Raw genomic sequence first — 105,459 nt, 5'->3', positions numbered from 1 at the left:
ACCAGAAACAAAATCATGAAATGAAATCCCACAGCTAGCTTAGCACTATATAAATGAACACAGCTTGAGCTACATCTCAGGGTGAGAGAGAGAGAGAGAGAGAGAGAGAGAGAGAGAGAGAGAGAGAGAGAGAGAGAGAGAGAGAGAGAGAGAGAGAGAGAGAGAGAGAGAGAGAGTACCCAGAATGCCATGCCACAGGTGACTTTTGAGAGAGAACACAGGCCAGAAATCAGTTTATCCTCGTTCTAAAAATGAACACATGTATTCGATCATTATTTAGACATTAAACTTCAGGTGCTTTAAAGTAACAACATGAAAACATCATTTAATTACATTTTGTTTAGTCCATCAGAAAACAGGAGGCTGTCGATGTATAATGAATGCTTGTGTTTCTTTATTAGGGTTAAACATTGAGCAGCGGCTGTTCTGCCCAAAATACAACAGAAACAGAAAACATTACAGATACAGGTAAAGACTAGAAACACAGATATGATATAATATTTGTTATACAACTGAATTATATAGCACAGTTTTTTAAACCATCTCCGAAAAAAAAAAAAAAAAGTTTTTAGAACTAGTGCAAAAAAGTTCTAAACATTAAAGCACAGTGTATAAAATGACATAAGAAGTAACCCCCTTAAAGAAAACAGTCTTTTTCTCAGCGGGGGTATCCACAACGGTTTCCCCTTAAGCTTGGTTTGCCTCTTATTAAGATGGTCCCATCATGCCTGTGGTCGGGAGTGGCGCCCGTATCACACGCGTGAGAAGGGTTTGAACACACGTGGCCTCAGCAAGGTGTTTGTGTACTCGTGCGTTTGAAAAATTCTTTTAAAAACTTTTCAAACCTGTAAAATCATCACTGTGGTGAAAGAATATAGACGGAGACTCTGGCTTTTTGTTAATACGTTACTGTTATTATTATGGTAACACTTTACTTTAAGTACCCTCTCACTGTGTAATATGTGGTTACATTATTATTATTATTATTATTATTATTATTATTATTATTATTATTATTATATGACTATTGTTGAGCCAAAAAAGAGGACTACATTGGCTGACCAGTAGGTTCTGTTTTGCAGACGAGTTCTGCTAAAATAATAATAAGAAGAAGAAGAAGAAGAAGAAGAAGAAGAAGAAGAAGAAGAAGAAGAAGAAGAAGAAGAAGAAGAATGTGGCACCCACATGTTAATTGTCTCTCCCAATACCAAAGTACCTTCTACTGTATAAATGGCAGATGTTGTTTTAATGAGCACTTGAACTAAACTCACAACCAGGCTTTTCTCTAATTTTCCTGATTATGAAATTAGTTAAGAAAGATTGAGAACTAAGAGCAAAACCCTTTGTACTTGAAAGCTGGCTGAGCAGCTTGGCCCAGGCACGGGTTACAGTCGCCTGGCTCCTTGCTGTTAGTTTGAGGAACGCGCCATGTGATCCGAGGAGTCCTTGTCCAGCACACAAGACACTGTGCAGTGCCAGGACTCAACAGCATTCCACACACAGAGAAGCAGCAAGTGACTTCACACACAGCGACTGTGCTATTTAAGCATTTTGAACTGACATCACATGTGCTTAACAGATCCCAAGATATTTCTAAGTGGAAACTTCATTGTTTACAGTGTGTATTGCTATTACAAGCTGTGTGTATAAAGCCAATAACGTAATAACACAAATCAACCTTTGCTGTGCTGTGTACCCGGTTTACCCTGGCAAACTAACGCCGAAGCGTTCAAGCTGGCGTTGGCTGTATCGGTGTTATCACAAAGTCAGATTGACTCTTCATGCTAATAACCTTCACAGCCCCACAGATCATGCTTGTTCCAAGTACCTTTAATGCACCTTTTTATTGTTTGTGGCTGAGATCCGGTTCCTGACCTTATAGGTAATCAAAGACATATCACATGACTGTCATATAAAAGACAAGGTCTGTCACAGCGTCCTGAACCCAAAGATGAAATAACCTTGGACTGTGAAAAGCCACTCAGTGAGTGGGGGAGTCACAATAATACAATACTGCAAAGAGGATTGCTATCTGAGTTAGCTAGGTCTGTATTTTTCATCTGTGTAATCTTTTGTGGGAGATGAGGATGAGAGAGAGAGAGAGATGGGGTCTCTCTAACCCTATCCACAATGTAAATGTGTCATTAATCCTAGCCCTAACCCTTACTCTATCCCCAACCCTAACCCTATCCACAATGTAAATGTGTCATTAATCCTAGCCCTAACCCTTACTCTAACCCCAACCCTAACCCTAACCCTATCCACAATTTAAATGGGTTCCAAGCAGTAGATTTCAAGTGGGGTTTACCTACATATTAAAAATGCAAAAAGAGTAAGTAACCAGACCTCAGGGTCTATAGACTGGCAGGTACAAGAATCCTGAACACATGGAGCAACTGACAAGGGGGGAAACTAGACAGAGGGATCATTTTTCTTTAGTCTTTTTTTAAACAAATCGCTCCAAAGATTATGATAACAGACAGATGACAATCACCCAGTTTCTGCAATAGTACTAAGCAATGTAAACCGGAAGCAAACATTGCCCTCTTTTTTGATGAGTTTGTTTATTTTCTTATATGAAACTGAACAGTTTTAGTACAAGAGAAATGTGTGATTGTTGCTGTACTGAAACAACTCAGTAGCTCTGATTCAAACAAGTTTTGTTCCCTTAAAACGGAGATATCTTGAGAAGTGTTTCTCTTTTCCTGCACTAGGAATTAGTATTAGTTATATCTGTGGATTTCATTTCGTTAGTGAGTTAGAGAAATCTTTCTCAAGCCATAGCGTGCACATAACTATGTACATTCATGTATGCATACTAAATATAAATATGGAATACATATAATATTCATTTTTAAATCTGCTGACAACAAAACTATATTTAACAGCCTTTTCATTAAATAAAATACAAACATAATATTTATAATGTATCATTATAAAGGCAGCGGCTTGCTCAACCATCTCTCTTCATATCTCACTTTTCATATATAATTCTATAGATGTTATATACAGCTATGTAACAGAACAGTATTTTTTATATAAATTATGTGGTTTTAATATATATTTCTTAAACTTAAAATTAACCTGGCACATAATTTGCTCAAAGTTTTAAGCAATCATATACTTTTTTTAAATTTATAAAATAAAATATATACAGGCTAACTTCACTATAACGAACCCTTATTATAACGAACACCCGTTTTTAACGATCCCAACAGCAAGAACCGATTTTTTTCAATGCAAATTAGCCCTATTAGAACGATCACGTACAGGATCGACCGGGATACAACGATCTCAGTACTGACTAACACTGAACTTTCTCGTGTCAAGTGTGTTATTGTCTCAGTGAAAACAAAGACCATGGTTGACTAATTCAAAGATAACGCTAATTCAAAGATGATCTATTGTAGTATGAATCATGCATGACGAATGCAATCGTTGCCTGGCCGTCATCTTCACACAAACTGCAACCAGGCAACGGGCGTGAGGAGCAATATACGCTGGACAGGTTATTCAAGAGAAAGGACATAATTACTGTATTCACCATTTATATGTGGAAACAGGTTTGTTTTGTGTGCTTTTTGGAGTTGTTCTGTTTGATCAAATGATTGTTTACAGACGGGCGCTCGATTGCTGCCTGCCTGTCTTTTTTATGTCCTCTGTGCGTTACCATCGTTGGTAGCGTCACATGACCCGTTTGTTTACTTTCTGTTTTAATAAATCCTGCGCGCACATGTGACATGAGTACCTTGTCACAATACCGTTTACATTTTGGTCAGTGTAAAAGAATCTTCATAAAAGTACTATATATTGATGTTCAATTCAAAGTTGCCGTTTTTGTCATTATTCTGATACAGAAAAATGCCAAACCCAATTATAGTGAACACCCTAATGTAACGAACATTTCTCCATGTCCCAGGGGGGTTCGTTTTAGTGAAGTTAGCCTGTATTTTTCTTTTTGATTGAAAAGCAAGCAATATTTTCAATTAAAAAAATATACACAAATAAATCAACAAAACTCTAAATATGATTATTATTATTATTTGTTTATTTAGCAGACGCCTTTATCCAAGGCGACTTACAGAGACTAGGGTGTGTGAACTATGCATCAGCTGCAGAGTCACTTACAACTACATCTCACCCGAAAGACGGAGCACAAGGAGGTTAAGTGACTTGCTCAGGGTCACACAATGAGTCAGTGGCTGAGGTGGGATTTGAACCGGGGACCTCCTGGTTACAAGCCATTTTCTTGTTTGTTTGTTTGTTTGTTTTTGTTTTAATTTAAACCCTCCAAATCAAAACACAAATTTCGGTTAAAGACAAATAAAACAGTAAAAGTAAAAAGTCGAGCCTTGTGGGAGAGGTTTATCTTAAAATATTTTAGCTTGCAGTATCTTTAACAATAGTGGCACCATGCCTTAATAACACATGGCCAAAAAAAAAAAAAAAAAAAAACGAACAAGAAGAAATCTAGGATTTTGTTTTGCAATATGCTTTTGTGCTATGCAAGCTGTACAACAATCTTTGCCAAGGCACCAATCCAGCTTAGTTCCTCACAGTGAATGTAGCATATAGACTTACATCAGGGCCCTGGGGGCTAATTTAATATACAACAAAAAAGCTTTGCTTCCTGTGATGGAAGAAAAAAACTTGGAACCTGTATATAGCAGGTCACTTCCAACCCCGCTTCATCACGGCTGCATGGATAATTCTACAAGAATGACCTAGATAAAGACTTGAATCACAGAATATTTGCCAGAGCACAGGACAGCTTTATCAATGTGTTAACTGGTTTCCTTCTGTTATTGCCTGAAGCTTGAAGCTTGTTATTATTTTTTTGGTCACACTGTAAATTAAGTGTCTCTAATTACTGTGTATTTACATAGCAGTTACTTCGTATATACCTGTGTACTTACACATAATTACAATGCTATTATGCATAGTTACAATGCACTTAATGTGTACATCTTTTTGCACAATATAACCCTAATCCTAACCATTTTCTGATACAATTGTGTACTTGCATATACCGTGTAAAAAGATTTACATGTTGGGCTCCCGAGTGGCGCATCTGGTAAAATCGTTCCACGTGGAGTGCAGGACACACCCTATAGCCTGGAGGGCACCGGTTCGAGTCCAGGCTATTCCACTGCCGACAGTGGACGAGAGTTCCCAAGGGGCAGTGCACCATTGGCCGAGCGTCGCCCGGGTGGGGAGGGCTCACCACGTATCAGCGACCCCTGTAGGCTGGCCGGGCGCCTGCGGGCTTGCCTGTAAGCTGCCCAGAGCTGCGTTGTCCTCCGACGCTGTAGCTCTGAGGTGGCTGCATGGTGGGTCTGCAGTGTGAAAAGAAGCAGTCGGCTGACGGCACACGCTTCGGAGGACAGCGTGTGTTCATCTTCACCGCTCCCGAATCAGCACGGGGGTGGTAGCGGTGAGCTGAGCCTAAAATAATAATCATTTTCTATTTCAAGTTGGGAGAAAAATGGGGTCAATATCAATTGCATGTTAAGTACATTGGAATTCTGTGTAAGTACACATGTATTTACTATGCAACTACCTTGGTCTGCCTGGTCTCTCACTATTAGGTAGGTGCTTAGCTGATACTGGATGATGACAATTATTACATTGACAATCTTTGAAAATACAGTTACATATACTACACTGGATTTCTAATGTTGTTTTAACTGTAACTGCCTCACAGCATTGTATTGTTAGCAAGGGCCTGGAAGCTGCTTTGCTAACCTTATCTCTCTCCACAGTTTCGTGAGGAATAAACCTACAGCCGGTTGCTTTTTGCATGCTGATCAAGCACCCCAGTTAGTCCCCACTTATGGAAGTGATTAAATCCACAACATGACCCTTCCGCTGTAGTCGTAATCACAGTATAGCTGTGCAGAGCACCGCTTCAACAAAGAAGTACATATTGAAAGTGTAATCACTTCCACAACGTAGTTGTCACCCAAGTACTTGAAAACGAGACCACAATTTATGACCGGTTTGTAGGTGGCCTGTCAAAGCGACTACCTTGTTTTTGTGTTTAAGACAGTCTTTTGCTCACCAGGGATGATTGCAGCTGTTTTATCATTCACTGTCTCAGATTTTTCATTTGGAAGGGAAAGGGATGTGATTCTTGAGTGTACAAAAGCCCATATTTCATTGTGTTGCTAACATTTTCTGTATTGGATTGCTACTCTGACTGATTTCTTATGACCGGTCATTACACTTTAAATCCACTTAGGGGTTCAGTTTGATTGCCAGAATATCTAGGTGTAATTATTATCATAAAATGATATCATATATATAAAATGATACATAAAATGATCCCCCTATCTCTGCTCCAACCTGTTATCTCCACACAGCATGATGAAGTTGATAAAAGGCCACGTGCATCAAACCCATCTCCTGACATTGCTTATTACCTTGTTGGAAAAGAATAGTCATCAAGGTGCAGAGAAGAAACAGGCATTTACCTATTTCTGTTCTTCTTGTTTCCATGTGACCGTGTTCTCTCTTTTTTTGTCATGCCTTTGTTTAAATTAAGGAACACCGCGTGCCTCCTTTTGAAAATAAACACTTCCTGTTTTCCATTTCGTTTGAATTTTGTTTTTGTCTGGGGTGGGGGGGGAGGGTGTTGAATTTCACTCCTCTCTTGTCGAGCTGTCCTCCATTGTGGTAAGAGCCTCCAAGTTGACTCCGCCATTGTTCTGTATTGTAGAAAAAGTGACGACGGTGTGCAGGAGGATCAAGACCAGCACACACAGTTTAAGTCTGCTGTTGCACAGCCGCGAGGCTGCCGATACAGGTAGAGAAGTCCGATGGTGATGCATGCTGGAGTCCATGAATTTGGTAGATGCGTTGTAGACACCGTCTAATGGTGGACCACAGGAGCTCCATCTGACATCACAACATTCTGGTTCTTCATTAGTTAAATGGTCTTCTAGTAGCCCTATTGCACAGATAAGAGAAACCAATGGTTACTGTGATGTACAGCAGTAGTAAGGAATGGGTGTTAAACAAGACAGATTTGTGAAACATGACGTTATTGGGCTTGTCACTGCTGTTGCATGCTGTATAGGGTCTAAAAAAGCAACTTCAATTCATCTTTTGTCCCGTGCGTGTGTCTTGCCAATTTCTCACAGTTAATATCTCCCATAAACAACTGACCTCTTTTTATGGCCTATAATGTAATGATTGTTCTTAACAGCAACAAAAACAACCAGAAGGATGCATTGAAATGAATCACTTCACTTTGTTCTCCTTCATAGCCCCATGGAGGTGAATCTCTTTCAATCAACACAACATACAAAGCAACACATTTCTCTGGTGTTTGTGTCGATCACTAATCTAATGGCTATCTGAAAATTTAAACAAATATCGGTCACGGTTTTAAGACTTTAGAAGCTCACTTCATAATAGCCTTCTCTTCTGCTCCATTTATGTATTTATTTTCAATTATTTTTCAGCTAGAATAATCTAAAAAAACAAACAAATCTGATTTACGGTTGTATGAATTTAGATGTTCCTTTTATAGTAGCCTTATATTTTTTAAGATAAGTAAGCTGGATGGAATGCTAGATAAACTGAGATGTAACATTTCATATCCTGGGATTTGCCAGACAGATTGCTGCTTCAGCTCCTGATCTGAAGGACAGCTCTCGTCATGCAGAAGGCTGCCAGTACTTATCTGGAACCGGATGAGCTTTGAGCCACTAATGGCATTTCCTGCAGCACTTGACTTTCCTTGCATCTCAAGTATTGACCTGGCTCATTCTTGTTATGAAGACAAGAAAGCAATTCTTTTTAAATGATAATTCACAAATTTGATGTATTCTGCTTTGTTCTGTTTTAAATCCCTTCACCAATTCACAGGAGTGTAAGTCAGTGAAAAAATAAATGAGGGAGCTCTGTTTTATAATAAATATTTTACACATGCATAAGACAGAGTCACTCTGCATTAATAGAGTCAAATAAGGTTGCCACTGTTTGAACTAACAGTGATGGTAAAAGCTACTGCTGAGAAATAGGTGCTTTCATTTGGGAATTAAGGTCTCGTCTCCATTCGGCAGCCTTTGAAGCTGGATAGCACGGGGAATTGAGAGAGACATGTAAAGAGAGCTATTCAAGGTCTCATGGCGCATGGACAATCACACTACAGGGTTTCTCATTGCTCTTCCATTGTGTCTCCTGCCCCCAGCCTCCTGGAAATACTTACTGATGAATCAGTCTGCACTGTCGCTCCTTATTGACTTCACTTAGAACTCCTCGATCACACAATTTAATAGTTATTAATTTGTACTCTGGAGGTGATTTTTCAAGGAATCAGACCACCCCCAGACCCACTTATCCCTTGGCGCAGGACTAATCCCCTTGAAAGTGTATCACAGAAAGTTGTTGAATTTTCTCTGATGTAAAAGTAGGCTTCTTCTCAATCGGCCCCCTGGCTACCAGTTATTCTGTCGGCAAAGATGTGCTATTGAGTGAACCCTGTAATGAGGTTAACCCCTTTCATCTGCCATAGCCCCCCACCCCCTCTCCCCCGCTGTGGCCTCTTCACTCACCTGTACAGATGAAACTTGATAATCCACCATAGATAAGGTCATCATTGTCTGGTAACACAAATGGACAACTGGTCTGGACTTCCAGACAGTATTGCTTGCAGGGAATTCTGTTCTGGCACTGGCTCTGGGTGGCATTGAAATACTCCGCACACAACCAGGCTTTGTAGACTGCCTGGAGGAAAAAAGGAAGAAGCCAATTAACATGATCGAACCTTCACTGGCCCCATTAATCAGAGGCCAGGTTGTGATACCCAGAAGAACTTGTACTGCCAATACTGAGTTTCATCATAACGGAATGAGTTGTTCTGAACACGACACACCCACATATACTTCAGTTTGTTAGTCGTGCCCCTAGAGAGGGCAGAACTTTGGGTCAGTCCATTCAGACTTAATAGAAATGTACACTATCTCGCTTGCTTGACTGTGTAATGTTGTTTTCTTGTTCTCCCTCCGGCATATTATATGTGAAATTTAAACATTTTGATTGGCTGTTCAGGGGATCTGTGCTTAATAAGTCTGCCCAGACCCTAATGGACTATTGTCGCAGGATGATGTTACCATTTTTTACAAAGCTTGTTTTAAAAAGCTGCTTCAGATGTAGGGGTTATTACCTTGATGAATGTGACCGTGTCAGGTTGCTGGCAGGGAATGTCTGTTTAGCTCTGCTAGTGGACTTTTGATACTATCTGACACTGGCTGTGCCACTATACTGCACTTCTCCTTACATTGTTGCAGAATTAGTTATTAGTAGACGATGGATTTTCTTCTTACATTCTCAAAGAATTTCTGCCAACATTCCTCTACTTCATTAAGATATGAAGTTTCCTTTGAAGTCATGCTAATTTCCCCTTGGCTACTCTGTGTTACAATACTTTCTCAAGCTGGCAGGATACTAGAGTTTCCATAAGATGAAGGTTGACATTTGATTTCTTCATTAACATGTAAAAAAACATGTAGGTGTGTCGCTGTTTTATTCATTCTGAGAACTAATCTAGTACTGTGGATCTCAGAAGATCAATAAGGTCAAATTGCTCAGCTCTGTCCATTTTAAAACACCAGTGCATCAATTTGAAAAGTTTGCGCACAATGTTTTGTACATTAATTTAGAGTAGCAGGTTCTGTCTGACGCTGATGGTATTATTACACTGTTTTTGTGTGTGTCAGTTTATGGGCATAATCACCACTAAACACAAAAAACGGACCTCATTGAAAATGTGCCTCGCTACGCACTGGTCCTGTCCGTCTGTCTGCCTGTCTGTCACATTACATGATGGACACGATAACTGCCTTGAAAAGTATCCAAACATTTATCATAGATTTCTAGAATCATACAGACTTTTCAGACTGTAATCATGAAAAAAAAAATTGAAAAAAAAATTTGCAACTGTTTACACTACACAAGTGTATGGGATCTGTTTTTAACAAATAACAGCCTTTGAAAAACAGCCCTGTAAAAAGGATCTTTGATATTTAGGCACGGTTTCAATCATGCAGCAGGATGACAACTATATCACTTCAGATGGCTGCTGTCATGGCAACGGTGTCAGTTAGGCTTATCATTTCATCATTACATTCATCATATCTGCTGTAGTGCTTCATTGCCCAGTGCAACTCAATTCACTGATACTAAGTTTTAAGGCAGCATCATGAATGCACTTTCAAGGAGAGATGGCTTTCCCCCTGATTGCCTTGTACTCAATCTGAGAAGAAATAATGGCTTGATTTCCACTACTGATACGAGCTAGTCATTTTTCACATTTTCACTGCTGGTCTTAAGAAAAAGCCTCAATTACAATGTTATTGTGCATAGTTAAAATGCGCTTAATCACAATTGTAGCAGCAAAGGGTTAGGGTTAGGGTTTTATCTTACAAAATGATTTACACATTAAGTACATTGTAACTATGCATAATAACATTGTAATTATGTGTAAGTACACATGTATTTACTAAGTTACTATGCAAATACACAGTAATTAGAGACACAATGTAAAGTAAAATAAGAACATGGCTTTTACTGCACTGGAATGGCTGCACCTGTAAAACAGCTCATCCGAGCGTCTTGACCACTGCACTCTTTCCCCTTTAACCTTGGTGCATAAGAGGTTATAGAGCTTTTCACCTCATTTCTCACAAGCAGGGGTCCGAATCTGTAACAGCAGTGCATTCCATATCACTGCCCAGTATACTCCGTCGTTGGTATATTGAGCCAGCTGCAGTGCATTCTATCCCTAAGTTAAAGTGTCAGCATGGGGGAAATCATTGATCAAGCCACATACAGCAAACAGTACCTCCGGGGGTTCATCCAGACAACATGCAGATGCAGCTTAGTTAATATAAATCAGAGAGGACACCCAGCAGCTTCATGTGCACTTGCACTGCTGGGTGCTCATGACAAATGACACTGTCATCTCTGTGTCGCTTCTTTTAAATTGATCCCTGTTTTAAAGGAACTGGAATAGAAGCTGCCTCCTGTAATCAGTGTGTTATTTTGACCATGTGGACCCAAGGGTCTTGTTACACTATACCCACTCCTAATTGCACAGCGCTGTGACAGACCACAGAGCAGCCTACTGACAATGTTTATCACCCCTCTGTCAACCATTACAAACCACGCGTGTGATTCACTTAACCACAAGTGTGCCTCAAAAAACCAGTACACTAGTAAGGGTACTACCTCAGAAAACAGCACTATTTGCATTAAAAAATAAAACATTTTGATTTTAGGTTCAGTTCATTTTATTTAACTTGGGATTGCAGAACTTATTTTTATAAGGTGTCCTGACGAAATAGCTGCATATTTTAAAAGAGGACACCAGGAACACTGTTTCATTTGTTTTGCAACCTGTACAACGACTTCAGTTTAGATGTTCAAAGAGTAATCAGTATATTCAAGGATGTGGACCTAAGTGAGGCTGAGAGTCATGATGCATCAGAATGCTTTGTTTAGAATAGTTCTATGGAGCTCCTTGCAGTATGATGCTCAGAATGCTTTGTTTAGAATAGTTCTATGGAGCTCCTTACAGTATGATGCTCAGAATGCTTTGTTTAGAATAGTTCTACGGGGCTGCTTGCAGTATCATGCTCAGAATGCTTTGTTTAGTCAGTATCCTCTGGTGTGTACAGCACTAGTAGTCACAAATCAGGACCTCCTGCTTGTTCCTCCTTGGTTAATGCTCATTAAGAAGAGGGGGGGGGGGGGGGGGGGTCACAAAGGCTAAACCTTTAAGCTGGAGATCAGGCTTTTTCAGACAAACACTCAATTCCAGAGTGTAGTTTTTTTTTTTTTTTTTTAATAACAGGTCAAAATCAAGCAGGGGATTCCCAAGAAAAGTGTGTATTAAATGATTATGATAGGCTAGCAAAGTGGCGCAGAAACAGTTTCATGCATTCTAATTGTATGCTTGTATCAAACAAAAATGTTTGGTTTTGGTCACATACTGTACTGGCAGGTCCGCAACAGACAGAGAGCTACTGTAGTGTCTTATTCATTATGACAGTATTAGGCGTTTGGAAGGGAGTTCTGACGTCACATTTCACTTTCATAACAATGAAAAAAAGAAACACTCCTCCTACAGAAAGACAGCAAAGATCTCTCTAAAATGCTTTATATCTCCGCTAACATGGAGAAAATACTAGTGCTGCAAACCCCAGCTGCTACACTATTGATCCTCTTCACATACCCTACCCTGTAATTGTCTTTGTAATTGATCTTGGCTTCCTCCAACGCCCCGCTGAAGCTTTGAAAGCCACAGTCCAAATAAGAGCAGTACTCTAGAACAAGTAAACTATAAAGACTCTCCAACACGTGTTTCTCTTTTGAAGTTAAAAATGAGAGTGCATATTCTACATCAGTCACTACAAGGCTATCACTGGCTTGTCAGAGACCCCTGTACTGTTTTAAAATGCTACAGCTACTTTGATCTGGATTAGTACTGCTAGAAAACATTGTCCTTTGAAGTATGATGCAGGGGTGGAGGGTTTTTGAAGATCTCAATCAATGTGAAACTGTATAATGCCATATGTATTGCTTTGTGTATATCTCTAGAGTAATTTAGTCCACATATCTCTTTGTTTAATTTGCACTACACAATCCAATGTTAATTCACTTGTCAATGTATTATAACGTGCACTGAGAGACTAGAACTCTTTCTGCTTGAACTGAACACTCTTGGAGCTAAAGAGCCAAGAAACAGCATGGGGTTATTTTCATTCCCATGCATAGTAGTAAGACCTAGAACTTATCAGCGCGTTTCCATATTACTCAGACATTTTGAACCGAGGAGACACATCAAGACAACAGAGCTTTCAGACATCTTCGCGCCACAAATGGGAAATGGAAGAAAAGCAAAATCCATTCCCTCCCACAGGCTAACTTGTGCCTTTTGTCTGTCGAGCTTGCGTGTCAGTGACAGCGCTGAAAATAATAGACCCTCGTAAATAACAAAGCAGCCTGTGCTTTATAAAAGGCTTTCAAAGCCAAAACATTCAACTTTGATCACAGACAGAGCCATTTTTGTAATTTATGTTTCTTGTTGATTACGTTTAATCTGAATAGCATTACTCGTTTGTAATTAAGAAATAACCTCATAAATTTGCTATTTAGCCATTTGGAAAATGTGTACCACATGTTTTTTTAGTGGGTCGTCCACACTTCCTCAGTACTATTCAGCTGGTCCAAAGTACATTTTATGAAGAACACTTTATTCTAAATAACCAAGTACAAATACAGAAACATACAAAATAGCTTTTATTTAATTTTTTCAAGCAAATGGTGTCATCAAGAAAAATGAACAAATGACAAATATTATTGTATTGTGATTGCAATGAATTCCAATTGCACTTGAAACCAGGTCTGGTCTGTACCAGTGGTGATATGCAGCTCTGTAAATGACCCCTGGAGGAAAACCCCAGCTGGATTCAAGAACAGCGGTATCCATATACCTGCCATGGTTTTGAGTGGTTGAAATAGACTGTTGTACACTCTGCACGCCACCTGACTGGGAAATCATGCTCTTGCGATCAAATTCTTAGCAAGCGGTGAGGTTTTTTTATTGATGTCTTTATCGCTATTTGCAAAATGAGCAAGCTGATTCACCAGAACAGCAACCAGTCATCTTAGAACTGCAGGCTCCTAATGGTTTACACCAGTCGATAGTTTTTAATTAGTAATTCACTTGCCTGCAGATACTGTATGAAAAAAAAAAAAAAAAACTAGTAGGCACTGACAATCTTCCCTGACCCGGCATGGCAATATCACACATGATTAAAATGATGACAACATGATTGCGACTCAATTTGGCTCCAGGGTATTGGAGTTTAGTTCCTGCAAAAGCAGAATACCAAACATGCAATCTGAGTTGAACTGAAGAGCCGCTTGGCTCTGCAGTGCAGAAGAGCACTGCAAACATTTCCACCAAGGGGACAGTGGAAATGAATTAACGAAAGGCCTGTGTGTTTTAATGACCGCTCCAATACAGCTGTCTTTATCACTTTACAGATCCAATAAAGCCACTGGTATCCACATGTTTACTAATACTAGCTGTATAATTAAAAGCAATGCATATTAGCTGTTGACAAACACAGCTATGCATAGTGCTATCATTGCTCCAGCACCAAGCACTCTGTTTAGCTTTACGGTACGTAGTGATCCATCAATCACACTGTGATTGCGTTCTCTCTGTTGCAAATCAGCAATCAGCATTGCACTTTCACAAGCCCTGCTGGTCCAGGGAGAGCTCTCTCTCAAAGTTGCATTATGTTGACATCCACAGATTTGAACTCCTCCACCGGTATTTAATTCCACTGACTGATGGGCTGCTAAAGATACACTCTCATTTCCCAGTGCATCAGTACCCTGGAAGGGATCCCCTGCCAATCAACCCTGACTCTAAAGATTGTAAAACTGTTTTAAAGGAGGGATAACCAATGCATTAAAATCCGTTTTCTTACCCATTAAGCAAAGTGGTGGTTCAGGCAGCGAACTCACTTTAACCGTAGATCAAATCACGTAAACAACAAGCATATTTTAGGCGCTTCCAATACCAGAACAACTCGCCAGTCGCATAGCTAGAATCTTTTGTGCCTTTCGATAAACAATCCATCCAGTGATCTGCAAGGAGTTTTTTGGCTTCATCTAAGGAGGAGGGCAGGTGTCCTGCCCCCCTGGCCATCGTTTCCTGATGGCCAGCCTCTCCACGTATCTGAAAAGGGTACCTCAAAGAATGTAGTGTAAAAAATATGTAGTTGTGTTGTCTAGTCAAAGCTTCAATAAATTAGTTTCCTGACTAAACTTGTATTGTGCTGCTCAGAATTTCTTCTCTCTTGACTTACTTTTTAAAAGTGAATTCAGAATAGGAAAATATTTTAAATACTGCTTTACCCTGAGTTTGAACTGCCCCTACCCCTAGTAAGAACTCAGCCCGTGCCCCTACACATTGCTAGAGCATGTTGTGCTTCTGGACTTTAAACCAACCTTCTGTCTATACTGTGGGAATGAACTAATGATCCTGTGACACTGTTCAAAGGAGAACAGTGGTATTAACTGTACTGGATAAATTCCAACATGATTTAAAAAATAAAATCTGGTCTAGCTAAACCACTCTTTGTGGTTAATCAAAAGTCATTACATCACTTAACCATAAACAAGTGGACATTATTGGAAAGAAGACATTGAAAGGAATGCAGTGCTGTTTAACCGTGTAATACACTGCAGGTCTCTGGAGCAGTGAATCACCACCTGTAGGTCAGGTGCAAGTCAGTCCTGACTTTGGTGCACTGAATCAAAAACAATAACCCTCACATTGACTTTAAACTTAAATGCCTTCTCAAGAAGCCTGGGAATACCTGAGGGCACTTTTTTATGTGATTGGGGTCATTGTTGCATGTGCTGTCAAAAGGTTTTGCTTGCTTGGTCTGAAAACAGAAAAAGAACTTTCATAAATCTTAATTAATTTAAAAAAATTTAAAAAAAAACTACCAGGTGACTACCATAACTTCTGGATGAGAATCCAAGAGAGCATTCTTCATCAGTGCAAATACTGAGATCCTTAAAGAAAGCTCCATCAAGCTCCATCAAGAACATGGTGCCCTTACATATTAGCAGAATCAATCTGAAAATCACTTCCCAAACCCTGGCAAAGGAAAAGCATAATTGGCATTGTGATCTACTGCTCTGTAACGATAAGGCGTGACTTATTTAATTGTGTACACCTGTTTTAAATGATCCTTTTCCTCAAGTTATACTTACTTTCATATGACGTGTCTCGCAAACCTGGATGTTTAACTTATGGGAAGGTGCATTCTCAACACAGCATGGAAATTGCAGCCGTCTGGCTCAGCTTCCCATGAGAACATCTCCGGCTGGACTTGCATTCAATCGAACTCTCTTTCCACCACTTTGGTGTTTCCTCTGTAATCAGCGTGATTAAAGAGACAGGAATCCACCAGTGTAATCCAAATAATAAACATCCAATGATTTATTTATGCATACCATAAAAATGCAAACACTTTTCATATTATATGCATTATATTGTTGGTGTGCCAATTTAGTCCGTGTAACACTAACACTTGTAAATCAATAGCATACTGACACATGTCCAAACCGATCTGGTATCTGCAGTTTCTGTACTTCCTGCCTCATCAGAACTAATGCAAAGCAAATGGTGCAACATGATTGGCATTGATGTGTGCCAGGCACTGTTGTGATCAACACATACCCTTTATAATATGCATCACCAAAGATGCTAGTTCCTCAAATGGAATGCTTCGGATATGAAATCTGGGTTAATGCATGCTTTTGCAAGAGCTCATTGCTCACTGTTTTATCATCTGAAACCAACAGAGGTCAGAATTCCCACATAGAAAAAATTCAGCAGTGCTACAGCAATCCCTCTTGCGGTGAGGCATTTATTACTGTCTGTCAACCCCTTAGATTTGTAATTCATAGGCACTGCAGGCAGCTGGATGAAGAAGCCTAATTTTTATGGGCTAGGGACGATTATACAGCTATTTGACCTTCGGATACGACGTAAAACCGAGGTCCTATTGTAAGCAGTTGTGATGCATAGTTCACCCCCTTGTTTCTGTAAGTCGTTTGAATAAAAGTGTCTGCTAAATGACTAATTATTATTATTATTATTATTATTATTATTATTATTATTATTATTATTATTATTATTATTATTGCCTTGTACACATTACATTATAGCTGTTTATGTCCAATAACTGGACTACTACCGTATTAGTAATAAGATTTACTTTATTTCGGTAACACTTCACATTAAGTATCTCTAATTACTGTGTATTTACATAGTAGTTACCTAGTAAATACAAGGGTGCTTACACATAATTACAGTGTTATTATGCATAGTCCCATCTTGTAGAAACGTGCAGCCCTGGTTAGCTGGCAGGACTTACAGTATATCTCATATCGTGCTCTTTAAGACAGTAACGTTGAAATTCTCAAGGGTTTTCTGGCTTTGACCCAGCAGATTTCACAATAGTTTCACATTTCTCAAATCACACCTAATTCTTTATCTGACGGATGTTGTCTCTGGTAAGACAAGAGTGTACATAAATCCTGTCTGTTTTATCATTGTTGCAGTCATTTAGAAACGCTAGCTCGTAAAAAAAGAGACATTTCACTTGTTCCAGATTTGCCCATATCGATTTTTGTTTTGAATGATTTGCACATATTCTTCAGGTCTTTATTCTGGTGGATCAGCAAACAATGTAGATTGATCTAGTGCAGTATATTAAAACAATCTATTCTATGATCATACACTGTGCTTTCAAAACTGTGCTTTCAAGAAAAGGTGATACATTCTCAAAGCTGTTTACTCCAAATCATCATTAGCCAAAACAAATGTTAGAAAGGAGAAACAAACCCAATGAAGTTACCAAACCAGATAAACAACTGAGATGTTTAACTGAGGACCCTGTAAGTGGTCTTAAGTCTGTTCCTATTCGTTTCAGAATTGTAATGGTGTTTTTTTTCCTATCAGATAAAACTGGTGCTGATTTGGAGTGAATACGTTTGAGAATTGAACCCCTAGTCTTCCTCTACACTGAAAGAAATCTCCAAGCCTGACTGCAAAGGGTTACCCGAACTTTCACAGGTACCCGTGTGCTCTGAAGAGACATTGGTTTGTTGTTTGCAAACTAGCAGCTGCTTAGCTTCCAAACAGATGACCTGGTGAAGGAGTTTAATAAAAGACAAGGAGAGGGTGCTGTGGTTACCATCTGCCTGCTATTACAAAACAGCACCTTGTATTTACAGGGAACATATGTGCAGGAAAACATTTTTAAATACAGTACACTGACCAGAGAACAAACAACAAGCGTGCTCACAAACTGAACAACGGGTCCTATCATTTAATAGAGATCAGCTGCTAATAGTGAACTCCCAGTATCTGGAGTATGGGCCGGATTCTCAAAGCTAATTCCTCCTCGAAATCGTCATTATCTCAAAAGATACATTTTTAAAATGAATACGAAAACAACCTGAAACTGTTTCCTAGGCACCTGTAATAAAAGTTGTTTATTGGGTGCATGTTTCCTAACCCCATACGTTGATTAGTCCAACCATAAATTAAAAACCGCTCTAGCCTTTGGTCACAGCATCTCTCACAAATGGCTTGACCCCCCCCCCAATCCCGCTCCATCCCCTCTTTGATATCCCATTCACACCACTTATTCATGCCTATTAAACTGTCACCTCGGCTTGTGAAAATGGTTGCACTGAGAGTTAGTCTTTCGACAGATGACCTCGGGCCAGACGCTCTGCTTCCAATATGAGAGCTATCAGGAAGCTGGGCTGCCGGCCTGTGACATAAGTGATGAATGCTCCTAATGCGTGGCACCCTTACAGCTACTCACGAGAGCAAACACTAAGCAGCAGTTTATACATACAGGATACTTCGTGTCCCCTCTGCTCTACAGTAAGGAAGCTGTATGTACTATGCAGTTTTAATGTGGCAGCTTTAACATTTCCTTTTGAATTTTAGTGAAAAGAGACGAGAACACATGGTCGTTCATATTCTAAATAAACTCTCCCTTCCCTAATCATCTTCAATGGCAATGCATTTACTCAGCATGGCAAGAGGTCAGCTTCAATGGTTGAATGAAAGCAGCATAATAAGTTACCTTTACCATTAGGATTTGATTAGAAGTGGAACTGCTTGGGGTCTTTTGTGGGGTTACTTTTGCTAGTAAACCGGTAATAAACTAATGCATTGCACAGTAACTTTGAAAAGCAGCTGTCTTTATGCATGCTGTATATAAACTTTGTAAGTCCTCTTGAGTCTTCCCCTATTTGAGCATTGCAGGTTTTGAAAGCATGTATTTTATGACACTATTAATACTAGTGCACCACACCACAGCTAGACGCTGTGCGGATTTGAAAATGACTTGCTATTATTCAAACTGGGACCTGCTTTCTACAAGACAAATTCTCGTCTGCCACCTAATCCCTTTAGATCTCCTCAGACAAGCCAGGTGAAATAAATGTGCTCTATTAGCACGCGATTCTGTAATATTGCATCTGCTTCGGTGCTGGCTGTTTAAAACATGTGAGCTCGGTGATAAAGCCACCAGGTCTGAGCAAATTACATTCTGCTTTGCAAGGCAGTTGGCATTGCTATTCTTCAGAGTAAATTCTGAGGCACTGCTGGCAAGCTTGGTGATTGCTCTGTGTCTAACGCAGGTGTAAAACTGGGCCATTTAGGCTGCTGCTGTAATGTAGGTCAGTTCGTACTTTTAAAGAAATTACTTTTTAAAAAAGTTTTTGAAATGTTTTTTTTGTGTCCTCCAGCATTTCAAAATTAAAACATTGGAATTGATTTTTGTGTAGGCTTTTTTATTTATAATTTTTTTTTTTTACAGCCATAAGCAGCAACATACTGAACTTAAATCAGTGTCCTGAGGCTACAAGGCTTGAGCATCAGCCCAGGATTTCAGCAACTTTATTTGATGATGGCAATTCTTTCATAACTATAATACCCCTCTGTGATTGATTTTAAGGACAAACTAAGTTAGTGCCTTAATCTGTGTATTACTATACAGTATACTTGTCTGCTGGACTGGTATTTGATACATTTTACCATTTAATGGTGGCAGCGTAGCCTAATGTACTTTTTCAAACAAACTGCTGTGCATTTAGGGATAGGATTTACAGGGGAGTCTCTAGAATTCTTGTATTGGGTGTGGATCATTAACCCCTTGATTTTTGGATGAGCTCACCAGGAAATGCCATAAACAGACAATTGCCCACATATACAGAGAGATACTCTAAAGGGACACCCCTAAATTCTTGCTAATGGCACCCCTAATCACACGTGTCTACAGGAGGAAATAAGCTAAGGTAGATGCAAAATGCAATGCAATGTTACAGTATTACCCTTTGTACTCTTTCATTTCACAGAATACCCCAGCCAAGGGCAAGCAGACATCAATTTGTTTACAGCTATTTTCCATGGATAACAGATTCAGCAGCATGACTATATTAAGCACATCTCCCACTAAGAGCTGGGAAGAGGTGAAATTAGGATTCCTGTGGTTATTTTGCCTTGCAAGGGGGAAATGTAATCCCTTGGAATTTCACACCTTGCAGGACCTATATTTCGCTGCCTTTAACAAGGCAAAAGATTACCCTCTCTGGCAAGTCCCTGTGATTCATTATTTCAACAGGACATGCTTTAGTTATAGTCTAGAAAAAAAAAAGTCAAATAACGATGTCTGATACATTGTCAGAAAGTTGAGTTTTGTTCAGTCATTGTCTTTATGTCTATTATAATCATACCATTTCACATCACCACATGCGTTTACTGTGTAGCACCCAGTAAAACCCAATCAATGTGCAGACATTCCAAGATCTAGAAGCGGTGGACTGTCAGAGTTAGGATGTGCATTCTGAAGCGTTCCGTGGATTCTGACATTCTGAACCATCCTGTGGATTCTGACATTCTGAATGGAAGAGGAAGACTGGACATGCTCTTAAGGATTGCCCAGATTCTTACACATAATAATTTGTTAGGTTCAGGAGTTTTAGAGGGGTAGGTTAAGATACAAATTTAGTGAAAGATAAGCCTTTAATGCCTTTGTATGAATTTTTCACAGATAGATTTGTACCCCCCTTTTTTTTTTTAACAGAACAAGGGCTCTGATCCCTACTTTAATCTATTTAACAAAATGCCTTTCTAGGCCTTTGAAGCTTTGATGAAGAAACTTGCTTACAAAGATACCTGTTTATTATAAGTAACACTTATCAAGTGCCCTTAACACTTATTAACTGCACATTGGTGCTTGCAGTTACAATGCAACAAAATCCTAAATACAATGTATGCACAGTAGCAGTTGCCTTGATCTTGATACTCTCCACAACAGAAACCACAGACACAGTTTGTTGCCTAGAACAGGCAGCTAAACGCATCCTAAAGCACATGTAAATTCACCAGCTGTGGGGACCGCTCAAAAGCACTGTGAATAGGTGAACACACATAACAACCAACTAGCGACCACCAGCATGGACATCCAACATAAATCCATTGAATACATTTGATGAAGCACAATAAATCATTTTATTATTTTCTTATTTAGCTTTATAACTGTTTATCCTTGGAGGGAAAAAAAGGGTTCAAACGGTGGACTGCTGTAAATGAACAAATACGTTCAGGCAGAACATCTATACCTACACATAAGCCTTCCTGCAAGATGAAAGCTAGTGTGGAGAGTGCAGAAGGCTGTGTAATACAGTGCTACCGTTCAGTAGCCTCCAGTAGGGGTTGAATTTGTAGTTCCATTCACTGTGTAATAAATAGTACTACTAAGCCCACTTTATAGCTGCTTCTGGCACAGTAAATGCCAGACACATAAGGAACTGGTTCATAGGCGCTGGCACCCGATAAACGATGGGTTGTGCTTTCTTAGCAACCAAAACCCTGTCACAGTTTTACCAGCACAAGTAAATACAAATGACACTTCTTTTTCTACGCAGGTCTTTGGTCCACCAACCAATAGCGATGAAAACGACACTATGGATAATACTGTAATAGTGTAATATGTATGTGTTTCTGTGTTCAGTTTAGCAGGGAAATACACATTCATGGTGAAAGAAAATCTTGTGGGGCATTACTAACCAATGCTAACCGTTATTTTCCCCTGACTAGTTTCACATCCTGTAGTATAATTTGTGATGTTTTCATAGCCAACGTCTCTAAATGCCTGGCGCTCTCAAACAGGGGAAAAGCAGCTGTGAATTGTCTTTATTGCCCTGAGTTTTAGACTGACGAGAGGGCTGTTTGAAAATCGTTAAATGAATCTCTTAATTTGTATTTTTTAAATCGGTATGATAGATCACGATGCTTGACTGCTAGCCATACTGTAAACATACAATAGACATACCTGTGCAGATACAGGACATACACATTATAACAGGGCATACACAATATATACAGTACACACAATATATACAGTACAAATAGGAAGCTGAAGATGACCTGAATTAGTGCTTTTAATTTGAGTACTGACAAATTATCGTGGGAGTTAAGAGTTCCCCTGGATATATCATTAGGGTGAGCGAACATTCAGAATGCAGAACAATACATAACATGCTCGTTTGTAACCAGGCAACAGTGACTGTAGGCTTTAAAGTAGAGAAAACCAGGTTAATTGCACTTGTGTTTTAATAAAAAGTCAGTGCACTTGGGTTGGACATGTTTTTTTATAGAAACTTTTGCTTTGGGGGCTGAGGAGGGCACTAACTATCTTCAAGTCCCCACAGTACAAGCAGCAGTTAGGAAGAATGTGACTGTCTGGCTGCTCTCTATATGTACTTTCATTCTGTTTCATTTTACTGTGATTTCTTTATCGGTCCAAAGTAAAGGCAATGGCTCGTGAAATCCCTGTGGGTGTGTGAGAAGTCAGGAGTGTCGTCGAGGCATATTAATAACACGCACTCCTCCCCGCCAGCCCTTGACAAATCTAAACAAATGACCCGCAAGAAACTGGGGTGCGTGGAGGCTTTACAAGAAAATACTGACCCAGTGCGAAACCAAAAAAAAAAATCAGATTTGTAACGCCAAGCGTTGCTCAAGTAAACAATATTAAACACACATTAATTAATAAACAGATCTTTCTGTCGGGCAAATAAAGCTACTTTACATGGGCAGGATGACTTTTCCATTTGAACATTGCTTTATCTCTTGAAGGTTACATTGGAAAGCATGTCCATTACAAAAGCCAATCGCTATTCCGCTGTGTCCCTCCAGTCAATGACAGTAATGAGGCCTGCTCATATCTCACTTAGATGCAGAGTTTTCACCAGTTAAGGTTTTTTTTAATATAATGTGGAACCTTGGGGGCATCCCCCAGGATCTGATTATGTGCTATACGTCTGTGTAAGCTTTACTGAATAAAAACTTTCTGTAACCCCCCCACCACCACCACCTTTCAAACATAGTTTAATCAGTGAGGCTATCATGATATGGCATTTCACTTTTATGCCTTGTTCTGAAGTCCTCGGGGCCCCCGCTCACTAGTAAAACAGTGCTGGGTTGACACTGCCTTGGTCTGTATAGAAGACTTGCATCACAGCTTGCTAAAGGTATTAGAGTGCAAGTTTATTAGTGGCTCGTACTTATGCACCATTTATTAATGCATGAATGAATCCACCCATAGTAATCCCATAGGAAAACATAGCAAGGTAATGAAGCACAGTGATACCATGGTAAAGCATAGGTAAGAATTGTAAAAGCACAGAGAGATATGGTAAAGCACATTACAAATCATGGCAAACTAGGGTAAACTGGTAAATGCATAATATGATCATGGGGAAAGCAAGAGAAAAGTAAAAGAATAGCGTGCAAATATGCTGTGGTAAACTTTTGTAAGTGTGTGCGTGTTTCATTGTCTTGATTAAAACATGTACAGATGTTAAAGGTCAACGAAGGTATTTAACCAAACAGCTAAAGCAGCTCAGACCTGGCCAAATGATGGCAAATTCCATATTTGCTCATCTGCTAAAAGTTGTAGATATTTGGCCAGGTTTTGCAGAATGATTGTAACTTATGTTATACATTTTATTTATATATATTTTGTGTAGTTAAATTATTATTATTTATTTCTTAGCTGACACCCTTATCCAGGGCGACTTACAATTGTTACAAGATAACTCATTATTTTTACATACAATTACCCATTTATACAGTTTTTTTTTTTTTTTTTTTTTTTTTTTTTACTGGAGCAATCTAGGTAAAGTACCTTGCTCAAGGGTACAGCAGCAGTGTCCCCGACCGGGGATTGAACCCACAACCCTCCGGTCAAGAGTCCAGAGCCCTAACCACTACTCCACACTGCAGCTACAATATGCTTTTTAGTAATTCTTTTTATTTGTCTTCGTTCTCCTTGTACTGTGTATTCTGGCCTGATGGTAGATGAGATGCACCAGTCTTGCTTTTGTTTTCAGTAGAGAATCAGATGAAAAGGACACAGTATAAACAATGTACTGATTACACGGGGAAGCAGCAGAAGCTGGTATTTCTCTTAATTGTTAACCAGGAAGCTGTTAATTACATGTGAGTAGGTGGAGATACTGCATAGAATTGCCATTAGAACACTCTTCATCAGCTGAATTTGTTATTGTAGCACTGCCAAAAAGACACTGTTAGGGATACCATGATTACCCCATTACCAGGAGCTGTGCTCTCCAATGAATCAAGCTCTTCCTTTTATCAACACCACCTGCTTGTTCTTGGCTTTTAGTACTTCAAGGCAGACTCCGCAACCAGCTCCCTTCGGCTTCCAGGTGCTAAAAGCTTGGAGATGACTGAATTACAAGAAGGCTGCAGTTCATTTATATTTTATAATAATAATTATACATTGGATGAGCAACCCACTGGGAGGAGGAGGGTGGTGGGGCACAAAGACCTTGCACTAATCCTGTCATGCCTCATAGGACAATGTGTTGAGTGCCATACAGGTTGATAAAGTGACTTCACAAAACAAGTCTTTAGACCATGACTATAGTAAACCAGCATTCTAGATGAGACCTAGCCACCTGCTGGGTAATACACACATTTCAGCTACAATAAGTGAATTAAGCAACGTCACTGCTTCCAAGAATACCAAGGCTTACACAGCATTGGCGATGCACCCACCCCCAGTGCAGTCTCTCTCCAGGGCAGTGTGGGGAGAGCCTGGGGTGCACCACATCTTGTCAGTAACACAGTTGGTCAGACTGCAGCAAAGTTAGTCCCACTTTTACGAGAACAGATCTGAACACCATAGAATCCCAACATGATTAAGATGGCTAGAGGAGAGTTTCGATCCATTTTAATGAAGGCTTCAGCTGTGTAATCCTCAGATTATAACAACTGTTTTAAGTGGTCCCGGAGGAGTTGGGTCAAAGAGATTTCTGTTTTGAAAGGAATGAGAAACTACTGTAGTTAATAGGGCTACCTATTCCAGTTCATCTCTCAATCACGACAGCTCCAGGGTGTGAAAGGCTCTGAATCTTTTAATTTATTGTAAGATGTGGGCTCATAATGCTGCATTAATGCTGAAACATCTACAGCACCTTACAGCTGAAGAGCCCCACCCTACATTAAATTGTATCACCCTACATTAAATTGAATCAGCCTACATTAGAAAGGGCAACTACCCATTTCTATATCGTCCAAGATGTGTGTTTTGTAGCTCTGTCTCCCTCACAGACCCCCATCCATCTTTGAGTAGAGACACAGCCACAGAGAAGGCAAAGCAAAAGCCACTCAGAGATATAACAAGACCTGCAGAGATCCTGTCTTCATCTGCATCCCCGGAGGAAGCCAACTAACCTAATTACCAAAGAGACTAGAGACTAGGAGCCTCCCAGCCTGCTGCCATTAAGCACTGAAGTGCCTTCTCTTGTATACTGAGCGTCCAGGTTTCACATTCAAGACTACAGCTCTCTGCAGCACAATGGTGGCTTTCTTTGTATAGGAAGAGATACAAATGTAATGTGTTAAGGTATCCAGCAGGTGGTGTTTGTGTATATGATATGCTGCTCGGAGTCAGAAGAATATTGAAAATATTACTCCAATACCCAGAGATATTTTAGAGAATCACTAAATAGGGACACAACAACTGGGACAATAATGCTACAAAATAATACAAAAATAAAAAAACATTGGCACCCATTTCACCTTAATTAAATTCAACAGCCCTCATTGCTTAGGCTAATCATTTGATAGGGGAGGTCAGCCCATTGGTAATGAAACACTTCATTCTAATTAAAAGCTGGGTTCTGGTAATTATCACCATAGCAACTGGGGCCCAAGCCTGGTTATTGAGGAAATGGGATCAACAGAAAAAAAGAGTGGAAGATGAAACAAATGAGGAAGTACAAGACTGCTCAGGGAAAAGAAAAGGAAGCGATTGCTTAAGATGTTTGTCAGTCCCATCTCAGAGAAGAAGCTTAAGCAGTATATTGTACAGCTGCATGGCTGGACACCAGTTACTTCATTAGGGGACTAAATGACTCAAAAATGGGGTGTTAGAGAAAAGAAGAAAAAAGTTTATGATGCATATAAGCAAGATACCGTGCAACCTTTTTTTTTTTTTTTTTACCAGTTTTATATCTGCATTGAATAGAGCACCATTAATGAAAGTGACAGCAACTGGGTTGGACATTACAGAGATCAATACCTCAAGGACAGCTCTTTCACTCAGCCCGACACCCATCTGCCATCATAGCTTATCCAAGCCTCAGTGTTGTTCTGTGTATAGATGTCACCAGATATTGATTAACCTCCCTTCTCACTGACCCTGAATCACAGCTGATTACCTGCAGAACCTGACACCAGTACAGGTAAATAACTCAGATGGCTATTTAATAGGTTGTTGATGACTGTACAAGACTTGCACATGATGCACCCTTGTGAAACTTAACAACTGTGCAAATGCAGGATCCAAATAGTTATCTGAAAGATATATAGCATTCCCTCTATAGTCCATGGTATCTGACCTCTCATGGGGTAGATATCAGCTTGCACCCAACACAATATTCTATATACAGGAACACTACTTGATTTAATACTATCTTAATACTAGGTGTGCAGAATAGATCTTGAATTTCCTCAATGTGTTTTGAGGCTTGAGTTTACAATGCTGGTAATCTGGAAGGAACTGCAGGTCTGTCTTTTTTCTAATTTACAGTCGACCACTACTGACTGATTTGTGTCTGAGGACCATTTAGTTGCAAATGGGTTTTTTGATCAATTCATCACCTGTTTGTTGCTACTACAGGGACTATGAGGCTTTAAACACGAGTTCCAGGTTTAATTAACTTTTTAGATAAGCACAAATAACAAGGTTATTTCCATTCACCAATCAATCTACTGGCGTACTTCAGCCCCCAGTTCAGACTGGTGGCGTTATGAGCTAATGGGTGACATTTAGAAGGTCAGTCAATACAAGCTGGCAAAAGGTTACAGTAAGTTGATACAAGCAACACCAGAGTGTTAGTCATACCATGCATTTACCCAGCATTACCACATGGTATTTACAATGATTTAACATACTTCTCTGTTCCTTTGCTCTGCTTTCACTACGGTTTACTATGGGGGCTGGGGGTCAGAACATTACCTATGGGTTGTTACAGCAGTTTGGTCATGGGTACAGATTTAGTTTCTTTCTGTCTTTCTTTATTTGTTTCAGTCATGATGCTCGCACGGGTATAGAGCTGGATTACACATTATACAATACAGTATCTTCTGCTGTAGACTACTAGACCCTATATAGACAAGCAGGCCTGTGTAAGTGTGTTAAAAGGAATCTTCATTAGGATTTGAGACACGTTACACAAATGAGTCATCTGTTTTCTAGGTGTCGCTCCCATCTATTGCTTTTCATGCCCTATATTGTTCACAGCCAATCAGAATCCCCCAAACTGTCAAAGGTAAGAGTCATTAAAGAGCTGTTCAGAGGACTGCCTGCCTCTGATGCAAGCTGTGTCCCAGATTCCAACACATTCATGAAGTGATCTTCATTTCCAAACCCAATCACCTGACAATTAAGCCTAATGAGAGAGTGATTTGAATAGGCACACAACAAACCTCTGCAGGGTATGAATAAATATTTTCTAAAATGCCCGACGTGATGCCACTTGAAAATCTAGTGCAAAAGAAAGCATTTAAAACACACTGATGATTAAAGTTATATATTTTTTTAACTGATAGCATGGTGCATGTCCCACTTTACATTACATATTGATATTGCTGCACAAAGACAGCTGTTAAAAAGCCCATTGAATACGGGTCATAATGTTGGAAACAGTTAACTAATAGTAATGATAGCAAAATAAATCTGTGAAAAAAACTAATGAAATCAATGTGACTTAGCCTGCATAGTTTCAGTGATCAAAAGGAGCAACTCGAATGAATTAATTTGTTTGAAGCTAGCGAGGCGTGCAGAACTGGACGGTGAATGGAACAACAAAGTATTATAACCTCCCAGCAGCTGTGCTCATTGACAATGATGTGTAGATACAGTAATTATCCACATATTACTGGCTGAAAAACTGTCCGTTCTCATAGTGAACATTGCAGCCCGACTGAGGAAAAAGAGAGCAGCGGAGAAGTCCTTCATGTTAATTACCAGCGAGCAGGGGCACAGCACGGCTTGAGGAAGCTGTGAAGAGGAGAAGCACAGGCCAGAACTGCATCGACCAGCAGGGAGAAGTCATGAAAGTAATGAAAGAGAAGATGTGAGAGACTGAAAGGGGCCAGTGGATCAGGGTCACGTAAAACAAGCAGGGGCATCAGTGCCTGGTGTAGGCTTCATTCAATTAAACACAGACAAGAGGCTTGAATTCAGACCTTCCCTAGCAGGCAGGCTCATGAGTCATACTACTTTCTGAGTAACTGCAGCGAGTGGGTTCATTTGGGAAAAGGGCTATTTGCCTCTATCCCAATTTAAAGCATATTTTGTAACAAAGCGATTCATTTATTTATTCTAACTATAGTTTAGCATGATCTCTTATTATGTGTATTCAGGTCTTTCAGAGGTTGTGCTTGTAATCTTGATATTGCCCATGCTGTCCTAATTACAAGGGGATTGGATAGGGAAATAAATATCACTTTGTGAGATGGTGGGAATCTGGAACACAGCTTGCAGGCTGGTGCTCCTCTGAGTAGCTTGTACTAAAAAAAAAAAAAAAAAAAATACTACTGCCAAAATTCTCTTGCTGGGTTCTGAGAACTCTACATTAGATGCAGGAGTTTGGCTTTCTAGGTAAAAGCGCCTGTTAGTCAGGGTAGAAACAAAAGGTATACTGTATAGCCAGCAGCTCCTGGGTGTCCCCTCTGGGTAAGACGAGAGCGTTGTTGTTTTCATGAGTAGAATGAAAGGTGCAGGGTTGCACTTTGATAAATATATGACTGTACGTGCATCACTGTTCAGCTCTTTGCCACACTGTAGACCTTGACAGGATTGTTATTTTTCTCAAAGCCCATCCCTGCCAGGTAAGACTGTAAACATGGCTGAGTCAGATGGGATTTTTAGATGAATAGCTTTTGTCAGCTGCTGTCTTGGTAAACTTGAATGCTTCTGTTCCATCGTCAGGCTAGCTGAGCTGCTGGAGCAAATTGAGACTCTACAGGTAGGCATGTTGTATTGCATGCTATTTTATTCCTGTACTCTTCTAAAAGCATTTTCTAGCCTGAGCTTTAAAGGATAACAGCGATATTGAAATCTCAGTAGAAAGCGATCAAGATTGTCTCTTTACAAAATGTGGCAGGTGTTTCCCCAGAATATTCATTTTACACTTTTATCAAACCTGATTTCATCTAACCAAACCCTAACTACATCATATTAGCGATGGAAATGAAACTCCCATTCAGCAATCCAAAGCATTCTGAGCTTTGCTGTGCTCTTAATTAGACTCATCTGAGCTGGTGACAGTGATGGCTGGTGTAATAAGACTCAGGTGCAGCTTAATAAGCTCATAGTAAAACCTGGCATTGCTATAGGAAAATCCTTGAGCAAAAACAAACAAACAAACGGGGAAAAGCACAGCAGACAAGCAAATCAGACTGTGAAAGGGTTTAATAAGCCGGAAGTCATGATTATATTACTTTAGGGATCACTGACACACAATAGAAAATGACATTTGCTTTTTAAACTGACACTGAAATCCTCTTTCAATGATTTTTGCCCAGGGCTGCTGCCATATGCAAACATCACTGAAACAGAATAATACATCAGGGACAAAGTCTTCATAAACAACAGAAAATACCACAGCAACCAAGACAACGAAAGCTTCAGATCTGCTTAGAAACCACAACACGCAAATAATGATAATGAGTATTTTGTATTGATGCATCTCTATGCTTTTCTGTCACACATTAACACACACACACACAATCTCCAAGCATGATCATCTTTTCTGATTGGGCTGCCTTTCTCTCCAAACTGATCGCTGCACACAGATCTGTTGTAATGATGTGAATGGCATCCAATGTTAATTTCAGATTCATTCTGCTTTATCGAGAGCATCTTTCAGAGCAGAATGATAGCCAGTTTGGGTCACCATAAAAACAGTCAGGAATTACATCAAGTTGAGAGCATCGGAAAGCTAGTGCCAAGTTATCCACCCTGGCCAGCATTAGAGAAGAGGAGACAATGTGTTATTAAGTGGTCATGAGGCACAGTAGGACTTGGAGGGCATGCATCTCTTCCCATTAACGACATTAGAAGATGTCCTGGCAGATGCAACAAGGCTTAGAGCACTTGGCTAAGCTGTCCAGCCTGAGATTCATGATTCAAGCTCAATAGACTTACATGGCACTTAACAAATCTAACCTTTCTTTGATCCAGCTACAGCTTTTTAGTGTGCGGCCCGTCAACAGGCTTGAGTCTTGACCTCAAAAGCTGGATATCGTTCGCAGACAGGCTCCTTTTGAGTTTATGGGAATTTGAGCATGAGTTAAAAAAACAGACAAACACACCTTAGATGCAAGTTCCATACGAGCCATTTTTACAAACAGTGCCAAAATATGTGAGTATTTTACATAAATGCATACTGTAGGAGGGGTTTTTCACTCTGAAAATTACGCATTGCTTTCTGTATGCGATATGGACTCGCATTAAACTAATTCAATTAGTATGATCGATTCCGTCTGTATGGCTGGGTAGATAAAAGTGATCCACCAAATTGTTCATATTTACATTTCCAAAATACTTTGATATGCAAATAAAATGGTTTACAGCGGACTGAATTCCGAGGAAATCATTTCAATACTGTGTTTCTAATAGCTCTTTCTGAAGAAATCATTTCAATGCTGCGTTTCTATTGACTCTTTCCAAGACTTGCCCCAGGCAGAAAGTCCTGGGAGCATTTGCAGAGTCTGTGACTGCTAGGTTTGCCACTTTTCATCTGAAATCTGCATTGTAATGAAACCCATTTCTGAAATCGGGTTTGTGACGACTGCACGCTGCAGTCAGGTTAGCTGCAGCTGTATGAACACAAACTGGAGGGCGTTTCAATTGATTTGCATGCCAGGCACAGACACTCCCACAACTATAGGCAAGCACTATAATTCAGAATCTTGTAACAGTATCCAAAGCAATTTTTTTTTGTAACAGGAACTTGACCTGTACTCAATGGAATAGATATGGCCTCCCTTTAAAAAACTAACCATGGTAAAATTATAACAGCCGTATGATTTACCAACTAAGTCTCTTCAGCGTTGAATTAGTAACTGTGGATTTGTTGCTTGGTTTATTTTATTAAGAAAGTTTATTGTGTTTTTTTAATCAATAATAATAAAAAAAAACCTTTATTAATATGACTAAAGCTGAGAATCAGCGCTACTGCTTAAGGTTCTCCAAGGTCGTCTGTGTAAATAACGTTCCGAAATGCAATCTGCTAGACAGCACAGCCTAGCATTCAGAAAGGTACCTATGTTAAATACCAGTGAAATCATTTCAAATGCAGTTTGTAATAGAATGCTTTGTGTTCTATTCTAGTGAACATCTCTCCATGCTGATCGGCAATCTTATTCAGCTTAGCTGCATGAAACAAAGTGTTGGAAATCTGAACCCCCGTTAATTATAAATCAGACTGATCAAACTCTGCCCTTGAAAAACAGCCAGCTGGCCTACTTCATAGCTGTAGCTGTGGCTTTTTATTTATTTATTTATTTATTCATTTATTTTGACCATGCATTTTCTTTTCAAATGTATGTATGAAATAAATGAGAGAAAAAAAGATGCTTATCTCTTTCCCTTGAATAATGTTATTTTCAAATTGAATCCCAAACCATATTAAAAAGAGGAACTGGTAGTCAACTAAAATGCAAAAGCGTTTCACAGTTAGAAAATGCGCGGAGTGGTCATACTTCTTGGTATTAAAATATTCAGGCGCAGCAGACACAGCTTATCTCTGTGTAATTGTATACAACCTATATTTCACTGAAGCCCCAAATGGCTTCCTGTTGTGTGCATATAAATGAGTGGCTCTCAATATGGTCTTGGGGTAGGAGCTGGAAACTGGGAGTGCTAAGATGGAAATGTTTATGACATAGAGCGACATTTTAAACCACATAAGTACATCGCGGTGTACTACCACTTTATAAAATATGTGCTGGTAAAATAAATAAATGTACTTTAAGCACTATACAGATCGTTCCCAATATAGTTACCAAAATAAGTAACCCAGACATTTCATTTCTGGACTTCTCCAGTGAGTGATGTGTTGAATCTCACCCCATGCCCACTGCTGCACACATTTTATAATTCTCTCTCTGTTACCAATACAACATCCATTTTGTGAGTTATACATTACAACTTCAAGCCACCTGCAAGGTGCATGGAATCAGTATTTATGAATATGAATGAAGCACAGAGGATGTGAGGTGCTGAAAATGCAGTTTTCAGGCACAGCATTCCTCTCTCTGCTGAAGGTAATCAGCAGGGGCAATAAATACAGTGCCTAAAAAAAATGAGTCTGAAAAATAAGTGCAATAAGTCAAAGCACTCTGCTTCAGTCTGTAGTCGGTTACCCTTTTTCGTTTGGTACAAGGATTATTGTCTACTTACATAATTATTGGTGTAAGTAAATCTTTGGTTACGTCTGCCTGTTTATTCATTTGCATATGTGACAGAGCAAATCTTTAATGGGATGCGTTAAGTGTTTGGGAAAGGTTGGAAAGAAGTTGCAGACATTTTTTTTTGTTTTGAAACTTCCCTGCATCCCTTCTGTCCCATTCTGGCTTGTGTTGCTCTCTGTTTTTTTATGTTTTACATAGAGTCTTTGCATGACTAATGGCTTGACATAAATGGAAACTGGATATCCGTGTAACAGGAGACAGGTCCTATATGTTTCTGAATGAGCTCTGTGTTATTTTTGCAAAGGTTGCTAAGCGCAGAAGCCAATAACCATGACAACGACAGTTGCCCTGAACTGAGTGACTGAGATTCCGTGTGGATCTGGCTGCATAGTCACAACCCACTCCACACTGCAGATTAGTCAGCTACAAGGGATGGTGACTTGATATAAGAATGCCTGGGGATATCCACCTAGTGCACATAGCAAGCTGCATAGACTTCACTCCCAGCTAAACTGTACCATATGCGTACATGAAAGGGTTGTAAAATACACACTAGTGCACATGCTGAGAAGCAATTCCTTTTTTATGTTGCAAGCAAAGCAGACATGGATGCAGACAGTCCCTTGAAAACAACAACACCAAAACATCAAACAACAAACAAACAAACCCAAGCAACATAAACTTTTGATCCTTGGGGAAGCTCTGGTAGATTCGCCAGAGCAGAAACATCAGTACGGAATAGTAAAATGGGGAATATGCACCTTTCTTGGCAAGGTTTATCCTTCATATATCTTGTTTAAAATAACTTGAATCTAGAGATACTCCTTTGGGACAGCTCACAGTGATGGAACGAGACAGCTGTCCTTTCTAACCAGCATGCTGTCCAGTTGTCTGACACCTAGCACACAAACCACATGTGATGTTACTTAATTGTCACCTGCCTCAGCACTCTGCAATGCAAGGTCACTGCTGACACAGAGGTGGGCTGTTGAGAGCCGTACTATGGTGTGGCATTCTGTGAGCAATAACACGACTACTCCCATAATCCAGAAAATGTACACTGTGCTGTAACAGAAAGGCTGGACTGTGAGTTTGACTTCATTATTAATTGTGGGATGATTGACTGGGGTTCATACGACATGCATCCCACCCAATTAACAGTGCAATCCCACTCTGATACTCTAACAAGCCAGTTATTTCCACCACTTAGTGATTGTGTTTTAAAAGCGATCTGCTGCTGGCATTAAACAGCAAGGGAGAAGATGTAAGGTAAAGTGGTGGAGCTGTCACTCACTGATTTCAATCCAAGGATACAGAATGCCTGGCCAACGACATAAGCCAAAAACTTGCAGCAATAGGAGGGTACTCCATAGAATGTGGAGATGATAGCGCAGGTTATAATCCGGTATTGCTTTTGTTTTTATCCAAGCCCTTTCATGCCAGTTTTTGCAATATGAATTGGCATCCTCTGCTGTAGTTCTTTATCATATCATATTATAACAGCTTTCGAGAGTGGAGCCCGGGATACACTGAGCCCCTTTGTGTTTGTCACTTTCCTCCACAATTCAGTTAAAATGCTGATTAGAATGGGAGAGGGTTTTTAATGGATCATGTTTTGTCTTATTTGCATTTCAATTCCTTTTCAATAAATGGTGCCTGGGCAAAGTGGCTGTGTCTATTAAACTTCATTACAGCTAAACACACATCTGCCCCACTGCACAGAGCGAGGGAGGGAAGTGGCCAATGAAAACTGCACAAGACAATATAGTTCTGATTCATTTAATTACTTCTGTTCTTGCTGATGCACTTGCTGAGGGTTTTGCTGAACGCTTATATGGTGCTGTATGGATATGGATGGAAAATAAATAAAATAGGATGATAGAACAAACAAATTTGCTCAAATTTCCTGTGGACGCTGTCAATCGCATCAGCAGAAAACTGAATATTTCGTCTGTGAAGGGCTGGAAACATAAATTGTTAATTTTGCTCGATCCTGACAGATATAATTAATGAGTTCCTCTGAGCTGCTTAACAGAGGCCAGGGGTGGCACACTTAGTAAGAATCTAAGCTTGAATTAAAAGCTAGAGTCTCCCAGCCCTCAGTCCTAATCACCAGGGTGCTCCATTTGAGAAAACAATGGCAATTATTTCATTATGCAGCATATTTGCATACTTACTTCACTCTGTTTCTCACACTGTATTTGACCTCAGTATCCTAACTGCTGCATGCAGATTTAAACAAAAACAGAAACAAAAAAATCATTCAGTACCTCCACTGTTTGCTTTCAAGCCCATGCTCCTCTGAGTCTGGGTCTTGAAAACAGCTACAATGATGTCGAGTGGCTGGCTTTTCTGAGCTATCAATGCACTATATGTGAACGCATGGTAAAGCATAGGTAAGCATTGTAAAGCACTGAGAGGTATGGTAAAGCATATTAAAAAACATGGCAAACCATGGTGAATGCATGTAGGTAAAAGCATATTATAACCTTGGGAAAAGCATAGCTATTTGATTGAGCACTTAATATAATTTGCCAAAGGTTAAAAATTCATTAAAAACATGAGTATCAACAATACAAAAACAAAAACATGATTCTGGGACCTTAAAAGGCTTAAAACCTTTGCATTGATGTTATTTTGAGCTGAGCTGACTGCTGGCTGTTCAGTTCATGCCAGCTTCAGTCTGCTTTCTGCTTTTCTCTCTCTCTCTCTCCTCACACTCTGGCTTGCTGCAGTCCAGGAAAGCCCTCCCACGCTGGGTGTGAGCATACAAAGAAAAGACATTCCTCTCCTACATACTGCTGTTTCCCTTCTGCTTTAGAAATAAAGGCTACACCCAGCAACACTGGCACAGAGTGCCTGGAAGAGCTCTTAATAAAGAACTACACCCAACAAGAGCTCTTAATAAAGAACTACGCCCAGCAACACTGGCACAGAGTGCCTGGAAGAGCTCTTAATAAAGAACTACACCCAGCAAGAGCTCTTAATAAAGAACTACGCCCAGCAAGAGCTCTTAATAAAGAACTACGCCCAGCAACACTGGCACAGAGTGCCTGGAAGAGCTCTTAATAAAGAGCTACACCCAGCAACACTGGCACAGAGTGCCTGGAAGAGCTCTTAATAAAGAGCTACACCCAGCAACACTGGCACAGAGTGCCTGGAAGAGCTCTTAATAAGGAACTACACCCAGCAAGAGCTCTTAATAAAGAACTACGCCCAGCAACACTGGCACAGAGTGCCTGGAAGAGCTCTTAAAGAGCTACACCCAACAACACTGGCACGTGCCTGGAAGAGCTCTTAATAATCATCTGTGTTTGACTGCAGCAGACAGGGAGATAGTTAATAACATATAATAGAGCATATTCTACTGCTCCCTAATCTGTTAATGGTCTACCTCCCTCTCTGTTTCTATTTTAGTTATCATATAGCTTCACGATATGTCTGCTCAAGGTTAACCAGGTTAATTAGCAAGGTTGTTATTTATATTACTATAGTTCTGACTCATAGTAGACACCTCCCACCCCCATGTTATTTCCTGAAATATAGAGAGGCTGGCTGCATGGTTTCAGGTGTACTGTATATTGGTTACATTAAAGCTGCTCCCAATGGCCTCACCATTCTGAGACTCAACAAGCATGACTGAATGAACTATCTGAGAGTTCCAAGACCACACCCATTGGAGTGGAAGCACAGAAAACAGCAACCGAAACTCCTGAAGCGCTGGCTGATTTAAAAAAAAAAGCAGACCATCCTAACAACAGTCATGCAATGAATACATCATAAACGCAAACAGGAACCTGTCATGCAGCAATGCAGCACACAATCAATGTGTAACACGTTTAACTCTGTGGTCCCCCCTGCACAGGTGTTACTCTCTGAAAAATGGTTCAAAGTTAAATGAGACTTCCAATCTGTTTTCTGGCTTAGAAATGTCATGCTGTTACTTCTGTAATGGCATTACGGCCAGTCCTTTCACTTAGGCACATTTGTGTTTGCAGGTCAATGTTCTACTTTTATGATAAAATAATCCAATTTTGTAATATCTCTTCAACATCATATTGAGTAGTCAGTAGCATCCTTTAAACAGGGCACTGGATTAAAATAAGTCTTTAAATAATAAAATAAGGAGAAGTTTTGCATCTGGATTTTCCACCTTCACAAATTGCTTTCCTCTTTTGCTGTCTTCGTTAATGAGATTGCTGAGTAGGAACTGCAGACACAAGCGAGAATCAGCTGTGACATGCATGGTGAATGAAGAAAGCCATTTAAAGCAAATGTAAGTCCCTCTGTAGATATATCATTTCAGAAATAGCTTTTTTCAGTGACAAACGTTTGCTTTCCATCTCCGTGATGCCTGGATGAGATAAAGAAAAAGGATACTGATAAAACCACATTAATGCCTGTCAGCTGAAACAATTGTTGGGGCTGCCCCTGACTTATTTACTGTCATTCAAGCTTTCTCCAAGCAGCACACTCTGGCACTGAACAAACAGCACAGACAGCAGTCAACAAAAGGAAACCAGAACTACAAAGTGGACATATCACATGACGTTTCGCTCCTCAGCTCTGTAAATTAGTACAGTGTTTAGGCGATCCGCAAAGACAACACCCAAGGAACAATCGCTCTTTCACTGACATAAACAGCAAACACTTAAAGAGCAAAGAGTATGACAAATGCATTTGAACATTTCTTGTTTTCTAACAGTATCTGTTGTATTGTATAGTTAATAAGGTAGGAACCTTTGGTATTGGGGTTTCCGTTCCACCTGGCAGTTTTAGTTGGGGAACATTAATATATGCAATGGCGGGAGGTATGGGAAAACAGTATTGCCCTTATGGAAGATCCTATGAAGGAACAACCTGGTTTCTCCTCACCCGGACGACAGTGGAATGCTCTCAACTGCATCCCAACAATGCATGAGAGGCGAGGCTATCTCTTCCACAAATGGAAGATCAAGGACTCAGCAAACTGTGAATGCGTTGAGGTGCAAACCATCAGGCACATCACTGATGCACGCGGATTCTGGAGGAACAAGTGGACTCCACGCAGCCACCCAGGATGCCGTGGAATGGCTTACAAAACTAAAATTACAACTGTAGCCCATTGCTTTTCAAACGCGATACCAAAGAAGAAGGAAGAATATACATATAGTAAGACCCTGCCAAGAGTCTGAGTTTAGAGAGTGTGTCTGGAATCAGCAAATAAAGAAGCCGTCTGCAGTGTTTGATTCTGCCCTTAATAAAGTGCAGTGAGTAGTTTGTTTTACCGAACCCACAATGTATAACAGTGTCCCTCGCTGTTTGTGAGGTTTAAAAATCAGTCTTGACAGGCACTTGAAACCTTTTTATAAATGTCTCTGATGGCACGAGTACTTTACACAGTCACCCCAGGGCTGAGTACATCACGAAAATAGACAGCTATTGCATTTTCTGTGTGTTGCTTTTCAAACCCTTAATGACAAGGTTCCCAATAACCTACTGTATGTGATCTAGTAGGTATTGGAAGCTCTGTATATACACTCTCCATTCTCAATACTTGAGAACTTCAATGTGTCAGCTTGCCTTTGTGTATCAAGCACTTTACTGTTGGAACGCTCAACTGTTACAGATGCCTCATCATTCTCTGAGTTTAAGCAATCAGTCTTGAAATTGACACTTGGCACTTTTTAGACTGTAATTTTCGTAATGCTGTAACTTGCACCCTCTCTGTCTGTGTCTGTGTTATAGACAGGATAGGGTAGTGTTCAGGTGCATGTTATACAGAAGACACACATTTTGCAAGGGCTGAAACTCCATGTTTCTCAACCATGGACTTTATATACAGGCTCAGATAATGACAGTCGCTTTGATTTATTTAGGGTTATCCTAAATAAATTAAAAAAAACTTTAATTTTAACGTTTCACTTTTTGGTTTTGAATTACAATAACAAATTTGGCACAGTTTACAAACTTGAGTTAAATACCATTCACTAATTTAATAGTTTCAATATTTTGTATGTTTTTGACATAATAAGAGGGACTTTAAAAAGGAAAATAGAAAAAATCTGGATGTTTTGTTCATAAATGTTCTTCCTCATGTAAATTGCTATATACCTGTGCTTCTTTCGAGTGGTTTCATTTAACTGTCCCATGGGCTTGGCAACTGTCACACACAATACAGAAGCTCCTTCATACAGACTGCCACCACTAGCAACAAATGGACACTGTGCCAGATGAGAAGAGCCACAAACCCTTCAAGGCAGACCAGTTAATTTCGAGCTTGCTCTGAAAACACCCAGGGAGCCAAATATTGAAAGGCACAGCCCTGCAACACTACGCTTTAGGCAATCCTAAGCAATATGGAGAAGGCAGGTGCATTATATTTCAAAACCTCAAGCAACGTCTGTCATTCTGTCTGCGGTTACTCGAGGACAAGAAATTCAAACTTGACAAATAAGCGGAAAGGACAGAATCTGGGAAGGAATGGTTAAGAATGTCCTACAGCATGAATGTAAATCATTAATGCTGTAGTCATTTGGAAGGTGCCAGCATTGCATTGAAAATAAGTCATTAAAGAGATATATTAAAATCAAACTTCTACAAGTAAACTGGATCGTGTTAGCGAAACAGGTACTTTGTAAAGTGGTACACAGGAACATTATAGAATACAGGAACTGACATTTTTATATATAATATTGTTATGGTGGGGAAACACTTGTTTGTAATTCATGTGAACAGAAAGATTACAATATCTGCAGTCGTCCATTACATTATTTGTGAAAAGAACAGATCAAAGAGCATTGTAGAATCCCACTGGGACTGGCTGTTTAACGTCATGCATACATCTCGTTAGGACTATGCTGTGTACAGCTCTGTGTCCAGCCTGCTATGTTTACAAAGGGCTTTCCCCCTGGATTCTGCCTAACTGTGAAATGGAAACTGGGGAAGCCTGCCAATCTCTGCTCACTCCCACCTCCTCCGATCACTCTGAATATAGAGCCGGCCTGTGGAGGGATGAGGGCAGAGCAGCCCTGGCTCTCTGAATGCTGCAGCACTTCACAGCTATGCCTTCAAACACAAATATGCCTAAGTGAAAGGACTTTCTCCCTTCAAGTAGCCAGTTCCAGCCTGGATTGGAAGTGATGGGAATGTGATCATTCCTTTGTAACTCATCCAGTCCTCTCACTTGAGCCCTGGGGAGCAGACCGCTCACCCTGGTGACTCCAGGGCTGGGGATCAGGTGGGCTAGGGATGGAGTATATGAGCTTGTCTGCCTCTCCATCACTGTTGCTCATCAGCTTCAATCTAATTGATACCACAGCCCTGTTCCCTGTCTTGCTGGTTCACACTTCCTCTTCTGAGCAGGGGCTTGAGCTCTTGCAGCATCACTGCTGGGTGTACCTCTAATGTTGTCACCGACAGCAGCATCTGCAGATATCTCGTTGGATGCATTTCTGCTAGTTTCTTCCTCCTATGCGAGACACCATGAGGACTTGATTCACCTAATAACCCTTACTGACTGGTACAGCCCTTACATGACCAGAAAGACACAGCAGAACCATTGAAATAAGCTTTTCAATACCACTGCCCTAAAACGAATCAAACGCTAAAGTAACTATTAGTATTGCATACCTTTTCTGGTAAAAATTGGATGCTTTACAATCATTACTGATTAGCCCCTTTGGATATTAGCAATGTTCTTGGTTTCAAAGCCTGATTACAAGTACCCTGCCTGATTATCTGGCACGCTGACTACATTGATATGCTGAATGACAGACAAAACGCTACAGTTTATTCTTTAAATGTGCAAACAGTAAATACACAGGATAACAAAGAGAGAATTGTTTTGATGAAGTATAGTGAATACAGTACAAGAACTGCACTCAAAGCTTGTAGTGCATTTTTATGCGACTGCTTCCTCAGCTGTTGTAACATAAGACACATCATTCTGACAAACAAAAGCCATACTGAATAAATAAAACACTGGTCCTGCAATTCCAAATGCACCAAGGCAGAGTATTGCAGATAATAAAATCTGCACGCTTTTACACCACACTGGTATCAACCTCATATATCAAGCACATTGTACAGAACAGTGTCAGAGAATTGCTCTTTAAAGTGCTGGTGTGCCTTAGCTGAAGTTTCCACAATACCATATCACCGTGTTCTCAGATCCATAATTTGAAGGCCAAGTGCATTTAGCTATTGCATTGTAAAGCCAATGCAGAAATGGGTCTGGTATTCTGGCTCATTTTGTAACTAGGCAGGAGTCTGAGGACACGTTTCTCTGTCTCCGAACTAGTAAATTAAAGGCCAACAAAATGCTCAGGTATATAGTGAAAAGTGTTGAATTTAAATCAAGGGAAGTAATGTTAAAACTTTACAATGCATTAGTAAGACCTCATCTAGAATATTGTATTCAGTTCTGGTCACCTTGCTACAAAAAGGATACTGCTGCTCTAGAAAGAGTGCAAAGAAGAGCGACCAGAATTATTCCTGGTTTAAAAGGCATGTCATATGCAGACACGGTAAAATAATTGAATCTATTCAATCTTGAGCAAAAAAGACTACGCGGCGATCTGATTCAAGCATTCAAAATTCTAAAAGGTATAGACAATGTCGACCCAGGGGACTTTTTCGACCTGAAAAAAGAAACAAGGACCAGGGGTCACAAAGATAAAGGGGCATTCAGAAAATAGGAGGCACTTTTTTCCACAGAGAATTGTGAGGGTCTGGAACCAACTGCCCAGTAATGTTGTTGAAGCTGACACCCTGGGATCCTTCAAGAAGCTGCTTGATGAGATTCTGGGATTAATAAGCTACTAACAACCAAATGAGCAAGATGGGCCGAATGGCCTCCTCTCATTTGTAACCTTTCTTCTGTTCTTAATTGTTTTTAGTAGCTTTAGAAAGAAAGAAGGAATGCATTACCTGATGGCGACAAAAAATACCAATATAAATGCACCAGTGCCAACTAACTGTGCAACACAATGTCCCTAAAATGACTACTATGCAGCAGTGTTTTCATGCTCAGGAATCAAATGCTTTTTATGTCCAAATAAGTAACATGTTTTATAGCATGTACAAAGAGTCCCGCCGGTCATGTTAAAATGTATTAAAAATGTCTTATATTGTGAAATCATTCAATAACGCAAGTGGTTTGAAGCAGAAGCTGGTGTTAAAACAAGATACTAAGATTTAAGCTTTTTACCGGATGATAATAATAATCCACTTACTGGCAGCACTAAAACCTTGCTGGTTTGACAGATGCATGCCACATGCTGAGACTGACTACATCTACTTGAAGAAGAGCGCCTCAAAGTACAAATTATAAAAGTAAAAAACCTCCATGAAAGCGTCTACTGTAGACATAAGTCATGCTCAAGCTGCCTGTTTGAATCTTAGGCAGGTTGCAGACTGTCCGCGGGTACTAATCCACTCATTGCTTTGTTTCTTGTTTTTTTATGGTATTGTTTTTTACAGACTGGGAAAAGGTTTACGAGTTGTCTGCATACCTGCTTCAGTGTGGCACCTTGCCTCTGCTCTGAGAAGAGAGGACCAGATGCCCAGACAAATCAGAAACATTTCAAGTGAACAGGATTTTCATTAACTACACTATAGCCAATAGAGGTTTTGATAATCAGCCTGAGATATGTATTAAAACGTAGGCCTGGAATTCAAACATGCGCATATGCATTAGGAGTCTTAACTTCTATTTCAGATCATGCGCATAACTCTATTTAACTGAACTCCAATAATGTTTCCTAAAAACAAATCCTCCAAATGAGTGAGACTTGACATTACTGCCCAAAAACCTGCGGAGAGAGAAAAGCGTGACCCTTATTTTACAGAAACAGACTCTCAGAGAAGAGCTCCCAACCCTTTGCCACTTTTAACACAATGAGAACATGCTTGATAATAAGAGAACCCCATGATCTCAGCTGAAATGCATCACAGCATCGCCTGTCAACAGAAACACTTTTGCGTCACAAGAAGCACCACACTCCTAATAGCAAGGATCTGGGATGCATTTCTATTTCCTGTAAGAATCTTTTGGCTCATATTTTGTTGTTGTTGTTGATTCTATTGCCTATATTTGGATGCCCCATTGTCTTGTGTTTGAGCAAGGCAATTATTATACAGATTCTGGAAGAATACACAAAAGGAGAGTGTGGCCCAGAGGTCAGCACCTTAGCCTTGTTTGCTATTGTCAAGCACAGCAGCATAATTTTCTCTTGATAGGATTTTAAACAGATAATCAAAATGCGGCTCTGCAACTCCTCTCCCATTGTATTACTGAAAGGCTGGCAGCAATCAGAGACCTGACACCGTTTCCTAGGCAACGCACAGGAAGTAAGAGGCCTGGGCCTATCTCTACTTAACTTCAGCTGCAAATGCATGAGCTGTAAATGCCTTACTTTTGGTACAGTGCATAAGGCACTGTTAAACCTCTAATCCTGTTATTTTATAAAGAAACAGAGGTCTAAATTAGCCAGACTCAAACTCAATTTATGTGTGCATCTTATTTGTCATGCAAATTACCCCATAGACCGCAGGCTGGTACACAGATACAGCACTGCACTCATAGAGCAGCTGGAGCACTAGACCACCTTATGAAACAGTAATTATAAAACTGTGAAAGCAGTTCTCCTATACCTGCCAAACCAACACAGATACTGTACGTGCATTATGAGAGCAGAAATATAAAACGGTTTCACTTACAATCACAGGTTTGTCACTGTGTTTAACTCACAATGTCTTTCGATATCACTTAATGATTTAAGGATTGCGCTTGAAGGAGAGGTGGCATCAACAGCAGTAAAAAAGACGGTCAAACCCATTATTTTAAATAGCAAGCTCGGAAATTATCTGACGCTGTCTACTTGTAATCGCTTTAAAAAGTGGATCTAAATTAGTGTTCAGCCCAAGCCATTGGGATTAACCATACAATATTACACAATGGATAGGAGTAAATATAAAAAGATTAGGTTTAGGATTAGGATTAGTGAAAAGTGGCTAAACGATGAGGTTTACATCAATACATCAAGTTAATAGCTTGGGTGCATGCCTTACTAATACACATCATCATTTCAGTATCTTATCCAGGCCTTAAATGATATAAAAGCACATTACAATGAAATGACTGGATGTAAATACCATGTGAGATAATGGCTATAAGAAATGTGGCAGTTTCTACTTAGTGAAAGGAAGGCACGAATCCAAACAAGCAAAAGTTAAAGAAATGAATAGCATAGCTACAGCTGGCTATGCAGAGCACCTGAGTCATTTGGATGACCCAATTAAGATTGTTCTTTTACCATGGCAGAGTGCGAAGCGAGCACGTCTTTAATACAGCTTTAAAGCCCCCATGTATTTCACTTAACAGCTAATACATTTGCACAGCACAGTCCATACTGTGGATTAATGTTGTTGCTAGTAGGAAGAAAAAAAAAATCTTGGGCTGTGCTTATACACTAGCACACAATTAGAAGATAAGTAGTGCTTATCCCAGGGGGAACCCACCTGGAATAACTGGTGCAAATCAGTTACTGTCACCAATCTGTGTGATGGGAGATATGCAATACACAAGCTCCCATAGTTTATCCCCTTTGGAAACCATGCAGTGTTTTGTGGATTATGAGATTTCATGCCTTATTTAATTTAGCACAGCGCTTCTTTGTTATTTTGCTACCTGACATGAAATACTGAGGGCGGTGAATTGTGGTACTGTGAAGTGTAACACAGTATTGCACGTGTACTGTATTTATGGTACAACATTTATATTTTAATGTACAGTATATTGTAGTCTTACTCTGTGGGTGATGCTGTGCTGTTCTCCCGTTTACAATAATATTATGAAACAGCATTGTGAAAGCAGTTCTCCTTTTTCTCCTATAGAAATCACACCAACATAGATATATCAGCACACATGTAAAACAGTCCCTTGCAGTCTGGATTACCTATTTGCAGTCAATGCAGCTGTTTCTGAAAGTGACTGAAATACATTGAATCTCAGGATCTCCCAGAAATGTGAGGGGATTAGAGGACTGCGAGGAAACCCCAGAACGAGAATGCTGTACAATAGATAGAAACTGTGTTTCCTGCTTAACCTCAGACAATGAGAAGATGAGGCATCATTTCATAAAGCCATTAATAAACCCATTTGTCCTTAGGATGCATTAGCTGCGTTAAAGGATGCTTATGTGATTAAGAAATGGCACGCTGATGAACAGAAAGCCTTTTCAGTGAAGAAGATGGTAATTTCAGGAAAGTGTTGGTAATTTCATTTTCCAAAGATTATTCCCTGTGAATTTAACCACAGAAACATGACTCAAGGCTCAAAGATCTACTAGGACGGTACAAAACTATTTGTGATTTGAACCATAGGGAATCACAATACATTTATGTATGAAAAAAAAGGGTTGCTTGCTCCTTTCATCCAAACAAGACAGAAACCGTCTGTTATTATGATCTATTTCTTAAGGCTGCTTGCAGATTGATTTCACAGATATCACAGAAATCTAAAAAGCATGTGTCACGGGGTGATTCATGGGCTCAGCTCTCCATCCAAGACTTCCTAAATGATCAAAGGCCTGGCCTGAGATCCCTGCAATCCCTGGCACGGTTCACAGCAGCTAGAACTCAGTTAACTATTTCAGGGCTGCAGTTGGTCTTCCGATCATTTTTAACTTGATACCAAAATAACATTTGCAGTGTCTTTGAATAGAAATACTAAAAAAAACACTTAATTTAGGGGACAAACATTTCTACTACAAGAGAGTGACATGGACTTCTAGTCGGAAAAGTGTGTGTGCGTGTTTAAAACCAGCACTCTTCAGAAGGTGGTTTACATTCCAGTTAGTTTACAGGTAGTATTAGCTGCAGGGACACAAGCTTCGTCGCCCATTTACAAATCAAGCAGTCACTGCACTTCGGTTGCTAGTGCAACAGTAGGTTTTGGGCCCATATTGTGTCAATAAAGCATTTGTTTTAGGTTTCCAGATACACAGAATGGTACATTCTACACAGCCTGTTCACAGGGAATGCTGTATCTCTGTTCCCCAGCGATTCCTCCCAGGCACGGACCTCTCTACATGAGCTCTGTGATTAAGGGCTATCAGTCTGATCAATGTGTGGCGGTGGAATGAACTCTCGGCTGTCATCCTTCCCTCTTGCACTGTAATCAGGATATACATATGTATACAGGGTTATATATATTTGTATTTCGATCAGAGTTGCAACCTAATGCTAATCCCGACAAGCCTGTGTGCAGTCACTGGTCAGGTGTCACCTCGCTCAGACCCTGAGCTGAGAGCCACACTGAGCTCTGTCTATCGTATAATTATTCACAATGCATCTCCAGACTTCACATGACGCCTGCAACACTGCACCTGATCGATCGTCTGTTTGAAGTAATTGTGTTACGCTTACAGTAATGCTGCCTCACACTGAAAATCCATTCCGGGCCAGTTTAAATATTGGATTGGGGAGTGGGGAGGGTCAGTAGACATGAGATCCACATTTATTGTATCATTTTTTTCCGTCTCTATCCCTTATGGCCCTACACAACCGAATGCATGTCAAAAATCGCAACCAAATGCCAAGCAGATGCAAAACAGATGCTGGGGAATTATTAATGAAAGGCAGTGCCATAAATTGTGAAAATGGTTTATATTTGCTGACATAAACTCAGCGGCCCAGGTGTGCGGGCTGATTTGTGGATATGATTCAGGTGGCAGATCGAGAGGAGGGATTAGGCATGAAAGAGACTGCGAGCGTGAATTCAAATCACAGGATTCCTAAGAAAGATATCACAGCAGCAGGTTTGCTCCATCCTCTTTTCCCATCCACTGTCCTTGTGTCCCGACATTTTATCCCAAACCTTAAAAAAAGTCCAGTTTTGCAATGGCTCCAAATAACGTTTATTACATAAACAATCAGCAATCATATTCATGGTTACAGAATACTATTCTTCATGTAGATTACTACACTAAATTAAATGCATGCACAATGATAGAAATGAAGGGTAAAATAGCAGTACATACTATATGGTTAGAACGTGGAGTTAAACTTAGGCACAAACTGTAAAACTGTAAAGTGTCTTATACATGTGATCAACATCATTTGTTACTAAAAAAAATAATAAAAAAATTGGAGTTCTCATCCTGACAGCCACTGGAAACAACACCTCAGGTGTTGACAATGGAAAATGCCGGTTCTGTGTACTGCAGGCTTGCTGGCCATGCTGTTAGAGGTTTTCCCACAGCTCTCAAGCAGTGCTCCTTCTGTTGTTGTGGACCACACAGTGACATTTTTACAGCAAGGCATAATGCTCTCCTGAGAAATCAAAGTAACAGGCAAGGAAGCATTTCACAGCATAGGTGAAAGACTCGGGCATTTTAAATGTTTCAGCACTCGCCTCTCGGGGCTTATAGTCAAGACTGCAATATTGTCAAAATGAAGAATGAAAAAAAAAACATTTTTTTCCTGTGTGTTGTTTTGTTTCCTGCATGTTGTAGACTAGCAGCAGTCACAAACACAAATACAAGTGGAAGGGTCAGCTTTGGCAAATCTTTCTACTGCCAGGAATGAGTAAAATATAATCAAACAAACAAAAAAGCTGCTCACAGGTACATGTGTGTGAGTGAAATGAATCACAGGTTTGATTTAGAGCAGCCTTTGAGAGGCTGAACCAGGCTTGGAGCCGTTTCCTCTCCCAGGTTATCATTGAAGTGAGTGAGGCAGAGCCATGCGGTGATCTTTCCATACCGAATAGCTCATCTCTTTTATTGACAGTCTAGCCGGCACAGTGCAAACCCGCCCGTGCTGCTGCACCTGTGCTGTCTCTGTCACTCTGCCCTGGATGCCTTGGCTACAAGTCTGATACTGAAAACAAACACCCGTGTCCAGCTGGTTTGTAACCTAATGCCTGGCATTACAACTCAGATAATGAAAGTGTATGCAGCTCACCTGTTTGGAATGTCGATAAACCTCAATGGAAATAATACGTGGTAATCATTAGCATAAGAAATGTTATTTTATCAAGAGCGTTGTTTTACTGATGCAAATCAGGGCACATATAACAACAACAACAGCAACATACCAAAAAAATCAATGAAAGTATGTTTATGCATCATTTTTCAGGCACTGGAGGGACAGTATGTTGACAGAAAGAGCTTGTCTTTGGGATTGTATGTAGGCAGAGGGTGTTCATTTAAAAGCAGTGGTAGGACTGTATTTGTCAATTTGGCACAGGTGTAGATTCTGTAGGGAGCAGGAGTAATGCTAGTAAAAGAGCTAGAGCCGCACACACACACACACACACACACACACAGGGTGCCTCGTGACTTCAGATCCCTAGAAAGGATGGTATAATAGTGAATCTGAACATGGAGGTCAACAAGGGAGGACAGCTGGCAAAAAAAGGAGATAAGATGTTAGCTTGTATGTTTTTTGAAGAAAAACGAATAGAACCCCAAAGTTAATCATGATCTTGTAAGTCAGAAGTTCTTTACCACGTTTGCCAATACCATTGCTTTCAATGTGTTTCACAACATTTACTGTAGTATAGCACAGCTCCATTTTAAAAGACCTATGTGTGGCTGGTGCACAATTAAAGCTAAAATGTTGACCTATTTCCTCTCTTTCCTTTTGACTTACACTAAATAGATAACCTAGTGTATCTGTGCAGGACTACATGAACAGAAGCTGAAGGCAGTTGTTATGTTGACTTTCTTTTTTCAGATTAGATATCTTTCCCATGTCAATATCACTCCACTCATAGATTTCCCTCAAGCATGTGCAATGCCCAGCCAGGGCAGGGTATTATAGAGTTGCTGACACTAAAGGAGGCTGGAGCAACTGAATCATTTCCAATCCAATTAATGAAACTGGTTCATGCAACAAGTTGCTGCTAGAAATAAAACTGACTGGCCTAATTATCTTTTTGGAGAACAAAATAAAATACAATGATAATTCGTATCTGGATTTGATTCCACTAGAGTTGAACTTACCTTACTGTACCTAAAATCAACATCTTGTTTGGATTTTATCCATTTTAGTGGCCTCAGTCATATTTACATGTATGGGTGTTCAATGTTAAAATAAAATAAACAGACCCACAATTCAAACTCAGCAGGTTACATTGTAATTACATTGCAAATATAGTCCAGTTACATAAAACATTAGCAACGCCCTTTTGTAATTAAGAACGCTGTCCTGTTGTAACTACACAATGGCTGAGTGTAATTTAGAACACTGTCCCATTGTAACTACACAACGGCAGTGTGTAATTAAGAACACTGATCCGTTGTAACTACACAACGGCAGTGTGTAATTAAGAACACTGTCCCGTTGTAACTACAAACCCGGCGGTGTGTAATTAAGAACACTGTCCTGTTGAAACTACACAACGTCTGCATGTAATTACCATGCTATTACAGTGTAGTTAGAGATATTTCATGTAAACTGTTACCAGAAAAGAAAAAAATATTAAAAATAGAAACTAGCGTGCTGGTACAATAAAAATGGCAGCCATGGAAATAATATTAATGACAGTTAGAAAGGCAAGGAAGACGGATTTCTAAAACATTAGAGAGTTCAGTTTAAATGCCAGCTCAGTGTGACAGTCAATAAGGAGTCTTGCACCTCCACATGTCTGTGCTCTCTCATTGCCTGAAGGTGCATCACTCTCAGTCCTCTGCTGTTTAATGTTATTAAAGTGGTACACCCACACTCTCACTGTGGGTGTACCACCCACATGGTATCTGGCTATGGAATATATACCAGCACTCTCAGAGTGCTGATATATATTCCATAGCCAGATACCATACCGGTCTATACGACCTTGCACTATTGTCCAATCTGACCTCAGAAAATGTACATTTAAATGTACCTGATCTGTTCGATACTTCATGCAGAGGGTGAATGGCAGCTTGTGGGGATTTATTGGAAACAAATTCCATTTTTAAGTACTTTGGTACAAAAAAAAATGCACTGATCAATAATTGTTATAGAACACACAATTGAAATGAGAATAATCATTGATTGCAAGTGCGGCATAACCTTAAACATCTATCCTCCCTTAAAATGATGGTGATGTAACCACCTGTTTGGCACTGTCAAGTGATAGCAGTGGGGTAGCAGGTTCACTCCCCAGTCTTTCTGCCCTAGCTGGTACTATGACATGACCATTGTTGGTAAGATTCCTACCATGTCTTTCTGTTTTTCATTGCTTCACCATCATGCTCTCGATATTCTTTACTGCACAGGTCTTGTTAAAGGGGTTAGTCATACTCCTTCTCTGGTGCCAATGAAACAGTAAGGTCAGATTCCCAAACAAGCTGACAAGCCTCTCAGTTAAATATCCAGTGGGTTTATTTATTTATTTGGTATTATTAGTGTTTTTCCTTTATGAATGCAAAAAAAATGGAGTAAAGGTGTTTTGAGAATCCAGCCCCACCTGCATCCAAATTAATGATTATAATACAAAAGCACGAATAGTAATGGGGTCTCGTGCTCTGAAGCATAGCATGCATGACACTTTGCTGATACTTCTCCTTACCTCTGTAAATGTGTTTCATTAAAGTGATATCTAAGTGAATGCGGCGCTGAAAATGAATGCAGATAGGGCATTTCCTTTCATATGATAACCAGCCGATGTTGCTCATAACTACACAATAATCAACCCTGGCTTCATCAGCCTCCCTGGGGATGGGTGTGCATCGCGAGAGGACAGTGCACATGCATTGTATATTACAGCAGTTGAAGCAACACGGAACCGAAGGGAGGGGGCCAAAGTTCAGGTTTTTCTAGTTCTCTTTTCTTGACAACCATCACCAGTGTAATTCTATCTATAGTAGAAGGTCAGAGCTGAAGAAATTAATGAACAGGATTAGCCTTTTAACTCTGCCTGTATCTCTTCATTGATAAGAGCAACTCATTGTGAGACGCTAGCGTGCAGGTAATGTACAAGATCACTATTAGTCATTTGTTATGATAGCGTGACAAGAGGTTAATGGTGTGTTTGCTAGCTTTCAAACAAATAACAAATGGATCCGAACACAGATGGTTAAAATAATCTTAAAGAACAGGTTAGTCGCCATGGTGACTTGCCAGGGTCTATGTCTATTTCTAATAAGGCGAGCACTACCGGAGCTGTAATAAACAGCTGTTTTTATGTGTTTCCTCGTTCCTCCTGAATATCCTCTAAGCTTTATAAGCCTGTATAGAGAGTTGTGCTAATAGACTTCTGGGACGCATTAATCTTTGAGTGATGAGATAGCGCTTATTGTTCAGCTTTTAATTACATCCCCGCTCAAAAAATGCTATTTGATGCCTTGGTCGCTGAGCAACAAGTGATGTCATCGTGGTGTTGTCACCCGATACCCTAAGAAAAATCGCTTCGTTGAAAATGTTTTTTTTTTTTGTGAATATCGAAGTGCTTTGGCTTGGTATTTTATCCCTGATCGTGAGCAGGAGGTTATGAAGAACAGGCATTGATGAAAGGAACCCCTCTTTCACAGGAGCGTCAGTCATAGGGCAGCCTGTAGCCTTTCTAACATTAAAGCAACATGTCAGGTTCGTTTGATCAGTCCTATTATAAATTGCTCAGAAAAGTAGATACAATTAAAAAGGGGTAACACTTTACAATCCTGTAGGTGTCTCTAATTACTGTGTATTTACATAGTAGATACTTAGTAAATACATGTGTACTTACACACCATTTCAATGCTATTATGCATTGTTACAATGCAATCTGTATTTTTTTTGTATGATATAACCCTAATCCTAACCCTATCGCTAACCCTAACTCTAAACCTAGCCACTAACCCTAACTCTTTTCTGATACAATTGTGTACTTACATATATTGTGCAAAAAGATGTCCGTGTTAAATAAATTGTAACTATTCATAATAGTATTGTAATTATGTGCAAGTACACACATATTTACTATGTAACTACGATGTAAATAAACAGTAATATGAGACACTTCAAGTAAAGTGTTACCAAAAAAGGATAGACTTCCCACTGAAGTTTAAGGATTAATTTATAAAACATCTATAAAGGGGTACAAACGACAGTTATTAGCTAGGAATGTATTTCAATAACATTTGAATTAGTTTAAAGCTGTAAATGAATCATAAGGTTTCTTATAAATCCCTTAATTACGTGTTCTGAGGGCACTTCATTTATTGCTTGTTATAACTGTCTAATATTGTTTACACATTTTTTAATAACCCAATCTAACGGATCATTAAGCTCAAGTCTTACAGTTATACCTGTCTAAATGTAACACCCAGGTATTTATTTTCCTGACCACTGCTGTGCTTGCTGCTGGGCATGTTACTAAGCAAGCTTCCTCCACATGCATGCTGTTAAATTCTAATATGGGTTTGTGTTTGCAGTACTTCAAAGAGTGGCTCTGTACTGCTCAATCACTGTTACGTTATTAACAGCACACTGACTGCACCTCCCAGTAAAAGTATGGTTACTGTTGGAAAATATTAGCTTTGATGTAAAAGACACAAACTGGACATGTTGCCACATTCTAAACAAAAAGTCTTTTTGGAAAACTGTCAACATCTCTCGAGATAGCTGATGGCATCCATATGATTCTGGAAAAGTCTGAGGCGTCCCGAGACTTTTCTTACAAATCTTCTGTTTACAGTAGGCTTCCTGGACGTGAGGAAAATTATGTGCTGTGTTTATGCTGCCAAGGCAATAAGCAGATGATGAAATGTGCCGCTGTATAACGTTTATTGAAAGAGAACACAAAACCCAAGAGCACCAATACCTAGGCAAGAGGGGGTTTGGCAGTTCTGAGGATGAAAATATCTTCTGTGAATTTCTTATTGCTGCACACAGAGACGCCTACCTGGGGTACAGACACATCCTGAAGGTGACTGCAGCAGATTTTGCTTGAGAGTTTCAGAGGTCTGTGGGACAGCTGAACATTCAACAGTTTGTGTTTCCTTCTTACTTTCCATTTAAGTCAGATTAACTGTAATTTTAATTAAAAACATGTAAACAATGGGAAATTATTACACATTTTCAAGGGTAACAAAACGTAATATAAATGGACGTGCTACGCAATTACATTTTCAATCGACATTTGGTTAACATTTAGCAAGAAACCAGCTATTGCATATTTATTAAAAAGTAATTTAACATTAATTTAATATTGCAAATCTATTTAATATTAATTTATGCCATGCAATATAAAGCGTTACCGACTGATTATATTACTTACTGTAAACCAACAGGGCTTAAAGGGGCTTGCTCTGAGTGAATTGGTGTGCAAATAGGTAATACCTGAAACACAGTTCATCAGATGCTATCCATACCAGTTATATATCACCTTTCCGTATGAAAACCAAGGCACGGTTGTAGGACTTTTAAAATGTGCAAGGAAATGTGACAATTAGCCCAAAAGACCTCCCCGCAAGTATGGATGGTAAGTAATGAACCCATTTTTGTGAAGTTTTAACAAATATAGAACAACATATTTTGCAATTATATTTAACACACAGTTTTTATATTTCTTCTATGAAATAAACATGTATTATTAGTTGAGCCTTGTATCCAGTTCGATAAGGGTAGTTATTAAGACAACACTTTTTTTTTTCTTTCAAAGGTAGAAGTGACAAGTCATGTCCACGACATTAACCTTCATAATACAATAATACAAAGCTTTCCATTTGCTGCTCCCCTGAACGAGGGAGCAATCAATATGTGCTATGCAGAACTTGTTGAGGAGCACAGCCATGTTTAATATGTATTTGCTGCTTTCATGCCTAATAAAATAAATTATACAGAATAACCCTTTTTAATATAAAGAAATAAAGAGCACTGCCATTTGAGGACATTTTTTTTTTTCCCTGAGTCACTGTCCTTCAAATGACAGCTAAGCTCACACTACCTCGCACCAGACATGAACAGCAGTCTAATGCCTCCCAGATGATAGCACAGCCAGGAAATGAAGAACTGGGCCCAGCTTCTCCCGCTTTGATTGGGCAGGTGACGCAGGCTCCTAGCCAATGGGCTGTGCCTGGAGGCAGGGCAGATTTGTGACGGTTTTAGAGCAGTCTTGGATGTCGCTGGAATTTTAACAAGTCTCATTGATATTCTAGAACACGACTGGCCAGTTGTACTTCTCGTGTGATTGACACTTCATGCTTGTATCCTCACCCCTCACCTACTTCCTGCCAGGCACAGGCCCTCCATCACAGAACACAGCATGCCACTTCCATGACATTCTGTACAATTTCCCTACACTGCATTGTTTATGTGAAATGCCCTCCAAATGACATATGTTTGCAAAAAAACATGTTGAATTGCAAGACATGCTTCTTGATTGGGGTACAATACCCTTAAACTAAACTACATTTGTACAAGCACATGATATTAGTCTGGGTTTTTTTGGTGTCTGATACATAGCCTCATCCCCAGTATCCAAGCTAATTTCAGAACTGACTCACGGTGGTATATTGTTGAGCACAGAAGTTTGACAGTTTGAATCACACAAGAAGACTCAAAGCCTGGTAACTAACAAGAAAACATGCCTTTACAACTAAACTGATATCACAGCTCTACAAGGGTCTTTCTTCATATGTAATCCACTGTTAATTAAATTGCATAAATGCTGTGTACCCAATATACTATGAGGGACCTAAATGTACTTTATGTACTGTAGCACTATTCATTATATACCATACAGTACAGTAGAGAGCATGTATGGAAACATATATATATATATATATATATATATATATATATATATATATATATATATATATATATATACTGAAAGGCCATATACAGTGCACATGCAGCACACACAGTACAGAACTGATTAACAATGTGAATTTCATTGGCCTGGGTTCACCTTCATTTTGCTTAGTGCGAGCACAACCATACATTGCACAGCAGATTGTACAGCTGACTCCTCCATCTATTTCAGTCACAAAAGCGCAGTCACTTAAGATTAGTGATGATTAATTGGCCTTTAGCCCAAAGACATCCCAGCCCCAGCTCCAGAGATTGTGCGGCTATCCCGGAATGGAAGGGCTAATAAATGACTGACCACAGGGTCAATGGAATGTTTTAAATCAGGAAAGCAAATCCTGAACACCACTTACAGACACAGCCTGTGCTGCGGCCTGTACATTTCAGTGCCTAGTGGCTTATCCTGGGTTTATCAAAGTTCAGTGAAAACAAGCTCCTTACAGTTGTTGAGGCTAACAAAATAATGACACTTCCGTTAGCTACATAGAACTGAAAAGCAAAAAAAAAGCACACATTATTGTAAACTGTGTTTTCAAATTAAAACATGCGTTATTGAAGAGCAAAGAGCTTTGATTCCAAGTTCGGTTTCCTGTCCCTTTATCTTTATATGCTATTTACAATCACTGTGAGTGGTGACCATATACCATCTATTTACAATCACTGTGAGTGGTGACCATATACCATCTATTTACAATCACTGTGAGTGGTGACCACATACCATCTATTTACAATCACTGTGAGTGGTGACCATATACCATCTATTTACAATCACTGTGAGTGGTGACCATATGCCATCTATTTACAATCACTGTGAGTGGTGACCATATACCATCTATTTACAATCACTGTGAGTGGTGACCATATACCATCCAGGCACCACCGTGCAAACAGGCGCACGGGCCTTTACTTAGGCACACGCTGTTTTCTAAGAAAATGTACTTACTCCTTTGGTTTCATATGTAAGCCATTAGTGCTCTCACAGCTGAAACGAGACTCTCAAAGATGGTTATACATCTCTGTTTTACTATACACCAGCATGGATAATAGCATTGAGAAAGACTACAAGAAATCCTTGGAGTTTTTGATAGATTTTGTTTTTCTTTTCTAAAAAAAGTGAAACATAAAATGGCCTATTTGCATGTTTATACTATTTGCATGATTATACTATATGCATGATTATACTATATGCACAATTATACTATTTGCGTGATTATGCTATATGCATGATTATACTATATGCATGCTTATACTATATACATGCTTATACTACATGCGTGATTATACTATATGCATGATTATACTATATGCATGATTATACTATATGCACAATTATACTATTTGCGTGATTATACTATATGCATGATTATACTATATGCATGATTATACTATATGCATGCTTATACTGTATGCATGAAGAGTTATTTTGACAGCCAGCTACTACCTACCTATAGCTTTAATCCCAAGTCTCACTGCTGCAATCGTCTCCTGCTTTTCAACAGCCTAAAGCTTCAAAATCCTTTTTTTTATTTTGCTTTTTGTTTGATTGATGATTATGACAAGATCCACTGCGAGGCTTTAACTTTCTGATTTATGTTAAAAATATATTGTGACAACAGCCATCAAATGACATGACTGCCAACTCCCAACGGGACTGATATCCCTGGCTGAATATCACATATATTAACATGGCATGTCATTGCATTCTGTAACGCTAACTCATCATAATCAGGTAAGTAATGTTTTATTCATGCGTTTTTAAGGGCTATTATGCGATTGTTACTGATGTGTACACATCTACAGTATTTACATTAAGGAACTGTTCCGTTAAAAGAGTTTGACTGGACAAGTACACTGAAGAAATTAACCGGCCAATTAAAAGCTCACAAAAATCAGTCCTTAAAAAAACAAACATTCCTTAAAATGAAGGTAAAGATCCTGCCTCAGTTATCGTAAAAGCCAGAATTGTCCTGTTTCTTGTAAATGGAATGCCACAGTATATTATTATAAGTGTGAATTAAGAATGAGTAATAAATTACAGCTCATTAATCATTAATAGGGAACCATTTGCCTGAAATGTTATCATAGAATTATCTGGAAATCAGTCTGGGATCTGCCGGTCGGTACAGTCTATAGGTACAGTGCAATCTGCTTTGTATAGTAACGTGTTGGTGGAATCAGACTGTCAATGCGATCAACACAGAAACATGCACAAGAACCTATAAAGATAATAGGTAACAATGGCAGTTCAGCACAGACAGTGCTGCAATCATCTTCCTTTGCCAAAGGTATTTAAGTGTTCTAATGTGGAGAGCAGTACAGTGATACACAGTGTTCTAATGTGGAGAGCAGTATAATGATACACAGTGTAATATATGTACTTGCACAGCTTTGTAATCAGGTCCACCTAGAATTCAAAGGAACGAGTCTCGCTGGGATGCCTGCCCACCATGCTGCTATCTCAAGTATTACTACAACACCTACAGGAGCCAGGGAACAGGTTCCTGGCAGTTCAGCCTGTCTACTTGTCTGTGCTACAATGTGTCTTCAGGAGCTGCAGGCAATGCTGCTGCAACAAATCCATGACCAATCCACAGCCTTGCCAGCAATTGCAGTGTGATAGTCAGCCGCCCTTGCCCAGGCCTTGTGTGAAGAAACGGACTGAGCAGTGAATGACAGTACACATTGCAGGTAGGAAAACATGCTGGCAGCCTGTGCCATGGAACAGCACAGTCCAGTGGAGCAGAGTGATGAGGAAGAAGGGGGGAGCGCTGTTAGAGACAAGCTGCTGTTTTTCCATGTTTGTAGCAATACAGATTGTGTTTTTCAGTAAATAAAGCCAAACCAACAGGACACCAGAAGTCACAGAAAGTAAAAAGCTCTTGACAGCCAACATTAAACGACTTTCAAATCTGAATGTCAGTAACGTACATCAATTAATACATCAAGCAATACTCCCTATTACACATGGTAAATAGTGTTATTACCAAGCGTAGCTGTGGTGTGTACTGTGCTGTACTGTACCTATCTGTGATTTTTATAAGGGTCCTTTAAATCAGGGATACTGATATATAACCCAGTGCTGCCTACTGGGAGCCAGGGAATCCGTATGCACTGGTATATACAGTATCTTTTTCACTGTTCTGTTTGACTGAGTACTCTATACTGTATATGGTAGCACTGTACAGCATACACCATTAAAATGATCTAAGAATGCTATCTGACCCGGAAGCATATTATATTCTCTCTTATCAGAGCTTCATACATTTACGATTCTATTCTTGTGCCCATGGGAGATTTGGCGTGTCCAGCACTGTTTTCCTAAAACCTTTGTATACAGCTTGTAGGTTCCAAGACCCCCTCAGCAATAAGTCTCTGCTTGCAAATTACTAACTGCTTTGATGTGAATACATAAACACATTTGGTTCACAACAGGCTGTATGAGTCCAATAGCCCCTCACTGCTTTCAACCACGCTTCCACTTTTTAGCTTCCGACATTTCTTACACAGAACACATCCGGCCTCTCGTGAAGCTTGAAGGAACTTTCTGTCAATACTCTTGACATTTCTGGGGAATTAGAATACTGGACAAATATTTAGATGGGTGCTATTACTAAAGGTAACACTTCACATTAAGTGTCTCTAATTACTTATAATGGATACTTAAACTAAAGTGTTTTCTCTATGGTTTTAAATACTGTTCCTATTTCTATCTCTCCTTTCAGCGAAACCCAGCAAGATTCCAAATACGGCTGGCTTCGGGCTACCAGCGGACTCTGGCAGGAGAATCAGCTGCTACACTCTTAGAGTCTGAGATAGTGCATGATAATGACACCGTGGCTTTTTGCACTCGCTCAGCCCTGCCAAGGAAATATCGAGCACTTCAGAGCTCCAGAAACACACAGCATCACATTTATTTTAAGCAATTTTGCCTGGCAGTGACTGCAGAATGCTGTCCATTTAGCTTTCCCACCACAAGCTCTGTCCACTATAGCGATAAGCTAAGACACACTTGTAAGTTTGAATGTGTTTTAAAATGTTTATTAGAATACGATAGTGGGGGAAACATATTGTGGGAAGATAAGTAGCTATAATAGATGTACTTTTGATACTGTTTTGGTGTTCACTGTAAATCTTTTTTAAAGCTGCTGTTTTTATTTACATGTCAGATGCAAAATTACCCGATAGTTTGCTAACATAGTGGCCATATTCTTACTTGAGCTGAGAGCGTGGGAGGCTGCATAGCAGTTAATTGCTGCTTATAACACATACTTGCTTTTTAGAAGGTAGTTTCTATGGAGACAAACAAAATCCACAGGAGAAAAAGAAAGTTGAAAGGCACCAAGGCCAGGATAAACTGTCTTGTTATGGCAACACTGTCTGCAGCAGGCTCTTATCAACTAAACTAGACTTGTGAGGAACTTGTGTTTTATGTACAGTATACGGAATCACTGGACCTGCACTGTGGATCACAGGTGTTAGAAATGACCCCTTCTAAAAGTGTACCATGGTAAAAGCATAGCGAAGTGTAATAATGCATAGTAAATGCATGGTAAAGGAGGTAAGCATTGTAAAGAATAGCCAGGTAGCTACGAGGTATGGTAAAGCACATGTATAAGGCATGCATTCATGCATGAAGCAGGGATTGTAACAACTGTTAATTCATTCATGCCTTACACATGTGATCAACATCAAAGAAACATGGAATGAATATGAGTAATTCAATTCACGCGAATTACCAGGGCTGAATTCAAAATGAAGGGCATGAGATATTCTGGTGTTATCCCTGTAGTGATTCAGCCTTAATACATTAGGAATTTGTGGCCCTTATTTTAAAGTGTTATCCATTTGATAACACTTTACATTAAGTGTCTCTAATTACTGTGTATTTACATAGTAGTTAATTAGTAAATACATGCATATTTATACATAATCACAATGTTATTATGCATAGTTACAATGTACTTAATGTGTAAATTGTATCAGAAAAGCATTAGAATTAGTGTTAGGGTTAGGTTTAGAATTAGGGTTACAGATATGGTTAGGGTTAGGGTTAGGGTTTGCTCATGTGTACAGCACCCACATTTAAAAAATGTTTTCACTCTAGTGTTCATGTGTAAAGTCTACAGGAAATCAAAATATTATAGGTGTTTGATATTGTGATTCTTTATGATAAGGGAAGTTAGCCAGTGAAGATTAGACTGGTTAACAGACTGGAATGTGTGTTTTTTTCTTGCCTCAGTGCCATGGCTCATTAATGTCCACTAAGTAGACAGGATGTTGGCAATGCCATATAAAAATGAACGTCTACAATGTGCAGGGCATTAGAGAGAAGGCTGGCTTCCCTGGACCTGAATTACCCTGCTTACGGGTCAGTCCAGTCCCCATTGCCTTTTACAGAACTTTTTAATGGGCAAGGTGTGGCTACCAATGGAAGATATGACTTCCAAAAGCAGCCATCTACCCCCATCCCAAACACAAATAAATCAATTATTGAGTGTACACAGTCAAATACAATACATATTCCCCCCGGACTTGGGATGTATGCAGTATGCATTAAAAACAACGATTTTATAGAAATGGTAAGAAAAGGATGATTGGGAAATGTTCATGTCATAGAGATGTGTGGTTTGGGGGAAGTAAACTTTGGAATTGGCTGAGCCAGATCCTGTGCAATCCTATGTTTAGTGTATATGCACTTACTATACACCAGCACATACATGTGCTATACATTAGGTGTATGGATGCATGCTAGAGTTTATATAACACATAAGAAGAGCACAGTTAAGATGCAGGGAATCGATGAATGTGCACAAGGTACAATACAAATAAAAACAATTGTATAAATTAAATGTATCATTCTACATTGTCCACATTGTCCTTGTAGCTGTAACAAAAAAAATAATTAAAAAAGAGCATAATTCCAGTGATTTACTCCATTTACCGGACTCAAGCCTGGAGCAGTAAATGACATCTCTATAGGCCATAGTATGACACGAGCCACCAGTCATCAAGGGAACTGAATGTATTAACACACAGATAAAGGATATGCACTGGGGCCTTGGCAAGCCAGGGGAGGTTTTTTATATCTACCATTTTAATGCACGACCACAAAATCAAAACACTGTAATTGCCAATCTGTTTAGCCGTTACCCTAACAGGCCAATTCATTGATGAAACTCACACTCAACACAACACTTTAAGCAGAAACCGGTTCCTTATTTATTTCCTGCTGTAGAAGTTTAAGCGGATTCAGTTCCTTTTATATGTGTGTAATATATCATTGCTAACCAGATTTTTGAGTTGTTTGTTAGCCTTTTTGTATATTTTTCTTTTATCACTTACTAAAATTATACTATTTTATTGTGGTCTTATTCCCCAAGGCACTCCGTGTGTATATTTTTCCATACATAGATGGCCTGTTGCTAAGCAGTAGCGTTCAGCTGGATCTGGTTGACCTGTCTGCTTTGAGAATATTTAAGAAATGAACAAAGAGGAAACGACACACACAAGTAGAACACAGCGGGTCCCTTGTGGTTGCTTCGCTCCTCTGCTGTCTGTTAGTATCTCATTAAGAGTTATATCTGCTAGTAGTACAGTTCTTACCGTCCTAGGGGATTAAGTGCTGAAATTCTGTATCAGTACATTGACCACTTGTTGCAATGTAAACTTTTCTGTCCAGCTAGGGGTGCTACAAAACTAAAACCAATACAAAAAGGAAGAAAAAACAGCAGCTGCAAGATTTATGAGACCAGACCGTTATGATGTAGTTATTGATCGGAATGAATGGGATTGTTTAGTAAAGACCTCAGTTCTTTGCTGAGAAATTAACATGTCGTATTAACTGTTTGCACTAGGTTTATTTCAGTAAAGGGGTGTGGGGGTGTGGGGTGGGGGGTGGGGTTGTATTCAGAATTAAAATAAACCATATAAAAGCAACATCAGCAAATATGTTTACCTTATCTGCAATTGTTTTGTATAATAATTTTTTTTAAATAAGGGTTCGGCATTTTGGAAACATGCTGAAGTGACTGGTGGGCATGTGTTTTGCACAACACGAATGCTTAGACAGATATAAACGGCAGTATGCAAAACAGCAACAGCGTGTGTCGTTCTCTTGTGTGAAGCCAACAAACAGAATCACTTACCTTACAGTCGCCTATACATGATCTCACTGAAAAATCCTCTGATTGTAAATATTTGAGAAAGAGGAAGTCAAACTCCTCGTATTTTTCCTGAGCGTGCTGGTCCAGCCTCACATAAGCCTGGATGCAGTTGCTGCAGACATCTCCATCGTCCCCCCCGCCTCTACCTAAATCCCGAAGCATGTTCTGAAGACTGCAATCCAAACCGTCTGGGCTAACCATACCCACCAGCAGGTCTGAGACGGAATACGAATCACAAAAGGAAAGGCTCAAATTCCTAAAATAAGACAACAAGAACTCTGTAGATGACGGTGATGGCGATGATGATGCTGATAATGAGGACCCGAAGCCTGGCTGTTGCAAATGCAATTTGGTGCAGGCTGACTCCAGATCTAGGTGGTCTTGATCCTCAGTGCAGCGAGGACTAGGAGCAGCAGATTTGGTCGAATTGCTTAGAAAAATATCACACCTCCTTTTATTTAGTACTAGTTGATCCCTTAACAACGAAAACGGTGGATTTGATGCGAATTGTAGATAACCCACATCAGTTGCATTGCCCCACGTTGTACGGAGCCCCCTATGCTTGGACCTCAGCTTGGCTCCAGCACACAGCCAGAGGTGATCAGAGAGAAGGACAGTGAAAAATAAGAGGGATGCCAAAGACATTCGCCATTTCTGTGCCCTCTCGGAGTCGGCACAGGGTTTGTCGTTTTGTTTGGGTGCACAACAGATTTTTAACACGGCATCATCTTCCCTTCGATACATCCAAGCACCCCTGATCATATTTTAGGGGGAGACAAAAGCGATCTCCAGTTGGGTTTTCTCCTCTCCAATTTCCCCCAAACAATGTCACCTACCTCCTTTGCAGCATGGTGATGGGAAGCTTTTTTTGTTCGTGTGTTGAAATAAAGAAAGCAATCCTCTTCCCCCTCCTCTGCGTCTAATTTTCAGGACGATCCATTGCAAAGGGAAAAAAAAGCCCGACCAAATCTTCCCTATACACCCATAATTTCAGGATGTTGCAAAATCCTCTTTAGCATCCTTATCACCCCTTCAGCAGCTCTCGGGAAACGCAGAGCACTTGCAAAGATGAAATAGCACAACTGTCATCTTTGGACAAGCGGGTTTCTCTTTGATTTTTTCTTCCGTTTCTGATGCAAAGGGGTGTATTTGCTCCTCTACCATCCTGATTTCCCCCTTCTGCTCCCCTTTTTTTCAGTCTGTCGCCATCTTCAGCTTTGCAGAGAACACCTTGAGAAATTGATTAAATTGGGGGGGGGGGGCGCCTGCGCGCTCGATCCCTCCTCCAAGCTCAGTCTCCCCTTTCACTTCCCCATTCACACCATCTCCGTTCATTCACCATCTCCCCCTCTATTCATTCATCTAGTCCTTTACCCCCCTATGTGGCTTGTTTCTTTAAAATCGGAAATTATTACATGCAACCTGTTAAAAGCGCCACCTACTCATTAGTTGCTGTGTTATCAATAATCACGTCCACAGTCCGCTTGTGTCTGGTTACAGCTTGGATTCCTCTGTGTGTGTGTGTGTGTGTGTGTGTGTGTGTGTGTGTGTGTGTGTGTGTGCGTGTGTGTGTGTGTGTGTGTGCGTGTGTGTGTGTGGGTGTGCGTGTGTGTGTGTGTGTGTGTAACTCTGACTGATAGGTAATTATTCTGTTTCCTGTGACTATTGATTTAATTTACTTGATGGTTATGAATCTGAAACACAGTTACATGTTTCCTTTTTTATTCTAGAAATGACCATTACAAAACGATATATTTGGTTTGTGAGAGCACACAAATAATAGATTTGGGATTGTTTATTAGTTGTGTAGACTCACGTTAGAAAACAAAAACACTATGTTAATATATATAAACCTGGTTTATACAAGGCTTCTATCCCGCATTAGCTGATTGCATGCTCTGTTGTTCTTTTCTGTTTATTTCAAACACTGCTTATTATTGATCGAAAAATCGTTAACTTCTCCATCAATACAACAATTTAAATACATATATAAAACATTCTAATTGTGGCATGGAAAGTAGTTGAAGTAGTGTGTGCTGTATCTGTGCTTTTATTAATCTTTTCCCTAATGATTGCATCTCCTTGTGATTAGTATATTTGGTCACACCATACCATATTTATTACTACAAAAAATAACAGATAAAACATTGTGGCCCGTTTTCTCTTTAAACATATTTTAGACTGGTGTTTTCATTTAGAGCAGTTTCAAGGGGAATTGCATATTTACCGTGGTTTGCCATATTTCCCTAAAAAGAAGAGACCGTGGTATTAAAGCTGCGACGCCACTACATCACTGATGTGATTTAAAGTATTCTAACCACAGCTATTTGGGAATCGCAAGTGGCTATTAACATCACAGAAGATTACTGACACAATGTTTAATGCGCGACGATTCCTGAAGCGAAGTGGCCTCCACGCGCGCTGCTGTTTAATAATGGTGCTGAAGGACAGCTCCTGAATCTAACTGCCAGACGTAAAGGGTGCACGTTTATTTACGAGTCGCTGTTCTGACACAAGCACTCAGATTTGTTGTGTATTGCATTATTCCGTTGTTCAAATGTTGGCCTATTAGATGGCTAGATATCTACCGTGGAGACAAAAATCTTTTGTCGTTGTTATTACATGCAAGCGGTGATGCCTATTGTTAGTTGGCGGTCATTTCTATGAAGTAAGCACCCGTTGATAATGTATTTAATTAAAAAGAGACCCTGTCACGAACATGCCCTTATTGTAAAGTGTTACTCATTTATCTGATGGGCAGCGATTCATTGCATTAAATTAACTATTCCAATCGTTGTCTTAAGAGGGCACGGTGTAGGCAAGTGTTTAGCATCACGTTATAGGACCATTTTCTGTATTAAAACCACAATTTCCAATGAAAAAAAAACAGTTTTCCACGTGTCATAAGAAGACAGGATATAGACTGATTGGCCATATCTCAATGTTTACAACATCACGCAGTATCGTAGTTTGCCTAAAGTAACTGGTTTTTCCGTGATCGTAGGTCGCTCAGAGAATAATATATAATTCATAAAAGCTATGATTGATTGCACGAGACACATGTCACTTTCTGCCAGAGAAACAAAGCCTGGCGATACAAAGCCCGCGTGAGCTTTGTGATGCAGAGGCGGCGTTGCTGGCTCTAACCTTCCAGCGACTTGAGTGAAGTGTCATCTTTGACGGTTGGCATGTTTGAATTTCCAGTTCATTGAGTGTACCGCATCTGAAAGCGTATTATCGAGGGCAGTTTCCTCACCTGTGCCAAAGGTCAAAGTGCATGCGAACACTTTGTTAAAAATAAAAATGTTTGATTTAAGTCTTGCATACTGTAGGCTGATGATATATGTTTGATTTAAGTCTTGCATATTGTAGGGTGATGATAGGAGTTCATAAATGCGTGAAAACAAACACACACATATATGCCAGTTATTATTATTATTATTATTATTATTATTATTATTATTATTATTATTATTATTATTATTTATTTTTCGTTCAACAGTTACTATCACAAGTGTTAACAAGAACAGCACCGGCACCTAGAGATTTCCTAAGAAGTTAGAATATTGGCGTTGATTTGATCATTTTTCATTGACTGTTGGTGGGTGTCAATAACTTTATATATGACAGATGATGTAAAAATCATTGGGACCAAAATGGAAAATAATATGAAAAAAAAACACTCTCAATACAAGAGGGTATTTGACAGAGTGAAAAACCAACACTTCTTTGCTAACCCTTAGACAGACTGAATATGTGTTAATAGAACACTGACCTTACGTTTCATTAGCACATTAATAACACAGGCATTTATTTGCAAATTACTGATGACACTATTATCGTTCCCACGACAGAGGCGTGCGAGTGGTGCCGTTTTTACAGATATAAGAATAACGATTATCAGTGCTATAGAGCTGTGTAAACATTGTATGTACCAACACTGTTACGATTAATATCCGTTTCTAAGGCACCAAATAATGTTCTAATACAACACATTTTCTGATCCAATCAACTGAAAGTAATTGGTTCATAAATAAAGGTATCCGGCTTTGATTCTTAGCGTTGCCGGCACAGTGTGTTTGCAACATCTGTGCTACGATGTTGGTGATCCCCTCCAGTAACGTCAACAAAATGAAGTATGTGTTGCTAAGTTATACTCTTACCTGTCAAGCTCCCTATACTCACAGTGGAAACTGCATTTAGAAGGTGCCAAAGGCTCATCTAAGTGAAACATTTGGAATACAATTCGAACAATTTAACCTGAAACAACATATTGAAATAGAAATACAATTTCATACAATACCCAGAGATTATTCCTATAGTTAGCTGCATTAACAGAGTAGCTATTTTCTATTCCGTTAAAGTTATTTATATCAAGTGATTACCACACACGAAAGGCCTGTTTACCTGTTCATTCTCTAACCACTGGATACAGCATTTCAGATGTGTCCCAACGTTTACAGCCGTGTATAAATGCCTTAAACCAACCATGCATGGCTTAGAAGCCAGAGTAATGGCATCTACTTGCAGCTAGCTGCTTCTTATCGGTTTTGTAACAGGAACGTTTTTCTCCTCAATGACACTGGTGTAGGAAAGCTTAGAGGACCAAGCCTGGAAGGTTGAGTCAGTGAAGGGGGATGCACAGGCAGTGATTCTCTTTTGAGCGCACAGTTACACTGGCTTTAGCTTCCTCAACTAAATGTACAGGAGCAGGTCAAAGAGCCCTTTATGAATGAAAATGCCCAGGCGTTTAGTCAGTTTAGAGTTTACTTTCCTGGTGTCTCTGGTTTCAAATGACTTTACTACAGGGTAAGAGCTATTCCTAAAGCCCTTTCCTAATTTAGAATTGTACAACTGAATGGATGGTGAAGTGAAATGCCATTACACCTTGCAAGACCAGTTGAACGCTCTAGCCTGCATATATCGTGATGTCATGCTTCTCTTATTTTGGTGGTCTGTCTCTACCTAGGGGGGAACATTAAAATACATATTGCTTCCTTGATTATTTCCTTGTTTTGTCTCCTTACCCTCCTCTGGCCTCTTCCGACACCACTGCAAAATAGCGACACCTGCTGGGGGAAGCAATGATGCTTTCACTGTTCAGACATAGAGCGTGCTTTTGTGAAACAGTGAAGTTTAGTCTTGCGATCTCTCCACCGTTGTAAGCCTGCTAGCTTGGACTATTTCTTCTAGCATGTTCGAATTGAGGTTTACTCGCAGTTTTTAAACATACAGTGTGCTGGGCACTACTGATAAACTGGCCCAGTCAATGTCAACCTGAGGAACATTAAACATGCTTTCTACTCAACCATGTCATATTGTATGCTGTATAATGGATGCTATATCATCCAGGTCAATCTTATTCAGTTACAACTTAATCAAACAGAGCCCATCCCTGTTCAAAACACTACAGCTCAATCACATTTAAGAAGCATAACCATGGACAACTGTTTCAAACTTATATTATTATTATTATTATTATTATTATTATTATTATTATTATTATTATTATTATTATTATTATTATTATAATTATTATTATTAATAATAATAATAATAATAATAATAATAATAATAATAATAATAATAATAATAATAATAATAATCATTCATTTGTTTTATTTATTCAATTTTTTAATCACCATGGTATAGTTAACACAGGGAGGCGTCAGCAGGCTTACAATTACAATATTTATCTGTACTTCTGTAAAATCCATACAACATATTAATTAACACAAATTACATTTACCTATAGCACACAGAACCTGGCTTCCTTTTCCAAATATTCCTTCTTTGCGTGCAGTTGAAGAGGCTGAGCAGTCAGCATGCGTTAATACAACACGATGCAGCTCTTGGGTTCTACGGCATTAACCCTGCAGGCTCCATGTGTTCACTGGGCTGAGCGGGCAAAGGGGTTTGATCTCAGCCTGTAGATAACATCAACACATCTGTAGCTGTGTGCTGTCTTCAGTGCAGATTGATCTGTGTGCTGTGTGTTTGAAATCCTCAGCTCTCCTCTTGCAGGGCATGTGGCCTCTCCTCTGCTAGCAAAGAGATACTGCTGGCCCAGTAAAATAGGCATCGCTTGATATTTTATGAAGGAAATAATATTGTACAGAATGCAAAATTGCAAAGTACAAAAAGTGCAGCGCTCTGAAAATAAGACTGTAAGTTGTGGTCAGCAAATAATGTTAAGCGAAACAAACGTCTGAAAGATAGATAAAAAACATAACAAGACGGAAGTTTTTCCCAGCCGGTCTGATATTTATGGGTAAATTTGCCAGCTCAGATTAAGTGATATTTATAAGCCTGGCTGGATCCTTGGATCTGAAAACACTGTAACACAGCCAATATTGCCTCAGTACCAACCTACTGCGCTCTGAGCTAAACCCAAGCCAGCTCTGTTTAAGCCTATTTTTCACACTTGACTTTTCAAGTCCTCAGTTGTGGCTCCAGTTCAAGACAGGAAAAGCATGCACAGTGAACGGCTGCTCCCTGGTCTAGCATTAATCTTTCCTAAACTTTCTGATTAGCAATCTACCAAGTTCCAAATATTCTGTTTCAGATCATGTAATTCTGATTACAGCACTGTAAAAAAAACAAACAAACAAAAAAAAACATTTTAATGTAAACTGTGTTATAAATCCAAGGCAGACATGTCCTGAATTCTTTTTTTTTCATTTGTATCCATTTATATCAATTGTCAACACCTGTTCTGTGATCTCCAATTTCAACATCTTTGCTTGATCACAAATAAAACCTGCTGGACTAAACACAACAATGTGTAGACTACCTATTGGGTAGGATAAAAGTATTCTGCCTCAATATGCTGATTTTAAATGTATTGCAGCCCTAGGGAGAGCCAGAGTCAGTGTGTTGTACTTGACTGGTGAATGCCTTTACAGATGCCTTTAAATCAATGGCCTGGGTAGATTTTCTCACATGCGTTACCCAAAGCTGTGTATCTAACCTGCATGCTCTCTTCTGGCACCATTCGAATTCATTCGAATTTCCAATGCGAACACATTAACACCCATGTCTTTAAACACTTCATCATAAGATATACAGCACATCAGGTAACAGGTACTGATTTATGTGTGGTGCTTTCATATAAATACAGCACATTGATCTAAGTCTGGGTTTTAAAGACATGCTGAATCAGCCAGAAGTTGCTTCAGCCTGGAAGCTGTAGCATCCATGCAGTGTTACTGAGTTGTTCTATGCTTTCATCACACGTTCATACTGTGTACCATTAAATATTATTTCTTTATTTTTCGTTATGGGTGGCATTTCATTTTTGGCTTGCATCAGCACCTTTTTTATCACTGTTTCTGTTCAATTTATTTCAATAAACATTATTTTGCAGCGTCAGCCGTTTCTCAGTATTGTCCGATTTGTTTTGAGGCAGGTTTCTGTGGACAACGTTTATGACATCACATGTTACAGAATTCAACAGCAGCCTGAACTACATGATGCAAAATGTGTTTCAAAGAGCCCTTAATGATGGTCTTGTTGTCAAAGGTGTGTCGATGATCCATGTTTTCAACCCACACAAAAGCAAAAGCAAACACTGCTTCACACATATATACAAACACATAAGAACATCAGGACATGTACCAATGAGAGGAGGCCATTTAGCCCATCAGTGCTCATCTGGCTCCTTGTAGCGGGTTTATCCCTCATTATTAAAAGATCCGGATTATTCAGCAAACATTCAAAATATATATATATATATATATATATATATATATGGGGCGATGTATATGGGACACAACTATCCCATATAAAAGTTTACTATAGTAAAAGCAAAGTGTAATAAAGCACAGTGAACGCATGGTAAAACAGACAGTAGGTAAGCATTGTGAGGTTCACAGAGGTGTGGTAAAGCACATTTAAAAATGGAAAGCCATGGTAAACGATGGTTAAGTGCATTGCATAAGCATGGGAAAACTGCGCCGTTACTGTGTGTACATTAAAGCACTTCCACAGGGAACACCAACATGTGTTACAATAAAGTGCGTACGATAACATGTTGGTGCAAACAGGCAGCATATGCATTCTGCACTGAGATGTACAAAGCGCTCCTAAAATAATCCTGCAGCAGCAAGGCTTACACAGTGAAAGTCCTGCTGACATTTGTGCAGATTACTGTTTGGACAATTTCCGCAAATGCTGTGCGTTATATTTTTTTGGAGTTCCTTTTCTTTTATCTAATGCTGACAGGAAGCCTGCATCCTAACAAACAAAATGTGAACTCAGGGTTCAGAATCAAATATTTAATACTGAATACCCTTGAAGTCTTCACTGGTGCGGTATTGTGTACAGAGTGATGGATCAGAGCCCTCTTGTCTGCCACCTGTAACGTCTGATCCGCCTGCTCAGCAGAAAACACTGCTTCTGGGGTGAGTCATTGTTTAGTTTTAAAGGGCTGCATTACCGAGATGAGGCATAATGTACTGTCATTACACAGCAGCATAGGTTAGCAAGGTTAATGATGGATGGTTACCACCAGCTGAGGCACATGACACAGGGAAAATGTTTATCAGCCCAGAGAATACACTATACAGCATAGTGAGAGCACATGTAATGTGTACGTATGTGTGTGCGTGCATGTGTGTGTTGCCTAATAAGATAATCAGATATAATAATCTCTAAGCCGCTTTTTTTCACATACCCATCAAAGCAGCATGATGTAATTATGAATGTCAACTAAAGAGGGGTGAGTGGTGTTTTAAAAAGGTACCGGGAGCTTTCAAGGTGACTAATGTTAACTCTTCAAAGCAGTCGCTAATTGAATGGCTGTAATTACTCTGGGTTCAGGGGGAGAGAGGTTTTCCACTTCAAGTGTTTGACTGCCATTGTCTGGAGTGGATTTTAATGTTCAGAGAGCTCTTTATTCTCCACAGGCCCATGCATTTGCTGGAGACTGATTCACACAGTGGAATATGAATTGCAGGGTCCCTTTGTCACAAAGCAGAGAGTGTATTATGGTTCAAATACTCATCTGTCTGCTAGTCTAGTAGTCTGTGCTGACTGCAGTTCTCCAGCAGCATTTCACCAGGTCATTTCAACTGGAGGCTGAAGTAGTCCCCACCCCTTCAATGCTTTATTTCATTTCATCCACCAGCCAGCTGCTTCCCCTGTTGACTGACATGTCAGCCAGTAAGCTTTGACCCAGAAGACACAAGTGTAACAAACATCCTGCGATTAAGGCATATAAACTGAGAACTTTCTGTAATGTAGATTATTACCAGATAGCTTGTTTTAACATGAAAATACATGTTTCAATATTATTATTTTTTTCCCCGTTATGGGTGGCCTTTCATTTTTGGCTGCCATTAGCACCTTTTTTTTTTATCATTGTTGCTGTTGAATTTTTTTTATTAAACATTATTTTGCAGCGTCAGCCGTTTCTCATTATTGATCCAATTTGTTTTGATGCAGGTTTCTGTGGACATGTTTACTATAGACATGTGCAGCTCATACATGTTTACTATAGACCTGTGCTGCTCATATATGTTTACTATAGACATGTGCAGCTCATACATGTTTACTATAGACCTGTGCTGCTCATACATGTTTACTATAGACCTGTGCTGCTCATACATGTTTACTATAGACCTGTGCAGCTCATACATGTTTACTATAGACCTGTGCAGCTCATACATGTTTCTTTTGTCAGCTACAATTGGTTTAAGAGACACACACACACAAAGCTAGAGATTTTTTTTTTAATGTAGGTACTAGGATCTGCTTACATATGTTTTGTGTTTATGGATGGTAAGGGTTACATGGGTGAGATTTGTATTCATTGTGTCTTCACTCTATCAGCCTTCATTATCTTCGCTTCCCCTCAACCATCCCAACATCCTCTAAAGAGACCTGACTACTGCTGTGGCCACGGCAGCACAGACAGCTCCCAGTCCAGGTGACGGGTATGGACTCTGACAGGGAAGCCCACCCAGACTGCTGTTTCTTGCCTGCTCACTGCTTGGGTGCCTAATTATATTAGGGGACCAGGACTTTGGCAATCACTTTAGTGGGAGTCCTTGAACTTGCAAAGCATAGTAATTTGCTGCATGCAATTTAGGCACATCATCCAATTTGTTGTTTAAGCAGCAAGCAAGGATCCACAGGGTGCTAATCTGCAGCATGCCCTAGCAGCTGAACACTTACATTTTTGGCCATGGGTAGGTCCTCCTCAATTGAAAATTAACTTCAACATCAGTGCTGTTTAGCAAGCACGCTGTTTCACCAATGGACCCTGTCCTAGTCTGTGTAGTGGGTACATGGGTGAATCTGACTGCCATCCATCACCCTGGTGAAGGGTGTCCCAGATTTTGGGTAAGTATTTATTTGCTAACTCTGACAGAGAATGAGCCCACATCCACTCCATTGTACACCGTATGCCCAAAGGCCAGTTGCTGAAGACTGATCCGCATCCTAATCCTAATGTTCAGTGATTCTGAGCTCTTGTTAAATCTGTTCAAACTAACAAGCTGTGGTACATGTCATTTAAAAAAAAAAATGTCAATTTCCATTTGTGTTTGTTACTTGAGACTATACACTATCCCCATCATGCGTCACCAGGTGATTTCAAACCCACAGCCTCTGGGATGCAGATGAGTGCTCTAAACCTTGTTTAAACTGGGAGGTGCACCTAGGTACGTATTGGGTGAAAAAAAACCTCCATAATTTCTACAGCTCCTTCCTACCTTTCCCTGCTGGGGAAGGGAAATCAGAAGTGTGAAATTGTGAACGTTGCAGAAACCAGTGGCTTTTAGTTTTTTTTCCTTGGCGTTAGCCCTCATTGCAGTAATTCAAGCCGCAGGTAATTTTCTGCATGCATGCAGGTGATTTTAATCACGGCTGTCACGGCTCGTCAGGTATCAGTGCCGCACCAAGCACAGGAAAACGTTAATGGAGCCCCCACAGACAGCTGGCACCAGCCATTCACTGCCCCCGCAGACGCTGGGCAGCTGCCCGAGAAGAGCGTAGGCGGGTCACACTTTTGAGGATGTGGCTCAGCGAACAGCAATAGCAAGAGATGGAGGTGGCGTTGCACCCCCACTGCTGCACTGCCACAGACTCAGTGTCCTTACCATTCTCTAAAAGAGGCTTGCAGCTAAGAAACTCTGTCTGGTATCCATGCTGACGTACGACTTCAAGGCATAAAAGGGACTTCTTCTTCTCTTCTTCTTCAGCTTCTGTCATTGTCTGCGGTTGCTGCCGCATGTTAGAATCGATTAGCATCACGTCTGCACTGACCAGAGCTTCTGATCCCCTTGAGACAAACCAAGCAAGTGCACACAAAAAATACTAATACCAAAAAAAAAGAAAAAGAAAAAAATAAATAAAATAAAATAAAAAATTTCCCTTGACAAGCCTTTTAGACAAGATGTTTTCCCAAGTGTTATGTTCAGGGCAGCTTTTAGTGCTGCCTGGACTCAAATGACTCCTAAATGACAGTGGTGTTGTCATCTATTGGAGAGGATAAGCTGCAGGACTCATGCTGTGGAAGTGTTGGGGGCCCATTTGCAGCGAGACTGGCAGAGTGCATAACCTGTACTGCGAAGGCCAGTTTGTTCAGAACTGTGGTGCTTTCCTGTCTTGGATAACACAGAGTCACCTCTCCTGTCATATAAATCTCCTGTCGGCAGTGGGGACTATGTGACTTAAGATACAGTCTGTTCACACTTCTTTACTAGGAAAGGAACTTTGTTTCTTGTCCTTATACAAAGGTTACTACTTTCTTCTGAGTGGATTATGAAGAAAAATAACCTCCCGCTTCATGCTATCATTCAAGTGTGAATTATTCTTTGCAATTCATCCAAAATCTAATACAATCTGATTTTATACAGTACAATTCAAGGTATGGCTTAAATTCAGGTAGTTGTTTTTTTATACCTGTGATCACCTATAAAAAAAGAGCCAATATTTCTTAGCCTAAAGTCACTTTACATGTAAACACAAAAATAGGCTAGGGTAATGAAATGGGAAAGATGCATATATAAATTAATCTGAAGGCAAAAAAACCCAAGCAATCAAAAACACCTAGTTCTTTGTAGCGTGTATATGGGTTCATCTCTCAAGCAACATTTGATCAAATCCAGGTTAATCCTCGGAATATGTAATAAAATGCCAGCCATGTTTCCAGCTGTAAGCCATCGCTAATATCCATCCGAGTGAGTCGTCGGCTCAGGCACTAATAGAATAGAATCTTTGATCTCCGTGCCAAGGGCTGACACAAAGAGATTCAAGGCAATTTATGGTGTCTGCCAGTGACAACGCTTTTCTGAGGGCCTGTCTTTGGGAAAAATAGAAGTAAGACACCTACAGATGTGTCCTCTAAAGCTAGAAAGGAGACAGGAGTGATTTCTACCTAGAAATCGATGCACTTTAGACACTCTTAATCTGACCTGCTGTTTATACTGTATATATACCTGGGGACTTGTGTAAAATTGCCATCATTGCTGCATTCTTTTTCCACATTACCAAAGAGAAGACATAGACGTAGCAGTGCTTCACCAGCTCCTCTGAGAATACCCTAATCAATCATGCTCATCAGGGTTATTGGAGCAGCACCATCAACAGGGCTTTGGAGCACCACAGGCTCCTTGCACAGTGCATAGTTGTCCAACATGTGGCTAAGAATGTGGTTATAGCAGCCTGCTGGTCAGTCCTAATATCATTTGATTTCCAACAAACACAGTGCAACTGCGTTATTTATTATCCCCACAGCTGCTGCACAGTATATAAAATGCAACACATGTGTTATCTCACAGTGCTCTCTCGGGAGAGCTGCTCTGTGTGTGAATGGCATGTCTGAAGCAGATCCACACACCTCATGCCTTGTTTCTCTTCATTGGTGATGTCTTGTTTTGTGCTAAGGGATTCCTCCATCTACCTGCACTTAGGGGAAGTGTCTTTTCTTTTCTTATCATACTGAATATGCCCGATCAAAGAGGTGCAATGTAAAGAAGCACGTGTCAATTTCACCACATAATGAGGAATGTAAGGCTGTGGTTTCCCCCTGGTGTCTCAACACAGAACTGCAAGTCTCCTTACCTTTCTTGTCAACTATAGTCTTGTGCAAACTTCTGCACAGAGGCAGATTTAAGGGCAGGGTTTTATTCCATGCACAAAGCCTGGCAGTATGAGTGAGGTTGGTTAGCAGCTTACCTCCAGGCTTTTGAACTGGATTATTCAGCTGAAATGATGATGGGTAACACTTTTCCCTTTTCTGATTTTCAGCATGAAATAAAAGCCGTATTTTGTTCCCTCGACGGCTTGCATTTCATTTAAAGATTGTAAATGTTCCTGCTCATGATTCCCTTTCATTTTGAAAGACCTGTCAACAAGGTTTCATGTGAATAAACAAACAGCTTCTGTCATCTACTGAAAAAAAAACTCAATAGCATTTGCGTGCCAAGCCTATATGAATACTGTATTTGCAAGTGTCTTGTTTTTCACAGTCTTACATTTTCAATATAAAAGAGCAGAATCACTGATAATTATTAATGACACCACTGCAAAACGGGCTGCAAAATTATTTTTCACAAATCAAAGCAAACAAACAGCTGGTTGCTCAGAATAATACAAAATGAAGCTTAATGAGTCAAGTGCATAGCAGGCTTCATGAATAATAGCTGTTTCCACCACAGTAACTGAATTGAGGTTTCTTTTAGTGTTTCTTGGTTTATGATTAATACAGAGTTCAGGTGTAGTGCAGTGAATCCTGGTTATTGGCATATTATCACTACCAACACATTACATGCATGTGTAAAACTCATAGTCCTTATTTAAGAAACTGGAACAGCATAAACACAGCATGCAATGCATATTGATTTGTGTAGCATGCTAAATATTTAGTATCTAGTACCCTCTAGTGTTGCTTACAGAGATTGCAATCGTTTTGGATGAAATGCTGTAAGTACAGTATGTTGATAAAGAAACGGGATACCAATTCATCCCCAGATACTGTACTTTTGCTTCAGCTACACGTTTAAACAGACATATCTGTGAAGTACTGGGTCTCTTTTTAAATGATATGTAAAGCACATCAAAGGTACAGTAGCTAGGCGATGCTCAGAAGCTTAACACCTTCCAATTAGACTTTTTTTCAGTAGGTTAGACACTCCACAGGTTTCCATGGAGACCGTGCAAACAATGTATTTCTGAAGGAATGAGTAAACGCAGTGTGCTGTTTGCTTAGGTCTATTACTGCATGGCATGGATCATTTACTCCATAAAACAAATGTCCATGAAAGACTTGCCTGCTAGATTACTGTAGCATTCGTTACTGTAACAATGCTGAAGTTCCCTTAACTCAAATACAGCCGTATGTTAATGCAGCACAACACACGCCTTGTTGTGTGTTATCCCTTTCAAACAAAAGGTCACTTTGTAGTAAGGCTATATTATTCTTCTACTTTTCAGATTTCACTACAAATGCCAGCTCCTTTTTAGATTTAGCAGATGCTGTTCACTGAAGCCAATGGCCTAAAAAGAGCTGCAAATTTGAATTCATACAAAACCCAGTGTGTGTGTGTGTGTGCGTGCGTGCGTGCGTGCGTGTGTGTGTGTCAGTGCGTGTGCGTGTGTGTGTGTCAGTGTGTGTGTGTGTTTGTGTGTGTCAGTGTGTGTGCGTGTGTATGTGTGTCAGTGTGTGCGTGTGTTTGTGTGCGTGCGTGCGTGCGTGTGTGTGTCAGTGTGTGTGTGTGTGTCAGTGCGTGTGTGTGTGTGTTTGTGTGTGTCAGTGTGTGTGTGTTTGTGTGTGTCAGTGTGTGTGCGTGTGTGTATGTGTGTCAGTGTGTGTGTGTGTGTGTCTGCGTGCGTGCGTGTGTATGTGTGTCAGTGTGTGCGTGTGTCTGTGTGCGTGCGTGCGTGCGTGTGTGTGCGTGCGTGCGTGTGTGTGTGATAAAATGCAAAAAGAAGAAGAAACAAAAGAATAATAAGCAAGTGCTTTTAAATCTCCAAAAACGTTTTGATTATTACTTGCTATGCAACAACGATCCACTAGGTGGGTGTGTAGTGCTTTGGTACAAGTTTTATTTGCAACCTTTTGAGGTAGAAGAACACAAAGTAACTCCAGCTGCTGGATTAACCCATTAAAAGTCACACACACACACAAACACACACACATATATGAAGGGTCCTTTTATCTACAGGCTAAACATCTGTATAAAACCAAACAGTTATCATATTATACCCACATGCAATTGTCTGTTTTCGGCCCATCACACTGTATGTATAATTATAATAGCCAGGTGCATTTCCTGGCATTTACAGTCTTTTTGGAATACTGCAGCTGCAGTGTGTTGGGGATAGTAGATTATCCAGCCCTTACCAGTGCTATTATATTCCACATGAAATACAAATGCGACGCTGTTTCACTGCTGGTAGTGTCAAGAACAGACCTGAATTGAGGTTTCTTTTAGTGTTTCTTGGTTTATGATTAATACAGAGTTCAGGTGTAGTGCAGTGAATCCTGGTTATTGGCATATTATCACTACCAACACATTACATGCATGTGTAACACTCATAGTCCTTATTTAAGAAACTGGAACAGCATAAACACAGCATGCAATGCATATTGATTTGTGTAGCATGCTAAATATTTAGTATCTAGTACCCTCTAGTGTTGCTTACAGAGATTGCAATCGTTTTGGATGAAATGCTGTAAGTACAGTATGTTGATAAAGAAAAGGGATACCAATTCATCCCCAGATACTGTACTTTTGCTTCAGCTACACGTTTAAACAGACATATCTGTGAAGTACTGGGTCTCTTTTTAAATGATATGTAAAGCACATCAAAGGTACAGTAGCTAGGCGATGCTCAGAAGCTTAACACCTTCCAATTAGACTTTTTTTCAGTAGGTTAGACACGCCACAGGTTTCCATGGAGACCATGCAAACAATGTATTTCTGAAGGAATGAGTAAACGCAGTGTGCTGTTTGCTTAGGTCTATTACTGCATGGCATGGATCATTTACTCCATAAAACAAATGTCCATGAAAGACTTGCCTGCTAGATTACTGTAGCATTCGTTACTGTAACAATGCTGAAGTTCCCTTAACTCAAATACAGCCGTATGTTAATGCAGCACAACACACGCCTTGTTGTGTGTTATCCCTTTCAAACAAAAGGTCACTTTGTAGTAAGGCTATATTATTCTTCTACTTTTCAGATTTCACTACAAATGCCAGCTCCTTTTTAGATTTAGCAGATGCTGTTCACTGAAGCCAATGGCCTAAAAAGAGCTGCAAATTTGAATTCATACAAAACCCAGTGTGTGTGTGTGTGTGTGTCAGTGTGTGTGTGTGCGTGCGTGCGTGTGTGTGTGTGTGTCAGTGCGTGTGCGTGTGTGTGTGTCAGTGTGTGTGTGTGTTTGTGTGTGTCAGTGTGTGTGCGTGTGTATGTGTGTCAGTGTGTGTGTGTGTCTGTGTGCGTGCGTGCGTGCGTGTGTGTGTCAGTGTGTGTGTGTGTGTCAGTGCGTGTGTGTGTGTGTTTGTGTGTGTCAGTGTGTGTGTGTGTTTGTGTGTGTCAGTGTGTGTGCGTGTGTATGTGTGTCAGTGTGTGTGTGTGTGTCTGCGTGCGTGCGTGTGTATGTGTGTCAGTGTGTGCGTGTGTCTGTGTGCGTGTGTGTGCGTGCGTGCGTGTGTGTGTGATAAAATGCAAAAAGAAGAAGAAACAAAAGAATAATAAGCAAGTGCTTTTAAATCTCCAAAAACGTTTTGATTATTACTTGCTATGCAACAACGATCCACTAGGTGGGTGTGTAGTGCTTTGGTACAAGTTTTATTTGCAACCTTTTGAGGTAGAAGAACACAAAGTAACTCCAGCTGCTGGATTAACCCATTAAAAGTCACACACACACACAAACACACACACATATATGAAGGGTCCTTTTATCTACAGGCTAAACATCTGTATAAAACCAAACAGTTATCATATTATACCCACATGCAATTGTCTGTTTTCGGCCCATCACACTGTATGTATAATTATAATAGCCAGGTGCATTTCCTGGCATTTACAGTCTTTTTGGAATACTGCAGCTGCAGTGTGTTGGGGATAGTAGATTATCCAGCCCTTACCAGTGCTATTATATTCCACATGAAATACAAATGCGACGCTGTTTCACTGCTGGTAGTGTCAAGAACAGACCCAGCCAACACACTGAAAGCCACTATTGTATTAGCATGCCATCTTCCTCTAATATTTCATCCCACACCCTCATGACCTTGGGACGGGAGTTTGCAATGAAACACTTGATTTTTTGGCCTCTGAACAATAAGAACACTGTAGTGCACCTTTTCACCTTTTTTTTTTGCAGTTTCTCCAGCAGCCCATATTGCAGACAAGCAGCTTTTCAAAACCTCTTCGCCACATGAAAGGAAATGTTGCCGACACAAACATAACCTGCACCTTTTTCCAAGGGTGGGTTCATTTGTACATTCCGCAGTCAAAACAGCAAGGAAGGACTGAAGGTAGTTGTGGTTGTGGATCATTTTTCACGTAGAAAGCGCCTCTCTCTCTCTCTCTCTCTCTCGCTGTGTCTCCTTTCTGACAGCAGAGCTAACGGTTTTTAAAACTTTCACAATGGCTACAGTATCAATATGTATGTGCATAGCCCAGAGTTGTGCACAGCTATGGCCAAAGGTTTTGCATCACCCTATAGAATTAAATAAGCTTGCTTCATAAAGTCAAATTAAACCTGCTGAATAATGTTACGTTAACATATTGTATTACACACTGCTTTGTAGTTTTCCATATACTTAACAAAAAACAGACTTTTGCCCGATCATTGTGTAGTTTCTTTGATTACATACTACAGTAAATGAAGTGTTTCCTCTTCAGGTTATTTACACATTAGAAGCTTCATACATCATTCTTGATGGGGCAGGTTAAGTGCATACAGTCTGTGGTTTATTTCAAATAAAGTCCTGGAAATGACTAAGCCTGACTATACTGTGTGTCCTTCATGGAAAATAACATGCTTGCCTACTGAAATAAAATTGCCTGTACAACATTGCTTTCCTGCTTCTTTGGGGATGGATTGCATATCTTTGAGCTGATTTTCAATGATATTTCAGCAGGTTGTAGACTGTGATCAAATGAAATGACACTTCATTTACTTCACTACATTTTTAATTTCCCAAATGATCATGAGCTATCCACCCCTGTGCATTCTGGTTATTTCAATATTGCATTATGGAGAAAATTGCTGTTATCTTTTTCTTGTCATGACAACCTGTGGGAAAGTCATACAATTGGAATATAAAGTATCAGACTCAGAATATCCAGACTCACATGGGAAGTTAGCTACATTGTATTAACTTGAGGGAATGTTAAGAGCGTGGTTGGCATGAATGCATTGGAAGCATGTGCATGTCTTTAGGCAGAAGGGACAGCTGCCTCCTATTGTCTGAGCTCACTGTAAGAGCACCTCTCTTCAGACACAGAGACGGCAGTGCCTGTATGGCCCTGAGCTGGCTGATTATGAGGAGACTGGCTGACCTTCTTTAGTTACAGGAGATCGCTTTCTAGACACACCTCTCAGTGTAAAGACTCACCACTCTGACCATTAAGGTCTCAGAGTCTGCCCATTAGCACCGTCCAGGCGATACACTTTGCCAAAGGTGGGGATTTAAAGCGCACTGCCTGGGAGGCATCTGGCTTAGGTCAGCTCTGATTTCAATCACAGAGACGGGGGCGCCAGGGAGCTTTTTTAAACTGGATTAAAAGAAAAAAAATACCCACAATTTAAATTCTAAAAGGAAAATTGCTAAAAGGCAAATATATCAATATCTATGTATATCAGTTGAAAAGCATAGATGGTTTATGGAAAAGGAATTGTAAGGGACGTTGTCCAGAAATTGAGTAAAACAACTAAAACAAAACAGTTATTTTAATTAAGGTTTATCGTTTAAGTAAATAATTGACTTTCCTCGATAAGTAATATAACTTCTTAACAGTGTTTATGTATTAAATTCTGATTGAAAGTAGAGAAAGCTTCTGCTCTTCTGCTGAATGAAATGACTAAATGACTTTCAGCATCTATTAACTAAAAATTAATTTGGCCCATTTCACCTTTTTTAAAAAAAATTTTATCGGAGGGTCAGTGGGCGTGTATGCCGTATTAAAACACACACATTGACTTCCTATATAATAAATTACTTCTAACATTGAGCTAAACCATGAAATATCATGAATAATATAAGATATAGGGTTATTAAGCAAAGTGTATCTTTTATTTGTAAGAAATAGATTTTCCATATGTTCCTACATTGTAGCTTTTCTAGGAGTGAATATCATTGTGAGGACATTTTAAAAATAAAACATTTCCGACCCCACACAAATACAAGAACAAGCCCCACCCATCCACCACACACAATCTCCACCTTTTTAGTTTTACATGTGGTTTTATTAAGTTCTTTAAACATTTTTTCTAAGATTAGATTATCTGTAAAAATCAGTTTTTACCTAAATATCACATCATCGAAACCCCCATTTTCATGCTGACTCATACAGCAGATTGTCTGTATTTTGGCTACCTGGTAACGAAGAAAGAAAAATAATGGTAAAGTATGAGTTGAAGGGAAACCTGAACTTTCAGGAGGAGTCAGAGACTGTAACACAGTTACAACTGACAAGGTCTTTGTGTCTCAGCTCATGTTCTTGGGCATGAAGAATCATGACCAGCCCCAGAGCTTCTCAATCAATACTACCGCACTGACAGCTACACAATCAGCCTGAAAGAGAGTGTCAGGGGTTAAACATGACTGAAGGGAGAGGGGTCGATACCAGGGGCTCAGCTCCGGCTGCAATCACCCCCTAAGCTGTTAACGACAGCACAAAGCCCCTGGTCCTCCAAGACTGTTTGTGCATCAGTGGAGCAGAGTCCGTGTCCTTGGATAAGCCAGGCCCTGTCCTGCCCAATAATTACATCTCTGAGTCAAGTGTGGGATAAGATAAGAACACCCCCTCTGAACAACCATGTTACCATACCTGTGCAATGCGATCTGGCAAAGTGCTGCTTCAAGAGAGAAAAGTGGATTTGGATATAGACTCAGTGTTGTATTAACCGTGGTTTCATGCTATGTATAATTAGTTTGATTTGATAATCTGAAATCATCATAGCATTATGTATGTTATAGCAAACACAAACCAAATACAAGCCTTGTATCACTTATATAAATTTACGGTGGTATTCCATGGCAGAAGAATCAACAGTTGTAAAGCATAGTTAAAGCACAGGAACAAACCCCATTGATTAGATTAGCTATTGATTGTAGATTAGTGCTGTGGAGGATTATTTATTTCAAAAGGGTGAATTTGTAACTTCTAGGAAAGTACTCTTTCTATATGAAATATTTATTGCTTACAGATGCTTACTTAATACATACATGCTTAATACCCACATCAAGTATTATTATTATTATTATTATTATTATTATTATTATTATTATTATTATTATTATTATTATTATTATTATTATTATTATTATTATGTATAATTTATATTGCTCCCCTAATCATGTGTGGTAGAACTCTTTTATTTTTTTTTAATACATTCTCTACTTTTCATAAGTCGAAAATTAATTCACAAATGAATGCAGGAGAAATCAGTGGCTTGCTGCGACTCATACCTTGTACAGAGTGCTTCTTTATCGGATTCTGCACATTTCACAGCAGCTGCTCTCTCCTCCTGTGCTCCACACAACACTCCAACACCCGATGCCATCAAGATGCCCAGCCCTCTCCCTCGCTAGTGCTGAGTGCATTCTGACTGCTAAGTCAGTCGTGAGTACCGGAATGCAGTCCCCCTAGGTCTCATGTTTCTGTCATATCTACTATTCCTGATAGTTCACCAGGTAGCAACTAATACTACCCTGACATTTATTAGGAAGGTGGATAAACTATAGCTTGTCAGGGGCTGAGGAGCCTGTTGCATGAGATCACTAGAAGCGGAAAGCAATGTCCCAACTCAAAGACAATGAAGGAGTACAGTAGCTAACTTTTTTGAGATTTCTAAGCTGTATAAGAGCTCTCATTAAAAGCACACAATGGGGTGTTGCTAAGAAGCATAAGCTGCACAGCCCCGAAGTGAACTCTGCTGTTCGGTTGATAAATAGACAAATACCAGCGCAGTCACATTTGGCACTCGGGTGCATAAATATTCACTCCCCGATCAAGCATATGCAAGTTACAGATTGATAAATGGGTTCTGCTCTTAGCCCCCTATAATGCACAGAAAGACAGAATGAATCACTTTGAGAGTTCCTGCAGATGTGTTTGCGTAGGGTCATGATCCATGTGTGACTCATTTATTTGAACACTTTAGCAAACTCAAGTGAGTGATGTGAGGTGCTTGGTACGATGGCACGGAGTCTGTGAGAAACAATAGGTTTCGGTGGAAAGAGCCGTGATAGCTGGCATTCTGGTGCCCACGGGAAGGTAGAATCAGCAACAGCAGGTGTGGAAGAAAACCTGCCCATTACACTGCGCTAATCCAACCAGAAATAGTGGTCATCAGGTGGCCAGCTGAGTAAATACTGGCTTCAAAGTGAAATCATCCAGGAGTGTAGAAGAGGAATATTATGCATTCTTTATTGGGGGCCTGTGTGCGATTCAGATGCCTACAGCATGCATTGATGGATCCCATTGGTTCATTCATACCTTTTGAGTTGAGTGTTTGTCGGTTAATAGAAGATCATACGGCTTGTAACGTATGCTTTGCAAATCGAATCGATTTTGAATTCACACAGGAGTAAACATCTGCTTGTGGAAGACTGAACTGCACCAGCATGCATGGCAGTGGTGGCTCTCCATTCTGTCCAGGCACTGTGGCTTTTTATTCTGCAGATCCTGGACTTTTAAAACTTAGCAGAGATGTGGTTGACCCTGGCAGTCGCTGCTCACAGATAATTCAGCTCCCAGCAGAAGGTGTGCCACCATGGCAATCACAGCTGAATTAACCCCAGTTTCTTGTTCTCACCTGTAGCTGTCCCTTGGCTTTACATACTAATGACCTGGCATCTAATTCTTACAAAGCAAAAATAATAAAAAAGCATTATCCTCTAAGAATAATAAACAGAAAAAGAAATAACTACCATGAGGGGCACTGACGTATACTGTAAGCTTTGAAGACGTTTGAATACTGCTGATACCTTATCTGAGGCAACTACAAGAAAGATTTATCTCCATGTCATTGTCTGATAAATGTATCTAGACTGACTGATTCTATGACACATTACAAGGTCTGCTAGATAATAGGTACTCATCCCTAGATACAATCTAGAGCCTGTGACTGCACAGAACAAATACAAACACACTGGCACTGAGGCATGATAACTTATTTCTAACAGCAATACATTGAAAAAATAGGGCAAATATGGACTAATATTATTACCATATATTATGGATCACCAAATATAATATATGATCTATAGTATGTAAACGCAAGCATAGATAAAACACTGCACTGATTAAACAACTAACACTGAACATTTAAACTACACCCCAGTTTGAAAACCGCTGTACTAAAGGTATACAATTGCATTACCTTTAGCAATGGCTAGATGGAGCCAGAAACACATGAGTGCTTCTTTATCGGATTCTGCACATTTCACAGCAGCTGCTCTCTCCTCCTGTACTCCACACTCCACTCCAACACCCGATGCCATCAAGATGCCCAGACCTCTCCCTCGCTAGTGCTGAGTGCATTCTGACTGCTAGGAAACTAGAATATGGTCTGAGAACTATTTCTTATTTGAAGCAGCGGATTCACTGAGAAGCAGCTGGATATTTACATTCTCTGCTTTATTATTACCTTGTGTTTTAATGTTTAGACTGAGGGCAGTGGTTCTGGCAACCAAGATACATTTAAAGCTGAGTGTTCTTTTTATGAGACCAAAGTTAGGATCAGAATTGAATTATTTTCCAAAACTGAACTGTATATACCCTGTATGTACCATCTGTATTTTACTGATCTTAATAGCACTGCCTGTTAATTCTATTCTGGAAAAGGGTTCAAAAGAATACATAAACGGTTCATTTATGTGTGAACTTTTCTCTAGGTACAGCTTTCTTTTGGGGAACAAAAATCTTTTAATATCCTAAACCCTTTTAGTGGATGTATTGATGATCACAAAAAAAAAAAATACAATCTCTTGCCTCCTAGGAATTTTAAGCAGTGGAAGGCTAAACAAGAGGAATGCAGTCTTTGTCATGACGGCACCCAAACCTTCATGAGGGCACCCAGACTTTCATGAGGGCACCAAGACCTTCATGAGGGCTCTTAAGGAGTTGTTGCTAAACCTCCGAAGTCATCCTGTGAAGAGGTTCCCATCAGTGGACCATTTCGGGATTCAACGGAGCTGCTTTTGAAAGCACGAGCCTGGTTGACGGTTCTCCCCTGAGAAGAACATTTGCTCCTATTGGGTTTATAAAAGAGGAGCCTATGTGTCACACATCAGTTAACCCAATAATGCCACAAATTAGCTTTGGTAGAGATGCAATCCGCAACACAATTTGAAATCGAATATCCGACAACAAATACTCAACCATAATCATGCATTGAGAGCACTTTATTATTCAAAAGAATGTGGGCACTCTTCAAAAAAGCTTGCAAGTACAAATGAAAATAACATGTGCACATTATACACAGCAATAGAATATATGCATTAAGAAGATTCTGCCATTCTGCCTCATCACAAAATAAATACAACTGGAGAAGCTTTAGTCGAGCACGAGGGCAATTAATAGATCAATGCATGTTTCATTGAGGCTTGCAAATTAAAAGCCAAGACGATCAATGATCAATTCATCTGTTAATGAATTTCTAATACCAGGAGGGTCAAGAAGCAACTATTTGTTCTGACCTCTAGCAGATCCAAGACCCTTTTCAATCCATTTTTTTCTCATTTGATTAACACATAAGTCACTATTCAGTCGAAATAAAGTGTTCTTCTTTCAGTCAAGTGATATTGTTGTCAGCTACTGAACAGAGTCAGCCCTTTTAAAAGTGCTGGTTGAAGAATCTTCCATGAGCTGCAGTGCCCGCAGAGCTGCGGATACTGTTCCTCAGTCCGTGGATGGAAACTGGAAGGGACAGCAGCCAGCGCCTGCTGAGCGGCCCTCCCTTCCTGGAGTGTTGGCTGATGCTCAGCTGTCCGACCGGGCTGCAGCTGTGGATGTGTGGGACCCACCGCGGGGGACCTCACAAGATCTAAGCAACATGGTGAGTGGACATGGGCGAGGCCCTGGAACTGCGCCGCCAACAAGGGAGGCAAGCGGCGGGGATCCGCAGGAGAGATGTTTGCTGTTTCTCTCTGAAAGCCAAGCCTGTGTTCCCAATCCTCTGTACTCTCCTTCCTTTATTAATGCACAGGCTGTTGAAATCACTGCTAAAACTTTGATTGCATTCAGGGGGCTGCTTCAGCAGTATCTTCTGATATCTCTCTTGAGAGGATAACCAACTGTCTGTTCAAGAGCCAGTGATGATGCCACCAGGAAACATGTAGATGTGACCTACGGTATGTTTGCTCTGCTAGCTCAACCGAACCATTACAAACTTATTCATGGGGCTATTCTGAGGACTTCCGCCTGTGTGGCGTCACCTCTTATTCTTGGGGTACACAGTACTGAAACAGGTATGGAAATAAGAGACTCCCATCCCATTGTCTTGTTTTTACTATGAATAGGACACATCTGAGCTTGTTACATACACACTGTGGCTAATCAGGCTCATAGTAAAACCTGGAATGGGTGAAACTGCTGTGCAGTAGGAGTCTTATTTTCAACCCTGCTGAAAGTCAAGCATTCTGAAGCGGTCACAAGCATAACACAAAACTGCTCTTCAATAGAAGACTTGCTCAGATGCCTTACCCCATATGTAATCATTAACCACAAGAAGGAAACACTAGTCATTTAGTTGATTTAGTTTCAGTATATCGACTCAAATTTGAATTCCGCCTGGACACTGTCTTAACAGCTGTACCTGTCTTTGAATGGTATGGATTCTCAAATGTCTACTAAGCAGATTGGAAAGGACAGGCTTAATGACTGCTGGAGCTAAAGGAACAGATCCAGAACACTCCAGGCCGGTAAACGTCCTAACCCTGTTTAACTTGATATTTACACTCCAAGCCACATGGGTGTGGGGAGGTATTAACAGACAAACTCCCAGATAAAGATGAATTGTTGAGACACCATTACTGTATTATAGTGTAACCAGAGTCCGAATGTTCCAGTTGGAGCCATGGAGCCTTCAACGGGGGATATCGGCACAGTGAAAACCAGACTGAAAACCTGCTGACGTTTCCATTTGCCCACTACTGATGACAGATTAATCACAACTGTTCATTTTTTTCACGATGTTAACACCTTTTGTTATTGCAGATATGGCTAAAATGACTATTTACAGGTTTGGTTTCTTATTAAAATACTATTATGTTGTATGATTATTATGGAGTAAGGAGCAGTGTAATTAGTTGTGATTAGTCAAAAACTGTTTTACTCGATAATTGTATTCTACTGGCAATGGTAGAGAATGGTTCAGACCATGATAAAAGCAGTCCAGCTGGAATGGCCTGCAAGCTATGAGAGGGAATGGCCGCATTGGCCAGGCCAACAAACACAGATTTCCTTTCAAAACATAAATTCCTGATTTGCTTTGATCAACACGGCCAAACTAATAACTTTGCCTAGTGTAAATACAGTGAGAGTCAAGGATATTTAGAGAAGTGTGGTTCAACAGTTATATTTCTAACTCTGCCTGAACCGCCTCCTGAATCTCCAGAGCCTTGGTGGTAGAAACTTGAGAAGCATAAAGAGCCATCTCGTGCAGAAAGCCCAGCACCCATGGAAAGCTTTTAAGAGAGACATTGCGTATGAATATTTTTTTTACAGCTGAGAGGGGAAACTTGTTTATTTAAATAACTGGTAGGATTCTTGACATAATCCTATACAATTGAAACTCTCTTCTGTTTCGAGGAAGTTTATATTGAAATGATCCCTGTAATGTACTGTAAAGAATCTCAAAATTAGGTTGTATTTAACAAAGAAATCTTTATTGTTCGGTGGTAGGGTACTTTAAAAAAAAACTCTCTCTCTCTCTCTCTCTCTCTCTCTCTCTCTCTCTCTCTCTATATATATATATATATATATATATTTATATATATATATATATATATATATATATATATATATATATATATATATATATAAAAATTGCCACAGATGTCAGAAAGTAGCCTTTACCAAGGTTCTCACAAGGCCTAGGGGCCTAGCCCTTCATACCCACACTGGAAGTGAGGATTATGGACCAGGCCCTGCCAATGTAAACAAGAGCAAAATGAAACGCAAACAAAACTATAGCCTTTCAATTGCGATGGGGATAAATCTCATCTTTACCTAAACAAAAGAAAATAGTAACACTTGACTAATGGCCTGCAAGGGATGATTACCGACAGCGTGGCCTGCCTCCTTGAGGCAGGGTGCAGAGAGAAAGCAGGTCCTGGAAAGGAATGAAATAAAGAAATGGGATGCTCCGTTGGTTTTGTTTAAAATAATCAACCTCTTTTACCGCTCTGTTTACAGTAGGAGCTGAAGCTTCAGGCAGCAGGAAAAAGTGATTCGGCTTCACAGTAAAGATCTGCAACGAATACGATCAGTGAACCCGATTAGTGCAAGGCTTTTGAAGAACTGGAATTTTCCGTGACAAATATAAAAGGCATAACTTGCATGTTTTACAAGTATTGCCATACACAGTGAATACAGCATATACATTACCCGTCAAAAGCATTCCACTGTACAATCAGTCAAGACCAGCTCGAATAAAAGAGATAAGTTACAGAGAAAAGTCAAACAAGACTGGGAAACCCAGCAGTTATTGCATGTCAGTATATTTACACACATATACATACAAGGGAAAAAAGTTTGAAACATTTAAGGCATTCAATAAATTACCCACAAGCTGTTTCAGTTTGGTCGTGTTTCTCTCTTTCTAGTGCCTTTAATGCATTAATTTTGGTTTAGCTATGCCAATATTTAGTTTTTTGAGACAATGCCATCGCAATGGGAAGCAACAGCAATGTAAACACTTCTTAAGTGAATAATAAGTCATTGTTCGGAATTTATAAACATCCCAGATAAACAAGGAACTTTACATCTGGGCCATGAACTGAACCAAGGTCTCCTGTGTGTATCAGCCAGCCAGACCCCGGCTCTTCTCTCGCTGTTGTCAGCAGCCTCTTTGCTTAAACAGGCTCCTTTTTTCCCCAGAAGTTTAAGGACACAATTCAATTACCTTTTGAGCCAGAGGGAACAGTTAGCAATTTGTTGCTCTCCGAATCGCCCCCAAAAAGCAATTAAATTAGTTTTGTTTATTGCACAAATTAACAATTGCCCTCCCTCTGGCTAAAAAAGTAATTTGAATCAGGCAAGATAATTAATTTCTATACTTACAATGTATATAATTTAGGATGTGTTTTTGAAGGTTCCCTGGCATGCTGTATATGTTTTAGATTTTTAGAAACGACTACTTATACTATTGAGTTACACCCAAGAAATAATTTCATCCCAAACATGCCTGCTCATCAATAATCTCAGTTTTACTGGTGTTGCTTTTGTTGTGATATAGAATAGGTTTGATTGCACAAACTGATTACAAAATAAAAGCTTTCTAACATATACTAACAGGTCTTTATTTTTCTGTCACTTTTTTAAGACCCTGCATTATCCAGCAACATTCATACAACGAAGACACCAACAAAACACAGTACACTGTCCAACAGATGGAAACCCTGCTATACTGTAGAGTATAAATCAGAGCAAAGCATGCAGTGCTTAGTGCTTCTGAAATCCACGGGATTAGGGTCTCTGGACCCTGAAAGCCCTATCAATCCTGTAGTGTAAGCATGGGTGTTATGCAGAGGTAACCCACTCATTCCAGCAGTGCCCTTAGACTGACCTGGAGGCATGACCTCATACTGGAGTAAGCAAGGGAGTCAGTCACTGTTTTTATACTTCATCAATCTGAGGCCTGCACAGTGCTGAACATGAATCTGTATCTCATTGTGCAGTTGACATTTGCATATGAAGCCAACACTGATCTAATATATTGTATTATTACTATTATATTAGTTGTAATACTTTTTTTAAATGTATTATTACTTATTAAGTTTTGGCATGTTTTCTGTATTGGCAGAAGGTCATAACGACAGCTATTAAAATAGCAATACTTGGGAACGCAACAGGAGGTATATTGGCTTGACAAATTGTGATTTTTACGGCGAAATGTCTGTCTACTTGACTAATCTACTTTCTCATAGTTATATCTTAGAATTGTAATTCTGAAGTTATTGAAAACAGTGATTCTTAAAATACTAGGGTAAGTGCTAGGGTTCAGTGGAGTCACTTACGGCAGTAATAGGATTAAATACAGTTTAGCTATTGATTCGGCACATAAGTGAGCAGAAAGCTTTTGTCCTATAAGAAATGTAAATTATTTTTACAATGCCCTCGAGGCAGGGAAAGTCCCAGCTGTGCTTTTGTCTGCTCAGACGATCATTCTTGTGGTTATGTCCTAGCTGTTGTCTGATGCTTACAATAAGTAGGTATGTTCCACGTGGCTAGATTAAAAAAGCTTTGAACAACATGATTGCAGCAGTGCACCCGTTCCTCTTACAAATAAACTGAGGAAATGAGCAGCAATATCAGAGGTTACGGGTTTGCTGTCTCTGTGACATAATATTACAAGATTCTGAGGCGATGAATCACTGACAAACTGATAAAAAGGCTATGGATATATATATATATGAATCCACATTATTTAATATATATTCACAGTAATATGATTCTTTTTCATAGCACACAGTGCCACCGGTGACTAGATCTTGTAACTGCACATTATTCTATTGCTGTTTTCTGTACTGTACACAGCGCCATCGGGTAGCTAATTGTTATATTTGATGCATGGATTTTAAATGGAAATCAGGAAATGTTCTGCACGGTACGTTTTGTTTCGTTTTTATTTTAGATAAATGCAACAGTTTTATTCATGTATTTACATTATGTGTCTAAATCCAGCAAAATAAATAATTTAAGGACAGGTATTACGCTCGCTGGTATTGCACTCTAAGGGTTTTTTTTTTATTTTCTGCAGATCATTTTGACAGACTACTTTGCTTCAGCCGAGTTGGACATTATGATTTATTTTTCGTATAGCCTTTCCTGTTCTAAGGTATGTCTAGCTGCAGTTTGAAATAGACATTCCCTGGCCCCAAGGGAAACTGGGTCTTTCAGCTTGACATTTGTGTAAGTTTTTAGTATTTCGCCATTCTAAATCAAATATTAAAAAAAAATAAAAAAAATAAAAAAAATTAGAAATGGAGACAGAAAACGTGTGTTCAAACCTAATAAAAAGCTGTTTTGCAGTCTTGTAAATGATTCCACTGACAATGCTCTCAATTGCATGGAAAATGACTCTTCTAGCAGGTATTTCATATGTTTAATGCATGTGTACTGGTGTGGCTTAGAAGAAATGCTGGTTGCAAAACTGAGCCACTAACTCAGCTCGGTAAAAGCTGGATTGATTAAAAAAAAAAAAAAAACTGCCTTAGTTCTCTGTTCTGTGGTTCAATCTAATTTCCAGGAATAATAGATGACGCCCCCAGAACCCCTTTTGAAATTCAGTAAGCCCTCAGCTGAAAGAAGACATATACAGTCCAGATGGAACACAGACACAGAACACGGAACAGGTCATAAAACAATTCCCTATTTTTAAATTTTTTTTTTTTTTTATGAAATCCACCCCTAAATCACTATAACACATGCCATTGGCCACCCAGATTTGGAACAGTGTATGCAAGCAGAATCATCTTGAATTGAGCTGTGCAATCTCACTTAGCTTATCCTGATTAATAATGTGATTTTTATTAAAACATCAACGGCATGCATTTCAGCATTTTAAAGAAGAAGAAGAAGAAGAACGCAAACACATGCTCGATCACAGGATGATCAGTGCCCACTCTTTCTTTCAATGAAGTTATGAGCGTTCACTTACCAGCAAGATGTTCTTTAAGTTTAGATTTCTGTTACCACAGATAAGAGGGGCTCTATTTAGAGTTTCTAGTGGACTCCAAGGCACCAAGAGAAGGACAGTAAGATGAAACCTCTACAGGGACTGCAGTGCAATGTTACGTTTTAATATTGTAGTAACTGCAGATATTAAAAATGCAGTGGAATTCACCTAATGAGAACTCAGCTGCTCACACTGAACCCCGAGTGATCTGGACTCCGGATGCAGAGTCTGACTCTTTCAAAGGGACCTGGGGTTTGGGAAGTATTGGAACTCAAGAGGGGGTACATTTTCTGCCGCTTTCCTCATGTTTGCTTAAGTATCAATGTTAAACCGATACCAAAAAGGCTCTTTTTGAAGGCAGGTCTTTCTGAGGGGAAAGGTATTGGAGAAGGTGATAAGCAAAGCAGAGGATGGTCTGTGGGGTGGTTTAGCTCTCTTTGTGGGAGTCTCACATTCTTTCATCAGCAGTAAGTGCATATACTGACACCTCGGTAACAAGAAGCATCCTTACACACGTAACCTAACGGATCTTGTAAAAAGGCAATTTTCATAAAATGAATTTAGGCTAAGCACAGTTTAATGTATGGGTCCGCATTTTTGACAAAACAAAAACAGACAAGAGTTGTAATAATGGTTTTACGAGTACGAGTAAGGATATAATTCTGCTTTCACCGAGTGTCACAGGTCAAGTTATTCCATTAGAGAAGAAGTTGATTTGGAACTACTAAACAATGCATCTTAAATGCTAGTAGCCCTAACGTTTTCCTGTGTAAACACTATACATAAAAAATGTACATTAATCACAAACAGTCACAGTACTTTTGAAAGGATAGTGTATGCAGGTTTTGCACATGGGCAAATTTTCTGAGTTACTGATGCTTTAGCTGTGAACATCAGGTTCTTGCTAATGAGGAGCGATGTGGTTTGAAGAGAGACTTGGGTGAAGAGGCCATGGTGCTATACTGTAACAGAATCAGGACCCCTCGGAGGCTGGGGAGAGGTGAGCTGCGAGTGGGTAATGGCAGAAGCAGGAAACCAGGATGAGGGCCGGTGTGAGAACACAAAGCAGAGGCAGCTGGAGAGACGAGGTCAGTCAGACGCTTTGAGGCGAGAGCAAAGAAAATAAACACCCCCTTTAAAATAGAAGAAGCACCTCTTTCATCTTCCCAGTGGGGTCGATTCTCAACAGTAATTATATTAACCAGCCCTGGAGCCACCAGTCATAGGCAAGTAGAATTGTTACAACACTGCAGCAATCAGTGCATGAGGAACAGCGTGTCACTCCTCTCCCAATTGTTGTGCAAGTCTTTGAATAGGATCACAGCCACTTCTCTTCCTGTTCCAGGAACGTGGAGTAAAGGGAGATGTGTAAGAGCATCTAGAGGGGGTGGTTAGCTCTTATATTAACGGGCAAAAATGTGTGTGAATCAAACAGGGTAACATTACATGGAGTGTCTAATTACACTGTAATTGCACATGTAGTTATCTGGTAATTACATTAAGCAAAATGCACAGCACCATATACAGTGTAATTTCCTTGTATTTACAAAATCAGGTGATGACTGCCTAAAATTTCAATTGTATCATTAAACTTGTCGTTTGATTTCAACTACACCACCATCTATATAACTACTTGGTTGTTACATTGAGATTAAATGCTCAGTGTTACCTAAAAAAAGACAATCAATCTTTAGAATGAAAGCTAGCAAACACAGTGCATAAAGGAAAGTGACTGTTAAAAAAAAGTGTTACAATGAAAAGTACAATAAAGTCACAGGATTGCTATTATACAGGATATGTATACATATCAAGCTGTGTGATCTGTGACGCCTCAGCTTGTTTCAAATAGGGTTTGTGGATGGTACTGAAGCACAGGGGGTAAATACCTCTATCCTAGAAGACCCGCAGGAGTAGACAGACTGAAAGGTTAGGAGGATGCTGTAACTAAGTACTGCACTTTGCATCTGATTTAGCATGCCCAAACTTCCATTTAACATTCTCAGCTGAAGCACTTTAATAGGATCTTCGGGACATGAGAATGTCCTTAAGATCAAGCATGGGGAAGGGTGTATTCTTCACACAGGGAAGTTCCTGTCAAAGACACAGATACAGCGTTTCTCAGAGGGACTCAGGAAATGAGATGAGGGAAAACCCTAAACTTAGCAGTGCCACAGCATAGAAACAAAGCTGTCCTGTCCAGGTGGTAGAGAAAAAGCCTGGCGCCTCTGTATTTATATATAAATATATATATATATATATATATATATATATATATATATATATATATATATATATATATATATATATATATATATATATATATGTTACAATAAGGTCCTTGCTGGTAAATCTACCTGCAGGGTAATATAAACAAGAGAGTGCAGAGATGGCAAATCTGTGGAAGAATTCCAGGAATGCTGTAAACAGATACCGGGCTCTATTCAATTGATCTAAAAGGTGACAGATCTAAACACCACCGCCATATAAATCATCAAAAGAAAGCAACATCTCGATCATGAGCCTCCTTAGTGTAAAATGACAGGTTTGGTTGAACTGTAATGTTGGACCGGTGGCTGCATGCAGATTTAGATCAGTTCAATAAAACCCACTGTTGAATAATGGACCCCACTATATTTTAGTATCTAATGGAACATGACTGTGTGGTACTGTAAAGGACAGTTGGTGGCGTTCTGCATTGACTTAGATTTATGTTTTTAAATAACAACAGCCTATAAACATTGAGCTTGGACAAAGTGCAGCACACAGCATTCGGTATCCTGCCAGTTGACAATAAATGAATGCATCATGGATGGTTGACTGGAAGCTGTTAAACTAAGCATTCATGTTTCATTTATGGCCCTCTGCAGTTTTATCTAAGTTGTAAATAGTTGTAAACACATCACACATATTGATATATATCTTGATGTTAAACATTATTTGTTAAACATGACTAGTCTGATTTTGTTTGGTTTGATCAGCAGGACAAATGAAATGATATATTTGTGTACGTACTTTTCGGTTAAGTTTAGGGCATGTGAGAGAAGAAAGGACAATAGATCAGTTAGTGTCTCAGCAGACAAGACAAGAGATCTGACAGACGTTAGGAGTGGGCTAACAGTTATCAGTCTGTTACCAGGTGCTTCCATAGCTAAGACTACACAAACGAATGATGTTTCATCAAGAAGAGGCTCAAGAGCGAGCAGACTTCACTGCAGAATACAAACTCGAACTTCCATGAAGGAATTCGAGATGACAAACATTTAAGTGTGGTCACATATCCCCCCAGAATAATTCATTTTTCACATTGCCTTGAATCTCTAGTGGAATTCACCGATCGCAAACGTTCCACAGGCAGCAACAGCAGAACAATTCCCATGGACTAATAGGCAACCTGCAATTCTGCTTCACTGATGGATTCCTAAACTGTTTACACAGCCTGTAATGGAACCAATAAACAGGCTTTACGGATGTGGTCTTGAATCAGGATGGAACAGAATAGCAACGCTTCCAGCTAGAAGACACAACGTGATATGGGAGTTCAAAGAGGGATACAAGTAGGAGCACATCCACAAAGTGTTTTCATTCTAAGTTAGCTGTTCTCTCTGTTAGGGGTGGCCAAAACAATATGAGTGTATTATATAATGTTTATTTCATCCAATTTAGGTTTCAACCACTTTAAAGGAAAACCAATACTCAAGTGTATTTTATGTTTTAATAACACTCAAGACTAAAATGCTGACAAGCCTTTCTGTGGTTTGTGTCTAAGATTATTTCCGTCTGGGTCTGGCTTTACCCAGGACGCATATAAGAAGTAAGCTATGATCCAGATAAATGTGTCTGTGGAGAGGGATTTCTTCAGTCCATGTGGTGTCTAGAGTACAGACCACTGAGATCTAACACTGTGATACTATGTTTAAACTTTTCATCTGCAGAAACTTATCCCAGAAGACAAAGCAGTAAATACTGGGGGCAGTGTGGCCAAGGAGTTAGAATAAAGGCCAGAAGTTTATATCTCAGCTCTGCCTCTTACATCCCATGTGAGCACATGTTTTAGGGATCACACACATCTCACCCAGAATACAGAGAACACATTACAGGTGCCAGTGCCAGCGCTATGATCTTCATCCACAGCGCGTGAAATAAGTTCAAAATAGAAAGCAGTGTGAACTGAAGATGATACGCTTGAAATACTGTCCAGTTAGCCAGCTGTAACCAATGACTAGGGTTCTGTGCCTATGTTTCCTTTAATAAAATATTTAAGTGAACAACCTAAATTATGGTGGATGGACTTTTTTCCCTCTCTCTTAAATTTGGTAAACTTATGTTGAGTATCTATCTATTCCTGGAAAAATTCTGATTGAAATAATTCTCTGTATTAACTTAAGCTGGCCTTATGAATAATTTAATCTTTTGAAAAGCGGGCCCCTGGTATGTCTCTGTGAAGTGCTCAGTGTTCATTTTCATTTTCATTCACAGGAAGCTACTCGGATGCAGACACAGGGGTGTCTTGATGTGTTGCAGTAAACAGACCCCTGAGAAAACCCTGAAGAGCAGACGAGCCTCAGACCAGGTGCGGGTCAGAGTTCAACCTAACCCCTACGTATTGATGTTCCTGTTTATCTGTGCGCTGGACAAGGCCTTTCTTGTACTCTGTCCCAGATGTGCTGCACCACAGCCCTGTTCTAATCCTCCATCGAAGCCAACACAATGTAAATCTCCCAAGACTTGAAATCCTGTTTTATTTATGTCCTCAACAGGACTTTGTTCTCATTTTAAAGCCTGTGCCTTAATACAAGCCATATATGATATGTATATCATTTTTTTTTTTAAATCTTGCTGTTTGGGGGCTGAGATAAGATAAGATTGATGCAGGAGCAGAGGGCAGGGTAGCAATCACATACCCCTTTGATGCTTCCCTGCATGACAGCTGATCTGTCTCCCATGCACTCACAGCCTGTTAACAAGGAATCTGAAATATAATTACATTTATCATTTGTCACTTTATTTAGCATAGTTAGTATTTATTGTGCCTGATATATATATACAGAACTGCAGTCTGGCAAATTATTTGCACATATAAAATATGAGCCATCGGAAGCTGTAAGCATAGGAGGTTTACAGGATATATAAATAATACATTTAAAAAAAAATGTTTCTGCTCTTCTTAAAGATGTCAGCGCTTTCTCTGGTTGACATGGGACCAATTTGAAAATGATTCCTATTTCTTTGCTTTAGATGTAAAGGCATGGTTCCCTGTAATAATGTAAATAATATAAATCACTAAAGGTATCCCTGTAGGAAAATATGAAACCGACAGTCTTGCTTTGTCAGCTGCTGTTAAAAAAAATAAACTACTTTCACTGTAAAAGATCAAAATAATTCAAATTAGCATTGCATATATAGCATTTGTGAGCTCATTAAGGAGGTTCAGAACCTTTTTGATCTCTGTTTGCTGCTGATGGCAATGAACAAGGGGCAAAGGGAAATGTGTCACGGTGTTCAGTTATATCTGGTTTGTTCTTACAGGTGAATACGCTAATATGTTGGACCATTAAAACTATATTTAGGGGTTGCGTATTATCTAATTATAGAACTGGAATTGTTAGCTATGTTGCTCAGTATATAGAACCCTCTGGGACTCAAGATCTAAGAAGGATCTTTATAGAACCTAAAATGAAGGTTCCAGACACAAGACTGAAAGTTCTTTACGGAACTCAGTCAGGAACAGAGATTTCTGAAGTACCCTGTTACCTCAGTGCTTTTACACTGCAGCCTGTGTCTTTACTAATATAACTATGAAACTCTCAATAATGCTGAATTAAGAAATACTGAAACAAAAGAAAATTCAGTGACAAACCTTTCGACCAGAAGTATTTTTTCAGTCTTTGTTATTGAATGGTAGTTTCGTTTAGTATTTGTTAATCATAAATAAGCACACACTCCACAGAGCTCCACTGCGGGGCCCATGCAGTCCAGTTCTACAGGTATGACTGGTATACCTTCAGAAAGTGATGCTGGGTAAGGCCTGCTGGTTTGCTAATGGACTCATTATCCACAGTCAAAGGACTGAGATTTATTATTATTATTATTATTATTTATTTCTTAGCAGACGCCCTTATCCAGGGCGACTTACAATCGCAAGCAAATACAAATACATTCAAGTGTTACAATATAAGTCATACAATAAGAACAAGAAATACAATAATTCTCAAGTGTGACAAACCACAATTCAATAATACAGCAGATAATAGTGAAAGTTACATCAGGATATGATTAAGTAGTGATAGTTACATCAGGATATGATTAAGTACAAAATACTACAGATTAAACACTTGGGAGATTACAATATTCTGAGGTACAGGATTAAATGCAGTAAAATAGGGGGCAGATAAGAGCAAAATAAAGCATATTTAAATGAAGGGTGATAGTGTCCCAGGATACAACAGAGGAGTTCTACAGGTGCTGTTTGAAGAGGTGAGTCTTAAGGAGGCGCCGGAATGTGGTCAGGGACTGGGCAGTCCTGACATCTGTAGGAAGGTCGTTCCACCACTGCGGAGCAAGGGTGGAGAAGGAGCGGGCTCGGGAGGCAGGGGAGCGTAGCGGAGGTAGAGCCAGTCTTCTAGTGCAGGCGGAGCGGAGAGGTCGAGTGGGGGTGTAGGGAGAGATGAGGGTCTGGAGGTAGCTGGGTGCAGTCTGATCAAGGCATCTGTAGGCTAGTACAAGAGTCTTGAACTGGATGCGAGCGGTGATCGGGAGCCAGTGGAGCGAGCGGAGTAGTGGAGTAGCGTGGGAGAAGCGAGGCAGAGAGAACACCAGGCGAGCAGCAGAGTTCTGGATGAGCTGGAGCGGACGGGTGGCAGACGCAGGGAGGCCAGCCAGGAGGGAGTTGCAGTAGTCTAGGCGGGAGAGTACCAGGGCCTGGACCAGGAGCTGGGTAGCATAGTTGGTGAGGAAGGGTCGGATTCTTCGGATGTTGCTCAGGAAGAATCTGCAAGTGCGTGCCAGAGTGGAGATGTGCTGGGAATAAGAGAGGCAGGGGTCCAGGGTGACTCCAAGGTTTTTAGCTGAGGAAGAGGGAGAGAGTGTGGTAGATTCCAGAGGAACAGAGATAGAGAGATCAGAGGAGGGGGAGGAGGAGGGAAAGAAAAGGAGGTCAGATTTAGAGAGGTTGAGTTTGAGGTGATGCGAGTGCATCCAGGAGGAAATAGCAGACAGACAGGTAGAGATACGGGAGGAGATGGTGGAGTCAGAGGTGGGGAAGGAGAGGAAAATCTGAGCATCATCAGCATAGAAATGGTATGAGAAACCATAGGATGCGATGAGGGGGCCCAGGGAGCGGGTGTAGAGAGAGAACAGGAGAGGACCCAAGACTGACCCTTGGGGGACTCCAGTCAAGAGAGGGTGAGGTGTGGAGGTTGCTCCACGCCAGGTTACCTGGTAAGTGCGGTTGGAGAGGTAGGAGGAGAACCAGGCCAGAGCAGTGCCAGAGATCCCCAGGTCAGCAAGAGATGATAGTAGAATAGAGTGATCAACAGTGTCAAAGGCAGCAGAGAGGTCGAGGAGAATTAGGACAGAGGAGAGAGAGGCAGCTCGGGCACACTTAAGTGAGTTGGTGACAGAGAGAAGGGCGGTTTCAGTGGAGTGAGCAGAGCGGAAGCCAGATTGGAGAGGGTCAAGCAGAGAGTGGTTGGACAGGAAAGCAGAGAGCTGGCGGTGTACAGTCCGCTCGAGGGTTTTGGAGAGGAAGGGTAGGAGGGAGACAGGACGGTAGCTCTGGAGGGAGGTGGGGTCGAGGGTAGGTTTTTTGATTTAGTTCTCAAACAGCCTGCAATTTACTGAACTCTGAAGGTGAAAGCTAGCTGTATATCTGTCAGTATTTATCACTTGAATCATCCCCTTTTATCTCCCTCACTTTATCCAGACAATTTGACAATCTTTCTCTTGCAAACCCATGAACTCTTTTTAAATTGGCCTGCTTATCATCTCTCTCACTCTCCCCCTCTCTGAAGAGATACTTAATTCCAATTTCTTATAACGTATCTAAGGAATCTAAAGAATTATCTTTTGCTTTATGAATATTTTAATGACCTGGGGGAATATGCTGAAGCTGTGGTGATTCATAGAGATTCATATCTTTGCTAAGAGACTCATAAAAATAATAAGAAAACAAAAATGTTTAAATCACTTTCCTACATTTTCTTTCTTTTTTTTTTGATTTACCAGTAGAGAGCAGTAGGACTGTAGTGTTAAAAAAACCCAAACAATAATGATCAAGTAATGAGCAGCAATCAAGTTTTACACTGGTCATGTGACCTCACATGCCATATCCCTTTATATTTTAACAAGAACAAAACAAAACAACAATTAAAGCAAACTTAGATTCAAACTGAAATATTTACAAGAATATTTATCCATACATATAACACACATTGAAGAAAAAATAATGCTGTTATTTGATGTAAATAATATAGATATATATATATATATATATATATATATATATATATATATATATATATATATATATATATATATCACACATGTTTTTTAAATTGAAAACACTAATAACTCAGATTGAATGTAGTGCTTGAGAGTAGTCTGCATTTGTTTGTATTCATTTTAGAATAATCAAATGGCTGGTTTCACAGCGGCCCATTAGCACTCGTCTCGGTTTTCTCAATGTTGCCTTAGGTAAGGTAATCCAAGACTAATGACGATTTGGAGTAAATATCTTTGAGAATAACGCCTGTATTATATAAACTTGCATGATCAGAGACAGACTGCAAAACGTCATGCAAAATCCCACTGTTACAGTAAAGTGTTTCCCTTCTGATGAAGGTGCTTCTGATACCACTGGACTCTATCACATCATCAATGATTCAGTGGATTTTGTGAAATGTCAGGAACTGTAATTAAAAACCAATCAGAAGTAGATCGTTGTTATTAAAAGATTAACTGGACAGAGACAAGGGCAGCAGTGTGGACTAGTGGTTAGGGCTCTGGACTCTTGACCGTGGGTTCAATCCCAGGTGGGGGACACTGCTGCTGCTGAGCAAGGTACTTAACTAGATTGCTCCAGTAAAAACCCAACTGTATAAATGGGTAATTGTATGTAAAAATAATGTGATATCTTGTAACAATTGTAAGTCACCCTGGATAAGGGTGTCTGCTAAGAAATAAATAATAAAAATCTTATTTTTTTTGGTTATTGAGAGTTTTAGGGAACAAGGGTTTAAAATTGAGGCTTGATTATTTTTCTCACTAGCCTTAAAAATGTTGATTACTGTATTTTTGCAGTTGTATTACTTTTCCCCTGGTTATTCTATGCAGTTACTGTAGTTTACCCTAGTTTGCCATGTTTATTAATATAGTATGCATCACCATACTTTGCTATTCTTAACAATGCTTACCTATGCTTGATTGCACTTTGTTGTGCTTTTACTATGGCACACTACGAGGGTCATTCTGGTTATCTCCTGGTTTTCTCCTGGGTTTCCCAGACACTTGTGTCTGCTGGTAGCTGCAGATCTTATATCTATTCCTTCGGACAATCGCAAGGGGATAGGCAGGGATAATCTTCTCATCTCGTTTCTTCATTTGCATCCGGTACAGTTATGCTCAGTATTTCCCACTCAAGATTAGTCAGAGTTTGGAAACGATAACTTATCAGCTCTCGACAGCATGAGTCATCTTATCACAAGAATACAACAAGGTAGGGCTAATCCTTAACATTGTGTTTTGTTTAAACAGGAGAGGTCTGACGTAGTTATTAAGTTAACAGCCTTCCTTTTATAGCAGCCCCCTTAAAAAAAAAAAAAAAAAGGCTTGAGCTCAGTCCTTGGTAAGAAGTCAACAGCACCTAATTCTTAATTTAAAAGATCATTAGACATACAGTAAATATTATGACAGAATTCCAAGCCTTTGCCCAGTAAAATCCACATACAAATGTCAAGATTGTTAACGTTTCAGATTCAAGTCACATTTACTGTTTTTTTCCCCACTAACTAGGAAGTGAAGCCCAAGGAGGCCTTTTAGCAAATCAGACTCCTCCATTAGCGCAAAGCAGATTCCTATACATAAGGTTATCACGGATTTCACGATTTCCGTGAAATGTACCCATTGCCATGTAATATGTCGTTCCTGGTGAAAATACTCATTTGTGAATGTATAGTGTAAATATACAATAAATACAACATGTTTGGGCAGCAGTGTGGAGTAGTGGTTAGGGCTCTGGACTCTTGACCGGAGGGTTGTGGGTTCAATCCCCAGTGGGGGACACTGCTGCTGTACCCCTGAGCAAGGTACTTTACCTAGATTGCTCCAGTAATAACCCAACTGTATAAATGGGTAATTGTATGTAAAAATAATGTGATATCTATAAAAAAAAAAAGTGAAATAATGTGATATGTTGTAACAATTGTAAGTCGCCCTGGATAAGGGCGTCTGCTAAGAAATAAATAATAATAATGTTTGCCTGATTGATGCACCACCAGTTGCACTGCATTTAGGAACCTGGCAGCTGGTTTTGTTTGCTTCCTGTAAATGATTGAACACACACTGCATAGAGCTGAACAATGTCTTTAAAATGTCTTCAACAAAGCTGCAACAAAGTGTGGAAATATTTCTGCTAAAGATAGCTCTGTCCAGTTCAAGAAGAGCACATTTCACGTGTCTGTTGTTATTTTTACATGTATTTATGTTTTCAATTTGTTTAATAATTCACTGATGGTGAATGTCTTTTAAAATGTGTAAATATAGCAATGACAGCATCATATCTCAAACAGGCTGCCTGCAGGATCAGGGAGTTGTCCCTGTTTTGACACGGTATTTTAGTCACCAAATGAAAGCTACTGTTACACAGAACTACATGGGCGTGAGAGGGGAATGCTTTCGCAACTGCATTTCTGTCTGCATGGGAACATCTTGTAACATTTATTAACTGAACAGCATAAACAAGTTGAAACTGAAAAAAAGCTTCTGGTACTCTGTGTACTTCCTGTGAAATTCACCAAAAAGCCTTGCCTCAGATACCGTACCTTCAAATGTAATTCCTGATGTCAGTTCTGCTCACATTTGAACCTGGAGCATTTGAAGTCCCAGCTGAATTGTGCAGAGGTATTGGTTGAAGATAACAGAAACTAAGCTGCAGTGAAACAACACTGAATCCAGACAGATAGATGCAAAGAGCAGTTACACTGCTATTGAAATGCACTAACTTTAGGGTACTGCTGTTTGTCATCTTAAATTGCATACCACATTGCTTGGTGATTCCTGTGTGAACAGCATGTAAAGTTTACATTATACCTGTTGGTAACTGCTGAAATAAAACACATCATGAACTTCATATTGTGCATTCAAAGTTTTTCTTACATCCACTTTTAAGCAGCCTAAACAGTAGAGATTATAATGCACAATATTACCTTATCATGTTCATGATAGGGTTGACCCAACAGCAAGTGGAATTTACTATAAATCATTTAAGCAGAGTCAGTGCAAAGTCTGCTGAATGATAGATATACATTCCTGTGTGTGTGTGTGTGTGTGTGTGTGTGTGTGTGTGTGTGTGAGCGTATAGCACAAATTGTTTCAGTAATGATGCAACATTATTCAATCCAGTCCTACAATCCTCACACCCATTTCTCTAAGAAAAGATTAACAGAGTGCAACGAGTTAGTGACACTTTTGGGAGGTTAGTTTTGCTAGTTAATGTGTTTACCAGACTAGGCACAGCAGTTCTTTTATATTGCTAGATTCCACATTGTATAGTATTAGCAAAATTGAATTCCTTTAACAAAGTCAGCTCAACAGAGGCTACTGAGATCACAGGCTGTGGCCAAATCGTCAGCGTTTTAAAATAAAAATGTATTCTTCAAGCTGCAAGCTTAAATTAGGACGAGGGACAAGGGACTGCTCATCAGACAAGCTGGGATCACTGCTTGTACTGCAGTCTACATTTGCATTTCGATATTTTTGGCATTAATTTGAACTGATTTTGCTGTAGCTATTTAATTGCTAACTGTGAAGAGCACTGCAAGATGAAATGCTGTTTCTGAGTTTCTCCAACATCGCTGCAAAGAAGCGTTACTTGTTACAATCTGGTGCACAAGATACATTTTCACAGCCGTTTCAAGTTGCTCTTTAATTTGTTTGGTTTCATTTTGTTGCTTTTATTTGCCGCGTAGCTTCCTAAATGAAAAGACCCTCTCTGTGCTTCACAGGGTTATAGCCCAAACAGGTGTTACAGGTGTAAACAAGAGAACACATCAGTATTAAGAACACTGTTAAAAACAATCCAAAGGTGTTCCTTTCTCTTTAGCACTCAGCTTGGAAGTAATAGATCCCTTGGGACCTGCTAGTGCTTAGTTCAGTTGGCGTTGTATCAGCAGAGCCCTGCATAGCTACTGTTTAATTATGAAACTGGTTCCAAGTGAGTTTTTCCTCCTTTGGTGCCAGAGTTAGCTAGCTGGCCTCCTGATTCTCCTGCATCTCTGCGCCCTGGTATGAACGGAGAGATATTAGCATAGCTGAAGGGATTGGGATGCTGATTATTACAGCACAAAAACACTATGCAAAGCAGTCACTTATTCCTCTGTCTTTATTGAAAGCACCACATCATACAAGCATTTCAAAAGCACTTGGAAGCAATGACAGATTAATCCCTGCTTTATCTTCTGTAAGGTTTGGAGTTGTAACTGCAGACTTGATAAACGTGAGTCAGCTCTGAAGCAAGCCAACCTCGACAGCAAGGCTCCCCACCCCTGATTCGAGCTGCACCACTGGGATTCAGTACTGCTTTGACTTGCATAAGTAACCAAATAGCTGCTTTTTTAAAAATAGAGTTCAGTGGAAAAAAATAGCTATTTCCTAATTTTCTGACCACAATGTTATTTTTCTTATTTTTAATCAAAAAAGGAGAGCTTAAAACTCATACAAAAACATAATGAATTATAAACATAAAACTATACATTAAAAAAAAAAAACCTAGACTCAGTAAATACACACACTCATTTCATAAGAAAAGGGAGCAAAAATGAGTCGGAAAAAAACCCCACTTCCATTATTCCAAGATTTTCCAGACACATACCGCCAGTCTGAAGTTTGGCAGCATACTGATTTATACTGGTTTTGACAAGTAGCAGGGATTCCGTGATAAAAGGAGCAGTAGAACTTCGGAAAAGGGGTGAAAAAGAATCTCTGATGAATTCCAGAAGCTAACAAGTACATCTCTTTTACATTTCAGTCATGAAAGCCAGAGTTACCACTAGCCTGGAATAATAATGGCAGAACTCCCGCTGTCAGGGGCCATGTGCGTGGAGCGGGTTGTCGTTACAGGAACCGGCTGCAGCTTTTAGGGAATCTTTCCCTTAACTTGGTCCCAGCGGGAGACGCAGGCTGATTGATTGTGGGACTGTCACACTCAGTGAAATATGGGCTGGCACCAGGTGGTAGTAGATAGGAATCTTCATTAGTGCCCATGTACGGCATGGTTCACAGCGGGTGCTGTAATATCTCAGTAAACAAGGTTGGCAGCTTGCAAGTGATAATATTTCTCTCTCGCTGGATGGCTGGAAATTAGACTTCTCACACATCGAAATGCATTTGTTGCAAACTTCATTCATTAAAACTCCTGGCAGAATTTTTCTTTCAAGCTGAGTTTTCGTCTTTCTGATTTCAGCGTGCAAGGAAGTGCCTAAGGGAATATGACACAGGCAGTCTTTCATTATTTTCTTTTCTGGTACAGCAGGTATTGGGTTTGATTCCTGCTGCCAGTGTTGGTCGTCCTTCATCAGTATA

The 105,459-nt window shown here is 39.8% G+C and overlaps 1 protein-coding gene across 1 annotated transcript; it reads right to left on the bottom strand.

Annotated features, from left to right (window-relative positions):
* Positions 1-381: 381 nt before the first annotated feature.
* On the bottom strand, positions 382-62,836 carry LOC117412643 (NALCN channel auxiliary factor 2-like). The gene is made up of 3 exons (XM_034021169.3): positions 61,555-62,836; positions 8,562-8,733; positions 382-6,949 (listed from the first exon to the last, which is right to left on the bottom strand). The coding sequence occupies exons 1-3, from the start codon at positions 62,332-62,334 to the stop codon at positions 6,642-6,644; spliced, it is 1,260 nt and encodes a 419-aa protein (XP_033877060.2). The 5' UTR covers positions 62,335-62,836; the 3' UTR covers positions 382-6,641.
* Positions 62,837-105,459: the final 42,623 nt, after the last annotated feature.

Source organism: Acipenser ruthenus, chromosome 16, assembly GCF_902713425.1.
Source record: "Acipenser ruthenus chromosome 16, fAciRut3.2 maternal haplotype, whole genome shotgun sequence".
NCBI classification, from domain to species: domain Eukaryota; kingdom Metazoa; phylum Chordata; class Actinopteri; order Acipenseriformes; family Acipenseridae; genus Acipenser; species Acipenser ruthenus.
Note: the sequence above shows the minus strand (reverse complement) of the source record. Positions and strands in the feature narration are given on the sequence as shown.

What these genes read in the sequence shown, in the direction of transcription:
- LOC117412643 (XM_034021169.3), bottom strand. Translation starts at nt 62,334, where the DNA reads ATGATCAGGGGTGCTTGGATGTATCGAAGGGAAGATGATGCCGTGTTA. An exon ending in CATGTATAGGCGACTGTAAG is followed by an intron (nt 8,734 to 61,554) that starts GTAAGTGATTCT and finishes TTTTTCCTCCAG; the next exon opens with GCAGTCTACAAAGCCTGGTT. An exon ending in ATCAAGTTTCATCTGTACAG is followed by an intron (nt 6,950 to 8,561) that starts GTGAGTGAAGAG and finishes TCTGTGCAATAG; the next exon opens with GGCTACTAGAAGACCATTTA.